This window comes from Mus musculus, chromosome 7 (assembly GCF_000001635.26).
Source record: "Mus musculus strain C57BL/6J chromosome 7, GRCm38.p6 C57BL/6J".
NCBI lineage: Eukaryota > Metazoa > Chordata > Mammalia > Rodentia > Muridae > Mus > Mus musculus.
Window position 1 is genome coordinate 12473397 of NC_000073.6, and position 144179 is coordinate 12617575.

The 144179-nt window shown below is 40.6% G+C and overlaps 4 protein-coding genes and 2 pseudogenes across 9 annotated transcripts in view; 4 read left to right on the top strand and 2 right to left on the bottom strand.

The window, feature by feature from the left end:
- Positions 1 to 4883: 4883 nt before the first annotated feature.
- On the top strand, positions 4884 to 22839 carry Zfp606 (zinc finger protein 606). Of its 5 annotated transcripts, NM_001310620.1 has the most exons (8): positions 4909 to 5310; positions 6268 to 6350; positions 7039 to 7095; positions 7539 to 7630; positions 7722 to 7785; positions 16174 to 16300; positions 16553 to 16648; positions 18961 to 22839. In NM_001310620.1, the coding sequence occupies exons 5-8, from the start codon at positions 7780 to 7782 to the stop codon at positions 20940 to 20942; spliced, it is 2211 nt and encodes a 736-aa protein (NP_001297549.1). In that variant the 5' UTR covers positions 4909 to 5310; positions 6268 to 6350; positions 7039 to 7095; positions 7539 to 7630; positions 7722 to 7779; the 3' UTR covers positions 20943 to 22839. The 5 variants fall into 5 exon arrangements, 4 of the variants coding, with proteins under 4 accessions (XP_006540383.1, NP_001297549.1, NP_080388.2 ...); XM_006540320.3 differs by lacking the exon at positions 7722 to 7785 and having other exon boundaries at positions 4884 to 5310; positions 7039 to 7174; positions 18961 to 22253; NM_026112.4 differs by lacking the exon at positions 7722 to 7785.
- A 16228-nt stretch (positions 22840 to 39067) lies between these two features.
- 2900092C05Rik (RIKEN cDNA 2900092C05 gene) lies at positions 39068 to 82927 on the top strand. 2 transcript variants are annotated; one of them, NM_028434.3, is made up of 6 exons: positions 39155 to 39303; positions 39420 to 39512; positions 42060 to 42101; positions 77088 to 77187; positions 81222 to 81379; positions 82617 to 82927. In NM_028434.3, exons 1-6 carry the CDS (start codon positions 39183 to 39185, stop codon positions 82655 to 82657), a joined length of 555 nt encoding a protein of 184 aa, NP_082710.2. In that variant the 5' UTR covers positions 39155 to 39182; the 3' UTR covers positions 82658 to 82927. The 2 variants fall into 2 exon arrangements, with proteins under 2 accessions (XP_017167821.1, NP_082710.2); XM_017312332.2 differs by lacking the exon at positions 82617 to 82927 and having other exon boundaries at positions 39068 to 39303; positions 81222 to 81417.
- Positions 43917 to 45027, top strand: Gm15877 (predicted gene 15877; annotated as a pseudogene).
- Positions 82928 to 108073: 25146 nt separating the features above from the next.
- On the bottom strand, positions 108074 to 133148 carry Vmn2r53 (vomeronasal 2, receptor 53). Its single transcript, NM_001104644.1, has 5 exons — positions 132864 to 133148; positions 127253 to 128050; positions 125005 to 125241; positions 111307 to 111430; positions 108074 to 109050 (listed from the first exon to the last, which is right to left on the bottom strand). The coding sequence occupies exons 1-5, from the start codon at positions 133146 to 133148 to the stop codon at positions 108074 to 108076; spliced, it is 2421 nt and encodes an 806-aa protein (NP_001098114.1).
- Positions 129556 to 130699, top strand: Gm15773 (predicted gene 15773; annotated as a pseudogene).
- An 8688-nt stretch (positions 133149 to 141836) lies between the features above and the next one.
- The window catches only part of Vmn2r54 (vomeronasal 2, receptor 54), a 20902-nt gene continuing 18559 nt past the window's right edge, over positions 141837 to 144179 (bottom strand). Inside the window, exon 5 of the mRNA NM_001081449.2 lies at positions 141837 to 142813. Within this exon, the coding sequence (NP_001074918.2) occupies positions 141837 to 142813 (977 nt within the window). The remainder of the gene's footprint in view (positions 142814 to 144179) is intronic.

Genomic DNA, 144179 nt, shown 5'->3' on the forward strand with positions numbered 1-144179 from the left:
TGGATTTAGGGAATAAGTATTGTGTAAATTTGACTCTGTCATAGAATATCTTGTTTTCCTCCAGAGTGCTCTCCACACCGCAGGACCTTGGAATCACCTTGGGATCACAGGTGAGTGGAACACAACATCAGCTCCAAAGAATCCCAGAGGGTCTTGTGCCAACAGGAACAAGGACAAAGGAACCCACCTGACTAGAAACTGGGATCCATTCAGGTTGGGGACAGCCCCTCCATCTTCTACTTGAACTCAGCCTAGAACATCTAGGGCACCAGAGAACTCTCCATGCCACAGGACCCCTAGAACACCCAGGACCTCCTGATCACCTGAGACCATATGAGCGATAGAAGGAACATCTTAAGAGTCCCATTTACCCTAAAGAAATAAACGCAGTTATTAATAATCTCCCAACCAAAAAAGCCCAGGACCAGATGGGTTTAGTGCAGAGTTCTATCAGACCTTCAAAGAAGACCTAACTCCAGTTCTTCTCAAATTATTCCACAAAATAGAAACAAAAGGTACTCTACCCAATTCATTCTATGAAGTCACAATTACTCTGATACCTAAACCACACAAAGATCCAACAAAGAAAGAAAATTTCAGACCAATTTACCTTATGAATATCGATGCAAAAATACTCAATAAAATCCTTGCAAACTGAATCCAAGAACACATCAAAAGGATCATCCATCAGGACCAAGTAAAGTTCATGCCAGGGATGCAGGGATGATTTAACATACATAAACCCATCAACATAATCCATTATATAAACAAACTCAAAGACAAAAATCACATGATCATCTCATTAGATGCTGAGAAAGCATTTGACAAAATCCAACACCCCTTCATGATAAAAGTCATGGAAAGATCAGGAATTCAAGGGCCATACCTAAATATAATAAAAGCAATATTCAGCAAACCAGTAGACAACATCAAAGTAAATGGAGAGAAGCTGGAAGCAATCCCACTAAAATAAGGGACTAGACAAGGCTGCCCACTTTCTCCCTACCTATTCAATATAGTACTTGAAGTCCTAGCCAGAGCAATTTGACAACAAAAGGAGATCCATGGGGTACAAACTGGAAAGGACGAAGTCAAAATATCACTATTTGCAGATGATATGATAGTATATATTGAGTGACCCTAAGAATTCCACTAGAGAACTCCTAAACCTGATAAACCCACAGCTTCAGCACAGTAGCTGGATATAAAATTAACTCAAACAAATCAGTGGCCTTTCTCTACACAAAGGATAGACAGGATGAGAAAGAAATTAAGGAAACAACACCCTTCATAATATTCACAAATAATATGAAATACCTTGGTGTGACTCTAACTAAGGAAGTGAAAGATCTGGGGGACAAGAACTTCAAGTCTCTGAAGAAAGAAATTGAAGAAGATCTCAGAAGATGGAAAGATCTCCCATGCTCATGGATTGGCAGGATTAATATAGTAAAAATTGGTATGCTGCCAAAAGCAATCTACAGATTCAATGCAATCCCCATCAAAATTCCAATTCAATTCTTCACCGAGTTAGAAAGGGCAATTTGCAAATTCATCTGGAATAACAAAAAATCTATGATAGCACTCAGCAATAAAAGAACCTCTGGGGGAATCACCATGCCTGACCTAAAGCTGTAGTGCAGAGCATTTGTGATAAAAATTGCATGGTACTGCTAAAGCAACAGACAGGTAGATCAGTGGAATAGAACTGAAGATCCAGAAATGAACCCACACACCTATGGTAACCTGATCTTTGACAAGGGAGCTAAAACCATCCAGTGGAAGAAAGACAGCATTTTCAAAAAATGGTGCTGGCACAACTCGTGGTTATCATGTAGAAGAATGTGAATTGATCCATTCTTATCTCCTTGTACAAAGCTCAAGTCTAAGTTGATCAAAGAACTCCACACAAAACCAGAGACACTGAAATTTATAGAGGAGAAAGTGGGGAAAAGCCTCAAAGATATGGGCACAGGGGGGAAATTCCTAAACAGAACAGCAATTGCCTGTGCTGTAAGATCAAATGGGGCCTCATAAAATTGCAAAGCTTCTGTAGGGCAAAAGATACTGTCAATAAGACAAAAAGGTCACCAACAGATTGGGAAAGAATTTTTACCAATCCGAAATCTGCTAGGGGACTAATATCCAACATATACAAAGAGCTCAAGAAGCTGAACTCCAGAAATTTCCCATTAATAATAACCCCATTAAAAATGGGGTACAGAGCTAAACAAAGAATTCTCAACCGAGGAATAGTGAAAGGCTGAGAAGCACTTGAAAAAACGTTCAACATCCTTAATCATCAGGGTAATGCAAATCAAAACAACCCTGAGATACCACCTCACACCAGTCAGAATGGCTAGGATCAAAAAATCAGGTGACAGCAGATGCTGGCGAGGATGTGGAGAAAAAGGAACATTCCTCCATTGCTGGTGGGATTGCAAGCTTGTACAACCACTCTGGAAGTCAGTCTGGAGGTTCCCCCAGAAAACTGGACATAGTACTACCAGTAGATCCAGCAATACCTCTCCTGGGCATATACCCAGAAGATGTTCCAACTGGTAATAAGGACACATGCTCCACTATGTTCATATCGGCCCTATTTATAATAGCCAGAAGCTGGAAAGAACCCAGATGTCCCTAAACAGAGGAATGGATACAGAAAATGTGGTACAGTTACACAATGGAGTACTACTCAGCTATTAAAAACAATGAATTTATGAAATTCTTGGGCAAATGGATGTATCTGGAGGATATCATCGTGAGTGAGGTAACCCAATCACAAAAGAAGTCACTTGATATGCACTCAGTGATAAGTGGATATTAGCCCAGAAACCTAGAATACCCAAGATACAACTTCCAAAACACAATAAATTCAAGAAGGAAGACCAACTTGTGAATACATCATTCCTCCCTAGAATAGGGAATAAAATATCCATGGAAGGAGTTGCAAAGACAAAGTTTGAAGCTAAAATGAAAGGATGGACCATACAGAGACTGCCCCACCCGGGAATCCATCCCATAATCAGCCACCAAATGCAGACACTATTGCATATGCCAGCAAGATTTTGCTGAAAGGACCCTGATATAGCTCTCTCCTGTGAGGCTTTACCAGTGCCTGGCAAATACAGAAGTGGATACTCACAGTCATCTATAGGATGGAACACAGGGCCCCCAATGGAGGAGCTAGAGAAAGTACCCAAGATCTGAAGGGGTCTGCAACCCTATAGGTGGAACAACAATATGAAGTAATCAGTACCCTCAGAACTCATTCTCTAGCTGCATATGTAGCAGAAGATGGCCTAGTTGGCTATCATTGGGAAGAGAGGCCCCTTGGTCTAGCAAACTTTATATGCCCCAGTACAGGGAAAGCCAGGGCCAAGAAGTGGGAGTGAGTGGGTAGGGGAGCAGGACGGGGGTAGGGTATAGGGGACTTTTTTGATAGCATTTGAAATGTAAATGAAGAAAATATCTAATAATAAATAATATCTTTTTTTCTCAATCTCTACTGATTGAAAGTTTTGCTGGGTATAGTATAATAGAGCTGGCATTGGTAGTCTCTTACTCTTTAGATTTTCATATCAGGTCTCTACATGTCCTTCACTGGCTTCCTCTTGTTACCTGAATAAAATTCAAACCATAGTTCACAACTTAGAGAACAATGGGACTTGCCTCAGTTTCCTCAAACCACCTTAATGCACCACCCCCTGATGCTGCCTCTGTACCCTGAAGCTCATCTCATTTCACTCCTACTCCTAGACTCCAATCTCCTCTAACAGGAAAAGGCCAATTTGGCTTTGAGGCCTTAACACTTGCTGTTCTCTATGCTTAAAGATGTCTTCCTCATACAGTCACTAGGTGGTTTCTTTTCTTTCAGATCTGAACACAATATCACTTTTGGATACCAGCCACCTCTGAGTGCCTCTCCCCAAAATCTCAATCCAAACACCCTGTTTTGTTTTCTTTATACTAATACTACCTAAAGATCTTTGACTTTGTTATTTTAAGTCTGTGCAGAAAATCTCTCTGTTCTTGTAACTGTATGGAAGAAAGAAATTTGCAGTTTCTTAGGGTTTAGTAATGATACATGTATTTGCTCAAGAAATACTAGCAAAGAAGTGTCTCAAACTGCAAGTTACTATGCCTTTTGCAACTGACGTTTCTTAAGACCAAGAGACAAAAGGAAAGGGGAAAAGTTAGTTCAAAGCTATCACTTTACATTTTCAGGGACTGATAATAAAGAACCTTTATTGTCTTTTAAAGATGGTAAATTTTATGAAATTCAATCACTTAATGCCAGTTTCAAAAAATTCAGTATGTCAGTATAAAACAGGATATGAATTTACGTTCCAAAATAAGACTTGATGGCTCTGTTCAAGTTTGAACTCTCATGTCATATTTGATCTAAAGGCATCAGGAAACAAAAATGAAGATAAAGATTATGGTTTGTATATTTTTGTCACCTCCAAAACTCATGCATTGAAATTTAATCTCCAACAATCATATGCAAGGGGCCAGTCAGAATTATGTTCTTCGTCTAAAAATAAAATAAAGGTATAATAACAACCACGTTCTCAATTTTGTCAAGGTTGAGGGAAGTGCTTCCTAGAGATCACTCACCCTCATCAAGCTCCGACTTTAAAGTAGCTACCTTGCTTGAGCTGCAATTTTACTGAGACTCAAACTGAGGTCCTGGCCTACCAAACTATCCTGCTGTCATCACCTGGGGAGTGATGGCAAATGAGAGAACCACCGCCCTTCTAGGCCTCGGAAACAAGCGGAACCTAAGAGTCTGGGTGCTTCAAGAGCGGTACTTGGGAAGAATAGGCTCTGAAAATGGCCTTGGCCGACTTCCGGTAGCAGCGAGAAGCGCGTCTCTTTGAAACTACAACTCCCAATAGTCCTCGCGGTGTGTCCTGGTCGACTCTGGGGGGTGCGGCCGCCATTGTCCGCGGCCAAAGTAAGGCCTTATTCCGGACCGAAGGGCTACCGATGTCGTTGTCACGGAGAGCCTGGCAGGTCGTTGGAACGGCCACGGAGAAGCGGCGCCTGCGGCCAGGGCTGGCTCAGTGCCGGGGTGCAACGGGTGCCTTCTCTTCTCTCGCCGACTCGGTGCCCCCATTGCCCTCGACCCTCCAGGTCCCGGGTCTGGGTGCGCTGTTTCTACAGACTGGGAAAGGCCGGCCCTAGTGGGCCGAGTCGGCCAGGCCTGGGACGTTGTCTCGGTGCAGGACAGAAGCCAGACGCTCGGTGCAGCAGCCCCGAGCCAGCTCAGCCGCAGTGCAATCAGGGCCAGTGGCCGCGAGCCAGGTAAGGCGGGAAGCTTGCTGAAACCAGCGCCTGGAGCGACCTGGTTGCGGAGGCCCTGAAGGAGAGCCAGGCTCTTAACCGGTCCCTTCCAAGCAAAGATCTGTAAAGGGCGTCAAACCTGACTTGGGAAAGGCTCAGGTTCTTTTAAATTTGAAGTGACAAGAGGGTGTGTGTGTGCTGTCCCGTTAGGGTGTGCGTGCATGGTTCTTGCAACTTGCTTGCCTTGAGTTATGGGGGGGGGGGGGGGGGGTGTAGGATTCTTACAACTTGCTTGCCTTGAGCTTTGTTTGACTCAAATCCTAGGGTATCTGAGTCTCTCTCTGTAAGTGTGCCAGTGCTTAGTACCAAACTCAGTACCAAGCGGTTGCGGACCTCACACAAAGACCCGGAATCCATGCATTTGTGGGGTCTGACTCTAGACTTTTTTTTTTTTTTTTTTTTTTTTTTTTGTCTCTGACGCGACTACGGGAGGGGAGAGGGGATCGATGGGCTTGAGTCTGGAAGATCTTGCAGGTGGTGATGGCTGTTGTTTGGCTTTAACCTTTGCAGACGATCACACTTTATCCCAAAGTGTGTCTGTGTCAGTGATAACTATGTGGTTAGTATTAGGTATCTTCTTCAGTGGCTCTCTATCTTGGCTTTGAGACAGGGTCTCTTTCTGAACCAGGAAGCTTCTAATTCCACTCTATTGACTTGTCAGAAATTCCCAGGGATTCTCCTGTCTGCCTCCCCATTGCTGGTATTACTTGTGCTCCACTTACTGCACAATGTGTGTGTGTGTGTTTGTGTGTGTGTGCGCGCGCGGTTTTTTTGTTTGTTTGTTTTTATCATGCTTCTTAGGGGTCTTGTTAACTTTGTGGATGTGTTCTCTTTGTTTTTGTTCTCGCTGGACTTTTTGTGAGACTGGACCAATTTTGCCTTTTTTTTTTTTTTTTTTTTTCTTCGCTTTGTCTCTAGGCTGATACTTGCAGTGCTCCTGGGCAGGACCCTGGCTGGTTAATCCTCAGGAATGGCTGCCATCAACCCATGGCCCTCCTGGGGTGAGTCCAAATCTTGCTTTTTTTTTTTTTTTTTTTTTTTTCCTCTGCACCTTTCCCTACAGGAGGCTTACTGTAGGTCAGGGCTGAGAAAGGGCTGCCAGCTTTGGGAGATAATAGACAGTCTAGCTGTCTTGGTACAAAATTAGAACAGGGTAGTCGTTAAGAGGAAATGTATTCGTAAACAACAAGGTAAGTTTTGTATATTTGATAGTCAGCTTCTAAAACGGACCTCTATAAGATATTCTAGTAACTCATAGAACTCTTTTGAAGACAATATATACAGTCAAAATGTTTTTAGTTCTCTTGTGTTTTTCACCGTTAATACTGTATTTCACTTATTAATATTAATCTGTATTTTTAAAACAATGTTAATAATGATATGTGATAGTTTTATCTTTGTTTTCATCACCATAGACATCAAGGCAGTATCCTACTTAAAATTAAGAATTAGGTGGTGATACATCTTATCAGAAACGTATTCAGCCATTCAGAGGGTTCTGTTTTTCATTGCCTTGTTGTTAGATCATAGTCTACAGTCTACAGGTGTCTCCTATGCAGATCCAGCTTATGTTGGATTGTTTTTTAGATGCCCTTGGGTTCTGTGTAGGACTTTGTCATGCTCCTTTTTTCTTGTGTTACATTTAGTCACTGTTTTGTACCACAGTCATAATCTGATCCTTCTCTGTAGGTACCCTCATGGACCAGTCTTGGGGGATGGCAGCTCCTGAGCCTTCTGTCTCCTGGGGTGAGTCAAGAACCTGTACCCTCAGCTGTGTCGGGTGCCATGTACTAACGTCTTCCTTCAGTGATCTGCCATAGCTGAGGTCAGAGCTGGTGACCCAGTGGTTCTTTAGAACGGGAGCTTGTAGTCCCGCTCTCAATACAGAGCTGGAATAAAGAGGGGTCAGAACAGTATGTGTAGGGGTGGTGTGGTGATGACATCTCTAGGACAGATAACACAAGAATTAGTGTCTAGAGACTTAGGGCTCAGACCAGAAAGGCTGTGAGGATTCACATGTCACCTTCTCCAAGACCCATCTCCTTCATCTGTGGGGTAAAGAAGTAGCTTTCTTCCTTACTGGTGATGGTAGGAGCAGCAGCAGGGCCTCGTACTTCTCATTTCCATAGGGTACATGATGAACTTCTGCTAGGAAGTGGTGCCTCCATGACTTCTTTTTCTATTCACAGCTCTGTGTCCTCAGGATCCAGCATGGCACATGGAGGGAAGCGCTGAGGAGGACGGAAGAAAGACAGGTGGGCTCCCAGTAGCCCAAGTCGAGGTGAGATGGAACTTCTGCTTTTCCTTGAAAGGTCACTGTGTTCCCGGGTTTTCCCTGACCACCCTAGTTGATACTGTTCCTTAATTTACAGCAGCAAGAGGTCAAGGAGTCAGCATAGGTCAAGGAGTCAGCCAATTAGCGATTCCTGAATGCAGGTATGGGAATCCAGTCAGTTTTCTATGATACAGAGCTTTGCTGTCACCCTGCCTCTCCACAGAGCTGAGACACATCTCTGTCATCAGCTCTTCTGAGAGAGATGAATGAAAGCCATTTTTAGCTGTCAACCCTTACTCCTTCCCCCAAACTCCTTACTTACGTGTTCAGAATCAGATTCAGGCTGGATACTAATATACTCTATGCTTGCTCTGGGAACAAGAACAGGTGTAAGCCTTTACCTAGAGGACCTAACAGTCCACTTTCTAAGGTGGCACACTTGGTTAATGAGACTTTACAGTTAGCCTGGGTCTAGTCATGCTCTGACACAAGAAGCCTGAGATGTGGAGGGAAGCCCTAAACTCTGCTACAGCTCAGTCCACCGATGCCTTGAGAGATGAGACATAGTCTGCATAGAGGTCAGTGGGGTTACAGAATTGTGAAGGGGGACGTTACCTTGACTAATAAGCAAAGAGGTAAAAGCAATGCATCAGGTGGGCACATCCTGGTAAGCAGCTGTCTGGCCTGCCTGAAGCTCCACGGGTATGTTAAAGATCTGGGGTGAACTCTGTGACTGGTATCTGCATTCAGGCTGATTTTAGTTAGGAGAGTCTAGGAAGAACCCAGGTGGGCCTGCACTCCTGTTGCCAACCTACAAACCTCAGAATTGTTGGCTTCACGAGGCACCATGATCCAGAATTTGTCTGGAAAGGTGTGTGCAGGGGAGAGGCTGTGAGAGGCAGGCTGGTGTCAAAGGCTTCAGTCTGATCAGGGTCTGGAAGCTGGAAGTAGATAGAGTAAGATCAGCAAGATCCACGGGGAGTCCAGCAGGGCTCTGGGAGTGTAAGAGCACCCTGGGTAACTCCTCAGAGAGCACAGGACAGGAGTGTTGGTATGGGAATACTGTCACTGTTCTCCCTCACATCTAGGTTCTTCATCAGATCCAGCCATTTTTTTTTCTCTTTTAAAAATATAATAGCTTTATTGAGATAATATCTACAGACTAGAAAGTTGACCCTTTTAAGTCGTACAGTTCATTGGTTTTTAATATAGTCACAAAATGGTGCTTCCAGCTTCTCATTCTAGAATATTTCTGTCTCCCCAAAAAGAACTCTTTATTCTTTATATCTCTTAGTAGTCACTCCCTTTCTTCCTATTTCCAGTCCCTGGAAACCACTCGTCAATTTCCAACTCTGTGGATTTGCCTGGTCTAGGCATTTAATTTAAATGGAATCATAACATATGACATTTTGAATCTGGCTTCTTCAACTTGGCACGTTTTAAGGGTTATTAATTTAAAATCATTTTGAAAATATATTTGTTTTTATATGTGTGGGGGTGCACATGTGGAGATGGGACGGGGGTAGAGTGGTCTGAGGACAGCTTGAAGAGTTGGCTTTCTCCTTCATGTGCGTTCCAGACATTGAATTCAGAATTTAAATGCCAGGCTTAGAAGCAAGTGACTTTACTCACTGACACATCTTTCCAACCTATTATTTCTTAATTTTTAAATAAAAGATTTTTATTTATCTGTATGGGTATTTTGCCTGCATGTATGTCTGTGCACTTGTAGAGCAACCAGTGCTCTTAACTGCTGAACAATCTCTCTAGCCACGTAGAATTTTCTGAGTGTGTGTGTATACCCAGGTACCCAAAGAGATGAGAAGGTATTGGGTCCTTTATAGATAGAGTTAAATGTGTTTGTGAGCTGCCTAACATGAGTCCTAGGATCAGAACATCGGTGCACATGATAGAATAGCAAGTGTGTTTAAATGCTAAGCCTCCATGTGTCAGTTTATATTTTAAAATGCCCTAGAGCAGTGTTTCTCAGTGTGTGGGTCAAGACCTCTTTGGAGGTCAAATGGCCCTTTCACAGAAGTTGCATATCAGATATTTACATTACAATTTATAACAGTAGCCAAATTACAATTATGAAGTAGCAACAAAAATAATTTTATGGTTGGGGTTCACCACAACATGAGGAACTGAAGCACAGCATTAAGAAGGTTGAAAACGACTGATACAGAGTTTCTTTTCATGACTCAGGCTCAGTTAGCCACACCCCCCGCCCCCCATTCTCTCTTTCCAGTTTTGTAAATCTTAATGTTTCCAAATGGAAATTTTTTTTTAAAAAATGAATAAAATTTTAATTTATTCTGCTTACTCTCTACTATGAAAAGGAAAAAGTAGTTTGAATATTTAGGTCTTTTACTTGTAACTTAAAATAATGAAACGATAAAGTAAGATAATGTGAAATACCAAGATAAATGTTTTAAAGTAGCATCTCTATTTAACTTTATGCCTTCCCTCACATTAAAAAAATAATAATAAAACCTCCTCCTACAGTTTCAAAGCTGACAGGTGAACTGCATTGAAAGTGTGCTGTCATCACATGGCAGTCCCACTGTCCCTGGGAAGCAGAAGGGCCTGGATGGAGGGATACAGGGTGATGGTTATCTGGCTTCAGAACTTGAGTGGCCAAGGCTCACTGCTGTCACAATATGAACATCATTTCCACATCCTGTGACAAAACCATCAGCAGTAAAGGTAGGCTAGGAAGACTAGCGGGTCACGAGTCAGTCTCGGGAGAGTACAAGTTAGCTAGGATCCAATGCTGTGAAGAAGCCTGACTAACCGCTATGCTGTACTCTATGGTTAACCTATGTGAGCGATTCTGAAAATGACTAGTTATTGCTGAGAAAAATAAAACAGTTAAATAACAACACTTTGTAATGTCTGAAGAGTTGTGATTTCTGAGAACGCAGTCCTGGCTCTCTTCCCAGATCACTACTTTGGAATTTTCCCTGTTGGAAACTTGGACTTTAATTTTGAACTGTTCTTGTATTGGTTTCTTAAGATCCTCCTTAGCCTGGAACTTGCTATTGCGTTGGCATGGAACTCAGAAGAGATCTACTCTACTTCCCTCTGCCTCCCCGGTCCTGGGTCCAAGGCATTCGTCACCACAGCCAGCTAGAACTTCCCAATTAAGCAGGATTGTGAGGTACACAATGAGCCTGTTGTTCCTGTATGGCTCTCTCCAAGTTAATTACTGAAATAAAGCATTCACCTGGTGGAAACATCAAAAGCTGCCATCTCAGCTGTATCTTGGAAATGTGTCAGTAAAATTTTATCTAGTAGAACCCTAGATCCTGTTCTTTCATAGAATAGTGAAAACAGTTTTAGTGATAATATCCCAGTTTGCTTAAAAAAATAACCAGGGAGCTTACCAAATCCGCAAATGCTCTCTATAATGATCCACCAAGGCTTTCTACATGACAGTTGAGAGGCTTGGCTAACATGAGTGCACTCGTTATCCATTATGTGCAAAGACTGTTTTCTACGAAGATCTTGTGTTGAAATGCTAATACTAGCCAGGTATGATAGGACATGCTTATAGTCTTAGCACTTTGGAGGCTAAGGCAGGAGAACCATGAGTTTGAGGTCCTGTCCTTGAAGTAAATAAATAAATATAAATAAGCAAGCTGGGGACTGGAGAGATGGCTCTGTGCTTGAGAGCACTTATTGTTCAGAGGACCTGAGTTTGGTTCCCAGCATCCATGATAGGTGGTTCACAACTACATGTGACTCTAGCTCCAGAGGATCTGATACCCTGCTCTGGATTTGACTGGCACCTTCACACAGTGCCATACATTTACACAGACACACATGCATAAATAAAAAAATAAATATTAGCCCCTAGCAACAACAACAAACAGAAAAGACTGACTAGTAAGATGGGCCAGCAGGCAGTATGCTTGCCAACTAACAGTCCTTGGTGGATGAAGAGAGCTGACTTCACAAGTGTCCCATGGCATATACCCACACAGGCACTAATATAAATTAAAAATATAGCACCCAAAACATATATATAGAATTAATAATGAAAAAACTTATGAATGCCATAGGTTCCATGAAGGAGGAAACTTGGGGAGTTGAGACAGTTAGCAGCTTTATGAAGCAGACAGCTAAGATGTAGTTCATCAGCCTTAGGCCCCATGGTTTAAGTGTGGCTAGTTTGCAAACATCCCAGGAATGCCTAGGTAAAGAAAGGCACAACATACATACAAAGTAATATATATACAAGGACATTTGCAAGAATTTGAAACATTTCCGCAAGTCATTCCACCATATGACTGGAAGATACAGGCCCGGCTTGTGAGCATTACCTGTGCTCTGCAGTCTCACCCCAGTACCTCAGGTAACTCGGAACCCTTTATTTCTTCCCTGCTCTTGGTGATGAGGATGTCCTCCGCAGAAACTGCTGCCTACTGCCATCCACTATCACTTTCAGCTGCTGGGTTTTTCATTTTTATTTGCAGACTAAAGGTATTTAATGGGCCTTTATCCCTGAGATGAGGCCTCCTTTGATTTTGTGGCCCCAACATGGTATATTCACCTGGAGGACTAACTGTCTTTACAGGCCTAGTTTGATATTTCTTTTTAAAATTCTGGATATTTTTTGGCAAGCTCTGTAATTACAACAAAGTATAAAGAGTAATTAAACCCTATCTCTGAATAAACAGCTACTGTAGCCAGGTGTGACGGCATATGCCTTAAATAACAGGACTAGAGAGGCAGAGACATTCAGACATCTATGTTCCAGGCCAGCCTGATTTGTATATCAAGCTCTAGGCTAGGCAGGGATGCATATAGAGACCCTGTCTCAAGAAACAAACCACAGAGGGAGGGAGACCTTCCCTGACAAATCCTGTAGTTAATTGTTTTACCATATTTGCTTTATTTTTCAGTCTTTACTTAGTCTTCAATCTGTTGGAGAAAGTGAACATGAATGGATTCCTTGTATACAGAGTCCATTTTTATATGTAGAACTTTAGGCAATACAATCTCTTTCACAAATCTACAACTAGCTTTGAAGGTTTTTGGTTTTGTTTATGTGTAATGGGTGTTGTACCTGCATGTTTGTCTATGCCCCGAGTGCATACAATGCCTGTGGAATCCAGAAGAGGGCAGTGGATTACCTAAGACTGGAGTTACTGCTGGTTGTGAGCTGCCTGCCATGTGGGTGTTGGGAATTAAAACCAGTACTGTGCAACAGCAATCAATGCTCTTTACCCTGGAGCCATCTCTTCAGCTCTGTGTGTAGTTTTTTAAAAGCCTACTTTGATAAAGTTTGAGGTATTTTCTCATTGGTAGAAATAAACAGGTCAGGTTTGTTCTTTCTTACTCCCAGGAACTACCCTTCACCAAATTCCATTCTACCCATCCTTTTATGGATGGGCTTCTAAATCTTCTACTGCTGTTCTCACTGCCATTTCAGCCAAAGCTGTGCCAGTGTTCTGTTATCTCACGTTGTATATGTTTAACTGCTTGCTTATGTATGACCCTAGAAGCAGAATTTTACTGGGTCTTGGGATTTAGGGAGTGTTGTTGTTGTTGTTGTTGTTGCTGCTGCTGCTAGTATCTCCATGCTGGTCTCCTATAACTGCAGCCACCTCCGTTCTGAGAGAAAATACCCATTTTCTTACATCTTTGCTCACACTTAACATCAGGTGGTGGTGTTGTTTTTAGTTGTGAGGTCAGAAAGGTGCTTGTAAATACATTACTTTAGTTTGAATGTATTTGATTGCTAGTATGTATTTTTATGTATTTTTTACCATCTGTTTCTTTCTCTTTACCTTGTGCTCCTTAACTCCCAGATAGTAGATTCAGCCAACTCTCTGTCTGGAGAGGTTTCAATGCAAATCAGAACAGGATGCTACAGGACAAAAATTAGTTCAGTGAGGGAGTGGATGGAAAGAATTCTGTACTGGAAATAGATTCCTGGGCTCCTATCTCTGCCAAGACTATGACACACAAGGGGGATAATCAGACAGTGTTAGTTATCTAAGAAAACCAATATTCAGCAGAAGAGTCCAAAAAGAATATAAAGGATAGAACTACTTTAAGAAATAATATAGAACTGGGTGGTGATGGTATACACCTTTAATCCCACCGCTTGAGAGGCAGAGGCAGGCAGATCTCTTGAGTTTGAAGCCAGCCTGGTCTATAGAGTGAGTTCCAAGACAACCAAGGATACACAGAGAGACTCTCTTGAACACCAATAACACAGGGTATCATAAAAGATGCAAAAGCCACCAACCATAAACAAAGATACACTTAATAACATCAATAATCATCTTAACTTGCAAGAGAATAACTGATATCTTCATATATATGGTCATTTGTGTGTGTGTGTGTGTGTGTGTGTGTGTGTGCACAGGACATAGGAAGCATGTGGAAAAGGTGGTTGCTAGAAATTCGAGAGTTATGGAGGATGAGATAAAGAGAAAGAAACAAGGACTAGAAACTCCAGGGTGGTAAGCATGGCCTCTCAGCTTGCCTAAGAAAATTCATTGTGCTTACATTTTTACAATTCTCTGTCAAGTTGTAGAAACAACAGGAAATTTGAAGGAAGCAGGTCTGGGTCAAACTTCAACAAGAAAAGTAGGGAATTGACTTTGTCACCAATGTTGGAGAGTATTTTATGAAGAGAGTATAGTATGTTCAACACTTTTAGGTGCTTTGTGTGGAAAAGGCGAAGGCGGATATCCACATCCCAGCTTAATAGTCTCAAAGCAGCAGGGTGAGACCTTGCTGAAAATAAGATTCATCAGTGCATGTGCATTCTCCCCAGATGCTTCAGGATAGGTCAGCAGCAGTGATGGGCTCCAGGGAGACTGAATGTGTCAGGGTGTCTGCAAGGGTTCAGTTTGGGGTTATAAGGCAGTCTTTGCAAAAGAATCAGGGGTTTGTGTAAAGTAGATCATCTTCGGAAGGTAGAGTAAATCCAGTTCTGTTGGGCAGAGTAAAAAAAAAAAAAATGTATATTGAATACTAGGTAGTGAGGGCTAGTTGACAGGTTGTTGATAAGATGTGATAAACAGACACAAAGGAGGGCTGTGGGAAAAGTGGTATGGGAGGTGAGAAAAAAGCCAGAAGCTGTGGAGGGGAGTCAGAGGACCCCAAGAGTGCATCTGGTGCATTCGTGATACACATATGAGCCCAGCAGGTTTGTCTAAGGGTTGATTATATATCAGTGAATGATGTAACCAGAGAGTCATATTCTAGTCAGTTATTTGGACCTTGAAAATAGAAAGGTCCTTGGGTCTAAGGTGCAAATAGATGCACGGTTTGTGGCCTACCACCCATACACTGTTCCTGTAACAGTAACACCTCATGTTCCACTCTGAACATGGCCAGACACCAAGTCTCACATTGACTTCTTAGAAGTATAAAGATAGAATCATTGCAGAAGTCAGACACATCAGATTGGGGTTCATCTTCTCTAGTTTTCTAGGTTCCATTTTCCTTTTCCCCTTTTGATTTTATGTTTTTCTTTGCTTAGAAACAAGTTCTTACAGGGTTGTGTAGGCAGACTTCAAACTTAGATCCTTCTGCATTGATGTTCTGAGTCCCTGAGTTATAGACCTGTCTCATGCCTGGTTTCTATTTTTATTTTTGGCACCATCATTGCGAAGGCTTATATTGAACCTGGTAACTCAGCTCATACCTTCTTGCTTCAGTCCCTGATGAGTAACTGGTTTTGCAGGTGGATGCTACTATGCTAGCCAGTTTCAATTTTTTTCTAACTCAACTGTTTTTGACCACTGCTATAACAAATACCCTCAGCCCAGGTTGCTCTGGGCCATCTTGCTCATACTTAGTTCTAGTCCTTTGATGGAAGTGACCAGTGAGGAAACTTTCTCCTGTGATCAGGATGGCAGATTCCAGATCACCTTCCAGGTCCCAGGTCCACATACAGGAGCAAAGGTTTTTCTACCACAAGCTCTCTGGGCCATAGGTACCCTCTTTCTACTTTGGTCTCAGATGCTATTCATGTAATGAGAGGACAGGGCATTGTCAAGGTGGGTGGAATTTCTGTTCATAGTGGCCATTATTATCAGAACTAGTTTCTAATAAATAAACTGGGAAATACATTGAAGATCCTCTATGTGTCTCTTAACTGCCTCCAGGTTTCTCTTTTTGACTCATGATGTTTAATTAATGTTGTGTGTGCATATTCCCCTCTAGATTTTGAGATGTCTTGATGAATACGCTTTTTGCTGTGCTACTCAGTTAAACTTGACACATAACAGCTAGAATCTTTTATTTAAAAAAAAAAATGAGACAGGTCTCTCTTTATATAGACCAGGCTGTCCTGGAACTCACTATGTAGTCCAGACTGGTCTCAAACTCACAGAGATCCACCTACCTCTGCCTCCCAAGTGCTTTATTAAAGTAAATCACCACACCTGGCCAGATTTTTGAACCCTTCTAGTGTGTCCTTTACATCCTGTCTCCTCTCCTCAAAGGCTATCAGCCTCATTCTATCCCTAGAAAATTCGGAAAGGCTGGCCTCTGGCTGAGAAGGATCATATATGCTCTTTCAGGAACCAGTGACTTTCAAAGATGTGGCTGTGGCCTTTACCCAAGAAGAATGGGGACAGCTAGACCTTGTTCAGCGGACTCTGTACCGTGATGTGATGCTGGAGACCTATGGACACCTACTTTCTGTGGGTAAGGTGAAAACTGACAAAGCCATTTCCTCCACAGTGTCTTCAGCTATCCTGTGAAAGAAGTATGTTGTATCTCTGAGGGGCTAAGATTATCTTGAACTTTGAAATTCAGGGATGAAATTCCTAATGTTTATGAAAGTATGAAAGGAGAAGGCTGTGTATATTCTGCATGAGGAAGACTAGGCAAGGGAAGATTTCCTTGGCAACTCCATAACTTTCTCACCAAAGTCACATGTCTTCCCTCCATATGTAGGGAATCAGATTGCTAAGCCTGAAGTCATCTCCCTTTTGGAACAAGGAGAAGAGCCATGGTCAGTGGAGCAAGGATATCCTAAAAGCAGTTGTCCAGGTGAGGTGATGCCCCAGGCATAAATGAAGAACTTGACCTCAAAGCTCTCCTTTTTGAGAAATGGGCTAAAGGTGGAGAAGTTATTTTCTGATACATTCAGAATTCCCTCGAGGGTGTTTTCAACTTCATGTTTCCTTTTCATCTACTACTGATTGAGAGCAGAGCCTCTCATAAAACTACATTGTATCCTAAGTCATTCCCCCAACCCCACACCACACACACACACACACACACACACTTTTCTGTCTGCTTTGTGGTTGTTCATATTTCCTGTAACTTCCCTAAGCTAAGGTCTCAGATATTTACCTATGTTAAAATTTATTTTTAAAATTCTAAACTGTAGTCTATGGCTTTAAAGACTTATTTACAAAAAATAGTTTTTGAATATAGACTGTTTTCTCATGGTTTAAAAAAGTCAAAGCGACATAAAATGTGTGTTGAAATCTCACATACACTCACTGCTCTGTACCACATTGCCACTTTCTGGTGCTTCTCGGTGTACCGGTCACCACTTCTCTTTTCCTTGGCAATTGCTTGGTTTGTTACTGCCTTATTGTTGTATTGTTGTCTTATCTCTAAAATCAGATAAGTCAATCCTATTCGCTGGGTAATTTCACTGGGTGTGGTGGTGCATGCCTTTAATTCTGAACACTTGGGAGGCAGAGGCAGGTGAGTTCAAGGCTAACCTGGTCTACATATTGAGTTGTAGGACAGGCAAGGCTACATAGAAACCCTGTCCGCAAAAACAGAAAAAAATATGATTTCTTTAGTAGTGTCATTTGAGTTGTTTTCTAGTGTTTTTCCATGTCAGCCTAAAGGAATTCTTTTAGCATTTTTCTTTTAATTTTTTTTGTATGTTTATGTGTGTGCACGAGCACACAAGCTAGTGCAGGTGCCTAAACTTATAGGTAGTTTTATGCTATCTGACTTAAAAGCTGGAAACTGAACTCAAATCCTCAGTAATATTTTCTTAACTGCTGAGCCATTTCTTCAGCTCCTCTTAGCATTACTTACTTGCTTGCTTAAAAATATTTTAATTTTTTATGGGTATGTGTGTGTGCCTGATGTATATGCATTGCCAGAGGCCACAGAGGTCAGAACAGGGCATTAGATTCTCTGGAACTGTAGTTATAGATAGTTGTTAGCTAGGAATTGAACTGAGGTCTTCTTCTTGTAGTGGTCATAGGAATTGCTTCTTTAGAAGAATCTCTAAACTCTGATGATATTGCCCTCTGTCTTATGTGTTTAAATCTTGACTGGATTCTGGAATGACAAATTTTGTAGTAGAAGTTTATTATAACACCCGGTTTGAAATCTTTCGGCGATACTTTATCATACTCACACACACACACACACACACACACACACACACACACACATACAGAGAGAGAGATTATAATACAGAAGTGAATTATAACTCTATTTAATGACTTAAACATTACTTGCCAAAAGCCTGCATGCTTATTCCTTAAGCCCTTCCTTTCTTCCCTTCCCTCCTCTCCCTTCATCCTATCACCCCTACACTCTCTCCTTTGTTCGTTGTGCATTCCTTCCTTCTTTCCTTTCTTTCTACTAGTATTCACTGTGTCTTTTTGTCAGAGGCATCCTCTGCTACCCTGTTGATAACACTAGGATGACTTATAGGACTTGAAATTCACTACCATCAGGATAATAGTTTATTATACAAAAGAATATAAAGCAATATCCATAGGGTCCAGAAGAAGCCAAACAGAAATTGTGATCATCTGTGAAGTTGCCTACTATGAAACATGGTTGAGCTTAAGTCAGAATCCATTGTGCTTATTGGAGATTGATCATGTAGGCAGTAATACTTATACAGCTGAGAACACACATACTCCAGATCTTTAGAAAGAAAGCACATCTTCACTAGAAATGTCATTAATTACAAGCTCTCTAGAGAAACTGCTATATCTGCTTCAAGGCTGTGAACATGAAAAGCTATTATATTTACAGCATTTCATTTCATAGTCTCGATTCTTAGTGGTTAGGTAAGGATGAGTCATGAAGCAAGCCAGTTTAGTAATGTGCATGGTTTGAGTAGCTCAGTCCTGCATAGCTAACTTTTTCCTGTAAAACCTCCTTTTCATGTGAAAGTGCTCCTCATAAGTTTTATTAGTGTCATGATATACTTTCTTTTATATTCAGCTATTGTTTACTTTTCACTATTTCTCTGGCTTTTATGTCTGGACTTGAAAATGAAATATACTTTAGCCTTTTCCATAGTATGAATAATAAATCTGACCAGTGCATACTGAGGTCTTTTGCACTTACAGTCCTCCCTTCTGTTTCAGAGTGGATGAGGAATACTGAAAGCAAAGCGCTGATTCCAGCACAGAGTGTTTCTGAGGAAGAACAATCCAGCAATGGAATGATGTTAGAAAGATACATATGGGATAATCCTTGGCTCTCCAGGCTAGGAGTTCTGGGATATGGCGACCAGTTAGAAATGTATCACATGAACCAGAGCACAGGTATGAGGCAAATGGTCTTTATGCAAAAACAAGTACTTTCTCAACGAGGGTCTGAATTCTGTGAACTTGGCACAGAGTACAGCCAAAGCTTAAACTTAATTCCATCTCAGAGAGTTTCACAATTAGAACGTTTCTACAAACCTGATACACATCTTGAAAGTTGGAGCTGTAATTCAGCCATAATGTATGCAGATAAGGTTACCTGTGAAAATAGTGATTATAATAAAGCCTTTTGCCAGTCTGTTCAGCCTGTATACCCTGCAAAAATGCAAACTGGAGATAATCTGTTCAAATGTACTGATGCTGTGAAGTCTTTCAATCATATTATACAATTTGGTGATCATAAAGCAGTACATACAGGAGAAAAACTCTATGGATATAAGGAATACCATCAAATCTTTAACCAGAGCCCATCACTTATTGAATACCCCAAACTTCAAATTGGAGGAAACCAGTATGAGAAATATAAGGAATATGAGAATATCTTTTATTTCTCATCTTTTATGGAACATCAAAAAATTGGCAGTGTAGAAAAAACATATAAATACAATGAATGGGAGAAAGTCTTTGGTTACGACTCATTACTTACTCAACATACAAGCACATACACTGCAGAGAAACCCTATGAATTCAACAAATGTGGAACATCTTTTATCTGGAGCTCTTACCTTATTCAGCATAAGAAAACTCATCCTGGAGAGAAACCCTATGAATGTGATAAATGTGGAAAAGTTTTTAGGAATCGTTCAGCCCTTACTAAGCATGAACGGACACACACTGGAGTAAAACCCTATGAATGTAACAAATGTGGGAAAGCCTTCAGTTGGAATTCTCATCTTATTGTACACACAAGAATCCATACAGGAGAAAAACCTTATGTATGTAATGAATGTGGAAAATCTTTCAACTGGAACTCCCATCTTATTGGACATCAGAGAACTCACACTGGAGAAAAACCTTTTGAGTGCACTGAATGTGGCAAGTCTTTTAGCTGGAGTTCCCATCTCATTGCCCACATGCGGATGCATACTGGAGAGAAACCCTTTAAATGTGATGAATGTGAAAAAGCTTTTAGGGATTATTCAGCCCTTAGTAAACATGAAAGAACTCACTCTGGAGCAAAACCATATAAATGTACTGAGTGTGGAAAGTCCTTCAGCTGGAGCTCCCATCTTATTGCTCACCAGAGAACTCACACGGGAGAGAAACCTTATAACTGTCAAGAATGTGGCAAAGCTTTCAGAGAGCGTTCAGCCCTTACAAAACATGAAATTATCCATTCTGGAATTAAGCCCTATGAATGTAATAAATGTGGAAAATCCTGTAGCCAGATGGCTCATCTTGTTAGGCATCAAAGGACTCATACTGGAGAAAAGCCCTATGAGTGCAATAAATGTGGAAAATCCTTCAGTCAGAGCTGTCACCTTGTTGCTCATCGGAGAATTCACACTGGTGAGAAACCGTATAAATGTAATCAATGTGAACGATCCTTTAATTGTAGCTCTCACCTAATTGCACACCGGAGAACTCATACTGGAGAGAAACCGTACAGGTGTAATGAGTGTGGGAAGGCATTTAATGAGAGTTCTTCCCTTATTGTACACTTGAGAAACCATACCGGAGAGAAACCCTACAAATGTAATCATTGTGAAAAAGCTTTCTGTAAGAATTCTTCCCTGATTATTCATCAGAGAATGCATAGTGGCGAGAAACGCTTTATATGCAATCAGTGTGGAAGAGCCTTTAGTGGTCATTCGGCCTTACTTCAACATCAGAAAAACCATAGTGAAGAAAAACTGTAACTGAATTGGCAAAGACTTTGGGGGCAGAAAACCCTATAAGTATAACCAAGAGGAAAGTTTTTCACTAAGAATTTAGTTAAATTGTCTTTACTATACAGCAAGAAATCTCTTTAGAAGAAACTTTATGAGTTTATAAATGAGAAAACCTTTCAGCAGTTATGTAGCCTGTATTCAATGGTAGGAAATTACAGGAAAAAAAGTTCTAAGCTTCTTATGTGGTCCACAAGGAATCCATATTTGAGAAACATGATTAGGTGAATAAAGTATTCTAGCAAAAGCTCTAATCTGTAGATCAAAATGTAGAAGTTTGTGCATTATTAAGAGGAAAGTCTTGTGCCAAGAATAGTTTAACTGGAAAGATACTACCTGGAATATTAGATGGAAAGCTTCACATTAGCATTTTGTGCATAATGATAGAAACAGATTCTGATAATACAAGGGGAGGGTCTAGGTACTCTTTAAGTGATAGAATATGGAATACTAAGTCTGAATTAATGAAAAAAAAAACTAGTGTAGTACTGAGTGGGGCATTCACTGTTGATCAAGGTTAACCTCTTTAGAAAAGATTAGTAAAGGAGATCCCGAATGATAGAAGATAGAAAGACTATTGCCTAGAAATATGAGACTGAGTTTTGAAACAGAAACCAGTACTCAATAATGTAGTGTCAGTGTCCGTTTGGTACGTATCAGTGAATTATTGGACAGTTAGCTTATAACTTATAGGCAGTCACTATAAATTATAATTGTGGGCACTAGCAATATACATAACAGAAGAAACAACAATAAGGATACAATTGTATATAAACACCTACTATAACATCCATGTGTGTTTGGATAAAGACCTCTTAGAACCATGGAGAAATTAACTCAGTTAATTTAAGACTTTGTTTGGTTTTTTTTTTTTAAGTTTAGTTTTATTTTTTGTTTTACAAATATATAAGCACCATGTGCTAGGCCTCCTCTTAAATGTTTTTTAAAAAATATTAACTTGTTCAATTCCCTTAACTCTATGAAATAGGCATTATTACTACCCCCAGGTTTTCAAATGAATTAACAGAAGCAGAGGTGTTGAGTAAATGTATCCAAGAGACACATCTAGTAGGGAGTTCAGTTTTAAGATAGTTTGGCTCCAGAGTTGGTGTTTTTAACCACTGTGTTTTCTCACTTTTGTTCAGTGTTTTTATAATATTTGATAATAAAATTCAAGAAAATCCTAACTAATGGAAACCTGGTTACCTAATTCCTGTATCCTGAAGGATTTCTACTATGTAAACCACAATCTCTTTGGAATATGAACAGCTCTGAGAAGGACATGGAAACCACTGTGTTTTATGGGTCCTGGGTTTAAGGGTTACAGACACCCGGGCAGTGCGAACTTGAGCAAGTGTAAGGACTTTTCCCACGGGGGTTCAGACGTGCCCCTGACAAAGCAGAGGCAAGAGTGTTTGTTCTTTGACTGTTGGAAACTAGTATCCATTGGCACACCAGTCTTCAAGGTACCCTCTGAGTTCATTATTAGCCTCTTCTCTGCATGAAGTGATTGCTTGATGGGAGGAAAGACTCAGGACGAGAGTCCTGCTGAGTTCATCACCAACAGTAAGGACGTTTCTTTTCAGGAGAAAAGGAGCAAAAGGGAATCATGGACTCAGGCAAGGGTTGTTTCTAGATATGCGGGTATTAAGAAGAAATTGGGCACATAAGATTCATCTAACCTTTTACAGTCCTGGACCTCACACACACACACACACACACACTGTGGTAAAAATTGGTAGCATACTAGTGTTAAGACACTATGTTCACTGCTGACTCTTAGAGCTTCAGGTAACTTAGGATGTAACATTTAGTGCCCGCCTTTGCAGGGTCTAATAGTCACTTAATAAATGTTATGGCAAAAAGTAATTGATGACCTTTTTATTGTGATTTTTGCAAAGACTCCTGGATAAAATACTAATATGACCTCTGTAAAAGAGTGAAAAGATGTATTCAGAATCATTCTGCCAAAATGATATGGATCTTGCATTTTAATATCCCAAACAAGCTCCATTTCTTAGATTTATAAACTCCTGAGGAATTCCATACATCATATGCAATATTCCATAAATACTCTGGCATCTTATTTTATAGCCTTATTATCAAGCAATATTATCTCTTAAAAAGGTTTCTAAAAGGACCTTCCATGAAGTCAAAGTTCCAGGGCTAAAAGCATAGAACAGGATGGAAGGTTTACTTAGCTTGTATAAGGTGCAAGGCCTATATTCTATTCTCCAGAACCTCTTCCAAAATTCCTGGACTACTGTTCCACCCCCTGGAAGAATTCCCTGTCACTTCTTATGTATAGTCTTAGATAGCACTGAAGTGTCAAAACTATTGGTAGTATGCTCAGCACTCCCAGGACTGCTTTTTTTATCCTGATTCCAGATTATATATGGTTCTGTTCATTGTCCTTTTGAACTCCATCTTCTATTCCTCCCCAACTCAACTCTGCCCAGTCCACCTTCCATTCAATGATGTGGATTGCTGCTTTAGATTGCTACCTGAAGGTCTCAACTGTGCCTATTGTGTCCTGTCCAAGGTGACGGCTTTTTTTTTTTCCATCTAGCTACCCCCATCTAGACTGTTCTCTGTCCCTTCTCTCTAAAACACAGGAATGACTCAGGATACCCATTGCTTCTAGCTTTACTCCCATATTTTGGGCTCATTTACAAATCTCAATGTGTCCTTTTTCTGACTCTGCATCTAAAACTATCACAATTATTTTTGACTTTTAAAATACTTTGATAAATTTTGTGTTCTAACCTTGAAAGTCCTGTGACTGCCACTGACATTTTATGCCCTTCACTGCCTCCTCTCCTCCACAGTCCCAGGAACCCTCTGCTGTCTGTTAAAGCATCCTTTCCTGTTTCAGTTGACTTGTGTTAGCTACCCATTCCCTTGACAGAATATCCAAGGAAGAAAGGTTTGTTTTGGCTGATGGTTTCATTCTGTGGAGACTTGAGGTGCCATATAACAAAAAGCTGGGCATTTGTCTTATGTTTAGAGACAATAAAAGTGGGGTGAGCCTAAGGAAAATAAATAAAGTTAGGGACAGAGAGAATGAGATGACAGGCTTGACAACAAAAGAATGAGAAACAAATGGGCAAGGGAGGGTTGAGTTTTGTCCCCAGGCTTGGGGACTTGACCACTTTTGGGTACAGCTCCCCTGGAGATGATTCCTTGACAGGTTTCATTCTCCCAGCCTCACCTTTGCGGCCCTCCCACTACACTCTATTGGTCACTGTTTTCCCTCTATAGTCACTCCAGGTAGACTTAAATACTTCAGCAGGAATGCTTCACAAGGAAGGTGTAGCTCTCACTGTGGAGGGACAGATAAGACTTGTTTCTCTCATCCACTCAGCTGAGCCAGAGCACCTGAGAGGTGCAGACATTGTAAGACATAGAACATAGCTGTCACTAGGAATCACACTTACCACTAAAGACTTAGTGAAGGAAATATTAGACATAAAAAAGTGGACTGGTGGGCTAGTGGGATGGCTCAGCAGGTAGAGGGGCTTGCAGTCAAGCCTGATGACCTGAGTCAGTATCTGGGATTGGTCTGGTGAAGGACAGTGTTGATTCACCCAAGGTGTCCTTTGTTCTTCAAATAGATGCAGACACAATTTTTTTTAATTGAGTTCTCTGAAGAGACATAAAATGAACCATTCATATTAAAGATACACTGCTAGGAGAGGAAAGAAGAACCCATGGAGAGAAAGGTAAAATTCCGCAGGATGATTGGTCAGGCTAGAAAGGAGAGGTTGTCAGAGGTGAAGTAGAAGCTGGTAGCCTACCACACACGACACAAGAGGCTGGCATCATAAATCAGGGCAGAGACTTAGAAAGAGGAGTGCTTCATGTCTTTGAGATCAAGAATCGTGTGAACGCAATATTAACTTTGCTGTTGAGCCCTGAACGGACTTGACTTGTCCACAAAACAAAGGGGCTCTGAAACCTCTCTATATAAAAAGATGCATCCCTCATCATTCAGTGCCTTCAAGCTGGTGAAAGACAGTAAACCAACTATAGAGAGCAATGACTTAAAGTTAGATCCTAAATAAGCTGCAAAGAACATCAATAAAATTACCTTTGCAAATAGACACAATGACAATGATGTCACTAGCAGGTGACTCCAGGAGGAAGGATGGCAGTTGGAAGGCAACAGAATTATGTTAAAAGTGCTGAAAGTAAATAGGCCTGATATCACAGGCCTGTAATCTCAGACATTTGGGAGGTTGAGGCAGGAAGATTGCAAGTTCCAGAACTAGATATGATATTAATGAGTTCACAGGCAGTGGGGTTATCCCAGGAAGTCTGTGTCAAAAAATATAAGAAGGGAGATATACAGAGATTGCTCAGTTGGTAACATGCTTGCTACACAAACAGTGACCTGAGTTCAGATCACCAGAACCCATGTGAAAATGAGGGTGCCATGGTGTATGGCCATAATCCCAAAATTTGGGGTGGAGGCTCCCTGAAGTCTGCTGGCCAGCCAGTGTAGTCAAATTTGCAACTTCCAGGTTCAGTGAAAGACCCTGTATTATACAATAAGATGGAGGCTACATTTGATACTATAATTACTGTCCATCCTGATGCCCTGTTGTAATGTACTCAAGTTTTTCCACTAATAATAAAGTGGAGAATGCTTGAGGGAAATACCAATTGGCTTCTACACTCATGTACACATAAGTACACAAACATATACATGCATATACACATGAACATACACACTGAAAAAAACAAAAAGGTCTCAAGATATCACTCAATGGCCATACACTAGCTTGCATGAGGCCATTGGGTTCAAGTCCCAGTGTAAGTACTTCCAAAAGAACACACACACCCCAAATGCTGAAAGTAAATGTTATTATTTTTCTGCTAGTGATACATGTAATTTAAGAATAATGGTTTAAAATATTCATTTAGTTTATCTTTGTATGTGCATTATATGTGTGCCTGAGAAAGTCAGAAGGTGCCATATCATGGACTATCCAGAAACTACCCCACCCAGGGATCCATCCCATAATCAGCTACCAAACCCAGACACTATTGCACATGCCAGAAAGATTTTGCTGAAGGGACTCTGTTATAGCTATCTCGTATGAGGTTATGCCAGTGCCTGGCAAATACAGAAGTGGATGCTCACAGTTATCTATAAGATGGAACACAGGGCCCTCAATGGAGAAGTTAGAGAAAGCACCCAAGGAGCTGAAGGGGTCTGCAGCCCTGTAAGTGGAACAACAATATGAACTAACCAGTAACCCCAGAGCTCGTATCTCTAGCTGCACATGTAGCAGAAGATGGCCTGGTTGGCCATCACTGGGAAGAGAGGCCCCTTGGTGTTACAAACTCTATATGCCCCAGTACAGGGGAATGCCAGGGCCAAGAAGCTGGAGTGGGTGGGTAGGGGAGCAGGATGGAGGGAGGGTATAGGGAACTTTCCAGGATAACATTTGAAATGTATATAAAGAAAATATCTAAAAAGAAAAAAAGAAAAAAAAAAGAAGAGGAAGAAGAAGAGGAAGAAGAAGAAGAAGGAGAAGGAGAAGGAGAAGGAGAAGGAGAAGGAGAAGGAGAAGGAGAAGGAGAAGGAGAAGGAGAAGGAGAAGGAGAAGGAGAAGGAGAAGGAGAAGGAGAAGGAGAAGAAGAAGAAGAAGAAGAAGAAGAAGAAGAAGAAGAAGAAGAAGAAGAAGAAGAAGAAGAAGAAGAAGAAGAAGAAGAAGAAGAAGAAGAAGAAGAAGACGACGACGATGACGACGACGACGACAGCGACGAAGAAGGTGATGCCATATCCCCTGGCACTTGGAGTCTGCAAACATGGGTGATTGTAAGCCACCATGTGGGAGCTGGGGACCAAACTCTAGTTCTGTGGAAGAGCAGCAATGACTTGACTTGTCCACAAAACAAAGGGGCTCTGAAGCCTCTATATATAAAAAGATGCATCCCTCAGCATTCACTGCCTTCAAGTTGGTGAAAGACAGTAAACCAACTATAGAGAGCAATTCCTCAATTTCTAAACCACCACTCCAGCCCCAACTGATCATTCTTTACTCACTGGGAATGTTCTTAAGAGCTCCCAGGTATGATGTCTGTCTCATAATCCTAGTCTACCAGAAGGTTGAGGCAGGAGAAGCTCAAATGGAAAATTATGCCTCAAAAAAAAAAGTTCTTTTTGGAAATGAAGATGAAATATTCAGGTAAGCCAACATGAGTCTGCACCAAAATAAATTGAGATGTTTCTTTAGGAAGAAGGAATATCCAAGACAGAAACATGAAAGTGCAGGAGACAGTGAAGAGCAAATATATACACTTTCACTCTGAGTGATCTGACACTTAGTAGGACTGGCCATTGCCCCTTCTCATTTGGGCCTCAGTTCCTAGAAAATTCACCAAGCCTCTTAGACCTTCCATCCAATTCACATTCATCTCATTGCCATGCTCAAAAACTGCTTTGCAGCAGAAGCCACCATCTAACATACCCTTTATTTTTGGTCCTTTATTGTTGGTTCTCTTTCTTTCCCAATACCATGAGAGGTTGTGAACTCTTCGAGACTTGGGACCTTGCTAGCCCTGTGCTCCATTGACCTGCATAACAGCTATCATGCTGTGGGTGTTTGCTGGCATACTGTAGCATAAGTAGGTGGTTTGGTTTGCTTTTGAGGTTCTAAAGATCAAACCCATGAGCTACACCCCAATTTGCACTGATTTCTTGATTAGACTTTGTGAAGTCTGACTTCATTAGGTCAAGACTGATGAGTTCACCCTTTCTGCTCCTGTTGCTATGGGGAGGAGACAGTAGGGTTGAATGTGAGGTGGAGCCACAGGGAAAGGAGGTTACAATTTTGGATGCTCAAATGATGGAAGGATTTCCATTTCAGTGTTAAGTAGTGAAAGTCCCTTCAGAGCAAAAACAAATAAGTCTGACCTTGCAGACAGATTACATGTAGAAGTGAACATGCACAGTGGTGGAGTGTGGGTTGGAGTCCCCAGCTGCATGGTCTTCCATCTGTAAGGACTAGAGAACCTTGGCTTCTGAAGATTTTTCCCTGGCAACCATCCTCAGTTGTGACATCCCACAGAGAGTAACTTTATCAGGTACAGCAGGCAGTAGTCATTAGTGAGCATCTACACCTAGGTGCATCCTCTTCGGAGGAGACCAGAGATCGTTTTGTGCAACAAAGAGGAAGGGGCTGTGCAGGAGAATTGGGTGCCTCTGCAGCTACTTCATCCAAATTATAGAAAGAGATAAACTAGATATTCATCACCAATTCTGTGTTTCTGAGCTATGAAAGATTGCATTGTTTACTCACTAACCCTGTGAACCAGGTACTATTTTTTTTTCTTGGCATTTACACATGAGGGAGCTGAAGCTGAGGAGATTTACGTGAACTGATGAAACTCTAAAACGCAGCTTTAGAGTGCTTTTGTGTGCCAACAGGTAAGGAGGTCATAGGCTTTGGTTAGGAACCTATTACAACTGTTTTGCTAAATGAACATGCCAAAATCTCTTCTATCCATATGTTTATATCTGTATATTAGCGTGCTCTCAGCCTTTGTCAAAGAAGTTTACCACACAGGTAAGAGTTAATGCAGAGACTGTTGGGCTGACTCAAGAGGCAGGTAAAGTCTTTGGAAATTTTGTATCCTTTGTATACTTTGTAAAGTTTGTAAACCCTCAAGGCAGGAAAGTGGCCAGCCCTCTACCCCTACACTCCACCCCTCCTGAGGACCTCCAGCAAGCAGGCCCCTCGCCCAGATTTCCCTAACTGTCCTAATGGAGTTTCCAGCCTCTGTAACTGTCACAAAGGTCATGTCCAACCCATCAATAGGACCCTTCCCAGATTATGCTAATCTTAGGTGAAAATTCTGAACAAAGATCCCACCAATCCCTAAGCTTCCTACAGAAACCTACCAATTCCTGAGCTCCATAAGCTCAGGAATTGAAATCCCACCAATCCTCACTGTGGAAATCTTTGACCTAGAAAGCTCCACTCCCTAAGAACTTCTATATAAAGGCTATGTCTGCTCAGTTCTCTGCTGTCATCTCCTGAGAGTAGAGGCAGCCAACCCAGGATTTGTCCCTCCATACCCTAGACTCCCACTAAATCTCTTTTATGAGATTTTGTAGAGAGAATCTCTTACAAACATCACCTGTCAATAAAAAAGTCCAATGAGCTGAGGCAGGAAATAGGAGGTAAGGATTCTGTAAAATAGTAAGAGACAGAAGAGAGACGGAAGAGCTGAGAGAGATGAGACCGGAGATGGGAGACAACCAAGGAGACAGGTTTTTAACCGGTAGGTAGATGAACTCAAGGAGATGAGCAGGAAGAGGCAGGTCGAAACTGAATGAGAGGTAACTAAACAGTAGACATAGAATGGTTTAAATGGTTAAATAAGTTAAGAGCTAAGCAGGCATGCATGACAGGAGTCTAGCCTGGCTGTCTTCTGAGACACTCTACCAACAGCTGACTGAGACAGATATAGATAGCAACAGCCAAGCATTGGACAGAGGTTAGGGCTTCTATGGAAGAGTTAGGGGAAGGATTGAAAGAGCTGAACGGGATTGCAACCCCATAGGAAGACCACCAGTATCAACTTACCTGGACCTTTGGGAGCTCCCAGAGACTGAGCCACCAACCAAAGAGCATACACAGGCTGAGCCAAGGCCCCCTAAGCACATATGTAGCAGCAGACTGCCTTGTCTGGCTTCAGTGGTAGAGGATGTGCTCAATCCTATAGAAGTGTTGCCCCAAGATGGGGATATACCTGGGAGCAACCTCTCAGAGGTGAAGAAGGGTAGAGGGAATGAGGGAAAGAATTCTGCAAGGGAAGCCTGCAAGGAGGCATCATTTGGGATGTAAATAAATAAAATAATAAATTTTAAAAATTTAAAAATAAAAATAAAAGACATGATAAAATATGTGCATCAAATTGTTAGTTTTGTTTTTTTTTTTAAAGCTAGTCAGAGAATGAGTCAAAGATTATGGCCTGGACATTTATTAATAAATACTTTGTCTTAAAGTTGTCATTCTGTAAGCAGGACTAGCAAAAGAAAAACAGATTATTATTTTTTTTTTTACAAATGGCATCTACCATTGGGCATAGAATTCAAGTTTAGTAAAGTCCTGATGGAGAGGCAGTGCAGTTATATTGTCATTAAATGTCAGGCAAAAACTTAGAAATCCAAACTTGCACAGAGCAAACAAGGTAGCAAGTGGCTGAAGAGGTAGCACCACAAATGAAAATGAACTCAGGAGGCCAGGTGTAGCTGCTACAGAGGTAGAGGTGGGGAAAATGGCACTTTTAAAAACAGCCTGCTGACTAGAAAAAAAAATGGGTGCTTTTAAGAAGCCCCAATTGTGTAGAAAGAGAAACTTTAGACAAACACTTCCCAAAGCAGTCAGGTGGGAAGCTAAGGGGCCAGAGCTGAGGGGGCTCCTTCTGGCTAAAGGGGGCAGGGAGAGGTGTAGGGGGCGGAGGGAGGACTCTCAGTGATGCATGGAAGGCAAAAAGGCCTCTCCTGGAATACATAGTGACAGGGGCAGGTGAGTGATAGCTAAAGGTCTGAGTTAAGAGAAGAGAGGCTGAGAAAAGGCAAGAAAAAATCCAAAGCAACAAAACTCCTGATCAGGTAAGAAATGTTTCAGGTTATCTTTTAATGTTAAAAAGGAAGGAGACTTAATGTAGAAAAATTATAAATCAGTAAAAAATAAATTAAATTAATAAAATTAAAGGGAATAAGATAAGTAAGATGAAAAAATCAGTAAGTTTTTGGTTGTCATATAATGCCATCTTAGACGGCTTAAAGATAGACACCAAAAGCAGAAGAGTAAAATGGCTTCATTGAGAATGAAATAAGGTTAAAACCTACCATGTAAAATAATATATAAGGTTAAATAAATAATAATATATATAATAATAAATAAGGTTAATAAGTAAGGTTAAAACCTACCATGTAATAAAAATCATGAAAGTCAAGCAAAAGTTGTTAGAAAGCCAAATTTAATTTATCCTGTTAATGTATAACAAATGCCAGCAAATGCTGGACACCCACAAAAATATAAAGAATTTAAATGGCATCCCACAAAAAGACTAGATTTTAAAAATGATAAGGGTACAACTTTAATTTTTGGGAAAAAAAATCTCTAAAGGTTTTAAGAAAAACCAAAGTGTTAAGTGTTTTCATTGTGGCAAGCAAGGTCATTTGAAAAGGGATTATGGACAGGCATTCCTAAAAACAATGCTTTTTCTAGAGAAAATCCAAAAAGAAGGCCACCCTTCTGGGATACACAGAAGGTGTGACAAAGGCAGACACTCGACTAGTGAATGTAGATCAACAAGAGACAAACAAGGTAACCCCTTGTCAAGAAATGCCCCTAAGAGGTCCCAATATCAAATTCAAATTGTCCATCTCAGGTCAACAGTGGAGAAAAAGGTCCACAGAACAATTAACACTACATTAATAGCCCTGATGTCAAAACCAGAGCAGCTTCAATAGATAAAACAGAGAACTCAAAAGAGAACAAAGGCTTAATAAAGGAGCAGATATAAGAAACATGTTTAATAAATAAAAAGATGTAAGAAATCTCACAGAGACAGATAAAAAATGTTGTGTTGTGGGAGAGAATATGCTTTTCTTTTCACAGAAAAACTGTGGATTCCATCCAAATTAATAAAAATCAGATTTAACAGGGAAGACCCCTGAAGATCTTTCCTAGCACTAGATAGGTGAGAGAGAAGGATAGAGAAAATGAGGAGGGGGATCTGGATCTAACCTTTCTAATTTGTTTTCTCTCCGATCCAAAACCATTACCATTTGTTATCAACCCCTTAAGTAACAACAAATATTCATCATTCTTAGAACAACCCCGAAAGCATCCATGCCGCCTCTTAGGAATAGGGTGTAGTTCTCTTAAAATTGCTTCCTGCTGATCTGGGCATCTTTTTTTTTCATTTGGGGCCCAAAGAAAATTGGGAAAATGGTCAAGCCTTAAGGTCGGTGTAGAGCCAGGCAGTGGTGGCACACGCCTTTAATCCCAGCACTTAGGAGGCAGAGGCAGGCAGATTTCTGAGTTCAAGGCCAGCATAGTCTACAGAGTGAGTTCCAGGAGAGCCAGGACTACTCAGAGAAACCTTGTCGTAAGAAAGGGGGGGGGGGATATATAGAGATATACTATAGATAGAATAAATAGTCTTCAAAAACTTCAGAGATCTATGGAATATGGTATTTTAAAATGTTATATTAATTAAAGGTTTTTTTTCATCTTGTGCTGAAACAGAATATGTCTAATAAATGAAGACAATACCAGGAAGCCAGGGAGGGTATAGACTGATTGTATCACTATTTCTCAATTTTTCATGGTCATTTTAGTAGTTCATAATCAATACTGTACGATTAACCATCTAAAAAAGACAAAACAAATAAATAAAGGTTTTTTTTGACAAAGAGGCAAATCTGCTCCTGGCAGCACCCTCATTCCACCACAAAGAAGATGATAAGCACCAGAGAACCTCCTAAAGGAATTTCCTTCAAATGTGACAAGGTAGCCAGTGGGCAAGAAAATGCCCTTGGCACAATTGCAGACAGAATACTTTCCAAACTGGACAAATAAAACATAGGGAAGTCAACTGCTAAGCTTTCTAAGGACAATGTGGGCAAGTCCTTTATAATTCCTTCTTCACAAATGTCTGTCATATTCTGGGCCAGAAGGCTAAGGATGGATGGTCCAACTTTATAGAGACAATTTGTGGGTGCCTGTCTCTGTCATTTCAATAGTTTTGGAAGCTGCTTGCTCTGCACTTCCTGCATACTCAAGTACTATTTATTCCTTTTCAGGTCTCTGATGGGGTTGAAGACTAGACAGTCTTACAAGTAAGCTTAAATGGTTAGGAGTTAGAAAAATGTTTTAAGGTCTATATAAGTTATGATAGAAAATTATTTAAATACAGAACTCTAATTCACCAAGATAGATAATAGTGTACTTTTTTCAAAGCTGCTAAATACAAATGAACTAGCACTGTAAATGTAATTCTTTCCTCATGGTTTTCATAATTGCTAATATTGAATATAATTTATTGATGTAAAAGAAAGAGACTTTTACTTTACTAAAAGGGGGAAATGTAGAGAGAATCTCTTATAAACATACCTGTTAATAAGAAAAAAGTCAATGGTCAATAAGCATGGCAGGAAATAGGAGGTGGGGCACTGGCAGGAATAGAGAGAATTCTGGGAAATAGTAAGAGATAAAAGAGAGACATGGGGAGAACTGAAAGAGACAAGACGGGAGACATACCTAGGAGATGGACTGAGGAAACAGGCATAAACCAGCAGGTAGATGAAGTCAAGAAGACAAGAAGTAAGAATCCTGGACCGAAGGAGAGATAACTAACCAAATGGTAGACATAGAATAGTTTAAATGGTTAATTAAGTTAAGAGCTAGTCGGGGAATAAATGAAAGCTTATGCCCTAGTCATTAATTAATAAATATTTAGTCTCAGAGTCATCATTCCAGGAGCAGAACTTGGAAGGAAAAATAGATTTAGAAAATATATTTATAAGATTTGCTACGTGGTGTGAGTCCCTAATCAGAAGAAGACAAGAAGCAATGAAAAGAAGAAGTGGGGCTGAGGTTCTTGAGCTCCTCAGCTATGCTGGGGATACCATCCCTTGGGAGCTACAATGCATCTGCTGAGGAGGCTTCCTCATGGAGCTGTGTGGCTCCCATGTCTCAGGATGCCCTTCACTTAGGATACTGTCCCACCTCAGAGCTGTGTGGTTCCTGGGCTTCCAAGTCCCAAGATACCTTTCCATCCAAGCAGGAAGGCCAACAGAGAGACCCATAACTGGTCAAAGTGCAGAAAATAAGTGTTGGTGTAGTGCTTAGTCCTAAATGGAACATCTATATCACTTTCTGCAAGAGTCAGGAAACATCATAGAAAACCAGACGTTGGCCCCGGCATAGTCTCACAAGAGACAGCTATATCTGGGTCCTTTCAGCAAAATCTTGCTAGTGTATGCAATGGTGTCAGCGTTTGGAAGCTGATTATGGAATGGATCCCTGGATATGGCAGTCTCTAGATGGTCCATCCTTTCGTCACAACTCCAAACTTTGTCTCTGTAACTCCTTCCATGGGTGTTTTGTTCCCAATTCTAAGAAGGGGCACAGTGTCCCTTATAAGTATCTTATATCTTGGGTATCCTAAGTTTTGGGCTAATATCCACTTATCAGTGAGTACATATTGTGTGAGTTCCTTTGTGATTGTGTTACCTCACTCAGGATGCCGGGGCCTAACAAACACAGAAGTGGATGCTCACAGTCAGCTATTGGATGGATCTCAGGGCTCCCAATGGAGGAGCTAGAGAAAGTACCCAAGGAGCTAAAGGGATCTGCAACCCTATAGGTAGAACAACATTATGAACTAACCAGTATCCCGGAGCTCTTGACTCTAGCTGCATATGTGTCAAAAGATGGCCTAGTTGGCCATCACTGGAAAGAGAGGCCCATTGGACAAGCAAACTTTATATGCCCCAGTACAGGGGAACGCCAGGGCCAAAAAAAATGGGAATAGGTGGGTAGGGAAGTGGGGGGGAGGGTATGGGGAACTTTTGGGATAGCATTGGAAATGTAATTGAGGAAAATACATAATAAAAAATATTAAAAATTAAAAAAAAACTTTGATGTACATGAGGAAGTAATGATGCTTTTCACAGCAACATCAAATAAATGTTAATAAATAAATAAAAAGAAAACCAGATGTTAAAACATAAAAATTAAGGCATGAGGAGGTATGTTGTAAAAGCATGTCTTCTGAACACAACATGGCCAATCTATTCATGAACCCACAGCATCTATGGTTAACTGTGCAGGTCCTGCTGAGGATTAGGCCTGTCAGCATTTCATCATTGATTGTGGAGGCAATCATGAACCTCTGCTTCTTCCAAAAGAGCTAATAGGCAGTGAGTGTTTGTTGGCCTTCCTGCCTGGAATGGAACTCAGAAGCCCAGAAACCACACAGTTCTGAGGGAAGACGGTATCTCAGTGGAAGAGCATCCTGAGACATGGGAGCCCAGGAACCACAAGGCTTCTGAGAGGAAGCATCGTCAGCAGAGGCCTTGCAGCTCCCAGAGGAGGGTATCCCTAGCTGAGCTCAGAGACTCAGGAGCCTCAGCCCTGCTCCACTTCTTCCCTTCTCTTACTGCTTCTTGGCTTCTGATAAGAGAGTTGCACCAGGCAGCAAATCTCATGAAAGAGATTTATTGGGAGGGTTCAGGGTATGGAGGGACAAATCCAGGAGTAGCTGCCTCTGCTCCTAGGAGATGACAGCAGGGAACTGAGCAAACAATGCCTTTATATAATATGTCTTGGGAGCAGAGATTTCCAGGGTGAGGATTAGTGCGATTTCAAGTCCTGAGTTTGGGGAGCTCAGGGATTGGTGGGTTTTCCTGCTCAGACTTTCACCTAAAATTAGCATAATCTGGAAAGGGTTCTATTGAGGGGCTGGATATGACCATTGTGACAGTTACAAAGGCTGGAAATTTTATGACAGGTATGTCTGGGGAATGTCTGGCTGCTGGAGCTCTTAGGCTGAGGCCTGGCCACTTTCCTGCCTTGAAGTTTACAAAGTTTACAAAGTATACAAAGTTTACAAAGGGAGTCCACATAGGGAAAGATTTCCCAGACTCTTGAGTGGCATGAATAGCCAACAGTGGTTGCTATGTGGAGTTGTGTTGGTTAGTTTTTTTCAATTCAACACCAACGTAGGTATACTTGAGAAAAGGCAATCTTAATGGAGAAAATACCTACATAACATTGGCCTATAGGCAAAGTCTATGGCATTTCTTTTGTTTAATGATTGGTGTGGGAGGGCCCAACTAACTATTGGTGGTGCCAGCCATGGACAGGGAGTCCTGGATTATATAAGAAAGCAGGCCTGGCAAAGCTCGTAAATGACATCCCTCTATGGCTTCTGGTCCAGTTTCTGTCTTGAGGTCCTGCCCTGAGTTCCCTTTTAAATCCTTATTGCTGAAGACACTGCACACTTAAAACATGGGACTTAAAATCATTAATTCAAGCTGTTTCTAAACTGAAAAGCCCTTTATCCTGAGGTCTAGCTTTCATAGTTCCAATAAGTATTATGCAAGCTATCAAAGGAATGAAACAGTCAATAGTCATAACTGGATGTGACATTTATGAACCATAACAATGATCAGCAAGGCAAGATATCCATAAAGGTGCAGTAGAGGCATTTATGTGTTGGTAGTAACCAACTGATGTCTAATTGGACTTACGACCCACTCAACAGGAAGGAAAACATGTACTAGGATCCTAGCCATCTTCCTGGAGCTAGTAAGGTCACATATCTTAGATCTACTACTGCCTTTTTGCTAGGTCAGTATAATTCCTTAATACATTATAAATATTAACCTAATATCCACAGATCATTGTAGCTATCACGTATCATCAAAGAAGATTTTATTTACAGCAAATAAGAGACAATTACAGAAAGCTGCAGCTGGACATATAGCAAAGATCAGCAAATTGTGGGTATTCTAGCCCCAACCAATACATCTACATTGTCACAGTAAATGTTAATTGGGGCGGAGGAATCCTAACACACCTTAGATCATTTAGCTCCCAAATAAAAGACACAAAACCTTTATATTTATCACAAGCCTTAAAAGCATTAGAGCAGATGTCAACCCTCTACACTATTTTGTCTCCTTCTCTGTCAATAATCCTGAGATATCACTTGCTATGTTCTGTCTGGGCTGCTCCTACTCCAACAGGCCATCCCTCATGACCATGACCTCACATCTACCCACCCCTTGGTGCTTTCTTCCTTATTCCTCCTCTCTCTTCCTTGTGGTCTTTACCTCAGACCCCTCACCTGGGTGGTCTGGCTTTTAGCTGGAGAAATCTCAGCTACCTGTGAGCTAAGTGTATATAAGCACATAAGTAGAGTTGAACCAAGGGGTGGAGTTATTGCATACAGCTGAACTGGAAGCAGAGCTACTACATACAATAAGGAGACAGGGTTTATATTATATGAATGGATCAAGGAGATGGATTTGTCTGATCTTGTTAGGGATAGCCTCTGTAAGGAAGTAGTCTTCAGGTCATAAATATCTGGCTGAAGAAAGCTTAGATGGCCATTTTCTGCACACTCAGTTGATATCCACATTTGAATCAGAGGAAGGCTTTGCCATGTTGCTGAGACTCTCCCTCCATAGGGATGAGGGGGGTCCTGCGTATTCAATAGGTCCTGAAAATGACCATGCCTATGTCAACATCATATATTCACTTTGGAACTTTGCTAAGTGTTTTCTGAGAGCACGAAGAAGAGCTGTTCCAGAGATAGCCCAAGTTGTACCTCCTGCAGCAACTGTACTTGCTAATGTGTAAGAGTCACCCAGGTGGTACTGGTTTTGAAGGCAAGAAGGGGTCATGAAGAGCAGCTGAGGCTTGCTACTGTGAGATGCCATGGAAGGCCACTGATGAAGGTGCAGCCTCAGTTGCAGTTGATGGCGCAAAGGAGTTGAGGCTTGGCAATGTGAAGAGAGCCTATGAGAGTCTATTGGTGAAGCCTAGTTGCAGCTGAAGACCCCTGTGTGATTACCAAGAACAGCAGCGACAGTGGAGTGGATCAACCAGAGCTTATAGTGCTTAAGAGGGCACAGCTGAAGAAGTGATGCCAGATTTTTGGAGAAAGGAGATGATTATGTGTGGATCCCAGGCATTGAAACATTGAAACAGTGGAGTTGCCTTGGAAACCCCAAGATGTTTGAGATGCCAGAGCCATGAGCAATCTGCTGAGAAAAGCTGCTAACAGGAAGTGGAAACAGCCCAGGAGAAAGAAGTTTGTTGCAGTCAACAAAGATGAAAAAGGAGTTGGAGATCTGAAGACCACTTTGACATCAAACATGGAGATGTAGAGTTTGGACTTTGTCCAGCTAGTTTCCTGTCTTGCTTTGAGGATTACAGTTAAGTGATTGTGATGAATCTCAGAAGAGGCCTTGAACTTTGGACTTTTAACATTGTTGAGACTGGTATGGGAACTTTGCAAGTTGGACTAAATGTATTTTGCATTATAGTATGTTTAGGTATGACCCTCATGTGTTGTTTGAACAAGCCTATGGGGGCCAGGGAGTGGAATGTGATGGTTTGTATATGCTTGGCCTAGGAAGTGGCACTATTAGGAGGTATGGCCTTGTTGGAATAGGTGTGTCACTGTGGGTGTGGGCTTAAGACCTTCATTCTAGCTGCCTGGAAGTCAGTATTCTGCTAGCAGCCTTCAGATGAAGATGTAGAACTCTCTGCTCTGCCTGCATCATGTCTGCCTAGATGCTGCCCTGTTCCCACCTTGATGATAACAGACTGAACCTCCGAACCTGTAAGCCAACCCAATTAAATGTTGTCCTTTTAAGACTTGCCTTGGTCATAGTGTTTGTTCACAGCAGTTAAAACCCTAAGACATAAGCTATCAGTTTGAGGGTGGGGGGACATGGAAGAGCTGTAGGGAAGAAAGGGAAGAAGGAAGTGATGTAATTATATTTTAGTCTAAAAGGTATTAAGCTTAAAGAAGAGGGTTGACAGAAGAATTATGATAAAGGTATTTGTATATTTATGTATGTTTTATATGTAATATATTTCTGTAAGTATAAGAAATTATGAAAGAATAAAAGGTTTAGAATCTAGACTTTAAAACAACAACAATTGATCCTGGACTACAATACAACTCTGCTGCTTTACATAGACTTCAAGGTTTTATTGTTGTGATTCGTTTGTTTGAAGAAAAGGTTTCATGTAGCCCAAGCTGTCCTTGAAGTTCCTAACTTGCTATTTAGCTAAGAATGGCCTGAAACTGCTGTACCCCCTAAATGCTGGGATTACACGTGTGATGCCACAGGTGCCTTCTGTCACTTTCTCCTCACATGCCACACTGAATCAAGATTCCTGTCTGCCTTCTCCCTAATCTGCATTTTCCCTGAAGGCTGAAACCTGCTCTCATCCCTGTCTGCCTCACAGAAGGACACCTGGTTTGTTTCAGTCACCTTGGCTGCCCAAGTTCTGTGAAGGGATTCCAGGGTAGTTAGGGTAAGCTGACCTCACACTGGGGGCGTTAGCCCAAACATTCCACTGCTCTAGCCACTGGGCTGTTAGATAAGTAATTCTATCTTGTGTAGGAAAAAGAACTGGTAATGTTAGAGTGATGCACAAGGTTTGGAGTTCTTCTATGTTTTTATTTTGGTTTTTATTGGGATGCCTACTTCATGTCTGCTTGCCTTATGCAGATGAGCTTTATACTGTTGAGAAAACAACAGACTTATCAGGTAGCTTCAGCGATAGCCTGTCTTATTTTGGGGGGTGGGGGGGGCTAAAGTCTTTTTTTTTCAGGGAAATAAAAAGAAGTTAATTACATTTCACTGCTACAAGTTTTCTTTTCAAGGGAGTAGACAGTTAGAAACTTCTAAATCTTCTATGGGACAGCCCAGAGGCTTACTTGCAATACTTCGACCAACAGAAGTAATAATCCCAGCACGTAAGTCTTTGCATAACTTTTTGAAGTGAGGATCAGAACCAGATGTGTGGTGGTGGTGGTGGTGTGTGTGGTGTAGTGTGTATATGTGGTGTATTTTGTGTGTGTGGTATACATATGTGTATATGTGGTACATACGTGTTTGTGTGGTGTGTATATGAGGTGTATGGTGTTTGTGTGGTAATGTGTGGTAGGGTGTGTATGTATGAATATGCCTTGAGTATTTGTAAGTAGTGAAGTCCATAGAAGAATTAGACAGGCATTTGGTAGGAAATTAAATACTCTAAGCCTCAGTGTACTATGTGCCTCTCACTAAAGGCTGCTGGTTTTTTTCCACTTCCTTTCTCTTTAATTGATGTGCATAGCCACCTTGGGCCTATCCTGTGTCTATGAATGACTTCACTTGTAATTCCCCGTACATGTCTTGGAGGTTGGTCAAGCTCATGGTCGAGATACTGATGCTTTGTAAATACATTACTTATAATTACTTGTACTTTCTGAGCTTAATAATTCAGATCAGGATTCACTATGCAGCTTGGGCTGGCCTCCAACACACAACCCTCTTGTGTCAGCCTCCAGGGTACTAGAACTATAGACATGTGCCATTTGTCTCCTATGCTGTGGTTTTTAATTTAAGAAGAAAATAACATGGCATTTTGCTCACTGGCAGAACAGAAGTGTAAGGTCCTAACTTCCATCCTTAGCTCAGGGGTAGGTTGACAAAAAAAAAATATTTTTTTAAATTTAAGTTTCTATTTATTTTTTGAAATTGTCGTATGTGTATACACCGTATCCTGCTGCTCATACTCACTCCCCTGTCTATGGCTCTCCGTAAGCACAGCACCCTTGTCACACCTCCCTCTAAGATTTCTGTCTTCCTTTTATACTATTTTTAACTATTTTTAACCCTCTAAGTCTAGTTAGTGCTCACTGGTGTAGAGTCACCCATAAAGGCATTGGGAACCTGCCAGGGAACACAATTGTAAAAAAAAAAAAAAAAGAAAAAAGAAAAGAAAAAGAAAAAGAAAAGCTTTACACCCCCTAACAGACATCAACTTCCAGTAAAATCCTTAGTTGGTATGGGACCTTGGAAGCCCTTCTTCCTCCACATTAGATGTATGTATGATTGACTGTATGCAGGTAATCACAACTGCTATGAGTTTATGTGTGCAACAACCATGTCATGTCAAAAGGATAACATTTCACAGCATGCCTCCCATCTTCAGCCTCTCTTCTGCTCTTCCTCCATGGTGGTCCCTAAACCTTAAAGCGTGGGTAAAGGGTTAATGACAAGTATACATCTATACCCAAGCACTTGTAGGCATCTCTTCTTACCACTTTGAACAGTAATGTGTACTATAGGCATAAATTTTTTGCAACCTACTTTTAATAATGGTTCAACCTCTCCTCTGGCCCACAACCCAACAGAGGTAGTAAAAGAAAAAAGTTATTAGAGTATGGAGGAAGTAGACCTGTTCGGCAGTAGTTCTTTAGGGGCCAGGGGCAGTGGGAGTGGCAAACTCAATCTTCTTTGGCAGCAGTTCATTCCTATAGCAAACATCAAATAAGATTCAGCTGCTGCAGACCAGTCCTCTAGGCAGGCAGACACCAGGCATGAACCAGCAATTGTAGTTCAAGCCTGAAGAAACCACCAGGCTCGCCAACCAGTCTAAGGCAAGGCCACGGAAGCTGCAAGCTGCTACAGGAACCTCACAAGCAGTTCTTGGGCAAGTTTCTCTCAATGACAGTGTTATCACAAGTTGAGCTCAACAACACTATGTAAGGCAAACTGATACATGCCTGGTTTTAGCAAAGAATAATAAGGTGGAGCAAGCCAAACCAAGGCTCAGTGCTCATCTCCCACTGTCTGTGGGGTCATATTTATACTCCTTCCTCCTGGGTCTTTTCATTTGTTTGCTATATCCAAACATCCTTTCACCTGTGTCTGCTTCAAGAGAAAAATCTTTCATGTGTTTGCTTTAGCAAGATATACTTTTACCAGTGTGCCCCAGCAAAACTTCATTAGACATAAGTAACTTTCCAGAGAACTAGAAGTTTCCACTTCAGTGTACTGCGATGATAAGCTTATTTGACCCAAGTTGAGAGCAGCACAAATATATAAACATGGGTGCAGGACTGGAGAGATGGCTCGGTAATTAAGGGTGCTAGCTGCTTTTCATCTATGTCTGAAAAAAGCCATTACTGATGGCTTCACTGGTCCTGGCCCTCTTTGTGATAGAGTACAACAGCTTTCAACTCTGTCTTTCCATGCCCTTATCCTGGAAGGGAGGTCCTCAGCTCCTGAGTCTGCAAAACTAAGGAGTTATGTTTTTGAAATCCCAGTCATAAAATAAAGCACCAGATATAAAGAGAAGACAATGATTTAGCAAACGAACTTAAATGTCTGCTAGATACTGGGATGGATTTACTAACATTTATTATCTTAGCTATCTGGATACTCTGTTGATTTCTTTGTCTATTATAGCCCCACTCTCCCAACTCTGTCTTAAACCACTGTCTTCTCTTTGTTCCCCTCCAATGGCCTTCTAGCTAGACCAACTGTGAAGCCATCAGAATTCGATACAAATAAAGGTGAGTCAAAGGAACTGGTAGTACAAGTGGGATCCAAGGCTAATACAATGTGAGACTCTAAAGAACACCAGTGAGTATGACCACTAGTCTAGAGGCCACCTTGGCAAAAAGTAGATAAAACCAATCCCTTTGAATAGTTGGATTTGTGATGGTGCCACCTGGTCCTCACTAGAGAGAAGCAGAGAGGCTGTAAATCACAAAGCATAGACTGAGTTAGAGTCCCACCTTTCTTTGGGCAATGCAGAATATGAAACCAGTCCTCCCAGTCTTGGTGCTGACTTTCTGGGAGCTACTTCTCTCTTGGCTTTTCTGCTTAGAGTTTTCCCAAGACTGCCTGCTGCAGAGTCCTTTTTAAACAAAATCCAGCTTTCTACTTTGCTGTTCTTCCAACCTTAGAAGTTCCTAAATGCTAAAGGTTTGCTAAATGCCTGTCAAGAGTAGATTCCTCACTCAGCATTCTTGTCTTATATAGTTAGATTTATATTTTTTTTACTTTTTGAGAATTTCCTATATGAGTACTGTATTTACATCATTTCCATCCCTCTCCTCTCCAATTCCTGCCATATTCCACTACAACTCCTTAGATAATTTACTTCTTCTTTAATTATTAATGTTAACACACACATACACATGTATGGGTACAAACATGAGTGTGAGCATGCGTGCACACGCAAACACACACACACACACACACACACACACCTTAATGGATCCATTTAGTGATGCTCATATGATCTGTCTAAGGTTGACAACTTGAGATTGGATAGCCATTAAGGGGGCTGGTTCCTAGAGAAATCAGATTTTGCTTATATCCATAGACAATTATTGCCTGCAGCTTTTCATCTATGGGTTGGGATTTGTGAAATTTCTCCATTCTAGGTTGTTATGTAACTAGGATTGTCATTATGCAAGTATTGTTTAGGTGACCATATTGTTAAGAATTCTTGGATGCATCTTGCTTGTCATGGCTAGAAGACACTATATCCCAGAAACATCCTGGTTCTTTGGCTCTTACTATTCTTATGCCCCATTTTCTGAGATATTATCTGAGTCTTGTGTGTACTTGTGTTATAGATGTGCCATTTCTGATTGGTTTCCCCATATTCACTTAGTCTTTATATTTTAACCAGTCATGGATCTCAGTAATAGTCTTCATCTCCTGCAAAAAATAAGCTTTCATAGATGAGGGGTAAGAATTATGATTGGACTCAGCTATCTTGTTTTGCAATGTGCCTGGGATTTGGTTGAATCAGGTATTTAGGGGATGTTGATATGGAAATAAGTCAATGAAAAAAATATAATGCTCATCTCAAAGGGAATAAAAGATAGTTTATTCTGGAACCAAATATGAGTATCCATTTCCTGAAAACATAGACTCAGGTTTCCTCAAATTCCATGTTCCAATGTGGTAACAGTCTCATGAACTTTTTATAGGCATAGGACAAAGATAATCAAGACACTTTTCAAATGTATTGGTAGAAATATCAGGAAACTGGTTTACAGTGAAGTGTGTAAATCTCAGCTACAGGCCTCAGATGTTATCCTTTGCCCTTTTCTTAGTTTTCAGAAACTAAGGTTCTGTCTATCTATACATTTCAAAGATCTACCAAAGGCTCAAAGATCTACCTAATGATAAGAAAGGTGTTAGATCACACCAGAGGAAGGTAATAAATGGCTATTGAAGGCGTAAAGATAGTCCAAGATAATTTGACTCTGGACTTGCAGCATTCAAACTTCTCTACATCATGAAAATTGATAATTTGACTCTAGACCTGCAGCACTCAAACTTCTCCACATCATTAAAGTTATCAATCGGCATGTGTGCATGATTCCAGTCTTTTTCCCCGTCATTCAGCCGACTCTGCAGGTCTGTGTGGAGCTGTGGTTGTAGGTCTCTGATCCACAGGATGTGTGGTTCATGAAAATTGTCAAGAATAAGGTCACTTTAAAAGATACCAAGTCAGATTTAGAAGGTAGCGAGAGGGTAAAACTGACTACCGTGCGGAAATGATTGGTGATCCAGGACAAAAATAAGTATAACACACCCAAATATAGGATGATAGTTTGTTTAACTAACAGAGATATAATCTTCCAGACGATATATGCCTGTATAGAGGGCGATATGATCATCCGTGCAGCTTCCAAATACTGTATGAAAGTTGGCCTGACAAATTATACTTCAGCCTATTCCACTGGCTTGCTGCTGGCTACAGGCTTCTAAATACGTAACATGTGCTACCTAGTGGAGGAAGATGAAGATGCGTATAAGAAACAGTTCTCTCAGTACATCAAGAACAACATAACTCTAGACATGGGGATGTATAAGGAAGTTCATGCTTTATAGATCTTGTCATGCATGGACAAGATCTATAAAGGCCAAATGGAGGTGAATGGAGATAAGTACAATGTGGAAAGCATTGACGGTCAGCCTGGTGCCTTGACTTACTATTTGGATGCAGGTATTACCCAAACTACAACTGGCAATAAAGTTTTGGGGCCCTGAAGGAAGCTGTGGATGGAGGCTTGTCTATTCCTTATAGTACCAAACAATTCCCTGACTACTCTGAAAGCAAGGAATTCAATGCAGAGGTACATTGGAAGCACATCATGGGTCAGAATGTGGCAGACTACATGTGCTATAAGAAACACTTCTCTCAGTACATCAAAAACAACATAACTCTAGACATGGAGATGTATAAGAAAGTTCATGCTGATATCTGAGAGAATCCAGTCTATGTGAAGAAGCCCAAGAGAGAAGTAAAGAAAAAGAGGTGAAATCATCCCAAAATGTCTCTTGCCCAGAAAAAAGACTGGGTTGCTCAAAAGAAGGCAAGCTTCCTCAGAGCTCAGGAACAGGCTGCTGAAAGCTAAAGCAATTTTCTATGAAGATGTTTTTCATAAAGACAATAAACATATTGATCAAACAAAAAAAGTTTTCAATCAGCCTTTGTCATCTCAGCTTCTTTCTAAAAAAAAAAAAAAAAAAAAAAAAAAAGATTTTATTTTTATTTTCACAAGCAAAACTAAGGCATGATAAGAAGCCTGTAAGTCAAGTAGTTTGAATAATTTCAGTTGGATCAAGGGCTGTTCCGAGTTTATCCAGTGCTGGGCCCTGGAGTGATAAGGACAGCTGCACAGTAGTCATCTACAGTCTAAAGACAGTTACTCACTGGATTGAGTTGTTTTCTTTGCACATAAAGATGAGCTTTTCCATCTTTAGAAGTTAACTGATCTTGTTCTGGTGGTGTATGCAGGATCAGGAAGACCCTCAAATGTCGAAGTATCAAAGTACATAAATAATAGTGAATAGATCCATCAGTCCCAAACGCACTGCTAATCTTAAAGCATAGCTATGATTGCGTTACTTGTTCATGCCACTACCAAAGCATAAAGCTTTGCTTAGAATCAGGATGTGAGAAGGCTTCGATTCTCATTTTTTGGCACAAACCTGTTTTTCAGTTAGTGCTAGTGGTTTGCTGAAGCATGGGCTTCAGCTCTCAGCTGTAGGTTCTACAGCTAGAGGAAGGAAGTAGTTCTCCACCACAACTGCTTGGGGTCATGAACACTCTCTTGGAGCTCTTGGCTGTTGTTTATATGGGAAGATGTGTTACTCACTCATAATAAGAGAAACATGTTGAAGCATCACACTGATCGAGTTTTTCAGCTATAAGGTTGAAAGTGGGCAAGATGTTTAAGAACTGTACTTATGTGTGCTCCTGAGGTTTGTCCCTAGGGACTCATACATGCGGAACCACATGCTCTACTACTGAACAATGTCCTCAACGTTGTTATTATTACTACTTTAAGATAGGGCCAGTGTGTTGGGGAACAGATCAAAGAGACATCTGCTCCCCACTCTTTCTCTCATGGACTGTGCAAATCCCCTAGAGTCAGGGACTCTGACTCAGTTCACATGAATATTTATACTTTGGTGCTGTGAATATTTCAGGCATAGCTAGGTTATAAAAAAAGTGATCTTAATACAGGTATTTTAATATAGGCTAAGGATAAAGAGAGGAGTTCAGAAGGAAGGAAGATGTTCCAAAGTGTGGTACAGATACCCAAGGAGAGTTGTTGCTCACTGATTCTTACAACAGTAAGATGTAGGGTTTTGGTAGCATTGGAAATTACTATCTTATCACTAAGGAATTTCTGAGGGAGACCTCACAGTATTACAAATGAGAAGCTACAAGGTTACAGGAAGGTAGGAAATCTTTACTATGAACCAAGTTTTCCAGACCTTCAGAAGGAATAAGAGCCCTTCATAAACATTCAGGCTGTAAGCCCAGGTCATTGCTATTTTAACATGAAATATGTATTTATGAAAGAATGTTGATGCTGTATTGGTGGCCTTTAAAACAAGTGCTAATTTTACTGGATTTCTTACTTCTCTGCTGACCATAGGCTTATTCAGAAGCCAGGCGAGGGCTTCCTTTCCACTTTATGTCCCATAATTTCTTTATCTTCCTATTATGGCTCAATAGGGTCCCACTCACTAAATTGCCCAAACTGGTCTTGAACTTACAACCTTTTTGCCTTAACCTCCCAAACTGTACTACCATGGCTGAGAGTATTGTCAAAATATTGTTTGTAAGTTGGTAATGACTGTAGCTTATACAGCAGATGATTCTTAGAAAGATAAAGTCAGGGCTCATGAGAAGACTCTGCAGAGATGAGATGCTTCCTGCCAAACCTGAAACCCTGAGAAAGATCCCTTGGGCCCACATGGTGGAAGAAAAGAATGAGCTCCATTAAACTGAACTCTGACTTCCAGATGCATTCCACAAAATACAAAAAAAACACATACATATACACAAGGAAATAAGTATATGAAATAAAAATATGATTTTAAGGTATAAAAACAATTTCAACAGATTTTTTGAGGAGGGAGAAATGAGGAGATACATTCAAGAAGGAGGGACTCACAGCTGAAAAGGTAGAAGACTTCAAAAAGGAAACACAAAAATCACTTAAACAATTACAGGAAAACACAATCAAACAGGTTAAGGAAATGAACAAAACCATCCAGGATCTAAAAATGGAAGTAGAAACAATAAAGGAATCACAAAGGGAGACACCCCTAGAGTTAGAAAACCTAGGAAAGAGATCAGGAGTCATAGATGCAAGCATCACCAAAAGAATACAAGAGATAGAAAAGAGAATCTCAGGGGCAGAAGACACCATAGAACACATTGACACAACAGTCAAAGAAAAGGCAAAAGGCAAAAAGCTTTTAACCCAAAACATCCAAGAAATCCAGGACACAATGAGAAGATCAAACCTAAGGATAATAGGTATAGAAGAGAGCTAAGATTCCCAACTCAAAGGGCCTGTAAATATCTCCAACAAAATTATAGAAGAAAACTTTCCTAACCTAAAGAAAGAGATGCCCATGAACATAGAAGTAGCCTACAGAACTCCAGATAGACTGGACCAGAAAAGAAATTCCTCCCATCACGTAGTTAAAACACCAAATGCACTAAACAAAGAAAGAATATTAAGCAATAAGGGGAAAAGGTCAAGTAACATATAAAGGCACACCTATCAGAATTATACCAGACTTCTCACCAGAGACTATGAAAGCCAGAAGATCCTGGACAGATGTTATACAGATCCTAAGAGAACACAAATGCCAGCCCAGGCCACTATACCCAGCAAATCACTCAATTACCATATATGGAGAAACCAAGATTTCCCATGACAAAAACAAATTTACATGCTATCTTTCCACAAATCTAGCCCTATGAAAGATAATAGATGGAAAACACCAACACAAGAAGGGAAACTATACCCTAGAAAAGGCAAGAAAATCTTCTTTCAACAAACCCAAAAGAAAATAACCACACAAACATAAAAATAACATCAACAATAACAGGAGGCAACAATCACTTCCTTAATATCTTTTAACATCAATGGACTCAACTCCCCAATTAAAAAGACATAGACTACCATACTGGATAGCTAAACAGGACCCAGCATTTTGCTGCATACAGGAAATGCACCTCAGTGTCAAAAACAAACACTACCTCAAAAGAAAGCGCTGGAAAACAATTCTCCAAGCAAATGATCCCAAGAAACAAGCGGGAGTAGCCATTCTAATATCGGATAGAATCAACTTCCAACCAAAAGTCATCAAAAAAGATGAGCAAGAACACTTAATATTCATCGAAGGAAAAATCTACCAAGAAGATCTCCCAATTCTGAACTTCTACACTCCAAATGCAAGTGCACCCACATTCATAAAAGAAACCCTACTGAAAATAAAAGCACACATTGCACTTCACACAATAATTCTGGGGGACTTCAACACGCCACTCTCAGCAATCCACAGATCAGGGAAACACAAACTAAAGAGAGACACAGTGAAACTAACAGAAGTTTTGGACCAAATGGATTTAAAAGATACCTATAAAACATTTTACCCTAATTCAAAAGAATATACCTTTTTGTCAGGACCTCAGGTACCTTCCCAAAAATTGACCATATAATCTGTCACAAATCAGACCTCAACTGAAAGCTCACAGCTAAAGTTCTTAGCTAGTTATAAAAATGGGAGAGTGGTCTCAGTGGGTTGTCAGTGAAGTCCTTTTTCTAACAAATGCTTTGACTTTTTAATAAGAAGATTGAAATAATCCCATGCATCCTATCAGATCACTATGGATTAAGAGTGGTCTTCAATAGCACAAAAGCAACAGAAAGCCCACATACACATGGAAGCTGATCAATGTTCTACTCAATGATAACTTGGTCAAGAAAAAAATTAAAGACTTTTTAGAATTTAATGAAAATGAAGACACATCATACCAAAACTTATAGGACACAATAAAGACAGTGTAAGAGGAAAACTCATAGCTCTAAGTGCCTCCAAAAAGAAAGTGGAGAGAGCTTGTACTGGCAGCTTGATAGCACACCTGAAAGCTCTAGAACAAAAGGAAGCAAATATGCCCGAGAAGATGGCAGGAAATAATCAAACTCAGGGCTAAAACTAACCAAAGAGGAACAAAAAGAACTATATGAAGAATCAACCAAACCAGGAGCTGGTTCTTTGAGAAAATCAAGAATATAGATAAACCCTTAGCCAGGCTAATCAACGGGCACAGAGACAGTATCCAAATTAATAAAATCAGATACAAAAAGGGAGGTAAAACAACAGAAACCGAGGAAATCCAAAAAAAAAAAAAAATCATCAGATCCTACTACAAAGGCTTATACTCAACAAAACTGGAAAACCTGGATGAAATGGACAATTTTCTAGACAGTTACCAGGTACCAAAGTTAAATCAGGATCAGATAAACAATATAAACAGTCTTATGTCCCCTAAAGAAATAGAAACAGTCATTAATAATCTACCAATGAAAAAAAAAAAAAAAGCCCAGTACCAGATGGGTTTAATGCAGAATTCTATTTGATCTTCAAAGAATACCTAATACAAATGCTCCTCAAACTATTCCACAAAATAGAAACAGAAGGAACTACCCAACTCATTCTATGAAAAAACAATTACTGTGATACCTAAACCACACAAAGATCCAACAAAGAATGAGAATTTCATACCAATATCCCTTATGAATATCGATGCCAAAATTCTCAATAAAATTCTTGCAAACTGAGTCCAAGAACACACCAAAATGATCAACCATCATGATCAAGTAGGCTTCCTCCCAGGGATACAAGGATGGTTCAATATATGGAAATCTATCAACGAGATCCACTATATAAACAAACTCAAGGAAAAAAACCATATGGTGATTTCATTACATGCTGAGAACACATTTAACAAAATCCAGCACCCCTTCAGGATAAAAGTCTTGGAAAGATAAGGAATTCAAGATCCATACCTAAACATAGTAAAAGCAATATATGGCAAAACAGTAGCTAACATCAAACTAAATGGAGAGAAACTTGAAGCAATCCTACTAAAATCAGGGACTAGACAAGGCTGCCCACTCTCTCCCTATCTTTCAATATAGTACTCGAAGTCCTAGCCAGAGGAATTATACAACAAAAGGAGGTCAAAGGGACACAAATTGGAAGGAAGAAGTCAAAATATCACTATTGGCAGATGATATGATCATATAATTATCTGACCGCAAAAATTCCACCAGAGAACTCCTAAACCTGATAAACAACTTCACCAAAGTAGCTAGATATAAAATTAACTCAAATCAGCGGTCTTCCTCTACTCAAAGGATAAACAGGCTGAGAAAGAAATTAGGGAAACAACACCTTTCACAATAGTCAAAAATAATATAAAATACCTTGGTGTGGCTCTAACTAAGCAAGTCAAAGATCTATATAACAAGAACTTCAAGTCTCTGAAGAAAGAAATCAAAGAAGATCTCAGAAGATGGAAAGATCTCTCATGGATTGGAAGGATCAATATAGTAAAAATGGCTATCTTGCCAAAAGCAATCAACAGATTCAATGCAATCCCCATCAAAATTCTAACTCAATTCTTCATAGAGTTAGAAAGGACAATTTGCAAATTTATTTGGAATAACAAAAAACCTAGGATAAAAATATTCTCAACAATAAAAGAACTTCTGGAGGAATCGCCATACCAGACCTAAAGCTGTACTACAGAGCAATTGTGATAAAAAAAAAAAAAAATGCATGGTACTGGTATAGGGACAGACAAGTAGACCAATGGAATAGAATTGAAGACCCAGAAATGAACCCACACACCTAAGGTCACTTGATCTTTGACAAGGAAGCTAAAAACACACAGTGGAAAAAAGACAGCATTTTCAACAAATGGTGCTGGCACAACTGGTGGTTATCATGTAGAAGAATTCGAATTGATCCATTCTTATCTTTTTGTACTGAGGTCAAATCTAAGTGGATGAAGGAATGCCACATAAAACCAGAGACAATGAAACTTATAGAGGAGAAAGTGGGGGAAAGTCTCAAAGATATGGGCACAGGGGAAAAATTACTCAATAGAACAACAATGGCTTGTGCTGTAAGATCGAGAATCGACAAATGGGACCTCATAAAATTGCAAAGCTTCTGTAAGGCAAAAGACACTGTCAATAAGACAAAAGGGCCACCAACCGATTGGGAAAAGATCTTTACCTATCCTAAATCAGATAGGGGACTAATATCCAATATATATATAAAGAACTCAAGAATGTGGACTCCAGAAAATCAAATAACCCCATTAAAAAATAGGGCTCAGAGCTAAACAAAGAATTCTCACCTGAAGAATACCGAATGGCTGAGAAGCACCTGAAAAAATGTTCAGCATCCTTAATCATCAGGGAAATGCAAATCAAAACAACCCTGAGATTCCACCTCACACAGTCAGAATGGCTAAGATCAAAAATTCAAGTGACAGCAGATGCTGGTGAGGATGTGGAGCAAGAGGAACACTCCTCCATTGTTGTTAGGATTGCAAGCTTGTACAACCACTCTGGAAATCAGTCTGGCGGTTCCTCAAAAAATTGAACATAGTACTACTGGAGGATCCCACAAAACCTCTCCTGGGCATATATCCAGAAGATGTTCCAACTGGTAAGAAGGACACATGCTCCAGTATGTTCATAGCAGCCTTATTTATAATAGACAGAAGCTGGAAAGAACCCAGATGTCCCTCAACAGAGGAATGGATACAGAAAAAAGTGGTACATTTACACAATGGAGTACTACTCAGCTATTAAAAGCAATGAATTTATGAAATTCCTAGGCAAATGGATGGACCTGGAGGGTATCATTCTGAGTGAGGTAACCCAATCACAAAAGAACTCACATGATATGTACTCACTGATAAGTGGATATTAGCCCAGAAACTTAGAATACCCAAGATACAAGATACAATTTGCAAAACACATGAAACTCAAGAAGAATGAAGACGAAAGTGTGGACACTTTGCCCCTTCTTAGAACTGGGAACAAAACATCCATGGAAGGAGTTACAGAGACAAAGTCTGGAGCTGAGATGAAAAGATGGACCATCTAGAGACTGCCATACCCGGGGATCCATCCCATAATCAGTCTCCAAATGCTGACACCATTGCATATGCCAGCAAGATTTTGCTGAAAGGACCCTGATATAGCTGTCTCTTGTGAGGCTATGCTGGGGCGTGGCAAACACAGAAGTGGATGCTCACAGTCAGCTATTGGATGGAACACAGGGCCCCCAATGGAGGAGCTAGAGAAAGTACCCAAGGAGCTAAAGGGGTCTGCAACCCTATAGGTGGAACAACAGTATGATCTAACAAGTACCCCCGGAGCTCATGTCTCTAGCTGCATATATAGCAGAAGATGGCGTAGTCAGCCATCATTGAGAAGACAGGCCCCTTGGTCTTGCAAACTTCATATGTCTCAGTCCAGAGGAACACCACGGCCAAGAGGTGGGAGTGGGTGGGTAGGGGAGTGGTGGTGGGGTATGGGGAACTTTTGGGATAGCATTTGAAATGTAAATGAAGAAAATACCTAATTTAAAAAATCGTGCATTATCAATGAATTAAAATGTGTTTATGTTGTTGTGTCTATGGTGCCTGTGATGGACATCAGAGGGCATCTTTCATGACTTGGTTCTCCCCTTCACTCTGTAGATCCTGGAAATTAAGATCAGATTGTTGGGTTTCTGCCTATTGCCTTTACGTGATATGCCATTGCTCCAGCCTCAAAATTGATCCTGTTTATATGGGCTGTGAAGTCTCATATGGACTGTGAAGTCTCATGTCAATATTTTCTTTTGAGACAGGATCTCACTATGTAGCCTAAGCTGTCTCTGAACTCACAGAGATCCTCATGTCTCTGCCTACTTAGTGCTGAAATTAAAAGTGTGTGTTAGAATGCCTGGCAGTATTTTTTCCTCTTCAAAATTGATGTTTATTCAAAGAAGGAGGAGGAGGAAGAGGAGGAGGGATGAAAAAGAGGAAGAAAGAGGGAAGGAAGCAAGCAAAGAAAGAGAGGAAAGAAGGAAAGAAGGAAAGAAGGAAAGAAGGAAAGAAAGAAAGAAAGAAAGAAAGAAAGAAAGAAAGAAAGAAAGAAAGAAAGAAAGAAAGAAAGAAAGAAAGAAAGAAAGAGGGTCGCCATCTTGGTTCCGGGACTCAGCAGAACTTAGGAAATTAGTCTGAACAGGTTAGAGGGTGCGCCAGAGAACCAGACAGCTTCTGGGACGGGCAGAAGCACAGAGCCACTGAAGCAGCACCCTTGGCAGGCCGCAGACAGCCAGCCACCGTCCGGACCAGAGGACAGGTGTCCGCCTGGCTTGGGAGGCGGCCTCAGCCTCAGCAGCAGCGGTCGCCATCTTGGTTCCGGGACTCAGCAGAACTTAGGAAATTAGTCTGAACAGGTTAGAGGGTGCGCCAGAAAACCGGACAGCTTCTGGGACAGGCAGAAGCACAGAGCTGCTGAGGCAGTACCCTTTGCAGGCTGCAGACAGCCGGCCACCGTCCGGACCAGAGGACAGGTGTCCGCCTGGCTCAGGAGGCGGCCTCAGCCTCAGGAGCAGTGGTCGCCATCTTGGTTCCAGGACTCCCTGGAACTTAGGAATTTAGTCTGCACAGGTGAGAGTCTGCACCACAGAAGCTGACAGCTTCTGGGAACTGCCAAAGCAACACAGCTTCTGAGAGAGGCCCTGTTTTGGGCCTTCTTCTTCGACCAGGAGGAGGTCCAAAAACAAGATATCTGCGCACCTTCCCTGTAAGAGAGCTTGCCAGCAGAGAGTGCTCTGAGCACTGAAACTCAGAGGAGAGAATCTGTCTCCCAGGTCTGCTGAGAGACGGTAACAGAATCACCAGAAGAACAATCTGTAAACAGAGTCAACTATAACTACTAACTCCAGAGATTACCAGATGGTGAAAGGTAAACGTAGGAATCCTACTAACAGGAACCAAGACCACTCACCATCATCAGAACCCAGCACTCCCACTTCGCCCAGTCCAGGGCACCCCAACACACCCGAAAACCTAGACCTAGATTTAAAAGCATATCTCATGATGATGGTAGAGGACATCAAGAAGGACTTTAATAAATCACTTAAAGAAATACAGGAGAACACTGCTAAAGAGTTACAAGTCCTTAAAGAAAAACAGGAAAACACAATCAAACAGGTAGAAGTCCTTACAGAAAAAGAGGAAAAAACATACAAACAGGTGATGGAAATGAACAAAACCATACTAGACCTAAAAAGGGAAGTAGAAACAATAAAGAAAACTCAAAGTGAGGCAACACTGGAGATAGAAACCCTAGGAAAGAAATCTGGAACCATAGATTTGAGCATCAGCAACAGAATACAAGAGATGGAAGAGAGAATCTCAGGTGCAGAAGATTCCATAGAGAACATCTGCACAACAATCAAAGAAAATGGAAAATGCAAAAAGATCCTAACTCAAAACATCCAGGAAATCCAGGACACAATGAGAAGAACAAACCTACGGATAATAGGAGTGGATGAGAATGAAGATTTTCAACTCAAAGGACCGGCAAACATCTTCAACAAAATTATTGAAGAAAACTTCCCAAATATAAAGAAAGAGATACCTATGAACATACAAGAAGCCTACAAAACTCCAAATAGACTGGACCAGAAAAGAAATTCCTCCCGACACATAATAATCAGAACAACAAATGCACTAAATAAAGATAGAATACTAAAAGCAGTAAGGGAAAAAGGTCAAGTAACATACAAAGGCAAGCCTATCAGAATTACACCAGATTTTTCACCAGAGACTATGAAAGCCAGAAGAGCCTGGACAGATGTTATACAGACACTAAGAGAACACAAATTCCAGCCCAGGCTACTATACCGAGCCAAACTCTCAATTACCATAGATGGAGAAACCAAAGTATTCCACGACAAAACCAAATTCACACATTATCTCTCCACGAATCCAGCCCTTCAAAGGTTAATAACAGAAAAAAACCAATACAAGAACGGAAACAATGCCCTAGAAAAAACAAGAAGGTAATCCCTCAACAAACCTAAAAGAAGACAGCCACAAGAACAGAATGCCAACTTTAACAACAAAAATAACAGGAAGCAACAATTACTTTTCCTTAATATCTCTTAACATCAATGGTCTCAACTCCCCAATAAAAACACATAGACTAACAAACTGGCTACACAAACAAGACCCAACATTTTGCTGTTTACAGGAGACACATCTCAGAGAAAAAGATAGACACTACCTCAGAATAAAAGGCTGGAAAACAATTTTCCAAGCAAATGGTATGAAGAAACAAGCTGGAGTAGCCATCCTAATATCTGATAAGATTGACTTCCAACCCAAAGTCATCAAAAAAGGCAAGGAGGGGCACTTCGTTCTCATCAAAGGTAAAATCCTCCAAGAGGAACTCTCAATTCTGAATATCTATGCTCCAAATACAAGGGCAGACACATTCATTAAAGAAGCTTTAGTAAAGCTCAAAGCACACATTGCACCTCACACAATAATAGTGGGAGACTTCAACACACCACTTTCACCAATGGACAGATCATGGAAACAGAAACTAAACAGGGACACACGGAAACTAACAGAAGTGATGAAACAAAGGGATCTGACAGATATCTACAGAACATTATATCCTAAAACAAAAGGATATAACTTCTTCTCAGCACCTCATGGTACCTTCTCCAAAATTGACCACATAATAGGTCACAAAACAGGCCTCAACAGATTCAAAAATATTGAAATTGTCCCATGTATCCTATCAGATCACCATGCACTAAGGCTGATCTTCAATAACAAAAAAAATAACAGAAAGCCAACACTCACGTGGAAACTGAACAACACTCTTCTCAATGATACCTTGGTCAAGGAAGGAATAAGGAAAGAAATTAAAGACTTTTTAGAGTTTAATGAAAATGAAGCCACAACGTACCCAAACCTTTGGGACACAATGAAAGCATTTCTAAGAGGGAAACTCATAGCTCTGAGTGCCTCCATGAAGAAACGGGAGAGAGCACATACTAGCAGCTTGACAACACATCTAAAAGCTCTAGAAAAAAAGGAAGCAAATTCACCCAAGAGGAGTAGACGGCAGGAAATAATCAAACTCGGATGAAATCAACCAAGTGGAAACAAGAAGAACTATTCAAAGAATTAACCAAACGAGGAGTTGGTTCTTTGAGAAAATCAACAAGATAGATAAACCCTTAGCTAGACTCACTAGAGGGCACAGAGACAAAATCCTAATTAACAAAATCAGAACTGAAAAGGGAGACATAACAACAGATCCTAAAGAAATCCAAAACACCATCAGATCCTTCTACAAAAGGCTATACTCAACAAAACTGGAAAACCTGGACGAAATGGACAAATTTCTGGACAGATAACAGGTACCAAAGTTGAATCAGGATCAAGTTGACCTTCTAAACAGTCCCATATCCCCTAAAGAAATAGAAGCAGTTATAAATAGTCTCCCAGCCAAAAAAAGCCCAGGACCAGACGGGTTTAGTGCAGAGTTCTATCAGACCTTCAAAGAAGATCTAATTCCAGTTCTGCACAAACTTTTTCACAAGATAGAAGTAGAAAGTACTCTACCCAACTCATTTTATGAAGCCACTATTACTCTGATACCTAAACCACAGAAAGATCCAACAAAGATAGAGAACTTCAGACCAATTTCTCTTATGAATATCGATGCAAAAATCCTCAATAAAATTCTCTCTAACCAAATCCAAGAACACATTAAAGCAATCATCCATCCTGACAAAGTAGGTTTTATTCCAGGGATGCAGGGATGGTTTAATATACGAAAATCCATCAATGTAATCCACTATATAAACAAACTCAAAGACAAAAACCACATGATCATCTCGTTAGATCAGAAAAAGCATTTGACAAGATCCAACACCCATTCATGATAAAAGTTTTGGAAATATCAGGAATTCAAGGCCCATACCTAAACATGATAAAAGCAATCTACAGCAAACCAGTAGCCAACATCAAAGTAAATGGAGAGAAGCTGGAAGCAATCCCACTAAAATCAGGGACTAGGCAAGGCTGCCCACTTTCTCCCTACCTTTTCAACATAGTACTTGAAGTATTAGCCAGAGCAATTCGACAACAAAAGGAGATCAAGGGGATACAAATTGGAAAGGAGGAAGTCAAAATATCACTTTTTGCAGATGATATGATAGTATATATAAGTGACCCTAAAAATTCCACCAGAGAACTCCTAAACCTGATAAACAGCTTCGGTGAAGTAGCTGGATATAAAATTAATTCAAACAAGTCAATGGCCTTTCTCTACACAAAGAATAAACAGGCTGAGAAAGAAATTAGGGAAACAACACCCTTCTCAATAGTCACAAATAATATAAAATATCTCGGAGTGACTCTAAGGAAGTGAAAGATCTGTATGATAAAAACTTCAAGTCTCTGAAGAAAGAAATTAAAGAAGATCTCGGAAGATGGAAAGATCTCCCATGCTCATGGATTGGCAGGATAAACATTGTAAAAATGGCTATCTTGCCAAAAGCAATCTACAGATTCAATGCAATCCCCATCAAAATTCCAACTCAATTCTTCAACGAATTAGAAGGAGCAATTTGCAAATTCATCTGGAATAACAAAAAACCTAGGATAGCAAAAACCTAGGATAAAAGAACCTCTGGTGGAATCACCATGCCTGACCTAAAGCTTTACTACAGAGCAATTGTGGTAAGAACTGCATGGTACTGGTATAGAGACAGACAAGTAGACCAATGGAATAGAATTGAAGACCCAGAAATGAACCCACACACCTATGGTCACTTGATCTTCGACAAGGGAGCTAAAACCATCCAGTGGAAGAAAGACAGCATTTTCAACAATTGGTGCTGGCACAACTGGTTGTTATCATGTAGAAGAATGGGAATCAATCCATACTTATCTCCTTGTACTAAGATCAAATCTAAATGGATCAAAGAACTTCACATAAAACCAGAGACACTGAAACTTATAGAGGAGAAAGTGGGGAAAAGCCTTGAAGATATGGGCACAGGGGAAAAATTCCTGAACAGAACAGCAATGGCTTGTGCTGTAAGATCGAGAATTGACAAATGGGACCTAATGAAACTCCAAAGTTTCTGCAAGGCAAAAGACACCGTCAATAAGACAAAGAGACCACCAACAGATTGGGAAAGGATCTTTACCTATCCTAAATCAGATAGGGGACTAATATCCAACATATATAAAGAACTCAAGAAGGTGGACTTCAGAAAATCAAATAACCCCATTAAAAAATGGGGCTCAGAACTGAACAAAGAATTCTCACCTGAGGAATACCGAATGGCAGAGAAGCACCTGAAAAAAATGTTCAACATCCTTAATCATCAGGGAAATGCAAATCAAAACAACCCTGAGATTCCACCTCACACCAGTCAGAATATCTAAGATCAAAAATTCATGTGACAGCAGATGCTGGCGAGGATGTGGAGAAAGAGGAACACTCCTCCATTGTTGGTGGGATTGCAGGCTTGTACAACCACTCTGGAAATCCGTCTGGCGGTTCCTCAGAAAATTGGACATAGTACTACTGGAGGAACCAGCAATACCTCTCCTGGGCATATATCCAGAAGATGCCCCAACTGGTAAGAAGGACACATGCTCCACTATGTTTATAGCAGCCTTATTTATAATAGCCAGAAGCTGGAAAGAACCCAGATGCCCCTCAACAGAGGAATGGATACAGAAAATGTGGTACATCTACACAATGGAGTACTACTCAGCTATTAAAAAGAATGAATTTATGAAATTCCTAGCCAAATGGATGGACCTGGAGGGCATCATCCTGAGTGAGGTAACACATTCACAAAGGAACTCACAATATGTACTCACTGATAAGTGGATATTAGCCCAAAACCTAGGATACCCACGATATAAGATACAATTTCCTAAACACATGAAACTCAAGAAAAATGAAGACTGAAGTGTGGACACTATACCCCTCCTTAGAAGTGGGAACAAAACACCCTTGGAAGGAGTTACAGAGACAAAGTTTGGAGCTGAGATGAAAGGATGGACCATGTAGAGACTGCCTTATCCAGGGATCCACCCCATAATCAGCATCCAAACACTGACACCATTGCATACACTAGCAAGATTTTATCGAAAGGACCCAGATGTAGCTGTCTTTTGTGAGACTATGCCGGGGCCTAGCAAACTCCGAAGTGGATGCCCACAGTCAGCTAATGGATGGATCACAGGGCTCCCAATGGAGGAGCTAGAGAAAGTACCCAAGGAGCTAAAGGGATCTGCAACCCTATAGGTGGATCAACATTATGAACTAACCAGTACCCCGGAGCTCTTGACTCTAGCTGCATATGTATCAAAGGATGGCCTAGTCGGCCATCACTGGAAAGAGAGGCCCATTGGACACACAAACTTTATATGCCCCAGAACAGGGGAACGCCAGGGCCAAAAAGGGGGAGTGGGCGGTAGGGGAGTGGGGGTGGGTGGGTATGGGGGACTTTTGGTATAGCATTAGAAATGTAAATGAGCTAAATACCTAATAAAAAATGGAAAGAAAAAAAAAGAAAGAAAGGAAGGAAGGAAGGAAGGAAGGAAGGAAGGGGAAGGAAGGAAGGAAGGAAGGAAGGAAGGAAGGAGGGAGGGAGGGAGGGAGGGAGGGAGGGAGAAATAAAGTAAAAGAAAGAAAGGATGGAAGGAAGGAAGAAAGAAAGAAAGAAAGAAAGAAAGAAAGAAAGAAAGAAAGAAAGAAAGAAAGGGGAAGAAAGAAGGGAGGGAGGGAAAGAGAGAGAGAGAGGAAAGAAGGAGGGAAGTAAGGGAGGATGGAAGGAAAGAAGGGAAAAAGGAAGGAAGATGCTTATTCCTTGATGCCCTTCCCTTCATTCTCTAGCTGTTTCTCAGGTTCACAAGATTGAATCCTGGCCAGGTTCACTTAGCAGGACAGACCCTCCAATTAAGTCACCAGTGTTGAGGGACATTTCCTCAGTGGAGGAATGATAGAAAGTATCAGCTTCTTAAAGTATCCTCGTGTCTTCCTTCACCATGTATATTACTTTTCCGTTGCTGTGATACAATACCACGACCAAAATCAACCTAAGGAGGAAGAGTGTATTTTGAATTCAGACTTTAAAGGGAGAGTCTATAAGGTCAAGGGAATCATGACAGGGCAGGAAGCTGAGAAAGAGAGAGGAGAGTGGGGCGAGAGATTATATCTTCAACTGCAAATTTGATATAGAGATTTAGCCTTAGAATTTGTTAAAAATTAATTTTTTCAGTTTTTTAAATTTTTTATCATTTAAATGCATTTTATACATCAGACATATTAATAATTTTGAGTATTTTGAGAATCAAATAATACATAAAAATTGTTCAATTTTTATATTCATGTCCTTTCATACCCTAAAAATAACATTAATGAATATTCAATACAATTGGTAACTGTGGATCCTATATCTAACATTGAATACTAAATTATTTCAAAACATACAAAATATTCTTTGGGAGTTAGGCATACTACAAGAGCATAAAATATAAAAATGAATCATTAAGAGATATATTCAAAAGCCCTTATATGATACCACCTGACAGTGAGAGAGTATTTAAAATACATTATATATCTGTGTACATTGTCTAACAGTTTACTTTTAAAAAGATTATCAATGTTTCTAGGAGGGAAATTATTTTATCAATAAGTATATTTTAAAAGTTTCAAAATAGCAAAAACTCTTTGAAGTTGAACATTGAGAAAATGCTAATTTCAAGCACAGTGTGAAAAATTAATATTTCCATGATATTTATAGAATATGATTTTAATATTTTCAACTGTTAATATTCAACAAACAGAATGATTATTTTATGATATACTTCGTTGTTATGTCTCCCTTTTCATTTCTGATTTTATTAACTTGCATACTGTCTCTGAGCCCTCTGGTTAGTCTGTCTAAGGGATTGTCTATCTTGATTTTTTTTTCAAAGAACCAGCTCCTGGTATTATTGATTCTTTGTGTGGTATTTTTTGTTTCTATTTGGTTTGATTATTTCCTGGTGTCTACTTCTCTTGGGTATATTTGCTTCTTTTTTGTTCTAGAGCTTTCAGGTGTGCTGTCAAGAAGTTAGTGTAAGCTCTCTTCAGTTTCTTTTAGGAGGCACTTAAAGCTATGAGTTTTCCTCCAACTGCCACAGACCCTCTGGGCCGCTTTGTCTGCGTGGAACAGGTCTCTAGTCGCAGGTGGGCAAAGTGTTGGATGAGATGACAGACAGATGCTCACAGGAGAGGTTGTGTAGAATCTGAATGTAATTTGTCAAATCGAGCATCAAACTTTTCATACAGAAGAAAATAAGGAAGTTGGGTGACACACCAGCAAGGTACAAAGAGGTTACTGGATTCTTACACAAAACAGAGGAATACAAACACAGAAGGTCTAACAGGAACCACCTGGGATAGAATTCATTGTTAACAACTGGGATGAAAAAGAGCTCCACCTAAGATCCACTTAATCTTTGAAGCCAGGGTCAAGGGCTTCATGCCCTTGCCATAGTTCCTATTTTAGTCTATTGTATAGTCCACCTTTCCCTTAGGCCATTTTAAATATGTGTGTATGGGTGTAACTCAGCTATCTATAGTTCTAAGTATCTATTCTGGTTCCTCTTTAGGTCTCAAACTTCCTTCTTCCTAGATGATGGTAAATTCCTGTGTAGGGCAGTGACTTGGCTTTTATTCAAAGTGATAGTGTAATACGAGAGGCAATTCTGAATGTCACTGAATAGCAACATTCTTACTGAATTCCAAGCCCATGGACTGAATTCCATGCTCAAGGACTTTTTAGGATGTTGGAACACTGATGAAGGCTTAGCTATGTCAGAATTCAATCTTAAAAGGCACTTATAATAAGATAATACTAAAAGAGAGCATGTGGATCCATACACCAGACTAACTTGGGAATAGAATATTAATGTATGGGTTAGAGAGGATGCCAGACTCCAGGAGGTGAGTTTCCATGAAACTCTTTGCCTCGTGAGTAGCTTCCAAGTCTCTCAGCCTGTCAAGCTGACTCTACCAGAGTGTGTGGCATCCTACCACTGCTTTCATTGTATCCCCTAAGCTTTCGTATCATGTGTCTTCATTTTCATTAAATTCTAAAAATCCTTTTAATTTTTTTATTTCTTCCTTGGCCAAGTTATCATTGAGTAGAGAGCATTGTTCAGTTTCCATGTATATGTGTGCTTTCCATTGTTTTTGTTGATACTTAAGACCATCCTTAGTCTGGGGTGATCTAATAGGGTGCATGGGATTATTTCAATCTTCTTGTATCTCTTGAGGCATGTTTTGTGACCAATCATGGGGTCAGTTTGGGAGAAGGCACCATGAGGTGCTGGGAAAAAGGTATATTCTTTTGCTATAGGATGAAATGTTCTATAAATATCTGTTAGATCCACTGGACCATAACTTCTGTTAGCTTCACTGTGTCTCTGTTTAGTTTCTGTTTCCATGATCTGCCCATTGGTGAGAGTGGGGTGTTGAAGTCTCACACTATTATTGTGTGGGGTACGATTTGTGCTTTGAGCTTTAGTAAGGTTTCTTATATGAATGTGGGTACACTTGCATTTGGAGCATAGATGTTCAGAATTGAGAGTTCTTCTTGGTAGATATTTCCTTTGACCAGTATGAAGTGTTCTTCCTTATCCTTTTTGATAACTTTTGGTTGAAAGTTGATTTTATTTGATATTAGAATGGCTTTTCCAGCTTGTTTCTTGAGACCATTTGCTTACAAAATTGTTTTCCAAACTTTCACTCTGAGGTAGTGTCTGCCTTTGTCAATGGGGTGGGTTTCCTGTATGCAGCAAAATACTGGGTCCTATTTACATATCCAGTCTGTTAGTCTATGTCTTTTTGGGGGAGTTGAGTCCATTGATGTTAAGAGATATTTAGGAAAAGTGAGTGTTACTTCCTGTTATTTTTGTTGTTAGAAGTAGTCCAGACAGCCGGCCACCTTCCTGGTGAGAGCACGGGAGTCTGCCTGGCCTGAGAGGTTTGTGGCACAGGCGCCGGCGGGAGCCTTCTTGGCTCCGGGACTCCGCGGAGGGCAGGCTGCACGGGTGACCGTGTGGAATACAGAGTGCCAGCCGTTTCTGGGACGGGCGAGAGTCGCAGAGCTTCTGGGCGGCGCCATCTTCAGCTCCAGATAGCCGGCCACCTTCCTGGTGAGAGCACGGGGGTCTGCCAGGCCTGAGAGGTTTGTGGCACAGGCGCCGGCGGGAGCCTTCTTGGCTCCGGGACTCCGCGGAGGGCAGGCTGCACGGGTGACCGTGTGGAATACAGAGTGCCAGCCGTTTCTGGGACGGGCGAGAGTCGCAGAGCTTCTGGGTGGCGCCATCTTCAGCTCCAGACAACCAGCCACTTTCCCGGCAAGAGCCACAGAGCTTCTGAGGCAGCGCCATCCTCAGCTCCAGACGGCCAGCCTCCTTCCGGACAAGAGCCACAGAGCTTCTCAGGCGGCGACATCTTCGACTCCAGACAACTGGCCACCTTCCTGGCCAAAGCAACACAGCTTCTGGGAAAGATCCTGTTTTGGGCCTTCACCTTCAGCCAGGAGGAGGTCCAAACACCAGATAACTGTACACCTTCCCTGAAAGAGGAGAGCTTGCCTACAGAGACTGCTCTGACCACTGAAACTCAGAGAAGAGAGCTTGTCTCCCACGCCTGCTGATAGAGGGTAACAAAATCAACAGAGGAACAATCTCTTAACAAAGACAACTATAACAACTAACTCCAGAGATTGCCAGATGGCGAAAGGTAAACGTAAGAATCCTACTAACAGAAGCCAGGACCACTCACCATCATCAGAACCCAGAACGCCCACTTCGCCCAATCCAGGACACCCTAACACACCTGAAAAGGTAGACCTGGATTTAAAAGCATATCTCATGATGATGGTAGAGGACATAAAGAAGGAATTCAATAACTCACTTAAAGAAATACAGGAGAACACTGCTAAAGAGTTACAAGTCCTTAAAGAAAAACAGGAAAACACTGCTAAAGAGTTACAAGTCCTTAAAGAAAAACAGGAAAACACAACCAAACAGGTAGAAGTCCTTATAGAAAAACAGGAAAACACATCCAAACAGGTGATGGAAATGAACAAAACCATACTAGACCTAAAAAGGGAAGTAGACACAATAAAGAAAACCCAAAGTGAGGCGACGCTGGAGATAGAAACCCTAGGAAAGAAATCTGGAACCATAGATGCCAGCATCAGCAACAGAATACAAGAGATGGAAGAGAGAATCTCAGGTGCAGAAGACTCCATAGAGAACATCGGCACAACAATCAAAGAAAATGGAAAATGCAAAAAGATCCTAACTCAAAACATCCAGGAAATCCAGGACACAATGAGAAGACCAAACCTACGGATAATAGGAGTGGATGAGAATGAAGATTTTCAACTCAAAGGACCAGCAAACATCTTCAACAAAATTATTGAAGAAAACTTCCCAAATCTAAAGAAAGAGATGCCCATGAACATACAAGAAGCCTACAGAACTCCAAATAGACTGGACCAGAAAAGAAATTCCTCCCAACACATAATAATCAGAACACCAAATGCACTAAATAAAGATAGAATACTAAAAGCAGTAAGGGAAAAAGGTCAAGTAACATATAAAGGCAAGCCTATCAGAATTACACCAGATTTTTCACCAGAGACTATGAAAGCCAGAAGAGCCTGGACAGATGTTATACAGACACTAAGAGAACACAAATGCCAGCCCAGGCTACTATACCCAGCCAAATTCTCAATTACCATAGATGGAGAAACCAAAGTATTCCACGACAAAACTAAATTCACCCATTATCTCTCCACGAATCCAGCCCTTCAAAGGATAATAACAGAAAAAAACCAATACAAGGACGGGAACCACGCCCTAGAAAAAACAAGAAGATAATCCCTCAACAAACCTAAAAGAAGACAGCCACAAGAACAGAATGCCAACTTTAACAACAAAAATAACAGGAAGCAACAATTACCTTTCCTTAATATCTCTTAATATCAATGGACTCAATTCCCCAATAAAAAGACATAGACTAACAGACTGGCTACACAAACAGGACCCAACATTCTGCTGCTTACAGGAAACCCATCTCAGGGAAAAAGACAGACACTACCTCAGAGTGAAAGGCTGGAAAACAATTTTCCAAGCAAATGGTCTGAAGAAACAGGCTGGAGTAGCCATTCTAATATCGGATAAAATCGACTTCCAACCCAAAGTTATCAAAAAAGACAAGGAGGGACACTTCATACTCATCAAAGGTAAAATCCTCCAAGAGGAACTCTCAATTCTGAATATCTACGCTCCAAATGCAAGGGCAGCCACATTCATTAAAGACACTTTAGTAAAGCTCAAAGCACACATTGCACCTCACACAATAATAGTGGGAGACCTCAACACACCACTTTCATCAATGGACAGATCGTGGAAACAGAAACTAAACAGGGACACAGTGAAACTAACAGAAGTTATGAAACAAATGGACCTGACAGATATCTACAGAATATTTAATCCTAAAACAAAAGGATATACCTTCTTCTCAGCACCTCACGGGACCTTCTCCAAAATTGACCATATAATTGTTCACAAAATAGGCCTCAACAGATACAAAAATATTGAAATTGTCCCATGTATCCTATCAGACCACCATGGCCTAAGACTGATCTTCAATAACAACATTAAGAATGGAAAGCCAACATTCACGTGGAAACTGAACAACACTCTTCTCAATGATACCTTGGTCAAGGAAGGAATAAAGAAAGAAATTAAAGACTTTTTAGAGTTTAATGAAAATGAAGCCACAACGTACCCAAACCTTTGGGACACAATGAAAGCATTTCTAAGAGGGAAACTCATAGCTCTGAGTACCTCCAAGAAGAAACGGGAGAGAGCACATACTAGCAGCTTGACAACACATCTAAAAGCTCTAGAAAAAAAGGAAGCAAATTCACCCAAGAGGAGTAGACGGCAGGAAATAATCAAACTCAGGGGTGAAATTAACCAAGTGGAAACAAGAAGAACTATTCAAAGAATTAACCAAACGAGGAGTTGGTTCTTTGAGAAAATCAACAAGATAGATAAGCCCTTAGCTAGACTCACTAGAGGGCAAAGGGACAAAATCCTAATCAACAAAATCAGAACTGAAAAGGGAGACATAACAACAGACCCTGAAGAAATCCAAAACACCATCAGATCCTTCTACAAAAGCTTATACTCAACAAAACTGGAAAACCTGGACAAAATGGACAAATTTCTGGACAGATACCAGGTACCAAAGTTGAATCAGGATCAAGTTGACCTTCTAAACAGTCCCATATCCCCTAGAGAAATAGAAGCAGTTATTAATAGTCTCCCAACCAAAAAAAGCCCAGGACCAGATGGGTTTAGTGCAGAGTTCTATCAGACCTTCAAAGAAGATCTAATTCCAGTTCTGCACAAACTATTTCACAAGATAGAAGTAGAAGGTACTCTACCCAACTCATTTTATGAAGCCACTATTACTCTGATACCTAAACCACAGAAAGATCCAACAAAGATAGAGAACTTCAGACCAATTTCTCTAATGAATATCGATGCAAAAATCCTTAATAAAATTCTCGCTAACCGAATCCAAGAACACATTAAAAAAATCATCCATCCTGACCAAGTAGGTTTTATTCCAGGGATGCAGGGATGGTTTAATATACGAAAATCCATCAATGTAATCCATTATATAAACAAACTCAAAGACAAAAACCACATGATCATCTCGTTAGATGCAGAAAAAGCATTTGACAAGATCCAACACCCATTCATGATAAAAGTTTTGGAAAGATCAGGAATTCAAGGCCCATACCTAAACATGATAAAAGCAATCTACAGCAAACCAGTAGCCAACATCAAAGTAAATGGAGAGAAGCTGGAAGCAATCCCACTAAAATCAGGGACTAGACAAGGTTGCCCACTTTCTCCCTACCTTTTCAACATAGTACTTGAAGTATTAGCCAGAGCAATTCGACAACAAAATGAGATCAAGGGGATACAAATTGGAAAAGAGGAAGTAAAAATATCACTTTTTGCAGATGATATGATAATATATATAAGTGACCCTAAAAATTCCACCAGAGAACTCCTAAACCTGATAAACAGCTTTGGTGAAGTAGCTGGATATAAAATTAATTCAAACAAGTCAATGGCCTTTCTCTACACAAAGAATAAACAGGCTGAGAAAGAAATTAGGGAAACAACACCCTTCTCAATAGTCACAAATAATATAAAATATCTCGGCGTGACTCTAACTAAGGAAGTAAAAGATCTGTATGATAAAAACTTCAAGTCTCTGAAGAAAGAAATTAAAGAAGATCTCAGAAGATGGAAAGATCTCCCATGCTCATGGATTGGCAGGATCAACATTGTAAAAATGGCTATCTTGCCAAAAGCAATCTACAGATTCAATGCAATCCCCATCAAAATTCCAACTCAATTCTTCAACGAATTAGAAGGAGCAATTTGCAAATTCATCTGGAATAACAAAAAACCTAGGATAGCAAAAACTCTTCTCAAGGATAAAAGAACCTCTGGTGGAATCACCATGCCTGACCTAAAGCTTTACTACAGGGCAATTGTGATAAAAACTGCATGGTACTGGTATAGAGACAGACAAGTAGACCAATGGAATAGAATTGAAGACCCAGAAATGAACCCACACACCTATGGTCACTTGATCTTCGACAAGGGAGCTAAAACCATCCAGTGGAAGAAAGACAGCATTTTCAACAATTGGTGCTGGCACAACTGGTTGTTATCATGTAGAAGAATGCGAATCGATCCATACTTATCTCCTTGTACTAAGGTCAAATCTAAGTGGATCAAGGAACTTCACATAAAACCAGAGACACTGAAACTTATAGAGGAGAAAGTGGGGAAAAGCCTTGAAGATATGGGTACAGGGGAAAAATTCCTGAACAGAACAGCAATGGCTTGCTCTGTAAGATCGAGAATTGACAAATGGGACCTAATGAAACTCCAAAGTTTCTGCAAGGCAAAAGACACCGTCAATAAGACAAAAAGACCACCAACAGATTGGGAAAGGATCTTTACCTATCCTAAATCAGATAGGGGACTAATATCCAACATATATAAAGAACTCAAGAAGGTGGACTTCAGAAAATCAAATAACCCCATTAAAAAATGGGGCTCAGAACTGAACAAAGAATTCTCACCTGAGGAATACCGAATGGCAGAGAAGCACCTGAAAAAATGCTCAACATCCTTAATCATCAGGGAAATGCAAATCAAAACAACCCTGAGATTCCACCTCACACCAGTCAGAATGGCTAAGATCAAAAATTCAGGTGACAGCAGATGCTGGCGTGGATGTGGAGAAAGAGGAACACTCCTCCATTGTTGGTGGGATTGCAGGCTTGTACAACCACTATGGAAATCAGTCTGGTGGTTCCTCAGAAAACTGGATATAGTACTACCGGAGGAGCCAGCAATACCTCTCCTGGGCATATATCCAGAAGATGCCCCAACTGGTAAGAAGGACACATGCTCCACTATGTTCATAGCAGCCTTATTTATAATAGCCAGAAGCTGGAAAGAACCCAGATGCCCCTCAACAGAGGAATGGATACAGAAAATGTGGTACATCTACACAATGGAGTACTACTCAGCTATTAAAAAGAATGAATTTATGAAATTCCTAGCCAAATGGATGGACCTGGAGGGCATCATCCTGAGTGAGGTAACACATTCACAAAGGAACTCACACAATATGTACTCACTGATAAGTGGATATTAGCCCAAAACCTAAGATACCCAAGATATAAGATACAATTTCCTAAACACATGAAACTCAAGAAAAATGAAGACTGAAGTGTGAACACTATGCCCCTTCTTAGAAGTGGGAACAAAACACCCTTGGAAGGAGTTACAGAGACAAAGTTTGGAGCTGAGATAAAAGGATGGACCATGTAGACACTAGCATATCCGGGGATCCATCCCATAATCAGCTTCCAAATGCTGACACCATTGCATACACTAGCAAGATTATGCTGAAAGGACCCTGATATAGCTGTCTCCTGTCAGAGTATACCTGGGCCTAGCAAACATAGAAGTGGATGCTCACAGTCGGCTATTGGATGGATCACATGGCCCCCAATGAAGGAGCTAGAGAAAGTGTTATTAGACGCGTTCTCACGACCGGCCAGGAAGAACACCACAGACCAGAATCTTCTGCGGCAAAGCTTTATTCTTACATCTTCAGGAACAGAGTGCAAGAAGCAAGAGAGCAAGAAGCAAGAGAGCGAAGCAAGAGAGAGAAGCAAGAGAGAGAAGCAAGAGAGCGAAGCAAGAGAGCGAAGCAAGAGAGAGAGAAAAACGAAAACCCCGTCCCTCTTAAGGAGCATTCTCCTTCGCCTCGGACGTGTCACTCCCTGATTGGCTGCAGCCCATCGGCCGAGTTGACGTCACGGGGAAGGCAGAGCACAAGTAGTCATAAGATACCCTTGGCACATGCGCAGATTATTTGTTTACCACTTAGAACACAGCTGTCAGCGCCATCTTGTAACGGCGAATGTGGGGGCGGCTCCCAACATCTCCCCCTTTTTCTTTTAATAAGAGCAAATAGGCCACCCATATTAATGAGAGTGGAGATAGAGGTCAAATCCCCAGTGTGTAGGTAAAGGAGCCATGTACAGGATTAGCTCTTAGGCTTACAGGCTTTTACCCAGAGCAACCCTGACCTGTTCCCGTGTCGTTTTGCCTGGGGGAAGGGAACTAGGACACTGAACCTTCATGAAAGATGACATGTCTCCCTAGAATAGGCTCATATATGCCGCAGAGCCTTTCCATTGCAGTGCTTAGCCTTGCAACTCTCTCGGGCTGCTGAAGCACACTCACTCTATCCCGTGCAATGAGTCTAGCCTCATGGGATATAAGAGCTGAGTGGCCAGCGACCTATTGCCTAAGCATAGATATATCAGGGGAAGCTCCATGTTCTAGTCCTGCAAGCGCCTGGGCAATAACCACCTTGTCTCTCCTAGTTTAGGCCTTAAGCTTACAGACCAATCAAAGAAGCAACACTAATCCACAGCAAAGTGTATCTCCAAATAATATTAATCCCACCCATTTTTTAAAGAAAGAAAATGCTGAGGAGATCCAATTGGGTAATCCTTTGGTCAGGGACAGGTCCAAGCGCGTGGAGTTGACCTGAAGTCTCAATTCCCGAAGGATCTGTTCAAATTCAGCCATCCAATTCTGCAACATATACTGAAAAAGACTTTTTGACAAATTAGCTGCCCTAGTAAATTTAACATACTGAATGGAAATAACACACAATTCCGGAAACTTTTGTTCACATCCCAGCTGAGTTATTTGTCATAATACATCTAGTTGTATCTGGACAAGATCTATGAGTTGATTAACCAGCATGAGACCTCCCTGTATCTTGACATTAGCTGAGGCCTGTTTATCTATGACTGTAGTCACTGAGGCTGACAAAGTGTTAATGGTGTCAGTCGTCTGGACCTGTCCAGACAGAGCCAAGGCTGTCTGAATTAAGGCCAAACCCAGTTCCTAGTTAGTGGTAAAAAAGCAGGAGAATACTTGAGCATTATACATCACCGTCATTGGGAGTGGGAATGTCGACATTATCCCCCAACGCTGCTCCCTTTTTACTATTGACGCCCTGGACATCACCAAGACGAGGGACATTAGTATTTCCTTGGTCAGTCTGGATTTTTCGGGTGAGTCTTTCTGGTACCCAAAATGGGTTGTCTTCATTCTGTGGGAAAACACAGATAGCTCCCCTGGATCTTATCAAAATAGGATCCGGGCCATACCATTTATTATCAAGGACATTTTTCCATTTAACCATCTCATTGGGCCTATCTGGCTCTGAACAATGACGTTCAGCCGCAGTATGGCCATGAGCATCAATATTTAAAAAATTGAGTGTAAAGAGTGCCAAAGACACAGACACTCTTGGTGCTCGGGGTACAGTCTCCTCAAAAGTTCCCCTCTTCTGTTTTATAAGATAGGCTTTGAGGGTGCGATGCGCACGCTCAACAATACCCTGTCCTTGAGGGTTGTATGGAAGTCCAGTCAGGTGGGTTACGTCCATCTGACGGCAGAACTGTTGGAATTTTTGAGACGTATAAGCTGGTCCATTATCAGTCTTAAGGAGTCTGGGTTTCCCCCAAGCACTCCATGCCTCAAGACAATGTTGAATCACATGTGAGGCTTTTTCTCCGGTTAACGGAGAGGCAAACATGATGCCAGAACATGTGTCAATGGACACATGGAGATATTGAAGTTTTCCAAAGGAAGAAACATGTGTAACATCCATTTGCCAGACCTGTAGAGGTCGAATACCGCGTGGGTTAATTCCCACATGAGGAACTGGCAAGAACTCACAGCAGCTTTGACATTGAGTAACAATGTCACGGGCTTCTTTTCTTGTCAAGGAGAAACGACTGCGTAATGTTTCAGCCGTCACATGAAAATTGTTATGAAAGTTTCTTGCAGCCTCTACCGGGGATGATAGGGCAGCAGCCACCACTTTAGTGGCCTTATCTGCCAAATCATTTCCCAGAGCCATGGGGCCAGGTAGGCCTGAATGGGCTCTAACATGAGTAATATAAACAGGAGATCTTCTAGATAACAAAACTAATTGTATCTGCTGAAAAATATTGGCAACTCTACTGGAAGGCTTAATCACTCCAGCCACTTCTAAAAGATTTACTGCATTTACCACATAACAGGAATCTGACACAATATTAAGGGGTTCTAAAAAGGTTTTTAAAACTTCTAAGACCACTAAACATTCTACCACTTGAGGTGAATTTTCATTATATTGTTTGGATACCACTTTACCATTAGCCACATAGGCACCTATGCCAGTTTTTGATCCATCAGTATATACCACAATCCCATTTTTAAGTGGGTTTCTTACTGTTATTTGTGGAAACACAACAGATTGATTTTGGGCAAACTGTAAGATTGGATGTTTTGGATAATGGTTATCTATTTTTCCTGAAAAGGAGGTAACTAAAACTGCCCAATCATTAGATGTGGCTGCCAAGGTTTGAACCTGTGCAGCGGTATAAGGTACAATTAAAAGATATGGACTTTGCCCAAAGTGGGTGATTGCTGCTTTTAGGCCTTTAAGGGCAAGCTGTGCAATTGCATCAGGATACCAATCTATTATTTTAGCTGGGGATACGTTTGGATGGATCCACAACAATGGCCCATTCTGCCACAAAACTGCAGTTGGCAATTGTGCTGTCTTAAAGACACACAAACTGAAAGGCTGCGAATCCTCAATACGTTGTAATTGTGCATTCTGTAAGGCTTTTTCCACCTTTTGTAAGGCCTGGTTAGCAGCTAGAGTAAGAGTCCTAGGGGAGGAGATATGAGGATCTCCTTCTAAAATACTAAACAAAGGCCTTAACTCAGCGGAAGGAATCTTTAAAAAAGGTCTGAGCCAATTAATATCTCCCAACAGCTTTTGAAAATCATTTAAGGTATGGAGGTGATCTCTTCTTATCTCTACCTTTTGGGGCACAATCTTATCTGGGGACACCACAGAGCCCAAGAATTGTCCTGTATCAGAAATTTGGACCTTTTCTGTGGCTATCTGTAAACCCCACTGACTTAAAGTTTTAAGTAGAAAAGGATATGCCTTTTGTAGCATGGTAAGGTCTTTATGGCACAGGAGGATGTCATCCATGTAAAGGAGCAAAATTAAAGAGGGGAATTGTTCCCTCACTGGCAAAAGAGCTTCTTGCATATAAAGCTGGCACATTGTAGGACTATTGGACATTCCCTGTGGTAAGACCTTCCATTGATACCTCTTATCAGGTTTAGCAGAATAAGCTCTCTGACCCGTTAACAAGTCAAAAGTCCAATCTCTCTGCTCTGGAGTTAAAGCAGCAGCGTTTGCTCGGTCCTGCGCCTGTGCAGCCTCTCGCCACAGAGATCTCCATTCCAAATATTTGCCCATATTAGGGAGAGCGGCTTTTGCAATCATTTGCCAGTCGGCAGGAGTTAGTGCCATGCCGGCAAGCCTGTCTAACTGCACCAAGGTAAAATTAGCATTGGTTCCGTATTTACGAACCGACTCAGCAATTTCTTTAATCTGCACATATTCTACCGGAGCGTGGACACGCCCACCCTCGGCTCCTTCAAAGACTGGAAATGCCTGTTGTATTTTCCTTTGTTCCTCTCGGGGAATGAATGAGTCTGCGCACTGCCTCTCTGCGCACTGCCTCTCTGCGCATTGCTGACGCACTACGGGCTGACGCACTACGCAGGGCGGGGACTCCGCATAGGGCGGGAGTGCACCTGGTAGCCGATTGCCCTGAGGCCAATTAGCAAACTGGCCTTCGCCAGCCGCTTTTGGCTTTTTCCTTAAATGACTAGTTAGCACTTTACTTGGCGGCTGGTATCCTTTTCTTTCATAATGAGCCGCTTTTTTCTCCCAGTCTGTTTCTTCAGAGCACAGGCTCCTTCTCCTAGAGACCTCCGCTAATTGATCTTTCTTCTTTTCCCTTTTTCCTCTTTTTCTTCTAATCTCTCTCCAGGTATTCCTACCTAACCTTAACTTTTCCTCGGGTTCAAGACCCTTGGAAAGGCCTGTATACTTATTTTGTGTACCATATTTCCTTTTTGTTCCTACTCTCTCTCCCCGCTTTACTTCTGATAGCTTGTCCTGAATTTCCTCTAGAATTTTCAGCCCTATCTTAACCACTTGATAACATGTGAAAAGGAACAAAAGGGCTCCTAACACTAGAAAAAGTTCAAGGCCAAACATACCTGGTAAAGCCATTTCTCACTTCCGTTCCCCAGCTGATGAGTTCTGAATTCGGCAGTTGAATCCTTCTCAACAGTCTGTTTTATGGGAACACTTTATCACCGTCGTTCCCCAGCTGATGAGTTCTGAATTCGGCAGTTGAATCCTTCTCAACAGTCTGTGTTACGGGAACCTTATAACCTTGATTCGCAGTTCTGGTTCCGGAATGAGGGATCTTCCTTGCGCCAGTCCCGAGTTTTTTTCTCGTCCCGGAATTCGGCACCAATTGTTATTAGACGCGTTCTCACGACCGGCCAGGAAGAACACCACAGACCAGAATCTTCTGCGGCAAAGCTTTATTCTTACATCTTCAGGAACAGAGTGCAAGAAGCAAGAGAGCAAGAAGCAAGAGAGCGAAGCAAGAGAGAGAAGCAAGAGAGAGAAGCAAGAGAGCGAAGCAAGAGAGCGAAGCAAGAGAGAGAGAAAAACGAAAACCCCGTCCCTCTTAAGGAGCATTCTCCTTCGCCTCGGACGTGTCACTCCCTGATTGGCTGCAGCCCATCGGCCGAGTTGACGTCACGGGGAAGGCAGAGCACAAGTAGTCATAAGATACCCTTGGCACATGCGCAGATTATTTGTTTACCACTTAGAACACAGCTGTCAGCGCCATCTTGTAACGGCGAATGTGGGGGCGGCTCCCAACAAGAAAGTACCAAAGAAGCTAAAGGGATCTGCAACCCTATAGGTGGAACAACATTATGAACTAACCAGTACCCCGGAGCTCTTGACTCTAGCTGCATATGCATCAAAAGATGGCCTAGTCGGCCATCACTCGAAAGAGAGGCCCATTGGACACGCAAACTTTATATGCCCCAGTACAGGGGAACGCCAGGGCCATAAAAGGGGAGTGGGTGGGTAGGGGAGAGGGGGTGGGTGGCTATGGGGGACTTTTGGTATAGCATTGCAAATGTAAATGAGCGAAATACCTAATAAAAAATGGAAAAAAAAAAGAAGTAGAATTATGTTTGACTATCTTTTTTAGAGTTTGTTGAAAGATCACTTTCTTGCTTTTTCTAAGGTGTAGTTTCCCTCCTTGTATTGGTGTCTTCCATCTGTTATCCTTTGTGGAGCTGGATTTGTGGGAAAATGTTTTGTAAATTTGTTTTTGTCATGGAATATCTTGGTTTCTTCATCTACGGTAATTGAGAGTTTTGCTGGGTATAGTAGCCTTGGCTGGCATTTGTGTTCTCTTAGGGTCTGTATGACTTCTGCCCAGGATGTTCTAGCTTTCATAGTCTCTGGTGAGAAGTCTGGTGTAATTCTGATACATCTGCCTTTATATGTTACTGGACCTTTTTCCCTTATTGCTTTTAATATTCTTTGTTTACTGCATTTGGTGTTTTGATTATTATGTGACAGGAGGAATTTCTTTTCTCCTCCAATCTATTTGAAGTTCTATAAACTTCTTGTATGTTCATAAGCATCTCTTTCTTTATGTTAGGGAAGTTTTGTTCTATAACTTTGTTGAAGATATTTACTGGCCCTTTGTGTTGGGAATCTTCACTCTCTTCTATACATTTTATCCTTAGGTTTGGTCTTCTCGTTGTGTCCCGAATTTCCTGGATGTTTTGGGGTTAAGAGTTTTTGCTTTTTCTTTGACTGTTGTGTCACTGTTTTCTATGGTAACTTCTGCCCCTGAGATTCTCTCTTCTATCTCTTGTATTCTGTTAATGATGCTTACATCTATGACTCCTGATCTCTTTCTGAGGTTTTCTAACTCCAGGGTTGTCTCCATTTGTGATTTCTTTATTCTTTTTATTTCCATTTTTATATCTTAGATGGTATTGTCTATTTCCTTCACCTGTTAGATTGTGTTTTTCTGTAATTCTTTAAGGGATTTTTGTGTTTCCTTTTTAAGTGCATCTAGCTGTTTACCTGTGTTCTCCTGTATTTCTTTATGGGAGTTATTTATGTCCTTAATGTCCTCTATCATCATCATGAGAAGTGATTTTATATCCTAATCTTGCTTTTCTGGTGTGATGGTGTATCCAGGACTTACTGTGGTAGGAGAATTGGGTTCTGATGATGCCAAGTAAGCTTGGATTCTGTTGCTTATGGTCTTATGCTTACCTCCTGCCATCTGACTATCTCTGGTACTACCTGTCCTCCCTATATCTGACTGGAGCCTGTTTTTCCTGTGATCCTGGTTGTTTCAAAACTCCTCAGAGTTCATCTGTCTCTGTGATCCTGTGATTCTGGGATCCTGGGATCCTGGGATCCTGAGATCCTGGGTGTGTCAGAGTTCCTGGAAGTCAAGCTGCCCCTTGGACCCTAGTTCCTGGTGTGACCAAGCTTCTGGAATCCTGGGATCCTGGGATCCTGGGGACCTAGGCCTATTAGGGTGCCTGGGAGTGGGGCTTTTTCTGGGTGTTGTGGAACTGGCTGCAGAGTTAGCGCCCAAGGTTTGCTCAGGGCACCTCTGATCCTATGATCCTGAGCATGTTAGAGCACCTAGAAGTGGAGTTTCCTCCGGGTGTTGTGGGACTGGTTGCAGAGTTCACTCCCAAGGTCTACTAAAAATTAATTTTTATTTTAAAATGTATGCAATATATTTTGATCAACTTTTTCTGTGCAACCTTTCACGGTTTCTATGAGTTCACATGTATATCAACTCTATTATATCTGGAAGAAGCTTGTTTCCATAGAGTCATGCATCACTTCTAGCTCTTACAGTCTTTCTGCCTCCTCTTCTGCTTATTCATCAGTATCACCCAGCTACAACAACCACACAACTACTACTAACAGCAACCTACCTGCAAGATATATTGGTGCAATAATGGCCCAAATGTTATGGAAGTAACCAACTAATTTTTTTAAATTTGATTCAAGTCCAACCCCATGGCATGAAGCCCATAGCTGACACTGCTAACATGGCCATGGACCTGAGACTCATTAGGTCATGGTCCCTAGGGGAAAATTTTACTATTATTCTGCTAAAAGAATAGTAATAAAATAACATACTGCTATATCCATAGATGAGAGCATCACTCAACCCTCATCAGAGAAGCTTCTTGTAATAGATGAGAACTAACATAGAGACCCTCAACTAGACAATGTACAGAGAGGGGGAGACTTTGGAGCCCTCATCTCTAAGTGGGATGTCTCTAACCTTTTCAAAATTAGGGATGTCATTTGTAAGAGTACTGCCAATTTAGTGTTTGGTTAATTTTTTGTAACAAACTTCTTTCTATGTTTTCACAGTAATTCCACGTAGGCCTGGACTTGTTCATGTAATTTCAGTTTCAAGTATAGCCTTTGTCATTGCCCTGCTATGTGGGCTCATGCTCTCCTACGTGATATAGTAAGTATACAACAAATAACCTCACTCAATTTTTTTTTGGTCTTGAAAAATGATTTTTATTTTAAGATTGGAATATTATATTTTTCATATATTTTCATATATGTTTTACACATATGTTTTTATATATTTTCATATATATGTTTACATATATATTTCATAAGAAAATTCTTAGAAAGAAGAAAACTAGTATTATAAGGAATAGAAGATTTGGTGGGATTGCTCATTGTTAGGTCACAGATGAGGGAGCCTAGGCCACAGTAGAAGACTTAGGATGCCAAAGCTAATGTCCTGATTTCTTTTTTTTTTAAAGACTTATTTATTTATTACTTGTAAGTACACTGTAGCTTCAGACACACCAGAAGAGGGTGTCAGATCTCATTACAGGTGGTTGTGAGCCACCATGTGGTTGCTGGGATCTGAACTTCGGACCTTTGGAAGAGCAGTCGGGTGCTCTTACCCACTGAACCATCTCACCAGCCCCTAATGTCCTGATTTCTAACAGCAACTTCTTCATAGTAGGCAGTGATGCTTCAAGTCTTAGGATGGGATGTGGTATATAGCTCTATAAACAGACTTCACCTTCCTCCTATCCTCCCCCAGGAAAAACCTGAGTTTCATAACCCAGCAAGAGTTAAACTGTGGTTCTATTGTTACCACTCCCTGCTTCCTCTTACTGACCTATCACTCTAAGTCAATCTCATGTAATAGCTTTCTTTCCTTGATTATACTACATACATAAGTGTCTCCCTTCCTTAGTCGTTGCCCTTTTGTTTTGTTTTGTTTTTTATTGGATATTTTATTTATTTACATTTCTAATGTTATCCCTTTCCCCAATTTCCCACCCAGAAACACCCTATCCCATCCCCCCTCCTCCTGCTTCTATGAGGATATACACCCATCCACCCACCCACTCCTATACCTCCCCACCCTCGCATTCCCTTAAACTGGGGCATTGAGTCTTCATAGGACTAAGGGCCTCTTCTCCCATTGATGCCCGACAAGGCCATCCTCTGCTACATATGCTGCTAGAATCATGGGTCCCTCCGTGTGTACTCTTTTGTTGATAGTTTAGACCCTGAGAGCTCTGGTTGGTTGATATTGTTGTTCTTCCTATGGGGTTGCAAACACTTCAGCTCCTTCAGTCCTTTCTCTAACTCTTCCATTGGGGACCATGTGATCAATTCAATGGTTGGCTGCAAGTGCCTGCCTCTGTATATGTCAGGCTCTAGTAGAGCCTCATAGGAGACAGCTGTATCAGGCTCCTGTCAGCATGTACTTCTTGGCATCCACAATAGTGCCTGGGTTTTGTGAATGTACATGGGATGAATCCCCAGGTAGGGCAATCTCTGGATGGCTTTTACTTCAGTCTCTGCTCCAAACTTTGTATTTGCTCCCATGAGTATTTTGTTACCCATTCTAAGAAGGACCAAAGGACCCATAATTTGGTCTTCCTTCTTCTTGAGCTTCATGTGGCCTGAACCTCACCCATTTTTAATAAGGCAGCAGGTACACAAGGAAATTATTTTGTGTCAAAAGATGAAGATAATGGCGATGATGATGGTAACATTTTTGTAATTACTAAGTAATTATGGCCATTATACATTTTCAGACCAGAGTTTGCCAAAATATGGATTGTTGGTCATACCAGAGAAGGAGGAAGAGGAGGGGGAGGGGAAGGGGAGGGGTGAGAACAAAGAAGAAAAAGAAGAGGAGGAGAAGGAAGAGAAGGAAACCAGACTAGATTAAAATTTAATGAAATGGAAATGCTAGAACCTTCCCAGTGTTGGGGTTATAAGTTTGTACCAACACATCTGGCTTTTTACATGGGTCCTTGGAATTTAACTCAGGGTCTCAGGCTTATGTGACAATTACTTTCCCTTCTGATTTTTAGAATTTAGATATTGGGGTGACGCTCTTATTTTTTTAATTAATTATTTTATTTACATTCTAAATGTTACTCCCCAGGTCCCCCCTCTCAAAATGTCTTATTTTTAAAATATATCTAAAACGTTTTTGTTTTTTGCAAATTTCACACAATGTGCTTTAATCACATTGGGTGGAGCTTTCAAAAGATGGCATCGTCATTTTGAAATTATTAGGCCAAATGGCATCATATTTGAACCACATTCTATAGCTCTGATTCAAAATTAGCCAAAGACAGTACAAAATTCTTCTAAAGTTGATGGCAACCTGAGTATGGCAAGTGAAGACATTTATAAGACTCAACTAATGGGAAGGACTTTTTTTTTATTTTTTCTTTTTTGAGACAAGATCTCACAGTTTTAGCTCATCCTAGCCTAGAACTTACCATTATTCTGCCTGTGCCTTGAGCTGGGAGTATATTTTTATAGCAAGATGCTGAGTATAGAGTGTTTGATATTTGGCTTATTGTGGACTGTGGGAATTCATATCAATGTTTGAAAATATTGAATTAAAGGTTGTCTTTAGTCTTGTGTATTTTTTAATCTTCTTAAAATTTGCTTCTTGGACCAGTGCCTCAATCTTCCTGAATCTACATCTTTACATTTAATGGAAAACAATTTTGCCATCTCACAGCATGTGTCTAGGATAGAGGTTCTCAACCTATGGATCTAAACTCTCTTAGGGTCCAAATGACACATTCACAGGGGCTTTATATCAGATATCCTAGATATTCAATATTTACATTATGATTCATAAAAATAGCAACATTGCAGTTATGAAGTAGAAGTGAAAGTAATTTTATGATTGGGGGTCACCTCAACATGAGGAACTGTATTAAATGATCTTGGCATTAAGAAGGTTGAGGACCACTAGTCTAGGATGTTCGTTCTTCCTGCTTTTTCTCTATCACTGCTCTTTAGAATACAATTAAGCTAATCATCAAAGTATTCTTTATTACCCAAGTCACATAGAACTAGGTACATAGTATGCTAGGAGAAAGTAAAATACTGTCATCTATTTCCACATCATATGGAATAATCTAGTTCACAGATCCACTTTTAGAACTGGACTGACAAAGGGGAGGCACAACCTCAAGTGCAAACCTTAAGGAGGTGTTTAAAAATTCACTAGTCAGGATGAACAATATTTTAATTTAGTGTCATAAAATATCAATACCCAAATAGCAATAGTTTACAAAATAATAGCATCTTTCTGTGTTGCTGTGTGTGATCAGAGGCCAATGTCTACTTCTGGTATCATTCCTCAGATGCCATTCACCTTGTTTTTTTATCTCTCTCTGGGATTTAAGACTAGGTTATATGGGTGGCAATGGGCTGCAGGAATCTGCCTGTCTCTGCCTTCCCAGGGTTGGGTTGCACGTATGCTCCATCACACCTGACTATTGATGTGGATCCTGGGGATTGAACTCCTTAGGCTTGTGTGATAATCTTTTTGCTGACAAACCTGTCTCTTCAGCCCCGTTAAGTACAGAGTCCATGCTAGGCAATGCCAAGGTATTAGTAAAAGGAACAATCTGTAACATCCTATATTTATTTAGAATCTTGACATTTTGTTCATTGTAGGTTTCTTGGCATTGCTTTTTATTTTGTATTATATTGCATTGATAATGGCTTTTTTTTTGTATCTTGAATTTTGTATTAGTCTATATATGTCATCCATACCCAGTACTGCTTTAATTATGAGGCTTGAAACTATATTTTTTGACATAAATCAGCTGGGCCAGATCAGAAATTTCAAGTTTCACATAAATGTGTATTTCTTTCTCTGTTCTCCACCTACCAGCATGTATAAGCAATTCCTCTTGATTCAAAATATTTCATGACCTTGGCTAGAGTGATGAATTGGGGGGATTAAGAGCATTCCATGCTCTTGCAGAGAACTGGAGTTCATTTCCCAACATCCAGGTAAGGTAGCTCACAACTACTTGTAACTCCAGATCCAGGGAATCTAATGCTTTCCTCCCTGTTTTCTTCATAGGCCCCTCTCCCAGCCCCACCCATACAAATATAAATACAACTTAAAAGGCTTCAGTGTTAAGACAGGATGGCTGACTGTAAAAAAAAAAATTGCCTTTATCTCTCTTTCTCCAGTCGACTGGTAAAAGTTGAGGAAAAACAGCAGCTTGCAATGTTGTATGAAAATATCGAGATTCCACTTGTAGATGAGAAAGAGGCCTCTGAAGATGATGGTTATGATGAATCTCAGTTGCATCCAGAGAATGAGGAGCTGGGAAAATTCATTAGCTCAGGTGCTTTTTCCTATTATATCCAAGGCTGTCAATGGTGATTTGCTCTTTTCCAAAGAATATTTAAGTGGGATCAAATATAATCTGAGTTAGGAAAAAAGGATGTTCATATAGAAATGAGCCATTCTTATCAAATCCCAGGGGACAATGAGGAGCTGTCTTGTTGATTCCCAATGTGGACAATTCCAAGAATCTAAGCCAGACTTTGGGAAACAAATCTTGTTTTGAATGAAACTTTACCTTGAACATAATTATTATTGTTGCAGTATTCCTGCATTTAGAATATCTACAAGCAGACACTCTCATTTGCTTCAAGATGGTATAGAAATGGGTTCCAGGTCTGTACAATAGAGATCATTTCTCCCAAATGGAAGGACACTATGTGAGACACAAGCATATGAGAGATGACTATGTGCATTTGTGAAGAGAGGATGTCATAAATTCTCCAGAAGCTTGGTTTTGTAAAAAAAAAAAAAAAACTTTCAGGTTCCTGATCATATGTTCTAGAAGAACACGTAATGTTCAGTGTCTGATCCAAACACAATGACATCCTCTGCTTGGTTCCTTTTAAACAACCCTAGCCGGGCGGTGGTGTCGTGCGCCTTTAATCCCAGCACTTGGGAGGCAGAGGCAGGCGGATTTCTGAGTTCGAGGCCAGCCTGGTCTACAAAGTGAGTTCCAGGACAGCCAGGGCTACGCAGAGAAACCCTGTCTGGAAAAACGAAAACAAAAACAAACCAACAAACAAACAAACAAACAAAAAACCAACCCTAGATGTGCCCAACCTGAAAGACTCAGATGCTAAGAGCAGAAGTAATGGTTGATGCTGCCTGAGGTTAAGCCTTTATAACCTGTAAAATAATATTTTCCAATGCCTTTTTAATTACATTGAATTATTATTGGATAATTGAAAGGCTTGAATACAAAATATAATCATATTCAAATTCAAACTTTAGCTGAGGGTGATGACTCACACCTCAACTCACAGCACTTGGGTAGCGGTAACAGGCAGATGGTGAATTCAGGGCCAGCCTGGAATGTATAGTATGATCTTGCTCCAAAATTCAAACAAACAAACAGAAAAAAATACATATTATTAAAAAAAAATCACCATCCTTATAAGTAACATTTAGTATTTTTTTGAAATACCTTTATTTTTTTCTGATTTCCCCTAACCCCTTTGTCTTCATTTCTGACCTTCATTTACTCCAATCTTAGTAATATAATTTCTATATTTTAGTTATTAAAACAAAAAGAATGGAAAACTTAAGAAGAAAATGAAGGAAGAGCAAAATGTATTGAAGACCATCAGAGAACTCCAGTTATACCAAAAAAGTGGAGTCATGAAAAAATGGAGAAAGATGAAAACTCAGGAAAGCTGTGAAAACAAAAGAAAGGTGTACCATGTGCTAGACAATGTAGAGACCAAACTGAAGAGATAACAGACAACTGAGAACACAAACAGGACTTCTAGAGAACTTGTTCAAGAATGTTCTACATAAAGAAACATGAGAATCATATAGCAGAAAATAAATTCATATAATACCAAAACTCTTGCTTCTTAGCTATGATAGCCCATGAATGATTATAACATAAGTGGGATATAGAAAACAGCCCAAGTTCATTAGCAACAAAAGACAGATTGTTAGGATTTTGTTCTCTGGCTCCAGACCAGAAAGATTGCTTAGTCCTTTGGGGAGGGGTGGTCTTCCTGACTGTGATAGCAAAATATTTTCATTAAGCAAAACTTTCTAAGTGATGTTTCTATAAGATCTGGTCATTTTTCTCTCCATTTTTATACATGAAGACACTGAGAATATCATAATAAACATAGGACCAGATTAAGAGGTGGCCATTTCTGTTGGTTCTCAGTTCAGATGAGGGAACTTGACCTACAGGGGAGAAGCTATATAATCTGTTCACATATGCAATAAGCTGTGTGTAGCCAATAGCTGTGGGAAGATGGAAGAGATAAGCTGTTTAGTCTTTTGACCTCTCAACACAATGTCATCATGGACAAAGTTCATGTTGAAGAATCAAGTAACAAAATGTCACCTAAAAAAAAATCTTAGTGTTTAAGAGCATTGACAGTTTTGTGTTGGTTCCCATTCATTGCCATCCTCAGTACAATTGCCTTGGAAAACAGTCTGGTCATTCCTAGAAATATGAGCATGAAATTAATAGATGACACAGCATATCTACTCCTAGATATACATGTTTGTGCCAAAACTTGCACATGTTTATAACAGTGTAATATGACCAGGCATGAGGGACAATGCCTGTAGTCCCAACACTTGGGAAGTAGTCACAATAAAACTATGAGTGTGAGGTCAGCTTGTGCTATACAATGAACTGTTGTCTCATTAACTGAGAGACAGATGAACAAACTGTGACTTATCTGTACAATGCAATATATCTCAGCAATTTAATGGATGAAGTACTCATGTATATTCCATATATATGTGGTCATAATGAACCCATTCTACTGCATGTAAGAAACCAGACACCTACCTGTGATTTGTTTACATGAAACACCCATAAAAGGCAAAGCCTATAGAAAAAAGTGGATTAGGGGCTCTAGGGAGCTGCAGATGAGAGATAGAGAGGCTGTCCAGGTGTAATTTTCAGTCAATTGGTATGGAAAGTTGAAGTTCCAGAAGAACAACCATGGTTTCTCACGTGTCCCCAGTTCAGTAGACAGTCTCTTTACTGTGCTACATAAAAACATAGTCATTGAAGGGCAGCTATTTTGGTGTCAAATTGTCTTGGGTCCTGACTATGTCAGTAGAGCACAATATCTAGCTGACAGCTGTTCTAATAGAACAAGCTGTATACGCTGTTCTTCCTGTGTTGTATTTTCAAAACTATATTTTTTAAACTCTTGGGCCCTATCTTTATAGGCAAATTTTGTTAGGTAACCCCATCCTGGATCAGAACCAAATTCCCTGATTCTGTATTTGTACCATGTAGCCAGTTCTTGAGTTTATCAGTCACACATCTTCTTATGGGATATCCTCTCCCACTAAATTCATCAAGCACTTAAGTGACATTTTCTTTCAGGTTCTTGGCATGGAACAGATGTCAGGGGCCCAATTGATGTTTGTTTGGTTGGTTTGGTTTGGTTTGGTTTGGTTTGGTTTGGTTTGGTTTGGTTTGGTGGAATATTTCTGCACAGAATGTCACTGTTTGTACCTTTCAAGGGCTGTTCTTTCTGGGAGGCCTATTCTTGTATGACATGTAGCCCAGTCAAGAGAAATTTTGTACTTGGCTGAGAACCAGCATCATGGGTTGAAACTTCACTTTCATGTAACATCTGACAAACAATTACAGTTTGCTACATATCTGCATCAGCACCAAAAGCAGCACATTTGGAAAGCAACCCAGGAGCAATGTGAGCAACACTCATTGCTGAATAGCTGAGCTGCAGACTCCAGGTGTCTGAGAAGCCATCTTCTAGCAGAGAGGCTAGGAAGGACTTTCTCCTCAGCACAGAACCTTTCCAGCAACAAGTTACCAGCACACGGGAGAATTCTGACCACACATCTGAGAGTGTGCTGGCCTTTTCACTATGAAAGAGTCATTACAACTAGGGACAGTATGAAAATTTTCAGCTGCCAACAAGTCATGATCCTCACCAAGGAAGGATATTACAAGTATAATATATGTAAGAAATTTGTCAATACAAGCTATGGCCTCAGGTCATTCAAAGTTCACAATTCAGAAAAGCCATATAAATGCATCAAACCCTCTAGGTAAAAAACTAGCCTCATTACCTACAACAGCTCTATGCCCCAGTGGCCTAGCCGGCCATGTTTTTATCTCATGGAGACTGACTCAAAACTCCATAATCTCTCCACCTAGCTCACTAGGTTCCCACTGGCGGGTCACTACCACACCAACCCACTGCTTCAAATCCCCCCACGGCCTTTGTGGTGCACATCAGGCAAACCCATGCTTTGCTGCCATACCTTTCTCTTTTGAACCCAGATGAGCTGCTGTGTGAAGGAAAACACCACAAAAACTTAGTTCAGAAACAACTCAATTGCTGGGCACAACTAAAATCCTAATCTCATAAACCTTATTAAATCTAAATCCTCTAGTATCAAATCCTGATGGGTCCACCACTGAAACCAGGAGACACTCTTAGCTACATCTTGTCTTCACACTATCCCCATCCAAAAGGACCTAACTCCTCTCTTCCTCCAGCCAACCCAGAAGTCCCTCCTACTCAGTGAAGCCAGTGAGTGGCTCCTTTATTTATTAGAAGATTGGTTCACAAGAAGTCACCTGAGTACACTCCTTGTCTACAGACCCTCCTAGGAGAATGGAATTAACATCAAAATACAAGCAGCACCAGGCCCATCCACAACAATGATGAATGTGGAAAATTGTTTAGTAGGGAGAAAATTAAGAAATTATTTTTAGAGAGAGAATTCTCACTGTTAAGTCTTATGAGTGTGAATGTGGGAAATACTCTAAAACTGTCACTTTTTAACTATTTTTCCATATATTACACTCTGATCACAGTTTCCCCTTCCCCCTTTTTGCATGTGTCCCCCACCTCCCTTTTCCTCCAGATCCACTCCTCCTCTGTTTCCCTTCACAAAAAAAGCAGGCATTCCCAAGGATATCAACCAGACGTGCCATAACAAGTTACAAGAAGGTTAGGCACATACCTTCAAATTAAGGCTGGGCAAGGCAACCCAGTAGGAGGAAAAGGGTCCCAAGAGCAGGCAAAAGAGTCAGAGACAGCTCCTGCTCTGTTAGGAGTCCAACAAGAATAACAAGCTACACAACCCTGACATATATACAGAGGATCTAAGTAAGACCCAAGCTGGCTCCCTAATGGTTGCTTCAGTCTCTGTGAACCCCATATGAGTCCTGATCAGTTAATTCTGTGGGACATGTTCTTGTGATATCCTTGACCCTTCTGGCTCATACAATCCCTCCTCCTTCTCTTCCATAGGATTCAGCCAAATTCCACCTAATGTTTGGCTGTGGGTCTCTGCATCTGCTCCTTTCATAAAATTCTCACTTCTTAAACCACAACACGGTTCATACTAGAAAATATGGGAAATTCTTCACATTCTTATCTCTTCTAACACTGGAAGATTCATAGTGGTGCAAGATCATGTGAGTGTGATAAATGTGGGAAAATATTTAACAAAAACTCCAATCCCATTAATGAAAAGGTTCACACTGAAGAGAGATCTTATCAATGCACCAAACGTGCACCGTTTAGCAAGTGCTCTAGCCCCAGTAGTCACTGGAGAGGTTGCATGGGAGAAAGGCCTGAATGCAGCAAATGTAAGAGGCCTTTTAGTTTTATTAAACATGAAAGAGTTCACACCAGAGAAAGGCCTTTCATTTGAAGTGAGTGTGGGAAGTCGTTTACCTTCAGCTACAATCACTATGACACCAGAGTGTATAAAGAGGTCTAAAGGATATTCAGTGGCAAAGATATGGTTGTTGTGACTTCAAAAATGCCCACTGCTGTCAGAGGTGTAGCTAGTGGTAGAGTGTTTTCATGGTATACATGAACTTCTAGGTTGTATAGCCAGCACTTGGAAAATGGAGTTAAATCTCTAATCCTGCACATGGGTTTATTTATGTATAAGGATTTTAATAAGGTGAGTAACATGTTTCAGCAGTTGACTGTGCCCTTCCCCCAACCTTGAGCAGACTAAACAGACCTTAATTGTTGAGCCTTGATCAGAAAACCCTTGTCTTGGTTTCATCCTTCTCTTGCCCACCCATCCTTTTTTCATTTCCAGCTCCCTTTTCAGGTACCCAGTTCTCCATGGCTGCTGGGCAGCTACAGTTGACAGTGAGTACTGCTCTTGTAGAAGACCCAGGTTCTGTTCCCAGCAACCTCATCAACTGCTTCAATGTCAGCTCCAGAAGAGCTAATACTGGTGTTTTTAGACACTGTGGACACAGCTCACCTCAACTCATGGGAGAAAGGCCATATAAGTACAGTGAATAGGTACATGCATACACATTTAAAAATAAAAATAAATTTTGAAAGAAGGTAAGATTGAATGAAGTCAGGGTGATGGGTTCTAATCCAGTACACAGATGTTCTTACAAAGAGTATGACAATCAGAGGTTCTATGAATATGCATAGAGCAACAGCTGTAGAACAGGGCAAGATCTTTGCAAGTTTGAAGTGCTCTTCCCAGAACATGGCTGTGATGATGGTTATATCACAGAATTCTAGAATCCAGGACAAGCCAACCAGTCTAACAGTTTGTGGTACTCTGAGTTATTATAGTTCTTTTTATTTATAGTAGAGTAAAAATGAACAGTGTATATTGCAGTTGCATTTTGGGCTCTCCAGGATAGAATTTTCTATTGAAAGGTGGTTTGGGCCTATCATGATGTTGTGTGAATAAAAAATAAATGTCATGCTCTGACAGGGGAAACAGGTAGACTAACTGCAGATAGATCTTCACATTTGCCTTCATTCCTCTGAATCCAGGCCCTAGTCTCATCTCTGGCTCTGCAGTAGAATACCTACTGAGTCCTCCTTTTCCCCTTTACCCCTACTCCAGAGGACTACACAGATTTTCACCTCCCAATCTCCCTCCCCTAACCCATTGTTTTAGCCCAGCAGGCACTCGTGGGAACATACAGGGCACTCTGACCCTGGAAGGAAATAGTCTAATTGTAGCTCTTCAATTCAAAAACTATATATCTACAATTATCTCTCCATTCTTCCAAGTCCAATATTTCAATCTCCTTCACAGATCTTGAGCAAATTTTCTATTGTATCCTGTCCTCACTCTCTGTTCCCATTCCCAGGAGACTAAGCAGATTCTGGCAGAACACCCAATTTTCCTCCTGCCCATATCTTAATACCTGCAACCCGTCTTCATTCCTAAGTGTCAGCTCCCATACCCTGAAGTACATTTTACTTGGAACCTCCAGTGACCACATTTATCAAGGCCGCAGAATTTCCTACTAGGCAACTAACAGCCACCAAACTCCGCCAAGAACCAGAAAGGAAACAAACCTAGATACAGGAACCAGAAAACAAACAAACAACAAAACACCAAAACACCACCTAACAAAGAATAGACCAAATGCAAACACCTAGAAATATAATCTTCCTAATTCAAATGCCAAGAAGCCAGCATAAAGACACAAACAAACTTTGTTTCTGTAACTCCTTCCATGGGTGTTTTGTTCCCAATTCTAAGAAGGGGTGTAGTATAAACACTTTGGTTCTTCTTGAGTTTCATGTATTTTGCAAATTGTATCTTGGGTATTCTAAGTTTCTGGGCTAATATCCACTTATCAGTGAGTGCATATCATGTGAGTTCTTTTGTGATTGGGTTACCTCACTCAGGATGATACCCTCTAGATCCATCCATTTGCCTAGGAATTTCATGAATTCATTGTTTTTAATAGCTGAGTAGTGTAACTGACAGTAGTAGTTCTGACTGGTGTGAGGTGGAATCTCAGGGTTGTTTTGATTTGCATTTCCCTGATGATTAAGGATGTTGAACATTTTTTCAGGTGCTTCTCAGCCATTCGATATTCCTCAGTTGTTTAGCTCTGTGCCCCATTTTTTAATGGGGTTATTTGATTTTCTGGAGTCCATCCAATTGAGTTCTTTATATATATTGGATATCAGTCCCCTATCTGATTTAGGATAGGTAAAGATCCTTTCCCAATCCAGAGACTGCCCCACCAGGGGATCCATCCCATAATCAGCCACCAAACCCAGACAATATTGTATACACCAGCAAGATTTTGCTGAAAGGACCCTGATATAGCTCTCTCCTGTGAGGCTATGCCGGTGCCTGGCAAACACAGAAGTAGATGCTCATAGTCATCATCTATTGGATGGAACACAGGGCCCCCAATGGAGGAACTAGAGAAAGTACCCAAGGAGCTAAAGGGGTCTGCAACCCTATAGGTGGAACAACAATATGAACTAACCAGTACCCCCAGAGCTGGTGTCTCTAGCTGCATATGTAGCAGAAGATGGCCTAGTCAGCCATCATTGGGAAAAGAGGCCCCTTGGTCTTGCAAACTTTATATGCCCCAGTAGAGGGGAACACCATGGCCAAGAAGTGGGAGTGGGTGGGTAGGGGATCAGGGTGGGGGGAGGGTATAGGGGTCTTTCAGGATATCATTTGAAATGAAAATGAAGAAAATACCTATTAAAAAATTGTAAAAAGAAAAAAAAACACAAACAAAGGCTGGAGAGATGACTCAGTGATTAAGAGCACTGACTGCTCTACCAGCCTGGGGTTCAATTACCAGCACACATATGTCACAACTGTCTGTAACTCCAGTTCCAGTAATCTGGAACCCTCACACCAACATACATGCAAGAAAGGTGCAAATGTTCAGAAAAATAAAAATAAAGTATTTTTTTTAAAAATACATAAAACAGCCAGAAAAAAATATATCTCTATTAGCCCCAGCAACCCTATCACAACAGGGTTGTAAATATTACAACATAGCTGAAGCACGAGAAAAGACCCTAGCCTTTATAAATATGATACAAGTCCTTAAAGATGAAAAATAAATCTTTTAGAGAAATCTGAAAATACACAAACAGTAAAAGGAAATTAATAAAATAGTTCAAGATGGGAAAATAGAAAGAGAATCAATAAAGAAGGAAATGAAAATATATAGAAGCTTGAATAGGAATCACAGAGGCAAGCTTTACCCACAGAATATAAAAAAGGAAAGAGAAAAATCTAAGGCATCAAAGACATGATAGAAGGAATGGATGCATTGTTCAAAGAAAATGTTAAATCTAAAAAAAAAAAAAAATGACACAAAACATCTAAAAAGATCTACCACACTGTGAAGAGACTAAACAAAGAATATAAGATATATAGGAAGAAGAAACCCAGGTCAAAGGCAGAGAAAATGTTTTCAATAAAATCATAAAAGAAAAATTTCCTGTCCTAAGGAAGGAGATGCCTAGAAAGGTACAAGAATCATAAAAACATCACATAGATTGGACCAGAAAAGAAATCCCCCTCAGATCATAATAATTAAAACACTAAATGTACAGAATAAAAAAATAAGATTAAAGGTCTTCAAGAGAAAAATTCCAATATATATTAATATATGAAGGCAGACCCAGTAGAATTATAGCAGACTTCTCAATGGAGACTCTAAAACCCTGAAGTGTCCCGCCCACCTCGTCCAGCAAGGAAAACGCAACATGGTCGAATTCTTTTCAACAGCTTTATTGCAGAAATGCCTTGATGCTACGGGAACCCCGGGAACCCAGGGAGGACTCCTTATATACACCCCAGCACTGGGGAGGGCTATGTGTCCTCCTGGGATTGGTCAGTCTACCGGCACCTTACTTTGCATGCACCCGCTCCGGAGGGGTTGGTGCCAGGTTCGGGCTAGCGCCTTCGCAGTGGTGGTGTTTACAGCGACTGTGTACCAGAGACCAGCGCCATCTTTTAGGCGTCGGCTGTATACACAGAAGGACCTGGAAAAATGCCCTGCAGGCTCTAAGATCTCACAGATGCCAGACAGCATTTAATACCATACTCAGCAAACTTTCAATTACATTACATGGAGAAAATAAGACAATTCATGACAAAAACAAATTTAAACAATATTTATCTTCAAACCCAGCTCTATAAGAGATGCTAGAAGAAAAATTCCAATGTGAAGAGGTTAAATACATCCAAAAACTACAGAGAATAAATAATCCCAGAGCAGCAAATCAAAAGAAGAGAAACACACAAACACACACACACCACCACCACAACAACAACAACAACCAACAAACAAAATAACAGAAATCAACAAACATTTCTCTTTGATATCTCTCAATGTCAATGTTCTCAATTCTCCAATAAAATGACACAGATGAATAGAATAAATGAAAAAACAGGATGCATCCTTCTGGTGCAAGAAATATACCTTAGCATTAAGGACAGATACTAACTCAAAGTAAAAGTATGGAAACAATATTCGAAGCAAATGGGCCTAAGAGGCAGTCTGATATAGCCATTTTAATATCTGACAAATAGACTTCAAACCTAATCAGGAGAGGGAATGACACTCCTTATATACTCATCAAAGGACAATTCTACCAATAGAACATAATAATTCTTAACATCTATGCCACAAACACAAAGGACTGATGTCCATAAACACACTAGAGCTTAAATTACATATTGACCCTCGTACGATATTGAGAGACTTCAGTAAATCTATATGTACCAACAAACAGGCCATCCTAACAAAAACTAAACAGAGAAATGCTCAAGATAACTGACACTATAAGCCAAATGGACTTAACATATTTACAGACTATTTCACACAGAGACAAAAGAATATACCTTCTTCTCACATCTCATGGAATGTTCTACAAAACTGGCCACAATATCAAATGCAAAGCAAGTCTCAACAGACACAAGAAAATTGACATAACACCCTGCATCCTATCTTACTACCACAGATTTCAGCTGGATGTCAACAACAGAAACAACAGAAAGCCTACAAACTAATGAAAACTGAACAACTCCCTACTGAATGAAAAATGGGTCAAGAAAGAAATTAAAGGCTTTCTATAATTCATAGAAAATAAAAAAAAAAACACAAACATAACTAAACATATTGGACAAGATGAAAGTGGTTCTAAAAGGCAGATTCATAGATAGGACTGAGTGCCTACCCTTAAAAGAAATTGGAAGACCTCATACTAGTGAATTAACAGTATACCTGAAAGCTCTAGAAAAAAAAAAAAGAAATCACACTCAAAAGGAGTAGGGGCAATACACAATCAAACTCAAGGCAGAAATAAATAAAATTGAAAAGAACAAACAATAAAACAAGTTGATTCTTTGAGAAAACCAGTAGGATCAAAAATCTTTATCCAAATTAACTTTCCTGGAGGCCCTCCAGCACAAGGAACACCAGGTAAGTTGCTACACACACTCCAGTGAAGTTTGCTTGGCTAAGAGGCCTGGAAGTACTCACGAGGCAAAGAGTTTCACAGAAACTCACCTCCTGGAGCTTTGGCGTTCTCATTAACCCGTATACTCATACCCTATTCCCGGGTAAGTCTGGTATATGGATCCATGTGCTCTCTTTTAGTATTATTTTATTATAAGTGCCTTTTAAGATTGAATTCTGATGTAGCTAAGCCTTTGCCAGTGTTCCAACATCCTAGAAAGTCCTTGAGCTGACCATGGGCTTGGAATTCAGTAAGAATGTTGCCTATTCAGTGACATTCAGAATTGCCTCTAGTATTACACTATCACTTAGAATAAAAGCCAAGTAGCTCCGATATTTAGGAATTTACAATGGTTTAGGAAGTAGATCGGGCTGTGGTTTTAGAGTATTGCATTATTCATGAGATGGTTAGCTAGAGCGGAACACCCTAATTAGAACCATGACTTGGGTATGAAAGCCCATACCCTAGGAGTGTAAAGACCTCACACCTGGCTTCTAAGACTATAGCTGACCTTAGCTAGGGCTGACTTTCTCTCAGTTGTTTTATTGTCCAGTTCCTGCCAGTCTGTGTTTACATTCCTCTTTTTTGTGTAAGAGTCATTAAGCATCCAGTAACCTCATTTGTACCTTGCCGGTGTGTCACCTAACTTCCCTATTTTCTTCTGTATAAAAACTTTGATGCTGAGTCTGAACAGGTGAGAGGGTGTGCCACAGAACCGGACAGCTTCTGGGACAGGCAGAGGCACAGAGCCGCAGAGGCAGCACCCTTTGCGGGCCGCAGACAGACAGCCACCGTCCGGACCAGAGGACAGGTGTCCACCTGGCTCGGAAGGCCTCAGCCTCAGGAGTAGCAGGCGCCACCTTGGTTCCGGGACTCCACCGAACTTAGGAATTTAGTCTGCACAGGTGAAAGTATGCACCACAGAAGCTGACAGCTTCTGGGACCTGCCAAAGCAACACAGCTTCTGAGAAAGGTCCTGTTTTGGGCCTTCTTCTTCAGCCAGGAGGATGTCCAAACACAAGATATCTGTGCACCTTCCCTGTAAGAGAGCTTGCCAGCAGAGAGTGCTCTGAGCACTGAAACTCAGAGGAGAGAATCTGTCTCCCAGGTCTGCTGATAGACTGTGACAGAATCACCAGAAGAACAATCTCTAAACAGAGTCAACTATAACAACTAAATCCAGAGATTACCAGATGGCGAAAGGTAAACGTAGGAATCTTACTAACAGGAAACAAGACCACTCACCATCATCAGAACCCAGCACTCTCACTTCGCCCAGTCCAGGGCACCCCAACACACCCGAAAACTTAGACCCAGATTTAAAAGCATATCTCATGATGATGGTAGAGGACATCAAGAAGGACTTTAATAACGCACTTAAAGAAATACAGGAGAACACTGCTAAAGAGTTACAAGTCCTTAAAGAAAAACAGGAAAACACAACCAAACAGGTAGAAGTCCTTATAGAAAAACAGGAAAACACATCCAAACAGGTGATGGAAATGAACAAAACAATACTAGACCTAAAAGGGGAAGTAGACACAATAAAGAAAACCCAAAGGGAGGCAACGCTGGAGATAGAAACCCTAGGAAAGAAATCTAGAAACATAGATTCGAACATCAGCAACAGAATACAAGAGATGGAAGAAAGAATCTCAGGTGCAGAAGATTTCATAGAAAACATCGGCACAACAATCAAAGAAAATGGAAAATGCAAAAAGATCCTAACTCAAAACATCCAGGAAATCCAGGACACAATGAGAAGACCAAACCTATGGATAATAGGAGTGGATGAGAATGAAGATTTTCAACTCAAAGGACCAGCAAACATCTTCAACAAAATTATTGAAGAAAACTTCCCAAATCTAAAGAAAGAGATGCCCATGAACATACAAGAAGCCTACAGAACTCCAAATAGACTGGACCAGAAAAGAAATTCCTCCCGACACATAATAATCAGAACAACAAATGCACTAAATAAAGATAGAATACTAAAAGCAGTAAGGGAAAAAGGTCAAGTAACATATAAAGGCAAGCCAATCAGAATTACACCAGATTTTTCACCAGAGACTATGAAAGCCAGAAGAGCCTGGACAGATGTTATACAGACACTAAGAGAACACAAATTCCATCCCAGGCTACTATAACCACCCAAATTCTCAATTACCATAGATGGAGAAAACAAAGTATTCCATGACAAAACCAAATTCACACATTATCTCTCCACAAATCCAGCCCTTCAAAGGATAATAACAGAAAAAAACCAATACAAGAACGGGAACAACGCCCTAGAAAAAACAAGAAGGTAATCGCTCAACAAACCTAAAAGAAGACAGCCACAAGAACAGAATGCCAACTTTAACAACAAAAATAACATGAAGCAACAATTACTTTTCCTTAATATCTCTTAATATCAATGGTCTCAACTCCCCAATAAAAAAAAATACACTAACAAACTGGCTACACAAACAAGACCCAACATTTTGCTGCTTACAGGAAACTCAACTCAGAGAAAAAGATAGATACTACCTCAGAATGAAAGGATGGAAAACAATTTTCCAAGCAAATGGTATGAAGAAACAAGTTGGAGTAGCCATCCTAATATCTGAGAAGATTGACTTCCAACCCAAAGTCATCAAAAAAGACAAGGAGGGGCACTTCATTCTCATCAAAGGTAAAATCCTCCAAGAGGAACTATCAATTCTGAATATCTATGCTCCAAATACAAGGGCAGCCACATTCATTAAAGAAACTTTAGTAAAGCTCAAAGCACACATTGCACCTCACACAATAATAGTGGGAGACTTCAACACACCACTTTCACCAATGGACAGATCATGGAAACAGAAACTAAACAGGGACACAGTGAAACTAACAGATGTTATGAAACAAATGGATCTGACAGATATCTACAGAATATTTTATCCTAAAACAAAAGGATATACCTTCTTCTCAGCACCTCATGGTACCTTCTCCAAAATTGACCACATAATAGGTCACAAAACAGGCCTCAACAGATTCAAAAATATTGAAATTGTTCCATGCATCCTATCAGATCACCATGCACTAAGGCTGATCTTCAATAACAAAATAAATAATAGAAAGCCAACATTCACGTGGAAACTGAACAACACTCTTCTCAATGATACCTTGGTCAAGGAAGGAATAAAGAAAGAAATTAAGGACTTCTTAGAGTTCAATGATAATGAAGCCACTTCATACCCAAACTTATGGGACACAATCAAAGCATTTCTAAGAGGAAAACTCATAGCTCTGAGTGCCTCCAAAAAGAAACTAGAGAAAGCATACATTAGCAGCTTGACAACACACCTAAAAGCTCTAGAACAAAAGGAAGCAAATTCACACAAGAGGAGTAGACAGCAGGAAATAATCAAACTCAGGGAAATCAACCAAGTGGAAACAAGAAGAACTATTCAGAGAATCAACCAATCGAGGAGCTGGTTCTTTGAGAAAATCAATAAGATAGACAAACCCTTAGCCAGACTCACTAGAGGACACAGGGAAAGCATTCTAATTAACAAAATCAGAAATGAAAAGGGAGACATAACAACAGATCCCGAAGAAATCCAACACACCATCAGATTCTTCTACAAAAGGCTATACTCAACAAAACTGGAGAACCTGGATGAAATGGAGAAGTTTCTAGACAGATACCAGATACCAAAGTTGAATCAAGATCAGGTTAATGATCTAAACAGCCTGATATCCCCCAAAGAAATAGAAGCAGTCATTAATAGTCTCCCAACAAAAAAAAAAAAAAACCCAGGACAAGATGGGTTTAGTGCAGAGTTCTATCAGACCTTCAAAGAAGATCTAATCCCAGTTCTTCACAAACTATTCCACAAAATAGAAACAGAAGGTACTCTACCCAACTCATTCTATGAAGCCACAATTACTCTGATACCTAAACCACAAAAAGACCCTACAAAGATAGAGAACTTCAGACCAATATCCCTTATGAATATTGATGGAAAAATCCTCAATAAAGTTCTTGCTAACCGAATCCAAGAACACATCAAAACAATCATCCATCCTGACCAAGTAGGTTTCATCCCAGGGATGCAGGGATGGTTCAATATATGGAAATCCATCAACATAATCCAGTATATAAACAAACTCAAAGACAAAAACCACATGATCATCTCGTTGGATGCTGAGAAAGCATTTGACAAAATCCAACACCCATTCATGATAAAAGTCTTGGAAAGATCAGGAATTCAAGGCCCATACCTAAACATGATAAAAGCAATCTACAGCAAACCAGTAGCCAGCATCAAAGTAAATGGTGAGAAGCTTGAAGCAATCCCACTAAAATCAGGGACTAGACAAGGCTGTCCACTCTCTCCCTACCTATTCAACATTGTACTTGAAGTCCTAGCCAGAGCAATTAGACAACAAAAGGAGATCAAGGGGATACAAATTGGAAAGGAAGAAGTCAAAATATCACTTTTTGCAGATGATATGATAGTATATATATGTGACCCTAAAAATTCCACCAGAGAACTCCTAAGCCTGATAAACAGCTTCAGTGAAGTAGCTGGATATAAAATTAACTCAAACAAGTCAATGGCCTTGCTCTACACAAAGGACAAACAGGCTGAGAAAGAAATTAGGGAAACAACACCCTTCTCAATAGCCACAGATAATATAAAATACCTAGGCATGACTCTAACTAAGGAAGTGAAAGATATGTATGACAAGAACTTCAAGTCTCTGAAGAAAGAAATTAAAGAAGATCTCAGAAGATGGAAAGATCTCCCATGCTCAGGGATCGGCAGGATCAATATAGTAAAAATGGCTATCTTGCGAAAAGCAATCTACAGATTCAATGCAATCCCCATCAAAATTCCAACTCAATTCTTCAACGAATTAGAAAGGGCAATCGGCAGATTCATCTGGAATAACAAAAAACCTAGTATAGCAAAAACTCTTCTCAAGGATAAAAGAACCTCTGGTGGAATCACCATGCTCGACCTAAAGATGTACTACAGAGCAATTTTGATAAAACCTGCATGGTACTGGTATAGCGACAGACAAGTAGACCAATGGAACAGAATTGAAAACCCAGAGATGAACCCACACACCTATGGTCACTTGATCTTCGACAAGGGAGCTAAAACCATCCAGTGGAAGAAAGACAGCATTTTCAACAAATGGTGCTGGCACAACTGGTTGTTATCATGTAGAAGATTTCGAATTGATCCATACCTATTTCCTTGTACTAAGGTCAAATCTAAGTGGATCAAGGAACTTCACATAAAACCAGAGACACTGAAACTTATAGAGGAGAAAGTGGGGGAAAGCCTTGAAGATATGGGCACAGGGGAAAAATTCCTGAACAGAACAGCAATGGCTTGCGCTGTAAGATTGAGAATTGACAAATGGGACCTAATGAAACTCCAAAGTTTCTGCAAGGCAAAAGACACCGTCAATAAGACAAAAAGACCACCAACAGATTGGGAAAGGATCCTTACCTATCCTAAATCTTTTGGGGACTAATATCCAACATATATAAAGAACTCAAGAAGGTGGACTTCAGAAAATCAAATAACCCCATTAAAAAATGGGGCTCAGAACTGAACAAAGAATTCTCACCTGAGGAATACCGAATGGCAGAGAAGCACCTGAAAAAATGTTCAACATCCTTAATCATCAGGGAAATGCAAACCAAAACAACCCTGAGATTCCACCTCACACCAGTCAGAATGGCTAAGATCAAAAATTCAGGTGACAGCAGATGCTGGCGTGGATGTGGAGAAAGAGGAACACTCCTCCATTGTTGGTGGGATTGCAGGCTTGTACAACCACTATGGAAATCAGTCTGGCGGTTCCTCAGAAAATTGGACATAGTACTACCGGAGGATCCCGCAATACCTCTCCTGGGCATATATCCAGAAGATGCCCCAACTGGTAAGAAGGACACATGCTCCACTATGTTCATAGCAGCCTTATTTATAATAGCCAGAAGCTGGAAAGAACCCAGATGCCCCTCAACAGAGGAATGGATACAGAAAATGTGGTACATTTACACTATGGATTACTACTCAGCTATTAAAAACAATGAATTTATGAAATTCCTAGGCAAATGGATGGACCTGGAGGGCATCATCCTGAGTGAGGTAACCCAATCACAAAGGAACTCTCACAATATGTACTCACTGATAAGTGGATAATAGCCCAGAAACTTTGGATACCCAAGATATAAGATTTAATTTGCTAAAAACATTAAACTCAAGAGAACGAAGTCAAAGTGTGGACACTTTGCCCCTTCTTAGAATAGGAAACAAAACACCCATGGAAGGAGTTACAGAGACAAAATTTGGAAGTGTGACAAAAGGATGGACCATCTAGTGATTGCCATATCCAGAGATCCATCCCATGATCAGCTTCCAAACGCTGACACCATTTCATACACTAGCAAGATTTTGCTGAAAGGACCCAGATATAGCTGTCTCTTGTGAGACTATGCCAATGGCCTAGCAAACACAGAAGTGGATGTTCACAGTCAGCTATTGAATGGACCACAGGGCCCCCAATGGAGGAACTAGAGAAAGCACCCAAGGAACTAAAGGGAACTGCAACCCTATAGGTGGAACAATATGAACTAAGCAGTACCCCGGAGCTCTTGTCTCTAGCTGCATATGTATCAAAAGATGGCCTAGTCGGCCATCACTGCAAAGAGAGGCCCATTGGACTTGCCAACTTTTTATGCCCCAGTACAGGGGAACGCCAGGGCCAAAAAGGGGGAGTGGGTGTGTAGGGGAGTGGGGGTGGGTGGGTATGGGGGGCTTTTAATATAGCATTGGAAATGTAAATGAGCTAAATACCTAATAAAAATGGGGAAAAAAAGTTTGATGCTCAATTTGAAAAAATACATTCAGATTTTACACAACCTCTTGTGTTGCATCTGTCTGTCATTCATTAGCTGACTCCTTGCCCATCTGCAACTCGAGACCCGTTCCACGCAGACAAAGGGACCCAGAGGGTCTGTGGCAGTAAGTCCACACCACAAGCCCTACACCTGCCAATTTCTCTTAAAGCACACCAAAACCCATAAACTGCACCCCATCCCCTAAAATCCATTTTATGACCCACAACTCTCCCTGCTTTCCAGAAGTCCAGGGAGGCACTAGAGACCCCAGGTCATGATGGTTCTAGAGGCCCCTGAGGCAACATTAGCACCCAAAGCTCAAAGGCCATAGAGACCACAAAAACTCCAGCCTTCTAGACCTGAAGTCTGGTCACCAGAAGCCCAGGCAACTCAGGCAAAAGGCCAAGGAGAACAGAAACCAAGGGGGAGAAACATCCAAAAAATACTTTTCCAACAAAGATTAACTCAGAAATCAGCAATTAAACCTATAATAATCCCAAATCCACATGACTAGAGGCCAAAATAAGAGCACAATCTACAATAGCCAGAGCAATATGGGACCATCACAGCTCAGCTATCCTTAATATTCTAACACAGATGAAGCAGGCAAAAATGCCCTTAAATCCAAGTTTATGAAAATGATAGAGGTCATTAAAGAGGAAATGAGTGTGCAAACTCCACAGCCAGTCCTACAATAACCAGAGGAAGCTCCACTCCCAGGCACCCTAACATACCCAGTATCATAGGATCTAGGTGAGGAGGACTCAACATCTGTTCTAACACAACAGGTAGTAACTGGGACAAAAGGGATCCAGAGATGCAGGAACCCCTGCTCGACCCAGTGGCTAGGATGTCTGAACTGGTGCCCTAAGCAGACATTAGGTGTGAACTCCACAGTCAGTCCCACAAAATCCAGAGGAAGCTCCACTCCCAGGTGCTCTAAAATGCCCAGGATCAGAGGATCACAGGATTACAGAATCTCAGGAGGTTGGTCAAACCAGGATCTCAGGGTCCAAGAGGCAGCTTGACTCCCAGGAACTCTGAAACACTCAGGATCTCAGGATCACAGGATCCCAGAATCATAGGATAAGAGAGACAGCTGGACTCTGGAGAGTTTTGGCATAACCAGGAACACAGGAAGGACAGGCTACAGTCAGATATAGTGAGGGCAGGTGGCACTAGAGATAATCAGATAGCGGGAGGCAATCATAAGAACATAAGCAACAGAAACGAAGCTTACTTGGCATCATCAGAACCCAATTCTCCCACTATAGCAAGTCCTGGATACACCATCATAGCAGAAAAGCAAGATTCAGATCTACAATCACTTCTCATGACAATGATAGAGGACTTTAAGAAGGACATAAATAACTCTCTTAAAGATATACAGGAGAACACAGGTAAAGAGGTAGAAGCCCTTAAAGAGGAAACACAAAAATCCCTTAAAGAGTTACAGGAAAACACAATCTAACAGGGGAAGGAAATAAACAAAACAATCCGAGATCTAAAAATGGAAATAGAAACAATAAAGAAATCACAAAGGGAGACAACTCTAGAGTTAGAATATCTAAGAAAGAGATCAGGAGTCATAGATGCAAGCATCACCAACAGAACACAAAAGATAGAAGAGAGAATCTCAGGGGCAGAAGTTACCATAGAAAACATTGACACAATAGTCAAAGAAAAGGCAAACAGCATAAAGCTCCTAACCCAAAACATCCAGGAAATCCAGGACACAATGAGAAGACCAAACCTACGGATAATAGGTATAGAAGAGAGCTAAGATCCCCTAATCAAAGGGCCAGTAAATATCTTCAACAAAATTATAGAAGAAAACTTCCCTAACCTAAAGAAAGAGATGATTATGAACATACAAGAAGCCTACAGAACTCCAAATAGACTTGACCAGAAAAGAAATTCCTCTCATCACATAATAATCAAAACACCAAATGCAGTAAACAAAGATAGAATATTAAGTGCAGTAAGAGAAAAAGGTCAAGTAACATATAAAGGCAGATGTATCAGAATTACACCAGACTTCTCACAAAAGACTATGAAAGCTAGAAGATTTTGGGCAGAGGTTATAAAGACCCTAAGAGAACATAAATACCAACCCATTCTATTACACCCAACAAAACTCTCAATTACCATACATGAAGAAACCAAGATAGTCCATGACAAAACCAAACTTACACTATATCTTTCCACAAATCCAACCCTACAATGGATAATAGATGGAAAACACCAACATAAGGAGGGAAACTACACCCTAGAAAAAGCAAGAAAGTAATCTTTCAACAAACCCAAAAGAAGATACTCAAACAAACATAATTCTACTTCTAACAACAACAACAACAAAAGAAAAAAACAGGAACTAACAATCACTTTTCCTTAGTATCTTTTAGCATCAAGAGACTCAATTCCCAAATAAAAAGACTTAGATTAGCAGACTGGATATATATATAGGACCCAGCATTTTACTGTATACAGGAAATGCACCTCAATGAAAACGACAGACACTACCTCAGAGTAAAAGGTTGAAAAACAATTTTCCAAGCAAATGGTCCCATGAAACAAGCTGGAGTAGCCATTCTAATATTGAATAAAATCATCTTTCAACCAAAAGTTATCAAAAAGGATAAGGAAGGACACTTCAGACGGGTCAAAGGAAATATCTACCAAGAAGAACTCTCAATTCTGAACATCTATGCTCCAAATGCAAGTGTACCCACATTCATAAAATACTTCAACACTCATTCTCAGAAATGAGCAGATCATGGAAACAGAAACTAAACAGAGACACAGTGAAACTAACAGAAGTTATGAACCAATGGATCTAACAGATATTTATAGAACATTTCATCCTAAAGCAGAATATGCCTTCTTCTCAGCACCTCATGGTAACTTCTCCAAAACTGACCATACAATTGGTCACAAAACAGGTCTCAAGAGATACAAGAAGATCAAAATAATCCCATGCACCCTATCACCTTGTGGAGAGCCATGCCTCGAGCAATCGCATGCGTGCCATGGGCAATCGCCATTATAAGATGGCGCTGGCTTCCACTGCACCTAACTAGTAAACAAGCCTTATGTACAAGAGTGAACTCACGCCTAGTCACTGCCCATCTCGCGGCATAGTAATGGGGTGATGGGCGAGCAACGAATCAGGAGCTGTCACGCCACATCAGGTGCTGAAACGTCACGCTGCGGGCTATATAAGCAGCGCCATTTTCCCGGTTTGGGGTCTTCCCTCCTGATAAGTAAGCAATAAAAGCTTTGCCGCAGAAGATTCCAGTTGTCGTGAGTGTGTTCAAAAACAATGGAAAACCTGCATACACATGGAAGATGATCAATGCCCTGCTCAATGATAACTTGGTCAAAGAATAAAGAAAGAAAGAAAATAAAGACGTTAAGTTTAACGGAAATGAAGATACATCATACCAAAACTTATGGGACACAATAAAAACAGTGGTAAGAGGAAAACTCATAGCTCTAAGTGCCTCCAAGAAGAAAGCAGAGAGAGCTTACACTAGCAGCTTGACAGCACACCTGAAAGCTCTAGAACAAAAAGAATCAAATACTCCCAAGAGGAGTAGATGGCAGGAAATAATCAAACTCAGGGCTAAAATCAACCAAAGAGAAACAAACAAACAAACAAAAAAAACTATACAAAAAAATTCAACCAAACCAGGAGCTAGTTCTTTGAGAAAATCAACAAAATAGATAAGCCCTTAGCCAGACTAACCAGAGGGCACAGAGAAAGTAACCAAATTAATAAAATCAGAAATAAAAAGGAAGACATAACAATGGAAACCATGAAAATTTAAAAAAATAATCAGATCCTACTACAAAAGCTTATACTCAACAAACTTGGAAAATCTGGATGAAATGGACAATTTTCTAGACACATACCAGGTACCAAAGTTAAAACAAGATCACATAAGCCATCTAAACAGTTCCATAACCCTAAAGAAATAGACACAGTTATTAATAGTCTCCCAACCAAAAAAGGGCCAAGACCAGATGGGTTTAGTGAAGAATTCTATCAGACCTTAAAAGAAAAACTAATACCAATACTCTTCAAACTATTTCACAAAATGGAAACAGAAGGAACACCCCCCCCCAATTTGTCTTATGAAGCCACAATTACTTTGATACCTAAACCACACAAAGACCCAACAAAGAAAGAAAGCCTCAGATCAATCTCTCTTATGAACATTGATGAAACCAATGATGATGAATATTCTTGACAACTGAATCCAACAACACATCAAAATGATCATTCTCCATGATCAAGTAGGCTTCATCCCAGGAATGCAGGGGTGGTTCAATATACAGAAATCCATCAGTGTAATCCACCACATAAAAAAACTCAAAGGAAAAAAAACACGATCATTTTATTAGATGCTGAAAATGCATTTGACAAAATTCAGCATCCCTTCATGTTAAAAGACTTGGAAAGATCAAGAAATCAAGGCTCATACCTAAACACAGTAAAAGCAATATATAGTAAACCAACATCAAACTAAATGGAGAGAAACTTGAAGCAATCCCACTAAAATCAGAGACTAGACAAAGCTGCCCACTCTCTCCCTATCTATTCAATATAGTATTTGAAGTTCTGGCTAGAGCAATTAGAGAACAAAAAGGTGGTTAAAGGGAAACAAATTGGAAAGAAATAAGTCAAAATACCACTATTTGCAGATAATATGATCGTATACTTAAGTAACCCCAAAAATTCCACCAGAGAACTCCTAAAGCTGATAAACCACTTCAGCAAAGTAGCTGGGTATAAAATTAACTTAGACAAATCAGTGGCCTTTGTCTACTCAAAGGATAAACAGGCTGACAAAGAAATTAGAGAAACAACACTCTTCACAATAATCACAAATAATATTACATACATTGGTGTGACTCTAACTAAGCAAGAAAAAGATCTGTATGACAAGAACTTCAAGTTTCTGAAGAAAGAAATCGAAGAAGATCTCAGAAGATGGAAAGATCCCCCATGCTCATGGATTGGCAGGACTAATATAGTAAAAATGGCCATCTTGCCAAAAGCAATCTACAGAATCAATGCAATTCCCATCAAAATTCAAAATCAATTCTTCATAGAGTTAGAAAGAGCAATTCTCATATACATTTGGAATAACAAAAAAACCCAGGATAGATAGCAAAAAAAGTTCTCCACAATAAAAGAACTTCTGGAGGAATCACCATCCCTGACCTCAAGCTGTACCACAGAGCAATACTGATAAAACAAACAAACAAACAAAAACTGCATGGTATTGGTACAGAGAAAGGCAGGAAGATCAATGGAAAAGAAATGAAGACCCAGAAATGAACCCACACACCTATGATCACTTGATATTTGACAAAGAAGCTAAAACCACCCAGTGGAAAAAAGACTGCATTTTTAACAAATGGTCCTGTTTCAACTGGCAGTTAGCATGTAGAAATAAGCAAATAAAACCATTCTTACATCCTTGTACAAAGTTCAAGTCCGAGTGGATCAAGGACCTCCACATAAAACCAGATATGTTGAAACTTAAAGAAGAGAAAGTGGGGAAGAGCCTCGAACACATGGGCACAGGAGAAATTTTCCTGAACAGAACACCAGTGGTTTTTGCTCTAAGATCAAGAATTGACAAATGGGTCCTCATAAAATTACAAAACTTCTGTAAGGCAAAGGACACTGTCAATAGGACAAAACAGCAACCAACAGACTGGGAAAAGATCTTTACCAATCCTACATCATATAGAGGGCTAATATCCAATATATAACAAAGATCTCAAGAAGTTAGACTCTTAAGAATCAAATAACCCTATTTTTTAAAATGGGGTACAGATCTAAACAAAGAATTTTCAGCTGGGGAATACCAAATGGCTGACAAGCACCTAAAAAAATGTTCAACATCCTTAGTCAGCAGGAAAATGCAAATCAAAACAACCCTGAGATTCCACCTCACACCAGTCAGAATGGCTAAGTGCAAAAACTCAGGTGACAGCAGATGCTGCCAAGAATGTGAAGAAAAAGGAACACTCCACCATTGGTGGCAGGACTGCAAACTGGTAGAACTACTCTGGAAATCAGTTTGGCGGTTCCTCAGAAAATTGACATAGTACTACCAGAAGATCCAGCAATACCTCTCCTGGGCATAAACCCAGAAGATCCTCCAACTTGTAATAAGGACACATGCTCCACTATGTCCACAGCAGCCTTATAATAGCCAGAAGCTGGAAAGAACCCAGATGTCTCTCAACAGAGGAATGGATACAGAAAATGTGGTACATTTACACAATGGAGTACTACTCAGCTATTAAAAACGATGAATTCATGAAATTCTTAGGCAAATGGATGGAACTAGAAAATATCATCCTGAGTGAGGTAACCCAATCAAAAAAGAACACACATGGTATGCACTCACTGATAAGTGGATATTAGCCCAAAAGTTCCAAATACCCAAGATACAACTCACAGACCACATGAATCTCAAGAAGGAATACCAAAGTGTCAGTGCTTCGGTCCTTCTTAGAAGGGGAACAAAGTACTCTCAGGAGCAAATATGGAGATAAAGTATAGATCAAAGACTAAAGGAAAGACCATCCAGAGACTGTCCCACCTGGGGATTCATCCCATATACAGTTACAAAACCCAGATACTATTGTGGATGCCAAGAAGTGCATGCTGAAAGGAGCCTGGTATGGTTGTCTCTTGAGATGCCCTGCCAGAGCCTTACAAATACAGAGGCAGATGCTCATAGCCAACCATTGGACTGAGCACTGGGTCCCCAATAGAGGAATTAGAGAAAGGACTGAAAGAGTTGAAGGGGTTTGCAACCCATAGGAAGAACAACAATATCAACCAACCAGACCCCCCCCCAAAGCTCTCAGGGACTAAGCCATAAACCAAGGAGTACACATGGCTCCAGTTGCATATGTAGCAGATGATGGCCTTGTCAGGCATCAACAGGAGGAGAAGTCCTTGGTCCTATGAAGGCTCAATAGATGCCCCAGTATAGGGGAATCCAGGGTGTACAGGTAGGAGTGGGAGGGTGGGTGGGTGGAAGAACACCCTCATAGAAGCAAGGGGAGGAAGGATGGGATAGGGGATTTCCAGGGGGAACCAAAAAAGGGGATAACATTTGAAATGTAAATAAAGAAAACATCTAATAAAAAATCATAAAAGAGGAAATGAATACATTCCTTAATGAAATACCAGAAATAAAATTAAACTGGTGAAAGAATGAAATAAACCACTCAGTACCTGAAAATGGAAATAAAACAATAAAGAAAACACAAACTGGGGGAATCCTAGAGAAGGAAAACCTAGGGAAGGAACTACAGTCATCATCAACAAAATACAAGAAATGAAGACATAATCACAGGCATTTAAGATATAATAGAAGAGACTGATGCATCAGTCAATAAGAATGTTAAATCTAAAAACTTCCTGACATGAAACATTCAGGATATCTGAGGCACTATGAAAAGACCAAACCTAAGAACAATTGGAATAAAAGAAGGGAGGATTCCCAGATCAAAGGTCCAGAAAATATCTTCAACAAAATCATTTTTTAAAAAATTCCATAACTTAGATGCCTATAAATTTACAAGAAGTTTACAGAAAGCCAAATAGATTTAACCAGAAAAGAAAATCCTTCTTGCCACATAATAATCAAAACACTAAATGTACATAACAATGAAAAAATTTTAAAAGCTGCGAGAAAAAAAGACCAAGTAACACATAAAAGCAAACCCCAAGAACCAATCCTTGACACTAAGTGATAGTCTGTTATGCTTGCAGACAGGAGCTTAGCATAACTGTCCTCTGAGAGACTCCACCCAACAGCTGACCAAAACAGATGCAGAGACTCACAGCCGAGCATTTCGTGAACCTCATGAAATTTTGTGGAAGAGATGGAGGAAGGACTGAGGAACACAGAAGGATAGGGATTCCATGACAACCAAAAGAGTCGATTAATCTAGACACTTGGGAACTCCAAGAGACTAAACAACCAACCAAAGAACATGCAAGGGCTAGACACAGGTGTCCCCCAAAATTCCACAACCCTGTGCATATATGAAGCAGATGTGTAGCTTAATCTTCACGTGGGTCACTCAACAAATGAAGCAGGGGCAAACCCTGACTCCACTGCTTGTCTGTAGATCCTCTTTCCCCTAATAGGGTGGTCTTGTTTGGACTTGGTGGGAGAGGATATATCTAGTCCTGTAGTGACTTAAGGTACCAGGGTAGGTTGGTTCCCCAGAAGGACCTCACCATTCTCAGGGGTGAAAAAGAGGAGAGAGAGTACTGTGGGGGAGTGATGAAAGGAGATGGGGGGGGCTGAAAATAAAGTGAATAAATTAAATAAATAAACAAACAAACAGAAAATTTAGAAGCACAAAAGAAACCACAGTAAAAGCAGAAAATGTTCTGCCTGTCAATTTCCCACATGCTCAGCAAACCTTGACAACATCATCATCATCATCATCACCTCATGATACTTTGCGCACTTTGGCATTGATATTTTATGGGTATGCATGTGAGGGGTATTCTTTGATTACCAAGTAGATAAGTGATGTCACTTCACTCCCTCTACCATGTGGCTAGAAGGGTATCACATTCGAGTTGACATGCTCACTGGCAAGCATTTTTACCCATTCAGACATCTTCTAAGTCCTTAACAAACTTTAATGGTAAGGACTTTTAACAATACATATGGAGAGAATAGTCAGTAACCATTGATATGTCTACTTTAAACCCAAGTCATTTGTGTTTTGTCCTAAGTATCTCACTTGATCTGTCTTTCAGATACCTTGTGAACCACAAAGAAACTGTGAGCCACAATCATAAACTTGATCCTAGTGACTCTCCTGAGGACACACACCTTCTCTGGAGCATCTCACACTGCCTATTGTGCTGTACCTGGTGGCCTTGCCTTAACCAGGCAGGGGTGTTCTTCTCAGGTTTCAGCAAGATGATGTAGCACTTGGGGATGAAGATGCCACCCAGAAGCCCAGCAGTGGAGGCCAGGATGGAAAAGATCTCTACAGCCACAGTGGACTTTCCCCGGGCACTATGGTACAGGGGAAGGAAGGCTGTCCAGACACTGCAGAAGAGCAGCATGCTGAAGGTGAGGAACTTGGTCTCATTGAAGACATCTGGAAGGCCCCTGGCTAGAAAAGCCACAGAGAAGGTACCCCCTGCCAGGAAACCCAAGAAACCCAGCACACAGAAGAAGTTGGCTCCAGAACCCTCATGGCATTGGATGACAGTGTGCCGGGGCTCTGAGATCATATCCCTGTCTGGGAATGGTGGAGAGGTAATCAACCATATCCCACAAAGAACAACCTGTATTAAGGAAGCAATGAGGACCACTGAGGTAGAAGCACCAGAGCTCAGGCATACCTGGATCCTGCTTCGTGGCCTGGTGACTCGGAAGGCCAAGACCACTGTTAGAGTCTTAGCCAGAACGGAGGAGACAGCCACTGTGAATACCACAGCAAAGATGGTCTGACGGAGGAGGCAGGTAGTAACAGTGGGTCTCCCAAGGAAGAGCAAGGCACACAGGGCACACAAAGAAAGAGAGATCAGGAGGAAGTAGCTGAGAGTTCTGTTGTTGGCCCTGACCACAGGTGTATCCCGGTGCTTCAGGAACACTCCAAGAACCAGGACAGCCAGACCAGCCAGCAAGAGTGCTACCAAAGCCAATATGAATCCCAGTGGTTCCTCAAAGGCCAAGAAGATCTCTGTCCTGGGCAGGCAATGGTCTCTGGTGTGGCTCGAGTACTGCTCCTTGGGGCACAGAAGGCATCTCTTCATGTCTATGGGAGACACAACGACACCATTTCTATAACACTATAGGAACTATACTAGCTCTGAAGGAAGGTATCTTAAACATTTCCTGCTCTTGCAGGCTTTCCATCAAGTAATATATTTATGAATTAATCTTGGTGAACAGGGTTAGAATAGGCAATACTAGTGGAAGAGACACAAAGAAAAAATATATACTCTATATCTGCTTTATGTGAGGGTTTTGTTTCTGTCTTAAAACAGTGTCTCCTGTAATTCAAGTTAGCCTTGAAGTAGCTGAGTGGCAGATTACCTAGAATTTCTTGATCTCCTTCCTCATCCCCTTAAATGTTGTGATTATAACACTGCACAACTATACCTAATGTATGTGAGTTTATGTGTGGGCATGTTTGTGTGTGCATACATGTATAAATATTAGGTGCACATACATATGGAGATCATATATTATCATCAGATATTGTTTCTAATCATTTCCCACACCTTATTTTTCTAACCAAATTTATCAGTATTTTATATAGAGCTTATATATTTATACATATTTGATATGTATATGTATGTATGGGGTCTCAAACATGCCATGGTGGGCACTTGGAGGTCAGGACTTTGGTTCTCTCCTTCCACCATGTGAGTCTCAGGAGCTCATCTCAGGTTGTGAACATTGACAGTGAGTGTTCAAACCCATTTTCCTAGTCTCGACAACTTATTCTTTTAAGATTTACTTTATTTTACTTTTTGAGTGTTCTGTCTGTACATATATATGGACATGATATGAATGTGTGGTATAAACAAAAATCAGAAGATGGCATCAGGTCCCCTGAAACTGGAGTTACACATGGATATGAGCCATCATGTGGGAGCTCCTAACTGAGAAACCATCTCTCCAGACCCTCTTTACCTTTGGTGTTGAGAAAGTCTACTGAACCTAGAAATTACTGAGTTGACTACACTGACCAGCAACAATCCACTTCAATTATGTGACCTTATTAGTGGCTGGAATTTACTCCAATAGTAAAAGGTCATATTAACAAATGTTTTAGACAGAGTTGTACCCAAAATGTTCATTTGTTAAAGTCCTGTCTATCAGTTTCTCAAAATGGAACTGTATTTCCCAGTAAGTAAACTAAAGATGAGGTAGTAAGCAGACACTCATCTATTCTAATTCTCTATAGCGACCTACTTCCCAGCCCATGATGAATCTTCCTGGTCCTTCTCTGCTTCCTCTCTTACACTCTCCAATTGCTTGGAAATGCCTGATGGATATCTGAAGTCCCAGCCTATTCTCTTCTGCTGTCTATAGGCTGAATCAGAGTTAATAGAATAGAATTGTTGCACATCATTGAGAAGGACATGATTGACTATGTTAGTGTCTAGACTACAACCAGATCGCTGGGCACAGCAATCAGCACCTGAGGACACAGTGCACAAAACCATCTCCAACATCTCCCATTAAAACACACATGAAAAAGAAATTGCCATGGCAAGGCTAAGATGGCAGATAATGGAACATGGGAATGGGAAGTAGGCAAGGCCAGCATTCTCATGTTAGAATAACTCAGAATCTACCCAGCTATAGTGACTAAAGCTTTTAATACACACAAAAGTCTCCATGTTGTTATTTAAATCAAGTGCTGAAATATGAAAGCACTAACTTTTACAATGTTTGCCAATGGACAACCCATTTGGCTGTGCAATTATGGATCATTTATTTGTCTTTCTCAATAAAGCACTTACCAAGGAATAAGTATAAGGGAATCATTCTCAATGGTGTTCCTACCTAAGTCCACAGGAAAGCAAAGACTGGTACACCTCAGTAGATGGGAGAGGTGGTATGACTGAGAATGGCCCCCATAGGCTCATATATTTGAATGTTTGGTTCCTACAGGGTGGACAGTTAGAGATGGATTGGGAGCTGTAGCCTTATTGGAGGAGGTGTGTCACAAGATATGGCCTCTGAGAGTTCAAAATCCAACACCAGGTCCACTCTCCACATTAACAACTGCATGCTGCCTGTGGATCAGAACTTAAGCACTCAGATACTGGTGTAACACCATGCCTGATTGCCTCCTGCCACATGTCCTGCCATTATGACCATGGACTCATCCTGTGAAACTCTAAGTAAGCCCCATTTCAATAAGTTTCTTTTAGAAACTGCCTAGGTCACATGGTGTCTCTTTACAACAGTAGAACAGTTACTAAGACATTGGTAACATACAGGAAGCTCACAGTGCCCTGTGAATCACTCAGATTCCAGTTCCATAAGTCCTTACCTCTTTGGTCTGTAAACTGTCCCTCAGGGCATGGACTGCAATCAAAACAGCAGTGGGGGGCTCCCAGTCGGGGTACCTGGCTGAACCCTGGAAGGCAGCTTTCACTGCAGATGGAGGTGGGCACCTAGTAACAAGGAGCATAGTTATTAGGGTTTGAAGCTCAAATGTTTACCAGTCTTTTGTGTAGGACCATTGGTGAGCAGATGGTGGGGTTTTGAAGAATGATGGATCTTGATGCATCTGTCCTAATCAATGGATCAATTCCTCAGTGGACTCCTAATTTCATGAACTATTTTGTAGACCAAGTGTGGTATGTGTTTCAGGGTCCAACTGTGATTTCATATCCTCTACTTCCTCCCTCTCGTGGGGTCTAGACACCACTGCACATCAGGCTGGAAGGATGAGACAGAGTCTATAATAGGTGGATGTAATTTTAATTTTTTTAATTTTATATTTAATTATGGGTTTTAAATATTTTAACCTTTCTTTTACTCCATTACCCACCAGAGGTAGTGGAAAAGAAAGGATATGAGGAAAGGGGGCCTATTTAGAAATGGAATGTTTGTTGTTTTGTTTTGTTTTGTTTTGTTTTTTAGTAACTTTCATCTGTGTTGTTTAGAAAACAGTTTAGTTTATAGGAGCCAGTAGTCTCAGCCCAATCCACTCATAAACATTTCATGGATAATTTAGTAGTCTAGTTTAGTAGAGTCAGGATAGAAAACACAAATCAGCAGTGGTGACACTATCTAGCAGAGATAGCCAGGCCTATGCCTCAGCATGAAAGAGTAGTAGGGACCCAGAGGAATGCCAGATGTTCTCAGCTGTGTCTCTGTCAATGCAGTGAATATCAGTGAAGACTCAAGACCAACAAGCATCGTATAGCTAGCTTTATATGTAAGTCTTGCTCACTCTCTGTTACTGTACATCAATTTTTTATGTGCCCTCTGAATATCACATCTTTCTCTGGTCTTTTCTTAGCACATGTTTTGTCTTAGCATGTGCATTTATGTAAACTGACATTATTCTGCCAATCAGCTCAAGTCCAAAAAAGCAGGAAGAAACTGCAACACACCACCAAAGATTTTTGGTGCATTTTTCTCTATGGAGTCTTAACATATGGAGCTCAACTACACAATGTAATGTGGAAAATATAAGTTTGTCATTAGCAAAGAATCCTTTATCATATGTCCTTTCACATGTTTGTTTTAGCAAAACATCTTTTCTCTTGTGTCTGTTTTAGCTAAACATTCCTTTATGAGCCTGTCTTACTTTTTTACCTGTGTCCACTTCAGGAAAACATTCTTTTATATGTTTGTCCCAATAAAACACATTTTAACACAACTGACTCTCAAAAGCTCCTTAAGTTTCCACTTCAGGTAAGTCTGCAGGATCATGTTTCAGCTGTATTGGAGGTGAGGGGATCTGAGGATCTTAGTATTACAGCTCTTATAGACAAAGGCCTTCACCGACTGTCTTCAATAAAACAGCTCTCTTAGACAATCTTAGCTTGTGCACATATTTTTATTGTGGGGACTTTTTATTCAGGATGAACCAGAATTTATATGGACTTTGAAGAGTAGGAAGGATTTTCAGGATAAATGAAAATTGTTGGCCGGAGCATCTTGGTTCCCGGATCCCTCCAAGACTAGTCTACGCAGGTGAGAGTGTGGACTACAGAAGCTAACAGTTTCTGGGACAGGCAGAAGCCACAAAGCTTCTGGGGCAGGCCCCATTTCGGGCTCCAGACATCCAGGCACCATCCCTGCCATAGGAGAGGTGTCCGCCCCGCTTGGGGAGCCATCTCTGGTTTGGGATCTCTCAGAGACTAGACTATGTAGGTCAGAGTGCCGACTAGAGAAGCTACACAGCTTTTGGGACAGGCAGAAGTGACACAGCTTCTGGGACAGGCCCTGTTTCAGGCCTTCGTTTTCTGCCAGGAGGCAGGTCCGAATGCCAGATATCTGTACACCTTCCATGCAAGAGGAGAGCTTGCCTGAAGAGAGTACTCTGACCACTGAAACTCAGAAGAGATCTTGTCTCCCAGGTCTGCTGATAGAGGCCAACAGAATCACAAGAGGAACAATCTCTAACCAGAGACAACTATAACAACTAACTCCAGAGATTACCATATGGCTAAAGACAAACATAAGAATCTTACTAACAGAAATCAAGACCACTCACCATCATCAGAACTCAGCACTCCCACCTCAGCCAGTCATGGATACTCAAACATACCCAAAAAGCTAGACTCGGATTTAAAAGCATATCTCATGATGATGGTAGAGGACATCAATAAGGACTTAAATGACTCATGTAAAGAAATACAGGAGAACACTACTAAAGAGGTACAAGTCCTTAAAGAAAAACAGGAAAACACAACCAAACAGGTGATGGAATTGAACAAAACCAATAAGACCTAAAAACGGAAGTAGACACAATGAAGAAACCCAAAGTGAGGCAACACTGGAGATAGAAACACTAGGAAGGAAATATGGAACCATATATGTGAACATCAGCAACAGAATACAGAACAGATGGAAGAGAGAAACTCGGGTGCAGAAGATTCCATAGAGAACAACAGCACAACAATCAAAGAAAATGCAAAATGCAAAAAGATCCTAACTCAAAACATCCAGGAAATCCAGGACACAATGAGAAGACCAAACCTATGGATAATAGGAGTAGATGAGAATGAAGATTTTCAACTTAAAGGGCCAGCAAATATCTTCAACAAAATTATAGAAGTAAACTTCCCAAACCTAAAGAAAGAGATGCCCATGAACATACAAGAAGCCTACAGAACTCCAAATAGACTGGACCAGAAAAGAAATGCCTCCTGACACATAATGATCAGAACAACAAATGCACTAAATAAATATAGAATATTAAAAGCAGTAAGGGAAAAGGGTCAAGTAACATATATAGGCAGGCCTATTAGAATTACACCAGAATTTTCACCAGAGACTATGAAAGCCAGAAGATCCTGGACAGATGTTATACAGACACTAAGAGAACACAAATTCCAGCCCAGGCTACTATACCCAGCCAAACTTTAACTTACCATAGATGGAAAACCCAAACTATTCCATGACAAAACCAAATTCACATAATATCTTTCCAGGAATCCAGCCCTTCAAAGGATAATAACAGAAAAAAAGAAAAAAAAAACATACAAGGACAGAAACTACACCCTAGAAAAAGCAAGAAAGTAATCCTTCAACAAACCTAAAAGAAGACAGCCACAAGAACAGAATGCCAACTCTAACAACAAAAATAATAGGAAGCAACTATTACTTTTCCTTAATATCTCTTAATATCAATGGACTCAATTCCCCAATAAAAAGACATAGACTAACAGACTGGCTTCGCAAACAGAACCCAACATTCTGCTGCTTACAGGAAACCCATCTCAGGGAAAAAGATAGACACTACCTCAGAGTAGAAGGTTGAAAACAATTTTCCGAGACAGCCAGCCACCTTCCTGGTGAGAGCACGGGGGTCTGCCCAGCCTGAGAGGTTTGTGTCACAGGCGCCGGCGGGAGCCTTCTTGGCTCCGGGACTCCACGGAGGGCAGGCTGCACGGGTGACCCTGTGGAATACAGAGGCCAGCCGTTTCTGGTACGGTCGAGAGTCGCAGAGCTTCTGGGGTGGCGCCATCTTCGGCTCCAGATGGCCGGCCACCTTCCTGGCGAGAGCCACAGAGCTTCTGAGGCGGCGACATCTTCGACTCCAGACAACCGGCCACCTTCCTGGCCAAAGCAACACAGCTTTTGGGAAAGATCCTGTTTTGGGCCTTCACCTTCAGCCAGAAGGAGGTCCAAACACCAGATAACTGTACACCTTCCCCGAAAGAGGAGAGCTTGCCTGCAGAGACTGCTCTGACCACTGAAACTCAGAGGAGAGAGCTTCTCTCCCACGCCTGCTGATTGAGGGTAACAAAATCTACAGAGGAACAATCTCTTAACAAAGACAACTATAACAACTAACTCCAGGGATTGCCAGATGGCGAAAGGTAAACGTAAGAATCCTACTAACAGAAACCAGGACCACTCACCATCATCAGAACCCAGAACAGCCACTTCGCCCAGTCCAGGACACCCTAACACACCTGAAAAGGTAGACCTGGATTTAAAAGCATGTCTCATGATGATGGTAGAGGACATAAAGAAGGAATTCAATAACTCACTTAAAGAGATACAGGAAAACACTGCTAAAGAGTTACAAGTCCTTAAAGAAAAACAGGAAAACACTGCTAAAGAGTTACAAGTCCTTAAAGAAAAACAGGAAAACACAACCAAAAAGGTAGAAATCCTTATAGAAAAACAGGAAAACACATCCAAACAGGTGATGGAAATGAACAAAACCATACTAGACCTAAAAAGGGAAGTAGACACAATAAAGAAAACCCAAAGTGAGGCAACACTGGAGATAGAAACCCTAGGAAAGAAATCTAGAAACATAGATGCCAGCATCAGCAACAGAATACAAGAGATGGAAGAGAGAATCTCAGGTGCAGAAGACACCATAGAGAACATCGGCACAACAATCAAAGAAAATGGAAAATGCAAAAAGATCCTAAATAAAAACATCCAGGAAATCCAGGACACAGTGAGAAGACCAAACCTACGGATAATAGGAGTGGATGAGAATGAAGATTTTCAACTCAAAGGACCAGCAAACATCTTCAACAAAATTATTGAAGAAAACTTCCCAAATATAAAGAAAGAGATGCCCATGAACATACAAGAAGCCTACAGAACTCCAAATAGACTGGACCAGAAAAGAAATTCCTCCCGACACATAATAATCAGAACATCAAATGCACTAAATAAAGATAGAATACTAAAAGCAGTAAGGGAAAAAGGTCAAGTAACATATAAAGGCAAGCCTATCAGAATTACACCAGATTTTTCAGCAGAGACTATGAAAGCCAGAGAAGCCTGGACAGATGTTATACAGACACTAAGAGAACACAAATGCCAGCCCAGGCTACTATACCCAGGCAAACTCTCAATTACCATAGATGGAGAAACCAAAGTTTTCCACAACAAAACTAAATTCACCCATTATCTCTCCACGAATCCAGCCCTTTAAAGGATAATAACAGAAAAAAAACAATACAAGGACGGGAACCACGCCCTGGAAAAAACAAGAAGATAATCCCTCAACAAACCTAAAAGAAGACAGCCACAAGAACAGAATGCCAACTTTAACAACAAAAATAACAGGAAGCAACAATTATTTTTCCTTAATATCTCTTAATATAAATGGACTCAATTCCCCAATAAAAAGACATAGACTAACAGACTGGCTACACAAACAGGACCCAACATTCTGCTGCTTACAGGAAACCCATCTCAGGGAAAAAGACAGACACTACCTCAGAGTGAAAGGCTGGAAAAGAATTTTCCAAGCAAATGGTCTGAAAAACAGGCTGGAGTGGCCATTCTAATATCGGATAAAATCGACTTCTAACCCAAAGTTATCAAAAAAGACAAGGAGGGACACTTCATACTCATCAAAGGTAAAATCCTCCAAGAGGAACTCTCAATTCTGAATATCTACGCTCCAAATGCAAGGGCAGCCACATTCATTAAAGACACTTTAGTAAAGCTCAAAGCACACATTGCACCTCACACAATAATAGTGGGAGACTTCAACACACCACTTTCATCAAGGGACAGATCGTGGAAACAGAAACTAAACAGGGACACAGTGAAACTAACAGAAGTTATTAAACAAATGGACCTGACAGATATCTACAGAATATTTTATCCTAAAACAAAAGGATATACCGTCTTCTCAGCACCTCATGGTACCTTCTCCAAAATTGACCATATAAGTGGTCACAAAATAGGCCTCAACAGATACAAAAATATTGAAATTGTCCCATGTATCCTATCAGACCACCATGGCCTAAGACTGATCTTCAATAACAACATAAATAATGGAAAGCCAACATTCACGTGGAAACTGAATAACACTCTTCTCAATGATACCTTGGTCAAGGAAGGAATAAAGAAAGAAATTAAAGACTTTTTAGAGTTTAATGAAAATGAAGCCACAACGTACCCAAACCTTTGGGACACAATGAAAGCATTTCTAAGAGGGAAACTCATAGCTCTGAGTGCCTCCATGAAGAAACGGGAGAGAGCACATACTAGCAGCTTGACAACACATCTAAAAGCTCTAGAAAAAAAAAGAAGCAAATTCACCCAAGAGGAGTAGACGGCAGGAAATAATCAAACTCAGGGGTGAATTTAACCAAGTGGAAACAAGAAGAACTATTCAAAGAATTAACCAAACGAGGAGTTGGTTCTTTGAGAAAATCAACAAGATAGATAAACCCTTAGCTAGACTCACTAAAGGGCAAAGGGACAAAATCCTAATCAACAAAATCAGAAATGAAAAGGGAGACATAACAACAGATCCTGAAGAAATCCAAAACACCATCAGATCCTTCTACAAAAGGCTATACTCAACAAAACTGGAAAACCTGGACGAAATGGACAAATTTCTGGACAGATACCAGGTACCAAAGTTGAATCAGGATCAAGTTGACCTTCTAAACAGTCCCATATCCCCTAAAGAAATAGAAGCAGTTATTATAGTCTCCCAGCCAAAGAAAGCCCAGGACCAGACAGGTTTAGTGCAGAGTTCTATCAGACCTTCAAAGAAGATCTAATTCCAGTTCTCACAAACTATTTCACAAGATAGAAGTAGAAGGTACTCTACCCAACTCATTTTATGAAGCCACTATTACTCTGATACCTAAACCACAGAAAGATCCAACAAAGATAGAGAACTTCAGACCATTTTCTCTCAAAAATCCTTAATAAAATTCTCGCTAACCGAATCCAAGAACACATTAAAGCAATCATCCATCCTGACCAAGTAGGTTTTATTCCAGGGATGCAGGGATGGTTTAATATACGAAAATCCATCAATGTAATCCATTATATAAACGAACTCAAAGACAAAAACCACATGATCATCTCGTTAGATGCAGAAAAAGCATTTGACAAGATCCAACACCCATTCATGATAAAAGTTTTGGAAAGATCAGGAATTCAAGGCCCATACCTAAACATAATAAAAGCAATCTACAGCAAACCAGTAGCCAACATCAAGGTAAATGGAGAGAAGCTGGAAGCAATCCCACTAAAATCAGGGACTAGACAAGGCTGCCCACTTTCACCCTACCTTTTCAACATAGTACTTGAAGTATTAGCCAGAGCAATTCGACAACAAAAGGAGATCAAGGGGATACAAATTGGAAAAGAGGAACTCAAAATATCACTTTTTGCAGATGATATGATAGTATATATAAGTGACCCTAAAAATTCCACCAGAGAACTCCTAAACCTGATAAACAGCTTCGGTGAAGTAGCTGGATATAAAATTAACTCAAACAAGTCAATGGCCTTTCTCTACACAAAGAATAAACAGGCTGAGAAAGAAATTAGGGAAACAACACCCTTCTCAATAGTCACAAATAATATAAAATATCTCGGCGTGACTCTAACTAAGGAAGTGAAAGATCTGTATGATAAAAACGTCAAGTCTCTGAAGAAAGAAATTAAAGAAGATCTCAGAAGATGGAAAGATCTCCCATGCTCATGGATTGGCAGGATCAACATTGTAAAAATGGCTATCTTGCCAAAAGCAATCTACAGATTCAATGCAATCCCCATCAAAATTCCAACACAATTCTTCAACGAATTAGGAGGAGCAATTTGCAAATTCATCTGGAATAACAAAAAACCTAGGATAGCAAAAACTCTTCTCAAGGATAAAAGAACCTCTGGTGGAATCACCATGCCTGACCTAAAACTTTACTACAGAGCAATTGTGATAAAAACTGCATGGTACTGGTATAGAGACAGACAAGTAGACCAATGGAATAGAATTGAAGACCCAGAAATGAACCCACACACCTATGTTCACTTGATCTTCTACAAGGGACATAAAACCATCCAGTGGAAGAAAGACAGCATTTTCAACAATTGGTGCTGGCACAACTGGTTGTTATCATGTAGAAGAATGCGAATCGATCCATACTTATCTCCTTGTACTAAGGTCAAATCTAAGTGGATCAAGGAACTTCACATAAAACCAGAGACACTGAAAGTTATAGAGGAGAAAGTGGGGAAAAGCCTTGAAGATATGGGCACAGGGGAAAAATTCCTGAACAGAACAGCAATGGTTTGTGCTGTAAGATCGAGATTTGACAAATGGGACCTAATGAAACTCCAAAGTTTCTGCAAGGCAAAAGACACCGTCAATAAGACAAAAAGACCACCAACAGATTGGGAAAGGATCTTTACCTATCCTAAATCAGATAGGGGACTAATATCCAACATATATAAAGAACTCAAGAATGTGGACTACAGAAAATCAAATAACCCCATTAAAAAATGGGGCTCAGAACTGAACAAAGAATTCTCACCTGAGGAATACCGAATGGCAGAGAAGCACTTGAAAAAATGTTCAACATCCTTAATCATCAGGGAAATGCAAATCAAAACAACCCTGAGATTCCACCTCACACCAGTCAGAATGGCTAAGATCAAAAATTCAGGTGACAGCAGATGCTGGTGTGGATGTGGAGAAAGAGGAACACTCCTCCATTGTTGGTGGGATTGCAGGCTTGTACAACCACTCTGGAAATCAGTCTGGCGGTTCCTCAGACAATTGGACATAGTACTACCTGAGGATCCAGAAATACCTCTCCTGGGCATTTATCCAGAAGATGCCCCAACTGGTAAGAAGACACATGCTCCACTATGTTCATAGCAGCCTTATTTATAATAGCCAGAAGCTGGAAGGAACCCAGATGCCCCTCAACAGAGGAATGGATACAGAAAATGTGGTACATCTACACAATGGAGTACTACTCAGCTATTAAAAACAATGAATTTATGAAATTCCTAGCCAAATGGATGGACCTGGAGAGCATCATCCTGAGTGAGGTAACACATTCACAAAGGAACTCACACAATATGTACTCACTGATAAGTGGATATTAGCCCCAAACCTAGGATTCCCAAGATATAAGGTACAACTTGCTAAACACATGAAACTCAAGAAGAATGAAGACTGAAGTGTGGACACTATGCCCCTCCTTAGAATTGGGAACAAAACACCCATGGAAGGAGTTACAGAGACAAAGTTTGGAGCTGAGATGAAAGGATGGACCAAATAGAGACTGCCATATCCAGGGATCCACCCCATAATCAGCATCCAAACACTGACACCATTGCATACCCTAGCAAGATTTTATTGAAAGGACCCAGATGTAGCTATCTCTTGTGAGACTATGCCGGGGCCTAGCAAACACAGAAGTGGATGCTCACAGACTGCAAATGGATGGATCACAGGGCTCCCAATGGAGGAGCTAGAGAAAGAACCCAAGGAGCTAAAGGGATCTGCAACCCTATAGGTGGAACAACATTATGAACTAACCAGTACCCTGGAGCTCTTGACTCTAGCTGCATATGTATCAAAAGATGGCCTAATCGGCCATCACTGGAAAGAGAGGCCCATTGGGCACGCAAACTTTGTATGCCCCAGTACAGGGGAACGCCAGGGCCAAAAAGGGGGAGTGGTTGGGTAGGGGAGTGGGGGTGGGTGGGTATGGGGGAATTTTGGTATAGCATTGGAAATGTAAATGAGCTAAATACCTGATAAAAAATGAAAAAAAAAAAATGGGGCTCAGAACTGAACAAAGAATTCTCACCTGAGGAATACCGAATGGCAGAGAAGCACCTGAAAAAATGTTCAACATCCTTAATCATCAGGGAAATGCAAATCAAAACAACCCTGAGATTCCACCTCACATCAGTCAGAATGGCTAAGATCAAAAATTCAGGTGACAGCAGATGCTGGCGTGGATGTGGAGAAAGAGGAACACTCCTCCATTGTTGGTGGGATTGCAGGCTTGTACAACCACTCTGGAAATCAGTCTGGCGGTTCCTCAGAAAACTGGATATAGTACTACCGGAGGATCCAGCAATACCTCTCCTGGGCATATATCCAGAAGATGCCCCAACTGATAAGAAGGACACATGCTCCACTATGTTCATAGCAGCCTTATTTATAATAGCCAGAAGCTGGAAGGAACCCAGATGCCCCTCAACAGAGGAATGGATACAGAAAATGTGGTACATCTACACAATGGAGTACTACTCAGCTATTAAAAACAATGAATTTATGAAATTCCTAGCCAAATGGATGGACCTGGAGGGCATCATCCTGAGTGAGGTAACACATTCACAAAGGAACTCACACAATATGTACTCACTGATAAGTGGATATTAGCCCAAAACCTAGGATATCCAAGATATAAGATACAATTTCCTAAACACATGAAACTCAAGAAAAATGAAGTCCGAAGTGTGGACACTATGCCCCTCCTTAGAAGTGGGAACAAAACACCCTTAGAAGGAGGTACAGAGACAAAGTTTGGAGCTGAGATAAAAAGATGGACCATGTAGAGACTGCCATATCCGGGGATCCATCCCATAATCAGCTTCCAAATGCTGACACCATTGCATACACTAGCAAGATTATGCTGAAAGGACCCTGATATAGCTGTCTCTTGTCAGAGTATGCCTGGGCCTAGCAAACATAGAAGTGGATGCTCACAGTCGGCTATTGGATGGATCACATGGCCCCCAATGAAGGAGCTAGAGAAAGTACCCAAGAAGCTAAAGGGATCTGCAACCCTATAGGTGGAACAACATTATAAACTAACCAGTACCCTGGAGCTCTTGACTCTAGCTGCATATGTATCAAAAGATGGCCCAGGCGGCCATCACTGGAAAGAGAGGCCCATTGGACACGCAAACTTTATATGCCCCAGTACAGGGGAACGCCAGGGCCAAAAAAGGGGAGTGGGTGGGTAGGGGAGTGGGGGTGGGTGGCTATGGGGGACTTTTGGTATAGCATTGGAAATGTAAATGAGCTAAATACCTAATAAAAATGGAAAAAAAGAAAAGAAAACAATTTTCCAAGCAAATGGTCTGAAGAAACAAGTGGGAGTAGCCATTCTAATATCGAATAAAATCGACTTCCACCCCAAAGTTATCAAAAAAGACAAGGAGAGACACTTCATACTCATCAAAGGCAAAATCCTCCAAGAGGAACTATCAATTCTGAATATCTATGCTCCAAATGCAAGGGCAGCCACATTCATTAAAGATACTTTAGTAAAGCTCAAAGCACACATTGCACCTCACACAATAATAGTGGGAGACTTCAACATACCACTTTCATCAATGGACAGATCATGGAAACAGAAACTAAACAGGGACAGAGTGAAACTAACAGAAGTTATGAAACAAATGGACTTAACAGATATCTACAGAACATTTTATCCTAAAACAAAAGGATATACCTTTTGTTGAGCATGGGAGATCGTTTCATCTTCTGAGATCTTCTTTAATTTCTTTCTTCAGAGACTTGAAGTTCTTATCATACAGATCTTTCACTTCCTTAGTTAGAGTCATGCCAAGGTATTTTATATTGTTTGTGACTATTGAGAAGGGTGTTGTTTCCCTAATTTCTTCCTCAGCCTGTTTATCCTTTGTGTACAGGAAGGCCATTGACTTATTAAAAAGAATGAATTCATGAAATTCCTAGGCAAATGGATGGACCTGGAGGGCATTATCCTGAGTGAGGTAACCCAATCACAAAGGAACTCACACAATATGTATTCACTGATAAGTGGATATTAGCCCAGAAACTTAGGATACACAAGATATAAGATACAATTTGCTAAACCCATGAAACTCAAGAAGAATGAAGACCAAAGTGTCGACACTTTGCCCCTTCTTAGAATTGGGAACAAAACACCCAGGGAAGGAGTTACAGAGACAAAGTTTCGAACTGTGACAAAAGGATGGACCATCTAAAGCCTGCCATATCAAAGGGTTCCATCCCATAATCAGCTTCCAAATGCTGACACCATTGCATACTCTAGCAAGATTTTGCTCAAAGGACCCAGATATAACTGTCTCTTGTGAGACTATGCTGGGGCCTAGCAAACACAGAAGTGGTTGCTCACAGTCAGCTATTGGATGGATCACAGGGCCCCCAATGGAGGAGCTAGAGAAAGTACCCAAGGAGCTAAAGGAAACTGCAACCCTATAGATGGAACAACAATATAAAATAACCAGTACCCCCCCCCTCGGAGCTTGTATCTCTAGCTGAATATGTATCAGAAGATGGCCTAGACGGCCATCAGTGGAAAGAGAGGCCCATTGGTCTTGCAAACTTTATATGCCTCAGTACAGAGGAACACCAGGGCCAAGAAGTGGGAGTGGGGGTGTAGGGGAGTGGGGGTGTAGGGTATGGGGGACTTTTGGGGGAGCATTGTAAATGTAAATGAAGAAATTACCTAATTAAAATAAAATTTTAAAAAAAGAAAGAAAATTGTTTCCTAGGGTTTAAAGTTCTGTGGATGGCATGTCTGTAATGAGAGGCATTCCAGGAATCCCAGGTACTTGCTGAGTGGATTTTTATCAGGGAGAGAAGGAAGTTTGTAGATCTGCCAAGGACTACTCATCCTTCCCCAGGTAGAGGATGTTGAAAGTCAGGATCCCCAGACAACATCACAGAAGGGGAAGCCCTGCTAGTAGAGGAATCCTTCATTTTATGCCAAGGTCAGAGGAGCTATCCAGTCATCATAGACTGCAACATTAATTAGCAGGGCTCCCCATAGGAAGAGAAAATGAGACATGGGACCTAATTGGAGGAAGCTAGGCATTGGTAAGATGTAATATGTTAGCCTATCTAATCTATCTATAGTGCCAACTCCCACTCACTGGTCCCCATGAATTGGGAACCTCTTCCAACACACATGCCTGCTGCCAAGACATTGCCTCAACCACACACACCCAAAGCAAAGGACCTATCAAGCCTTGGACCTCTCATACCATGACTCAATTAAAGCCTTTCCTCACTTTACACTGTTTTTCAGGTATTTGTCATGGATGGGGCAATGTATCACAGCAAGTAACCTAAGAGTGTCTGCTGAGTCTACTTCCTAGGTGGCACATGGGAAGGGGTTGGCTTAGTGAGTCACTATCTTCCTCTTCACAGAGCAGTTCCTGAACACAGACAATGATAATACAAAAAAAAAAAAAAAGCAGATGCTATTTGGGGACTCTAGTATGTCCTTTTCTCTCGTTTTCCACACATGTATGGTATTAATATGTGTATGTGTGTTTTTGCAGCTACATGGGATTATGTGCATGTATGCATAGGTCAGTGGAGGCCCTACGTTAATGTTGGGACTCATCCTTCATTGATTTTTCCACTATGCACATTGAGGCTCAAAGTAAAACCCAGAGATAAATGTTATGGTGAGTCTTACTAGTTAGCTTTTTGGGCATCTCCTTGTCTCCACTTTCCAGGAATGGAATTACAGGTAGACCATATTGCCCAGTTAGCATGTATAAGCGTTCTGGAGATCCAGGGTCTGGACTTTGTGCTTGCATAGCAAGCCACTGAGACATCTCTCCAACCCCAGCTCTGATGTACATTTTTGCTGGTCAATCAGTATCATTCAGAGGAAAGAGCATAATCTGTTCAAATACACCGGCCTAGTCCAGACCAACACTGAATTCATGTACAGGTGGACATGAGGAACCCCAGATTTGGAATTTCCTAGAAACTTGGAACCACTAGAACAACAGTTATCTCTGCATTTAGAGAACTCACTTGGAGATCCTGCTTCAACTGGACCATCATTTTGTTTCCTGAAGAGGCTTGAGGGTCTATCAAGCCTACATGCACCAAGTGGAATACACCTGCAGGAGTCTTCTTCCCTTGGAAAATGTCAAATTGTGTCACCAAATCTCCATTGGCATCAAACATAATCTTATTTCCATCAGAAGTCTTGAAGTACACATTTCTGAGGTTATGAAGCAGCTAGGGAAGGAAGAGACATATTGAACACTGGACAGGGTCTGTCCAAGGACTACAGCAAATAGCCTCAGCAGTAATCCACTAGGCATATGACAGCTTAAGGTTCTATGATATTTTCAGGAACTCACAAAAAATGTGCTAGTTTTACTAAATTAATAATTAATAATTGATTCATTTCACATTTAAACATATTACACTGTGAGAGAGACAGAGAGAGAGAGAGAGAATCTCAAACTATGTCACACACATTGGAGATTTTAGAGACACCCTTGGCAATGTTGTATTCCACTGCCCTGTGATACACAGGAATTGAATTTATGCTTGGGGCCAAGTGCCTCTACCCACTGAGACATCTCACCAACCTTAAAATTAAACCCAAAACATCACAATGTGATGCTTGCTCCAAGGTCTCATTTGGATATGCATTACTATCTTAAACTTCCCATCATACTTGTTAGACTCCAAACCCTAGCAAGCCTTCCACAAACAGGCCCCAGCCCACCTAAGCCTCCCAATCACTCTGACACATCTATCACACTCCTTCAGCCCCACACTGTGGTTCATCTTATTTGTCTCCATTCTAGGGTGTTGGCACATGTTGTCCCTACCATCTGTAATCCTATCACATTTTCCCATAATGAGACTTCTTTTCCTTGATTCAGACCTCAGGTATTTCCGGACAGACAGAACTTCTCAGGCCTTACTCATCCTTTTACTTGCTCATCACCCCTTCACTTACTTTACATCTTCATCCTAGATTACACACGGTTATTATTATTACACCACGCTCATATATGGGTATTTGGTGATAGTATGTTGTTGTGTCATCCAGGTCGGCCTGGAAGTCGATTCTCTTGCCTCAATCTCCTGTGTACTGAGATGACAGGCATGAGTCATCGAGCCGGACCTCCTGTAATTTCTAATCTGTCCATCTTGGCCAAAAAGACAACAACTATCACTGTTCTTCTGGGTAAAAAGTATATTCACCAAGCACAGAGTATAGACTCAGATAATCTCACTAAAGGTTATGAAAAACAGATAACCCCTCCTTAGGCACACCCTCAGTTTATCTCATCAGTGAGCAGTATGTCTTCCAAGGATCATCTTGAAGATCTGGGACTATGCTTCACTGAGTGGATTGGAAAACACATATATGAGAGAGAGAGACAGAGACAGAGACAGAGACAGAGACAGAGAGACAGACAGAGAGAGATACTAGGAGAAAATGCCCAAAATGTATTTAAAGTGTATAAAATTATAAAATAATAGTATAAATAGAAAATAAGTTAAGAACATGGGAGTTGACTTAAGTCATTAAAATCCTTGCCACATAAGCTTCAGGATAGAACTTTAAATACCCAGAACCCTCCTAAATGTTGGGTGCATGTGACAATCCCTCTGTAACTACAGCTTCAAAGGGTAGAAACAGGAAATACCCAGAGCAAGCAGATTAGCAGAACTAGCCATATCAACAAGGTCTGGGTTTGAATGAGAGACCATCCCCAAAGAATAAGATAGAAAGTGATTGAAGAGTAATTTCTTACACCATCCTCAGAACTTCCCACATGTATGTACAGACCTATACATACCGGCCACGTGGGCCTGCATGCCTACATACATATGTATGCCCACACACAATATATATATATATTATATATATAATTTTATATCTTTTTAAATTCTGACTTTCAGAATGTCTGCACTAAAAGCATCCACTGTATATCTAAGCTCAAATTTAGGACAATAAAAAGTTTACTATTATATGAAAATTAAATTGTACTAGGCATCTTGTACTTGTACAAAAGCATCTCTGCAGGGACTGGATTCATCTGCGATCACACAGATATCATGGACTCCTCCAATGCAGCTTCATTTGCAAATGCCTCTCATTTGCAAAGATGGGACTTTCTCACTGAAGCATACCAAATCTGCAGCACTTCCATAGCCTAGCAAAACCATTATGCCTGTTCCCCAACCATCTCTGAAGCATCCACTCCACACATGTCTCTCTTACCTGCCAGGAATGGAAGTTGTGAGAGTTTGTACCTTTCCTCTCCTGGTGCTCACAGGCTAGCATATTGTGCAGAGCATGGGCAATGCTGTAGACAGCTGTGTAAGCAGCATCAATTCTACTCACTTCTGGAAAGGGATGTGGCTTGTTTTTCAGACTCTCATTTCCTGTGCAGAACTGGACACCCTCTGTCACTGTGCTGTTTTGGTAGGGCCATGTACAATCAAAGGTGAACTCCCAGAACTTCTTTATAAACATGTCTTCTGGGGTCTGGCTGGGGCGCAGGTGAGCAAGGAACTCAGGGAAGCCAATAGCCCTGCTGCTGTGATACAGAAGGCCAAATGTGCCTTGCAACACCTGGGAAATGCCTGGTATGGTCAGGGCAAGTGCCATGTGCAGAGTGTCCATGCTGACCCACACCTGTCCTGAGACAGGGACAGCCAGTAAGCCATGTAGGATGAGCTGGAAATTTGAATTGCTTAAGAAAACCAAAACAACTCTGGCTGTACATTTCTGCATCTTCTGGACAGTCTCTTCAATCTTCCCAAAGGACTGATGGGAAGGGACGTGAAGGTGATACTCAATGCACACACCAGCTGGGGTCAACATCTGTGTGGCCAGAGAGCTGGCCTGCTGCCCAAAGTCATCATCATGGGCAAGAATGATCACCCAGGACCATTGAAAGTGAATTACCAGCTGGGTAACTGCATGGGAGCATGTTAGGTCACTAGTCAGGGTCCGAATGAAGGATGGAAACTGGATCTTGTCACTCAGACTGGGTAGTGAAGATGAGTAACTGACCTGTCAAGGAAGAGCCAGGCAATATGAGAGTAGATGAGATCCAGGACTCAGGAGCAAGCTAAAGGTCTGATTTGAATGTCAGAAGGATGGGGCTGGGAGAGATATCTCAGCAGTTCCAGCCCTTGCTCATCTTGTAGAGGACCCAAGTCCTATTCCAGGCTCCCACATCTGGTGGCTCACAACTACCTGTAACTCCAGCCCCAGGAAATCTGACTCCTGCTTCTGGCTTCCTCTCATGCCTGTTGCATAGACATGTATACACATACACATAAATTCATGTTAAGCTCTGAAACATAAAGATTCGCCTGAAAGGACTTGAACATCATGCTCTGGCAATTGTGCTGGTTCTAAGCAGCTGTGTGCCCTTCACAGCTTCCCAATCACTGCAGACAGCTCTGTGGCCTCTGGAAGGAAACCCACAACCATGTCTTAACTGGTTTACATCTCAGTGTCTGTCCTTCCCACTGCCCATTCCTACATTTGTTTCAACTAGGCTTGGTGTGACTCTAATGTTTGCACACAGCTGTTAGGGTGTTCTTTTTAAAATTCATGTGGGGGAGTGGGTTTGGGGAGGTGTGTATCCATCTGTCTGCCTGTCTATCCATCTGCCTGTCTGGAATAATGCATGTGTAGAGGTCAGAAGACAAATTGTGGGGGCTGGTTTTCTTCTTCCTCCTGGTGCGTTCCAGAGGCTCAAACTCAGATCATCAGGCTTCTCAGCAAGCGCCTTTACCCAATGAGCCACCTTGCTGTCCCTGGTAAAACAAAACCAATATGTTATGAGCTCTTATCAGACCACCTTTGTGTGCTTTTCCAGATTTGAGAGAAAATGGGAATCTGATTTGTCAATTTATCGAGAAAGAGATTGCACCATGATTTCAAAAGAGATAGTTCTTAGAGGTGTGACAAGTGGGATTCTGTGTTGCAGTTTGCTTTGGTTTGGTTTGGTTTTAAAAGCTAAAGAATTGGGCTGCTCAGCCTCAGCATATGAATGGAAAAATCTGCCACTACAAAATGTGTGAACTTTATATTTTCCTAACACAAAGCATCTGGTTGGACCTAGCATCTGGTTGCCTCATGTGTAGGGATTAGGCTCAATAGAATTGAAGCAGGTGGTCTTTCCAGGCTGTGCAACAAAACAGAAGATATTCACTTATGTTTGGATTGCAGAAAAACAATGATCATTTTTATGTACAAATATGTCCCATGAAGCACACATTACTAATTGGAAACAGAATATTTTTAAACAGAAATATTGGGACAAACTTAAAGTAAAAACAATTCATTGTTTCTCAGAAGCTCAAATTTTTATGACTATCAATATATTGCTGTTTTCCCTGTATGCATGATTGTGTACACATATGTTTCTGCTGCTCTTGGAGGACAGAAGAGGGAGTCACATTATTGGAAATGGAGTTACAGTTTGGACATAAGCCACTTGCAGTCAGTGCTCTTCCCCTCTGAGCCATCTCTCCTGTCCCTGAAATTAAAATTTAACTGAGGGCAGCGACATCCGCGGCGGTGGCGGTGGCAGTGGCGGTGGCGGTTGCAGCTCGGAGCTGTTGAGATGCCTCTGCGTCAGCTGGTAGCATAGGTGGCCGGCGTGGACGTGAGCAGGAGCGGCCAGCACGCCCCGCAGCCCCAGCGCCACCAAGATGAAAGGTTATCCTCATTGGCCAGCTCGAGTAGATGAAGTTCCTGATGGAGCTGTAAAACCACCCACAAACTACCCCTTTTCTCTTTTGGAACCCATGAGACTGCTTTTTTAGGACCAAAGGACATATTTCCTTATTCAGAAAATAAGGAAAAGTATGGCAAACCAAATAAACGAAAAGGTTTTAATGAAGGATTGTGGGAGATAGATAACAATCCGAAAGTAAAATTTTCAAGTCAACAGGTATCAGCTAAACAATCAAATGCATCATCTGATGTTGAAGTGGAAGAAAAAGAAATTAGTGTTTCAAAGGAAGACACTGATCAGGAAGAAAAAGCCAGCAATGAGGATGTGACTACAGCAGTTGACATAACCACTCCAAAAGCTGCCAGACGAGGAAGAAAGAGAAAGGCTGAAAAACAAGTAGACACTGAAGAGGCGGGAATGGTGGCTGCAGCAACCACTTCTAATGTGAAAGCAAGTCCTAAGAGAGGACGCCCAGCACCTACTGAAGTCAAGATTCCCAAACCAAGAGGCAGACCTAAAGTGGTAAAGCAGCCTTGTCCTTCAGACGGTGACATAGTTATTGATGAAGATAAAAGTAAAAAAAAAGGGGGGGGGCAGAGGAGAAACAACCTAAAAAGCAGCTTTAAAAAGAGAAAGAAGGCTAAAAGGAAGAAGAGCAACCAAGAAAAGAACCAGATAAGAAAGAAGGGAAGAAAGAAGTTGAATCTAAACTGATAATTTTAGCTAAACCAGGGGTTACATCAACCTCTGATTCAGTAGACGAAAATGATCAAGAGGGTGAAAAGAAGAGAAAGGGTGGAAGGAACTTCCAGGCTGCTCACGGGAGGAACATGCTAAAAGGCCAACATGAGAAAGAAGCTGGAGATCGGAAACGCAAAGCAGGAGGAACAAATGGAAACTGAGCAGCAGAATAAAGATGAAGGAAAGAAACCAGAAGTTAAGAAAGTGGAGAAGAAGCGAGAAACATCAATGGATTCTCGACTTCAAAGGATACATGCTGAAATTAAAAATTCACTCAAAATTGATAATCTAGATGTGAACAGATGCATAGAGGCACTAGGTGAACTTGCTTTACTTCAGGTAACAATGCAACAAGGTCAGAAACACACAGAGATGATCACAACCCTGAAGAAAATACAGCAGTTCAAAGTCAGTCAAGTTATCATGGAAAAGTCTACAATGTTATATAACAAGTTTAAGAATATGTTTTCGGTTGGTGAAGGAGATTCAGACATCACCCAAGTGCTGAACAAATCTCTTGCTGAACAGAGACAGCATGAGGAAGCAAATAAAACCAAAGACCAGGGGAAGAAAGGGCCAAACAAAAAGCTAGAGAAGGAACACACAGGTACGAAGAGCCTAAATGGCAGATCTGATGCTCAAGAGAGTAACCATCCACAGCATAATGGTGACAGTAACGAAGACAGCAAAGACAGCCACGAGGCCAGCAGTAAGACAAAGCCACCTGGAGAAGAGAGAGAGGCTGAAATATCTCTGAAAGAGTCTACACTAGATCACTAGGTCAGCAAACTTCAGATGTAAAGGGTGTGAGAAGTCTGTCATGAGTGACTTCGTTTGAAATACTTAGGCTGCTGAAAGGTTTAAAGTTTTACAGGCATAAGTTTTGATGTTTAAGTAGTTGGGGGAAAAGAAAAACCCTTTATATTTGTGTAAAAGTCAATTATTCCTAATTTTCCGTGTGCAGTATTAACAGCTCCGTCGTTTAGTTTAAGAGTAAGGGAAACCTACTTAGAAAGGTCAAGCTGCTTTACAGACATGATTGTAGTGTATTTTCAGTTAGGGTGTATGTTAATGTGTAATTGGTAGTAGGGCAGTTATATTTTAAAACTGCTGCTTGTGTAAATCTTTCCCAAATACCGTGGGTTTTGTGCATAGTTTTTACAGATAGGGATTTAGCAGACTGTCTTTTCACTGTTGTGGGGTTTTTAGAAGTTGAGCTTTTTTATGGCTGATAAAGTGAATGTTACTCCTAAGTGCTCACTTCTTTTATCAGAAGTGACCCTCAGTCCATTGTGCTACGTTAGCTTGCCTCTTTGTAATAATGCGTAGTCTGTATGACAACTAGATAGCCACCAGGTTGTTATAGAAGGCACAAATTTGTTTACTTTCCAAAGTAATTTAGTTTTAGGACTGGGATTTCAGTGGCATTAGAACTAAAGAGAACAGACTGGCATATACATATAGAAAGTCCATCTACAATCCTTTATAGCTACATAATCACAAAAAGCTAAAACTAGTTTGTTTTTAATCTTACACTTACTAAGAAGGTCACTCATTAAGGTGTGTGTTTTCTTTTTTTAATTAGAATCAATCCATGATGCTTATAAATGATAAATGATAAAGACACTAACTTAATTGAAAACATGGCCATATTGGAATGGGATTTTTAGTTTCTCTATCAGACATATCAGAGGATACAGAAAAAAAAAATCAGTTGCTCCAAGGTAGTAACCAGATAATCCACACACGCAAACATGAACTATCACTCTGTTAAGTTTAGGGAGAACATTTCACAGGTGTTCTGAGCAATCAGGTCAGGTGTCGGGTTTTATTAGGTGGGAAAGTCCATCCTTATGCTTTGAAATTCCATTGGAAAGTGACTTAATACCAGCGTTTTTGTGCAATGTGATTAAATATGTTGATTTCTCAAATAACTATTTTCATCTATGTAAAAATTACTTCATAATTGGACTTTTACAACTTAACTACTATTGTGAGCAAGCGCTGTACACTATATATACACCAGTCTTCTGCTTTGTCCTTAGTACATTTTTAACTTGGACAAAAATTATTCTAGTTAAGCCATAAGTGTCTTTAAAAGTTTTTTTCTACCAAAAAAAAAACTTAACTGAGTCTTATCATGCAGTCATACAAGTTGGAAAACAAGTTCTTTTAAATAATAAAAAAGACATTTCCTCAGTTTTCTGGTATACTGCATAGGGATAATGTTTCTCTCTAAATTGTTGATACATAGAAGAGAGAACCATGTTAAACATGGAGAATATTTCAGGGAAGCTGGCTCCTCAGCAGCTGCTCACTGCTGTGACGATCACCATCACCATTAAGAGACTGCACCACATTCACTAAAGAATAAGGTGTTGTGCAACTCACCTGGGGAAACTTGTACAGCCCCAGAAGTCTGGCCATGGAGACAGACAGGGAAGACCGTGTGTCCCCAACCAAGGCAGCCTGAGGAGAGCCATGCTGGCATGTGTAGTTGGGGATGGGCTCCTCCTGCCCTGTGAGAAAGCCCATTGTCTCATAGAGCGCTCCATGCACTGAGTCTCCAGAGTTTCGAATGGAGAAGCCCAGTGTCAAATTGGGCAACAAGTGAGCACTCCTATTAATCTCCTCAATGGCAAAGACGAAACTCTGGGCTACCCGGTAGCTCCACATGGAGGCACTGAGGGAAAGAGAAGGCCACATTTATCACTCGTTATGTGGTAAATGGAACAAGAATGAACACTGTGACTCAAGTGATCTGAGTAAAAATGTACATCTCCTCAAACGCTTGTGCAGAGATGTGCACAGGAGAACATTCCAGAGGAGTCAAAGGGGTGCCAGAGGGAAGGCAGAGACAGTAACCAAAGAGAGAGTTTCAGAAGACAGGAAGGACATTTGAAGATCTATTTTATAAACTGGAATTGGTGGCCCACTTGTTTAATCCACCACTTAAAAGACGGAGGTAGGCAGACAGAGGTTTAAAAAACTAATAAAAAATTAAAACATACATACAACCAACACCAAAATTACTCAACAAGTCACATGTATATATTTGTTTATATATTTATTCACATATATTTATTCAACAATAATAATTAAAGAATAAAAGGCCATGTTTAAAAGAGAGGGTGCATATTGGAGGTGTTTAAGGAAGGAGAGAAGGAAGTATATATGGGAGGATGTTTGAGACAGAATCTCTCTATATAGCCTTCAATGATCTGAAACTAGGATATATATTGACCTCAGCTACTTGAATGCTGGAATTAAAGACAAGTGCCACCATATCCAACTGATGTTACATTTTAGTTAAAGTTTTTTTAATGTACCTTTGTTATGTATTGAATAGAGTAGATTTGTTTTGTTTTGAGTCTGAGTCTCCATATCACTCAGTATGACCTCAAATACACTATATGGCCAAGAATGACCTCGAACTTCTTTTAAGTATATATGGATATGCATGCATGTATAAGCTAGAGGTTAACTTCTAGTACCTTCTTCAACCATGCTGAGTGGGGGGGGGGGCACTGTGTGTGTGTGTGTGTGTGTGTGTATGTATGTATGTATTTCCCTGTGTAGTATAAAAGCTGATGCTACAGCAGGATATTTTTTTCTATTGCATCTTTAAAATCATTATTGTGTGCACATATGTTTTTATAGACCCACAGATGCTGCAACACAAGGAGGTCAGCAAACAAGTTTCTGAGTCAGTTCTCTTCATCCACTTTTATGTGGGTTCCAGATCATTCAGGTCATGTATCAGGCTTGAATGCCAAGTACTTTACCCCATGAGCCTTCTCATTGCCCCTCTCCACCTTACTTCTGTGACAGGTTACCTCACTGAACCTGGACTTCATCCATTCAGCTTTTCCAATCTTTTGGAATCTGCCTGTCTCACTTTTCCTACCCACAGTTACAGATGCTCAGCATGATAGGCGTTCATGTGGCTACTGCAAATTTAATCTCAGGTCTTCATGTTTATATAGCCAATACTTCAGCCACTCAGGCATTTCTTCAGCCCTTAATACCTTACTCCTCATTCTCCAGTATCTACCTCCCAGGTTAGAAGTTAAATGTTTGGAAGAACTTAAGTGTGCAAATGATGAATTTGTTGAGAGAGTAAAATCAGAAATTCAGGTTCATCTTTGAATACCAACTGATCTGGAAGCAACGTGAGACTCTGAGTACAAATAACAAGCAAAAGGAGTACAATATATTGGAACCATAAGGGCTAATGACCGATGAAAAATCTATTCAATACACATTTATTCATTTAACAAATAAAACTGCCTAGACACTACTTTAAGAAGCAAAGATATGAAAAGATCAAGAATCCACCCCTGAGCTGTGGAGCTCATACATTTCAGCCAGTACATGAGCACCTAGATATCAGTCTGAACTAAAGAAAGATGGAGAGAGGAGATGTAAAAGGAGAGCAACAGAGCTACTGCATTTACATAGAGAAAGGACATGGCCATATAGCTGTGATTCTGAGAATCAAGTCTTATCCGAGCTTTCACACAACCTTGTAAAGCTGCTTCTGGATTTCAGAGACCCCTACCCCTCATATAGCACTTACCTTGAAGTCTTCAGCACAGGTGGTGGGGCAGTGAAATTAGACAGGGTACCATCAGAAAAGTGAAAGATAGAGAAGCTGCCACCCACAATTACATCTCCAGGACGGTCAAAGCGAGGACTCTGCCTTGGAATTATCCAGACTCTTGGTCCAGAAAGGGCAGACCCAGAGAGACATCCAAAGAGAACAGAAAGGAGAGTACACAGCCACATGCCTGTTAGAGGCCAAAGAGTCAATGACAACACAGCCCCATTTGGGGAATTAGCTAACACTGAAGGAGGCTTTTATCTGGGAGATTACCTTTGATCAAGGGCCTGAGGCTAAGACCACACTGGGAACTCTAGGCTTGCAGGATGTGTGAAGAATATTGATCATGAGGTGGTAGATGTGGGTGGCTACTAAATCCCAGAACCATTAAAAGTTGTATCTCTTTCTCTTGAGCTTTCCTAGCCTCTCTTTAACCAAGATCATAGCTCTGGGCAACATCTGCCAACTACAGGAAGAATGGCAATGGGCCTGACTGACTCCTGGGGAACTTGCAAGCCCAGGAGCAGCTGTGGCCAGGGTGCTCAGGGCATTGTTTTAGAGAAAAGTCACATGTGGGTACAAGAAGCAAATATCCCAGTAGCAGATGTGAAATATGTCTAGCACATTTCATATGCTATACGTACTGTGTCACCCCCACAAATCCCAAGGCTGGCAAGATTATTCAGTTTTTAAAAATTACTTGCTATACAAACCTGATGATGTATGTTTGATTCTAAAACACTCATATATAGGTAGGAAAAGAGAAAGAATTATACAAAAGTGTCCTCTGATTCCATATGTAAGTCATGAAGTGCACATGTGTAACACACATACACACTTCATACATACACAATACCTAATTTTATGTGAATAAAAAAGTACAAAAGTTATTGCAAATGGTATGAATAATTTCTAACATAATAGTAATCTCAATCATCTGTAAAGTTAAAAATAGAGCCAAAAAGATGGCTCAGCACCTTAGCAAGTAAACGCACCAGTTGCTAAGCCTGAGGACCCCAGATAAATCCATAATTCCCACTTAATAAAAGAGGGAACTCAGTTCTGCATCCTCTAACCTCCATATATATGCTGTGAATACTTGCATTTTCACAAAATACAGATGCAAAAGCTGCAGTGGAATTTTCCCCTAATAAATAAACATTACAAGAAACCAATCACTGGGTGAGAAGGAGGCAGGACTTCTGGGTCAGAGAGAGGAAGAGGGAATGCAGGAGAAAGGAACTTCCTTTTGTAATGGGGAGAGCATAGAGGCACAATGTAGGAAGCCAGAGGCTGTCTATTCAAGTGGCAGATCTACCAGGATTCACCACTGGAGAATTTCTAATATAGAATAGCTTAGGATGCTAGTTCTACATCCAGCCATTGTGTTATATATGCTTTTAAACTAAGATTGTATGATGTTTTCCTTCACTCAGTGATTCACTGAGTTCCAGAGTACAGTAACAGTGTCAGGGCATATCTGTTCAAGAGTACACCCCAGTGAGACAGGTGTGGCAACAGCCTGCCATGGGAACTTAGCAAGCCAGGTGGAGAGAACAACTTTCAGAGTTCTGGAGAGGCATGGGTGAGACAGGCCCTGGCTAAAAGGAAAGAATGCAGACTTGGCCTGTCTGCTGGACTGGAGACAGACTGGGGCCACTGGCCAGTGCTGAGTGGGTCGCTTTGTTAATATTTCATGCAACAAGAAGGAGCACATATAAACACACCAGTCTATCTATCAGTAAATATAAAAATTTAAGAAAATAAAATATATCAGTAATAACTCCAATTCACTGATATTTAAGCCTATATTTATTTAACATTCATCATCAAGCCCTGCATGCTGAGCCCTCTAGGCCAAGCCAAGCTGCTCTAAGCAGCCTGCTATCCTAGGGGGACCTCCATTCTCCTGCAATAGAGGCTCCCCACACCTTCATTGGACCTGGGACTCCTGAACCATATAGATTAGCTTCCATTCACTCACTCATCTTCCAAGATCTTGAGCCCTCTGTGGAAAGCCAAGCTGCCCTCAGGAGCCACCTAGCCCAGGTGAACCTCCATATTCCTGACACTTGTCGACCCATTTTCATTAGACCTCCAGCTCCTGAACTATGCAGACCTGCAGGTCCAGAACCATAAAGACCTGAAGATTTGGATCATACAGCCCAAGGACACCCATCAGAGTCCTGCCATACCAGGACCATCTAAGTACATCCACTAACCAATCTACTATAACAAGAATACCCAGGGAACAAAACCATCCAGATGGCTAAAGACACTCAAAAGAACATAATCTACAACAGACAAGGCAATATGACCCCTCCAAAGCACAGCTACACCACTAAAACAAGCCCTGGATATCCTAAGACAACCAAAACACAAGAAAATGACCTGAAATCCAATCTTATAATGATGATAGAGTCCTTTGAAGGGGAAATTAACAAATTTCTTAAAGAAATATAGAAAACTATGATAAAACACAGAGAGGTCTTTAAAGAGAAAACAAATTAATTCCTTAAAGACATACAGGAAAATACAATTAAACAAATGAAGGAAATAAATGAAACTGTGCAAGACCTGAAAGTGGAAACAGAAGCAATAAAGAAAATAACTCAGTGAATCCTAAAGATGGAAAACCTAGGGAAGAGAATAGGAACAACAAATGTAACAGAATACCTGTGTTGGAAGAGCAAGTCTCCGAGATAGACAATACAATAGAAGAAATTGATACATCAGCAAAAGAAAATGTTAAATCTAAAAAATTCCTAACACTAAACATCAAGGGAAATCAGGGATACCATGAAAACATCTAACCTTTAAATAATAGGAACAGAAGATAAAGAGTCCCAGCTCTAAGGCCCAGAAAATATTCTTAACAAAATCATAGAAGAAAACTTTCACAACCTAAAGAAAAAGATGCCTATAAACATACAAGAAGCTTATAGAATCCAAATCAGACTGGAGTAGAAAAGAAAATCCTCCAACCACATGAGAATAAAAACACAAAATTTACAGAAACAACAAAGAATACTAAAAGTAGCAAGGGGAAAAGGCCAGGTAATATACAAAGGCAAACTTATCATAATTATCCATGACTCCTCAACAGAGACTCTAAAAGCTAGAAAGGCCTGGACAGATAACCTGTAATCTCTAAAAAAATAAAATAAAATAAAATAAAATAAAATAAAATAAAATAAAATAAAATAAAATAAACAGGTGCCAACCTAGACTACTATACCCAGCAAAACTCTCAATCACCACACAGAGAGAAAACAGGATATTTCAAAAAAGATCCAAATTCAAACAATATCTATACACAAATCCAGCTCTGTAAATAATATTAGCAGGAAAAACCTCAACCCAATCCAAGAATAACCACAACTGGAAAAAATAAATTCCATTCCAGCAAACAGAAGGAAAGCACACAGCACACACACATACACTACACCAACAACATCAAAATAACAGGAAATAACAATTGCTGGTTATCAATATCTGTCAACATCAATAGACTCAATTCCCCAATAAAAAGACATAGGCAAAAAAAAGAAAAGAAAAAACAGGATCCATCATTCTGCTGCATACAAGAAACACACCTTAGCAATGAAGATAGACATTATCTCAGAGTAAAGTACTGGATAAAAAGCATTCCAAGCAAATGGATCCAAAAAGGAAGATGGAGCTCTCTACTATCTAATAAAATAGACTTTCAACCAAAATTAATCAAAAGATACGGGGAAGGACGCTTCACATTTATCAAAGGAAAAATCTACCATGATGATATCTCAATTCAGAACATCTATGCCCCAAACACATGGGCACCCAAATGTGTAAAAAAAAAAAAAAAATGCTAAAGTGTAAATCTTACATCAAACCCCACACATTTATAGTGGGAGACCTCAACACACACTATAACCAACCTACAAGTCATTCAGACAAAAACTAAACAGAGAAATAATGAAACTTAACACAAATCATGAATCAAATGGACCTAACAGACATCTATAGAGTATTGCATCCAAACACAAAAGAATATGCTACCTTATATATCTCAGCACATCCAGGATCCTTCTCCAAAACTGACCATACAGTCTGTCACAAAACAAGCCTCAGCAGATACAGGAGAACTGAAATAACACCTGCTATCTTAGCATATCATTGTGGATTAAAGCTGGTCTTCAACAAAAGCAGAAACACCAGAAAGACATAGTCATGGAAATCGAACAACTCTCTACTCAATGATCTCTGGGACAGAGAAGAAATAAGGAAATTAAGGACTTTCTAGAATTCAATAAAACTTAAGGCACAACATACCCAAATTTATGGGACACAATGAAAACAGTGCTAAGAAGTTCGTAGCACTGTCTCCATAAAGAAATTAGAAAGTTCTCATACCAGAGATTTCAAAGTATACCTGGAAGCTCTAGGGAAAAAAGAAGCAAGCACACCAGAGAGGAGTAGAAGGCAGGAAATAATCAAAATCAGAGCTAGAATTAATCAGCTAGAAACAAAGAAAACAATACAAAGAATCAAGAAAATAAAGAGCTGATTCTTTGAGAAAATCAACGAGAGAAACAAAGCCTTAGCCAAACTAAGCAAAAGATAGAGAGTATTCAAATACACAAAATCAGAAATGAAAAGGGAGATGTAAAACAAAAGACACTGAAGAAATTCAAAGTATCATTGGGTCTTGCTTCAAAAGGCTGCACTCCATAAAATTGGAAAATCATAATGAAACTGATGGTTTTCTAAACAGATACCACTTACTAAACTTAAATCAAGATCAGGTAAACTACTTAAACAGCCCTATAACACCTAAAGAAATAGAAGCAATCCTCAAAAGTCTCCCAACAAAAACAAACCCAGAGCCAAATGGTTTTAGTGCAGAATTCTATCAACTTTCAAAGAAGAGCTAATACCAATATTCTTCAAAATAGTCCACAAAAATAGTAAGAGAACGAAAACTGCCAAACTTATTCTTTGAGGCCACAGTCACCCTGATACCTAAGCCACACAAAGACTCAACAAAGAAACAGAATTGCAAACTAATTTCTCTTGTGGACATTGATGCAAAAATACTCAATAAAATACTCACAAACTGAATCCAGGAACAAATCAAGGACATATTCTATCAAGACCAAGTGTCCCTCATCCCAGCGATGCCAAGATAGATCAATATACAAAATTCTACCGATATAATTTACTCTATAAACAAGCTAAAGAAAAAAGTCATGTGATTATCCCATTATATAATGAAAAAGCCTTTGATATAATGCAACACCTCTTCATGTTAAAGGTATTAGAGAAATCAGAGATGACCTTTCATACAAATCAAAATACAATGAAAGTTCAAACTCTGTAATTGATTGAGAATGTTTTTAATATTAGCATTATTGGGACATAAATTACATGGTGTACAATTCATTCATTTACATTATGAAATTTTCCAGATGTGGGAGCAAACCTAAAATATCAGTACTTGGGAGGGAGGCTAAGGCAGAAGCGTTACTGCAAGTTTTAAGCCAGTCTGGATATCATGGAAAGTTGCAAATAAATAAGTAAAAAGAATTGAAAATTTACTGGTCTTATTTATATTGGTGTTGTCTTACAACCATTATTACATATATTTTATTTTTTGATTAAGTGTGGTTGGCAGCATGAGCACAGAAGTGCATATGAACACAAAGGCCAGAGCTGCTGGATCCCTGGAGCAGGAATTACAGGTGGATGTGAGCTTCCCGACATGTGTCCTGGCCACAAAACTGGTGTCCTCTGGAGGAGTAGAAAGTACTCTGAAAAACTGAGCCATCTCTCAATTCCCACAGTCACATTTAGAACTTCATCACCCCAGAGAGAAATACTGTACCCTTTAGACTTCACTCCCCACCAATCTACCCTCCAGAGAACTCAAGAAACCACTAGTCTAATCAATATCACTATGGATCTCCTTCTCCAGAATATTTCATTAAATGGAATATTAAAATATATTATTTTGATTGGCTTCCTTAACTCACTATAAAATTCTGAATACATAACTATATATTAAACAGTATACTACTTCTTATGTTTATTTTTATTTACAAAAAAAACTTCCTAGTTATTGAGTAAGCAATACCAAACATTCATCAACTGATAAATATTTAGATCCTTTCAATTTTTAGTATATAAAGAATGCTTCTCTGAAGATTCATTTACAGTCTTTACAGATATGTTTTATAATTCTTGGGCATATATCTAAGAGTGAGATTGCTCAATCAGATAGTAAATCTGTAAAGGAAGTATAATGAAAGGTTGAATTCCCAGTCGGGCTCCTCTAAAAGCAAAAAAGACACATCAACAATCTCCCTTTCACTTTTGCACACACTCAGCAACCCTTGACATTATCATCATCACCTCATGACACTTTTCCCATCTTTGCACTGTATATATGGATGCAACAGGTGTTCTGTGGTTATCAAGCAGAAGTCAAAGAACAAATTAGTGATGTCACTTCGCTACATCCACCATGTGGGTCCTGGGTATCACACTCAAGTTGTCATGCTTACTGGAAAGCACTTTTACCCATTAAGCCATCTTCTAAGCTCCCTTATTCAAACAGCTCTTTTAACAAATAGCTATGGAGAAAAAAAATCAGTGACCATCTATGTATCACTATGTATTACTATAAACCAAACAGTCATTAGGATTTTGTCTTAAGTATCTCCCTTGAATATTGATCTGTCTTAATACCTTTTGATCCACAAAGAAAGAGTGAGCCAAAATCATATATTTGGTTCTGGTGACTCCCCTGAGAATTTATACCTTCTCTGGAGCATCTCACCCTGTTTTTCCTGCTGTGCACAGTACCCTTGCTTTAGCCAGGCAGGAGTGTTCTTCTCAGGTTTCAGCAAGATGATGTAGCACTTGGGGATGAAGATGCCACCCAGAAGCCCAGCAGTGGAGGCCAGGATGGAAAAGATCTCTACAGCCACAGTGGACTTTCCCCGGGCACTGTGGTACAGGGGAAGGAAGGCTGTCCAGACACTACAGAAGAGCAACATGCTGAAGGTGAGGAACTTGGTCTCATTGAAGATATCTGGAAGGCCCCTGGCTAGAAAAGCCACAGAGAAGGTACCCCCTGCCAGGAAACCCAAGTAGCCCAGCACACAGAAGAAGGTGGCACCAGAACCCTCTTGGCACTGGATGACAATGTGCTGGGGCTCTGAGATCATATCCTTGTCTGGGAATGGTGGAGAGGTGGCCAACCACACCCCACAAAGAACAACCTGTATTAAGGAAGCAATGAGGACCACAAAGGTTGAAGTACCAGGGCTCAGGCATATCTGGATCCTACTTCGTGGTCTGGTGACTCTGAAGGCCAGGACTACTGTGAGAGTCTTGGCCAGAACAGAGGAGACAGCCACTGTGAATACCACAGCAAAGGTGGTCTGACGGAGGAGGCAGGTGGTGACAGTGGGTCTCCCCAGGAAGAGCAAGGCACACAGGGCACACAGGGAAAGAGAGATCAGGAGGAAGTAGCTGAGAGTTCTGTTGTTGGCCCTGACCACAGGTGTATCCCGGTGCTTCAGGAACACTCCAAGAACCAGGACAGCCAGACCAGCCAGCAAGAGTGCTACCAAAGCCAATACGAATCCCAGTGGTTCCTCAAAGGCCAGGAAGATCTCTGTCCTGGGCAGGCAATGGTCTCTGGTGTGGCTCGAGTACTGCTCCTTGGGGCACAGAAGACATCTCTTCATGTCTGTGGGAGACACATAGACACCATTTCTGTAACACTATAGGAACTATACTAGCTCTGAAGGAAGTTATCTAAAGCTTTAACTTCTCTTGCAGCCTCTCCATCAATTAGTATATTTATGCATTATTCTTGGTGACCAGGGATGGAAATGTGTTAGAGGTATGAAGAAAAATTAATATTCTATACCTGTTTTATGTGGGGGTTTTGTATCTGTCTTAAAAGTGTGTACTGTAACACAACCTGGCTTTGAACAGGTTGAGTAGCAGATTACATTACATTCCTAAGCCTCTTTCCTCATCGCCTTAAATGTTTTGATTATAAAATTGCACTACTATAACTAACTTATGTGAGTTTGGTGTGTCAGTGTTTGTGTGTGCCTATGTATGTGTACTGGAAGCACATGTATATAGAAATCAAAGATTATCATTGGATATTGTTCCTTAGTCACTTCTCACACCTTATCATACTAATAAAATTTATTAGTAAGATCTACCATGTGGATCTCAAGAGCTGATTTCAGGGTGTCAAAGCTAATAGTGAGTACTCAAACCCATCTCAACAACTTCATTTTTTAAGAAGTATTTATTTTACTACTTGAGTGTTTTGTCTATACGTATGGAAAGACATCATGTGAATGCCTGGTAGGTGTGTAATTCAGAAGATGGCATTATATCCCCTGAAACTGGAGTTGCACATGGTTGTGAGCCATGTGAGCACTAACTGCTGTGCCATTACTCTTCAAACCCTTTCCATTCTAGTTGTTGAGAAAGGATCTCTCACTGAACCTAGAGATCACTGAGTTGAACACATTGAGTAGCAACTATACATTTCAATTATGTAAACTTAGTGGTTCATTTTTTTTCTCCAATGCTAAAAGATATTAACAAATGTTTTAGACTGAGTTATACACCCAATATCCATTTGTTAAACTCCACCAGTATCTTAAAACCAAGCTGTATTTCTCATTAAGTTAACTGGAGATGATGCAATAAAGGTTAAATGTCATCACCAGGATATATTCTCTTTCCAATAGGACTGCGATTCTAATGAGAAGTGGGAGTTGGAGGAAGGTGTGACTGCAAATGATTTAATCTCAGAACTTAAGAGGCAGAGAAAAGTAATTATCTTTCAGTTCATAGTCAGTCTGGTCAAAATGGTGAGTTCAATGCCAGCCCAGGCTGCATTTGTAAAACCTTATCTAAAAGCCAAACAAACAAACTGAAAAGAGGACAGACAAATAGACAGATGCATGCATGTACATACGCACACACAGACAAAATCTTCAGCAAAAATTAATCCTAATGGCACCTTGACCTTATATTTCCAGCTTTCAGCATGTAAAGTAGTAAGTTCTATCAAAAACCAACCC

Coding starts and splice junctions, on each gene's coding strand:
- 2900092C05Rik (NM_028434.3), top strand. CDS start 39,183: ATGCACAAGGTTTGGAGTTCTTCTATGTTTTTATTTTGGTTTTTATTG. Junction 77,188..81,221: donor ATGCTCTCCTACGTGATATA/GTAAGTATACAA, acceptor CTCTTTCTCCAG/TCGACTGGTAAAAGTTGAGG. Junction 81,380..82,616: donor GGGAAAATTCATTAGCTCAG/GTGCTTTTTCCT, acceptor TCTATATTTTAG/TTATTAAAACAAAAAGAATG.
- Vmn2r53 (NM_001104644.1), bottom strand. CDS start 133,148: ATGTGGAGCTACCGGGTAGCCCAGAGTTTCGTCTTTGCCATTGAGGAG. Junction 128,051..132,863: donor GGCTGTACAAGTTTCCCCAG/GTGAGTTGCACA, acceptor CTTCCTTGACAG/GTCAGTTACTCATCTTCACT. Junction 109,051..111,306: donor ACAGTTTACAGACCAAAGAG/GTAAGGACTTAT, acceptor TGTCTCCCATAG/ACATGAAGAGATGCCTTCTG.
- Zfp606 (NM_026112.4), top strand. CDS start 6,320: ATGGCTGCCATCAACCCATGGCCCTCCTGGG. Junction 16,301..16,552: donor TGGACACCTACTTTCTGTGG/GTAAGGTGAAAA, acceptor CTCCATATGTAG/GGAATCAGATTGCTAAGCCT. Junction 16,649..18,960: donor TCCTAAAAGCAGTTGTCCAG/GTGAGGTGATGC, acceptor CTTCTGTTTCAG/AGTGGATGAGGAATACTGAA.